This window comes from Aedes aegypti, chromosome 3, assembly GCF_002204515.2.
Source record: "Aedes aegypti strain LVP_AGWG chromosome 3, AaegL5.0 Primary Assembly, whole genome shotgun sequence".
NCBI classification, from domain to species: Eukaryota; Metazoa; Arthropoda; class Insecta; order Diptera; family Culicidae; genus Aedes; species Aedes aegypti.
Genome location: NC_035109.1, coordinates 341894021 through 342013478, shown reverse-complemented (window position 1 = coordinate 342013478; position 119458 = coordinate 341894021). Strand labels below are relative to the sequence as shown.

The 119458-nt window shown below is 46.0% G+C and overlaps 22 protein-coding genes and 1 pseudogene across 22 annotated transcripts; 12 read left to right on the top strand and 11 right to left on the bottom strand.

The window, feature by feature from the left end:
• Positions 1-1387: 1387 nt before the first annotated feature.
• Positions 1388-1944, top strand: LOC110678256 (histone H1-like). The gene is made up of 2 exons (XM_021850874.1): positions 1388-1620; positions 1704-1944. The coding sequence occupies exons 1-2, from the start codon at positions 1388-1390 to the stop codon at positions 1942-1944; spliced, it is 474 nt and encodes a 157-aa protein (XP_021706566.1).
• An 11774-nt stretch (positions 1945-13718) lies between these two features.
• On the top strand, positions 13719-14235 carry LOC110677864 (annotated as a pseudogene).
• Positions 14236-15152: 917 nt separating this feature from the next.
• Positions 15153-15527, bottom strand: LOC110678255 (histone H2A). Its single transcript, XM_021850873.1, has one exon. The coding sequence runs from the start codon at positions 15525-15527 to the stop codon at positions 15153-15155; it is 375 nt and encodes a 124-aa protein (XP_021706565.1).
• Positions 15528-20169: 4642 nt separating this feature from the next.
• Positions 20170-20544, top strand: LOC110678253 (histone H2B). The gene has a single exon (XM_021850872.1). The coding sequence runs from the start codon at positions 20170-20172 to the stop codon at positions 20542-20544; it is 375 nt and encodes a 124-aa protein (XP_021706564.1).
• Positions 20545-22670: 2126 nt separating this feature from the next.
• On the top strand, positions 22671-23351 carry LOC110678252 (histone H1-like). The gene has a single exon (XM_021850871.1). It carries the CDS (start codon positions 22671-22673, stop codon positions 23349-23351), a length of 681 nt encoding a protein of 226 aa, XP_021706563.1.
• Positions 23352-28874: 5523 nt separating this feature from the next.
• LOC110678251 (histone H4) lies at positions 28875-29186 on the bottom strand. The gene has a single exon (XM_021850870.1). The coding sequence runs from the start codon at positions 29184-29186 to the stop codon at positions 28875-28877; it is 312 nt and encodes a 103-aa protein (XP_021706562.1).
• Positions 29187-34951: 5765 nt separating this feature from the next.
• On the bottom strand, positions 34952-35326 carry LOC5579068 (histone H2A). The gene has a single exon (XM_001657217.2). The coding sequence runs from the start codon at positions 35324-35326 to the stop codon at positions 34952-34954; it is 375 nt and encodes a 124-aa protein (XP_001657267.1).
• A 4942-nt stretch (positions 35327-40268) lies between these two features.
• On the top strand, positions 40269-40643 carry LOC110678250 (histone H2B). Its single transcript, XM_021850869.1, has one exon. The coding sequence runs from the start codon at positions 40269-40271 to the stop codon at positions 40641-40643; it is 375 nt and encodes a 124-aa protein (XP_021706561.1).
• Positions 40644-42769: 2126 nt separating this feature from the next.
• LOC110678249 (histone H1-like) lies at positions 42770-43450 on the top strand. The gene has a single exon (XM_021850868.1). The coding sequence runs from the start codon at positions 42770-42772 to the stop codon at positions 43448-43450; it is 681 nt and encodes a 226-aa protein (XP_021706560.1).
• Positions 43451-49000: 5550 nt separating this feature from the next.
• Positions 49001-49312, bottom strand: LOC110678248 (histone H4). Its single transcript, XM_021850867.1, has one exon. The coding sequence runs from the start codon at positions 49310-49312 to the stop codon at positions 49001-49003; it is 312 nt and encodes a 103-aa protein (XP_021706559.1).
• A 5888-nt stretch (positions 49313-55200) lies between these two features.
• Positions 55201-55575, bottom strand: LOC110678247 (histone H2A). Its single transcript, XM_021850866.1, has one exon. It carries the CDS (start codon positions 55573-55575, stop codon positions 55201-55203), a length of 375 nt encoding a protein of 124 aa, XP_021706558.1.
• A 2259-nt stretch (positions 55576-57834) lies between these two features.
• Positions 57835-58218, top strand: LOC110678246 (histone H2B-like). The gene has a single exon (XM_021850865.1). The coding sequence runs from the start codon at positions 57835-57837 to the stop codon at positions 58216-58218; it is 384 nt and encodes a 127-aa protein (XP_021706557.1).
• A 1401-nt stretch (positions 58219-59619) lies between these two features.
• Positions 59620-76820, top strand: LOC110677863 (histone H1-like). Its single transcript, XM_021849596.1, has 2 exons — positions 59620-60476; positions 76121-76820. The coding sequence occupies exons 1-2, from the start codon at positions 60348-60350 to the stop codon at positions 76670-76672; spliced, it is 681 nt and encodes a 226-aa protein (XP_021705288.1). The 5' UTR covers positions 59620-60347; the 3' UTR covers positions 76673-76820.
• LOC110677865 (histone H2A) lies at positions 72839-73295 on the bottom strand. The gene has a single exon (XM_021849597.1). The coding sequence runs from the start codon at positions 73227-73229 to the stop codon at positions 72855-72857; it is 375 nt and encodes a 124-aa protein (XP_021705289.1). The 5' UTR covers positions 73230-73295; the 3' UTR covers positions 72839-72854.
• A 6407-nt stretch (positions 76821-83227) lies between the features above and the next one.
• LOC110678245 (histone H4) lies at positions 83228-83539 on the bottom strand. The gene has a single exon (XM_021850864.1). It carries the CDS (start codon positions 83537-83539, stop codon positions 83228-83230), a length of 312 nt encoding a protein of 103 aa, XP_021706556.1.
• Positions 83540-89378: 5839 nt separating this feature from the next.
• On the bottom strand, positions 89379-89887 carry LOC110677866 (histone H2A). The gene has a single exon (XM_021849598.1). It carries the CDS (start codon positions 89799-89801, stop codon positions 89427-89429), a length of 375 nt encoding a protein of 124 aa, XP_021705290.1. The 5' UTR covers positions 89802-89887; the 3' UTR covers positions 89379-89426.
• Positions 89888-90079: 192 nt separating this feature from the next.
• LOC110678244 (histone H2B) lies at positions 90080-90454 on the top strand. Its single transcript, XM_021850863.1, has one exon. The coding sequence runs from the start codon at positions 90080-90082 to the stop codon at positions 90452-90454; it is 375 nt and encodes a 124-aa protein (XP_021706555.1).
• Positions 90455-92567: 2113 nt separating this feature from the next.
• LOC110678243 (histone H1-like) lies at positions 92568-93248 on the top strand. Its single transcript, XM_021850862.1, has one exon. The coding sequence runs from the start codon at positions 92568-92570 to the stop codon at positions 93246-93248; it is 681 nt and encodes a 226-aa protein (XP_021706554.1).
• Positions 93249-98183: 4935 nt separating this feature from the next.
• Positions 98184-98742, bottom strand: LOC110677874 (histone H4-like). The gene has a single exon (XM_021849608.1). It carries the CDS (start codon positions 98540-98542, stop codon positions 98231-98233), a length of 312 nt encoding a protein of 103 aa, XP_021705300.1. The 5' UTR covers positions 98543-98742; the 3' UTR covers positions 98184-98230.
• A 5640-nt stretch (positions 98743-104382) lies between these two features.
• On the bottom strand, positions 104383-104882 carry LOC110677871 (histone H2A). Its single transcript, XM_021849604.1, has one exon. It carries the CDS (start codon positions 104803-104805, stop codon positions 104431-104433), a length of 375 nt encoding a protein of 124 aa, XP_021705296.1. The 5' UTR covers positions 104806-104882; the 3' UTR covers positions 104383-104430.
• Positions 104883-109100: 4218 nt separating this feature from the next.
• LOC110677870 (histone H2B) lies at positions 109101-109630 on the top strand. Its single transcript, XM_021849603.1, has one exon. It carries the CDS (start codon positions 109204-109206, stop codon positions 109576-109578), a length of 375 nt encoding a protein of 124 aa, XP_021705295.1. The 5' UTR covers positions 109101-109203; the 3' UTR covers positions 109579-109630.
• Positions 109631-111704: 2074 nt separating this feature from the next.
• On the top strand, positions 111705-112385 carry LOC110678242 (histone H1-like). The gene has a single exon (XM_021850861.1). The coding sequence runs from the start codon at positions 111705-111707 to the stop codon at positions 112383-112385; it is 681 nt and encodes a 226-aa protein (XP_021706553.1).
• Positions 112386-117894: 5509 nt separating this feature from the next.
• On the bottom strand, positions 117895-118304 carry LOC110677873 (histone H4). The gene has a single exon (XM_021849607.1). The coding sequence runs from the start codon at positions 118251-118253 to the stop codon at positions 117942-117944; it is 312 nt and encodes a 103-aa protein (XP_021705299.1). The 5' UTR covers positions 118254-118304; the 3' UTR covers positions 117895-117941.
• Positions 118305-119458: the final 1154 nt, after the last annotated feature.

Here is a 119458-nt window from a genome sequence, read left to right as displayed (position 1 = left end):
AAATAATTGGTTCATAAACAACGTTCAAAATCTCCCCTAATTTCGTTACATGTCCCATTCTCCGTACTTTTAAAGTGAAATGTTGAGCACTCACCCCGATTGCACAGCAGTAGCGTCCACGACTAGTCAATTATTCATAACAAATTAAATGTTGTATGAAGCTGCGAGATTGATTGAAAAATATAAGATCTAATAAGGTCGGAAATATTATTCCTTCAACTCTTTTCCACAAATTTGATGGTCCTGACAAGGTCCGATGGCAGATGAATAGCACTGCGGGAAGTTATCACTTGATCGCCATGGATCAAACGGGAAATCCTCAACGCAAACAGCAACGGGTAGTGGATCCACGGGCACGGGGTCGAAATCTGGAAACTCGAGCGCTTCGACGCTCGATTAGCAGCAGCTCCTCGGATCAGCAATTCTGGGGGCTTCTGGTATCTGGTTCCTATCGGGCTTGCTTCTTGACCGCCGATGCTAAATTTATCACGGGTCGAAATCTGGGAGCGCGGGATAAATTTGCGGCGGCGACGACGATGGCTTGGACGCTTCTCCGAGCAGCAGTAGTTTGCCGCTCGGAGAAGCGCCCCAAGCCATCGTCATCGCCGCCGCAAATCAATCTTGCCGTCTTCCCTCATCCGACGACACACAATTGACTGGTTGACGCGGGGTGCAAAAGCAAAGCGAGAATGACTCGCCCGACCGTGTTCACAGTCCGACCCGCAAAAAAAGAAGACTGAGGAAGAAGCAGGGACCCATTTGCTTATAGTGGGAAGCGGACACCGTCGAAAAGTGCTCGAACGTGATTGGTTGGAATAAGAAAGGGGTCAACATTTATCAAATTTTCAGTAGTTAAACAAACAAAAATTCACTATATCGGATATATTACTAACGATGCGTAGATACATTTCTGATCGAATGATACTAAAATCGTATAATTGGTTCATAAACAACTTGAGTATTAACGTCAAATACTTCCCACTAATTTCGTTACATGTTCTCATTTTCCAGTACTGTTTTAAGTGCCACCCCAAATATAGAAAACAAAGACGTTATCCTACGTGCAAAAGGTCGTTACCCAAAATGACTGTACAATATTGGCGCGAACAGTTCATCCAGTGGACGAACCATGTCTGCATCCCATAACACAGACGACGAAATCGAACCAGCCGCACTGTTGGCCAGAATTTCCGTCCATTCATTCGTTTACTATCGCCCCATTCGTAGTGAGTTTTACTCTAGCTACCAATCGAGATGTCTTGAACGTTGCCACTGAAGCCGCTGCCGCAGCCCCGGCGGCCTCGCCAGGCCAAGCACCAAGAAGCCATAGGCCCCAAGCGGACAGGGCAAGCCGAAGAAAGCCGTCGACCCACCCCCGTCAACGGACATGGGTTGTTGCTGCATCAAAACCTTGAAGGAACGCAACGGATCGTTCCCGTGCAGGCCATTCAAGAAGTACATCGCCGCCAACTACAAATGCGATGTCGCCAAGCTTGCCCCAATTCCTCAGAGAGGCCTTGGAAGAATGGCGTCGAGAAGGGCAAGTTCCGTCCAAACCAACGGCACCCGGCGCTTTCCGTTCGTTCCAAGCTGGAAGGCTGAAGCTAAGGAAGGCCGCCAGTGAGAAGAAACCGAAGAAGGCCGGGGCGAGGAAGAAGGCCAAGAAGGCTACCGGAGAGAAGAAGAAGCCACCAAGAAACCAGCTGGGAGAAGAAGCCAAGAAGCCAGCCGCGAGAAGAAAGCCAAAAGCCGGCTGCAGCCAAGAAAGCAAAGCTGCTGTGCCAAGGCTGCCAAAAAGCCGGTGGTGTGAAGAAGGCTGCTGCTCCGAAGCAGAAGGCCACCAAACCTTCACAAGACCGCCGCAAGAAGCCCAAGACCCCAAAACCGAAGAAGGCTGCCCCAGCCAAGAAAGCTGCCGCGAAGAAGACCGCTGCCAAGAAGTAAATTTGGGACAGCAACCGTACTGTTGTAAAACAGTATCTAACATCCAATCAGTCCTTTTCAGGACTACCATCCAAGTTTAGAACAAAGAGTTGCACAGTCAATGATATTCCATTCCTCTCACAGAGGGAAATAAATCCCCCCGAAAAGTTACGTGCACTTTTTGCCACTGAATGGCGAATTCTTCCCGAACCCTTTCGCAAATCAATAAAATTGGGCCAATCATGCACCCCTTTCTCTGCCAGCCAACTGTAAAGGCCCGGACAGGTAGGGCGAGCACTGGCTGGCACTCACTGTAGCGGTTGCATCCGTACCCAAAGCAAACTCCCACTAGAGAACAGCTTTTGATACACTCGAATGATTCAAGGATTTGAAGAAGTCTATCGACTTAAAGGCTCCCCCAGATCTAAGCGACAGCGACAAAAAAACGTCGCGGATTTCGCAGCGATTCGCGTCGTGTCAGTCAAGATGGTTCCATAGAAGAGTGCTTGCAGCGACACAACAACCGAAATCGTGTCGCTGTCGCCGTAAAAAGTCGCGTAGTTTTGGGGGAGCCTTATTAAAATCGGGTTGAGATTCGTAGCGTTGCCTTGTGAAACCAAACATGTTTTCGCGGCAACCTGGAATCGAACCAAGACCTTGCGATCGATAGGCCCGTGGCGTTTTCAATACACTCAGGCAAATGGACTATCGAAATACATGGATGCACTTATGAAAATTCGCCACAATAAATCGGGTTGAAATCATAAGCTTTGCCTTATGAAACAAACATTGGGCAACAAAAAAATGTTTCTCGCAGCAACCTGGAATCGAACCAAAGGCCCTTGCGACTGTTAGGTCTGTGCTTACACACGCGCCTACCGACGCCTGGATGTGAGTTGATGCTAAAACGAAACAATAAGCGTTCGTATGTCAAAATGCAAAATGTATGCATTTCGATAGTCTAGTTCACAGGTCCGTACGTACCGGACTACTGGGCAGGCTGAGTATCGACATCCCAAGTAGAGCGGTCAAGTACAGTTTGCTGCTAATTACCAAAGTAATCTTGACAGCTGATCCAGTATGAGCGAACTGCCACTATTTTCCTTGGCGGAATAATCAAATTACTCTTGTGGATGTTGCAAATTAAATTAATTGGCAGTTAAAATACTAAGCCAGGGATTGGCTTCTGAAAATCTCAATCTTTCGGGGCCAATGGGTCGACCCTTGCTCAGTATGTTTGGATTTTCGTAATCAATGCTGTTCCACTATTCCAAAGATGAGAGCAAATCAATACAGTTGTAACTGATTTTAAGCGTGATTGGCGAATCGAACGGCCTCACATCCCCCATCGCAGTTTGGGTACGAGAAAAGAGGAGTGGAGCACCGCCCGCCATTTTGCTTGCGTGCACCCGGAGAAAAATTTGCGGCTCGAAAATTGGCCCTGACCTCCTGACACTTCAAATTGAAACCGGTAAATTACTTCCGCCGCTGTTACTACACGTGGAGCATTTCGTTGGATGAACGCGTCTTCATTATCAAAATTTTTTGTGCTCATTCTTTTGATTTATTTCGCACATGGGGTTTTGCGAATGCCTCTTCTTCTTCTCATTTTTCTTGGCCGGCTTCTCACTTTATTTTTTTATGTGACCATTTTGCTCACATGGCTTTGTTGGGAAGGTTGAACCCAGACACCTCAGCATGGGTTGCTTTGTAGCCACCGACTTTACCACTACACTAGGAAGGGCCTTAACTGCTATTTATCACAATTATGCTCTTCAAGTGCGTCTTACTGCGAGTTTCAGATAATTTGGCCGATGCCAAACTCCAGATGCCAAAATAAATCAGTGTTTCATTAAATTGATGTTTCTCTAAAGTAATTAAATCTAGGGTGAATTTAAAATAATAAAACAAACCCAACATGTAGGCAGCATCTACCCTTACCTATTCAATTTGTAATCGATTAGTTAACTAATGCAAGATTAGAAACTCTTAAAAATCTGTTCCCAAGGAAATCTGGATTTATTGTGGTATGAATATTCAACAACTTAGGATTTTTTTTTGCATCCAATATGTTTGAGTGCAAAAACTTTCGGCAAGATTATTTAAGGCAGTAAGACTTTTCTTTCAAACTCTTGAGGTCAAAAAGTTAGAGCCAAGCTCAAAAAATCAAACAAACATTGTTTGGTACTACATTGCTAATTATTGGAGAAAAAAGTGAACCTTTTTAAGAAGTTAGTACCGTAAAATGGGTGTTAAGGACTCGTGGGGGTTTTAAAGGGATTGAACTTCTCATCAAGTTTGAAAAAGTCACAAAAACGTCGGAAGTCGATATATCTTGCTGCTTTGTTCGGAGGGATTGTGAGCTGCATTATGTGATCGGGGATATCATTAATAATTAGGTATTGTGGAGTCTAGATATTGAAAACGATTCAAACCATTTTTGAAGAATTTTATGGCAAAAAAGATTTAACTACAAACAATGAAACAATATTAACAAAATATGTGAGTAACCCAGAACATAAGTATATTTAATTGAGATCAACGCAGACAAAGCTTTTGAAATGTTATCTAGATTTCGCCTTTTAATATTTCTTATGGAAAAAGTTTCTTTTTGAAAGTTAGCGGGGTGTTAGGGGATTATCTTTCTACTACTTTTTCCAAGTTACAAAACTCGTTCGATTTATGCCGATATATGTTCCATTATACTTTAGGCTTGTTCCGTGAAGTAAAGCTGCATTGTAAAGGTTAAGGGGACTATTTTGTTTGTTACTGAATATTACTAAAATGTCTAGCCCTGAAAATATGGGATTTTTTTTTTTTTTTTTTTTTTTTTTTTTTTTTTTTTTTTTTTTTTTTTTTTTTTTTTCTCAGAGGCACCCGAGTTGCGCGAAGAGTGAAACCAAATCTACCTATCGAACTGTCAAACTGTCTACCTATCGAGCAGACCAGCAAACAAATAGGGGCTATTTTCGAAGACGAAGGAGAACAATCATTCAAAGAAGCAAATGCAATATATAGGTTATGATCCTGTTGCAATTTAATATCAAAACCATTCAAGACAAATTCAATATCGAGTTAGGGGAGAGTTAACTGTACCGTCAAGCTACCATTCACCGTGCATTTAAGAAAAATTTGCACTTCAAAAAAATAAAAACTATTCCAAATAATTGAAGCGTACTAGAATACCAACTACGTAGGCGGGGCAATTATATAATAATTCAGGGAAAAATCTAAAACTAGTGATGCATAACAAAAAAATTAGTCAAAAATTATGTTGAAAATGTCATGGTTAAGGTCGCCTTCGTACCGTTCTATGTGTCACCCATTTACCCGTGCACACTAGTGCACCATTCACCGTGGCGTATAGTTTTTCGTCATGATTTGATTTTGTATCTTGAAGAAACGTTGTTAATGGAGCAACTATGTTGCTAGTAGTGTGCGGCATTCATTTTAAGAGTATTCAAATCTTCATTTACAATAAAAAACTATACAAAGTTTAAAAATTGGCTAAATTATTATTTTTTAATTAAAATCGTTATAGGAGTTTGACTGTATTGTCCAAACCATTCCAATATTCACTTAAATTCTAAATATGAAGTAGTTTAATGACGACATAACAATAAATCTAATATTATCGCATAATTCCATGCCTTTTACACTATACACGGTAATAGGATCCCATATATATTGAAAAGGAATCCATTCACCGTGCATTTGGGTTTCGACTGAAACACAATAAAAATTCTAATTTGCATTAAATCTCATTGGCTCATACGATGAAATAATCTTACTAATAATATCCACAGTGAAAACTTGTTGAAATTTTGAAAAATTTCATACTCCTATCGTTAAAATAAAAATGTGATTTTTTTGGCGTTTCTACTAAGATTGTTGCAATATCTCGTTATCAAAACAGAATTCACATGATTTTGTCTACATAAACAGGTTTTTTTTTCCAAAATTATTGTGGCAAAAACTTATTCGTTCATCAGTTTTATCTTATTTTGCTGACCAAAGAATGATTGTGAAAATGTATGAATATTCTGTAGGAATTTGTATATGTGCACGGTGAATGGAGGCCGCACGGTGACTGGTGACTTAACGGTATATAGGTTATGATCCTGTTGGCATTTAGTCTCAAAAACAATTCAAGACATTTTACGAAGTATTGACAGTTTCCAGATTAATAACTATGAAAGATTTAGGCAGTTAAAAGAAAACGGTTTGCGTTGCAGGAGTTTCCAAGTTCGATAATATTGATGTATTATCTGATTGAGGTTGAGCATAACTTATGAAAATGAATGAAAGCATCCAAAGTTATGTCAAAAAGTATTATGTTTTGTTGTTGGCAAAATATGGTTTCATTTGCGAAAGTCAAATTCCGCTTTACAACCCTGTTTTGCAGTTACGCTCAAAAATCACACATTTTCATGATATCTCAGAAATCTGCCATAGGATCCTCATAATTGTGTTTGGCACGCGACGAGAGAATCCAGTACTGACCCGATTTTGTCAGCCAATTTTCAGATTTGTCAAAAAATTGGTTATCGTCATGTTTTACCCACGTACCCTCTTTAAAAGTCCATGTAACCCATGTCGAAATTTGAAAAACTGGGAACAAAATAAAATGACCCCGATTTTGGTCAGCCCTAAAATTCATCGAGGGGCTGACAAAGAATGGGGGTTGGTCCTTACTGTAGTAGGGTGTCCTTGTTTAATTATTGACATACTAGAAGTTGCTTGAAAACACCCCATTTTACGGTAGACATTTCATCAATCCACTTTCAATACATACATACAATACAAAACTGATTTGTTCAAAGTCATTAATGGCTTGTTGTGGTTTGTAGATTCGAAGCTTGGAAATGTTCGTTCAAAAACGATTTTCCCGGTGACCTTCTCAAATTCCCCGGTTTTTCCCGTCGTGGATTCAAATTCCCGTCTCTCACCCGGTTCGGTGGATCGTTTCTTCCCTTCGTTTCGTTTCGGGTGCGCGAACACAATTCCAGTGCTTGTAATATTGATTGCAACCGCATCCAGTGAGCGGGACATTTCTCATAAGGTACAGTGTGGAACATGATGAAATATTTGTTCGTTCCATCGCATTGTGGAACCGAGCGAGGCAAACTAAGAAGTTCTAAACGCAATCCCTAATGGAATTTGATGATGGTAATAGGAATAGGGAAGTGGTACGACGAAGCGTTCCGTACTGACACTGAGTCGGAGTTGAGATGCATGCACGTGAGATTGGTATGGAAAGATGCACGCACTGGATTTCACCGGCGTGGCCATCATAGCGGTTGTTGGTTTTGCGAACCGGACCGAAGTACAACAAGTAAGTAACAACAGTAGTGCCACCCGGGAAATGACAGTGCTGAACTAGATAGACTATGTATGTATATATATGGCATTTATGGTGTCTTCCAATCGGAGACGAGAATTTTCTCCCCAAGCCACGCCACCGGCCGGACTGCAAAGCTGTATGCTTGTCCCATTAGATTACCCTGCTTTTAGTGTGTGAACATTTGTCATATCAACTCCTGATGAGTGTGTTTGGTGGCCCTGAAAAGGGCCGTTTGAAGAGCGAAACTTGGAATGCGATTTAACCTCCGAAACCGTACAGGGTGCGTCCCCTGACGCTTCAGAGCGTAGACAAATCCATAGCGGTAACGGTTTTACGCTTGGCGTGTTCAGTGTAGGTAACGGCATCACGGATGACGTTTTCCAGGAACACCTTCAACACACCACGAGTTTCCTCGTAGATAAGTCCGGAGATACGCTTGACTCCTCCACGACGAGCCAGACGACGGATTGCGGGCTTGGGTGATACCCTGGATGTTATCACGCAAAACCTTGCGATGACGCTTGGCGCCTCCTTTTCCGAGTCCTTTGCCTCCCTTGCCACGGCCGGTCATTTTGGATGAATTTGGTTCTGTGTTCGACGACGGTAGTACTGGAACTGATGGCTGCGCCAAGGTTGGTTGTTTTGGTTTAACGAGGCTTTAACCGCAAAAGCGGTCATTCGCCTCTCGGTCATCTACGGAGTGTAAAACAGTTTTATTGTTAGAATCGCATTCATATTTTCGACGATTGACAGTTTCGCATGCATTTGATGTTTTTTCCCTTTTCACACTTCTGATTGTTTTCACAGTTCTTTTTCATCAACAGATTTATTTACTTCTTTCCCTTTTTTCCATTGTTTTTACATTGTTGTCCATTACATTTTTGATTCAACGTTTCCCATAGTTTTTTAAATTTGATTGAAAAGCTTCAACTCTTTCAAAACTTGGGATCACTTTCCCTTCCCTCTCTTGTCCGTAACATAATATTTCCCCCAAACTGTTTTCGAGTCCTATCTCCTTACGCACTTTTTCGAATGCCCTGCATTCAATGAGCAAATGCTCCACTGTAATTATTGTGCCGCAATGCTGACACTTCGGCACCTCCCCTTTTTCCATCAACCACCCATGGGTTATTTCGTGTGCCCGATACGCAATCGGGTTAGCACCACTTGTTCACTACGAGTCTTTCGGTCCCTCCATGCAGCAGTTGATGGTTTCACTCTTCTTAATTTCACTGATCGTTCTCGGTGCCAGGCCCCTTCCCACACATACTCCAGAATCTTCTTGCTCCAACTATTTCGATCGACGGCCGGTACCTGTCGATCCCGCACTTCTTCTCTTCTTCCACTATTCGCTAATGCATCCGCTTTCTCATTCCCATCAATTCCTACGTGTCCAGGGATCCAGCAAATCACCGCGTTCTTCTTCTCCATTTCAATCTGCACTGCTCTAATCCACGGATGTTTGGTGGTGTTCGCTTCGATCGCTGCCACACAGCTCGCGGAGTCCGTGAAGATGACAGCATTCTCTCCAGGTTCAACGGACTGAACAGCAAGCTGTAACGCCTTCGCTTCTGCCGAAAAAATCGTGCAACCCGTCGGCAGACGGGCACACCGCTCCTCTCCGTTGCAGTATATGCCCAGCCCGACTCGTTCCTCTTCGTCTACCGATCCATCAGTGAAAACATGCTTAAAGTTTACGTAGCTTGTTCTCGCTAAATCGATAAATAGTGCTTGTGCTTTGCTGGTGGCTTCTCCTACTTTGAATTGGGACTTAATAGACCAGTCAACCGTTGTATTTCCGCAGACGCCCAGCTTTTCTCAGCGGGTCGGGGGGAATTCCGCTACGGGCGGCAATTCCTCACCCGTCGCTTCTTCAAACATACCTTTCGCACGCGTTGAAATTGGCCACTCGTCTGAGTGGTTTGCAAATGCCTTTTTCTCTTCCAGCTTCGAAGCTTTTGCCACTAGTACTTGGCATGCCAAGTGCTCAAAAGGCAGCTCGCCAGACTTCCGCACAAATTGCTACTATTGGGCTAGACCGGAACGCACCGGAAGCAATACGTAGCATATCGTTGTAAACAGGTTTCAAGATATTTGTTTGCTTGCGTATTGCTCCGACTTACTATGCCCCATCCATGAAATATCTTCGGAATTATTAGGGCCTTTCCGATGTACAGCAAAGTTGACCTTGTTCCGCCGGATCGACGTCCAATGATCCGAAGCAACGATGTTCGACTTTTACACTCCTTCTTGACCTGCACTGCATGTTTCCTTGAAGTCGAATCTGCTGTTGATCGTCACCCCAAGCACTTTGGTACTTTTAACCAGTGGTATGCTGGCTCCATTTAGTTCACTTCTGGAAGGTTTGCGTGTTTCAACTTTTTGCAAATGTGAAGGTGCTTCGATTTTTCAGCAGCAATTTTAAGGCCGCTGTCATTGGCCCAGTTTCCTATCCATGAAACGACTTCTTGTACCTTTTTCCTGACTGCCTTTTTGGTTCAGACCGGAGATGACTACGACAATATCGTCAGCATAAACAAAGAAGCGCAGCACGCGCGATGGACTACTCTCCGAAACCCTGCCAAATACAGAGTTCATGCCGATCACGAAGAGAGTCACTGCCAGCACTGATCCTTGTGGTACGCCGTTGGTTTGTTTCTTCCTATCAGAGAAGGTCCCTCCAATTGCACTCGAAAGTACCTATCTCTGAGGTAGTCTTGAACAAACTCCATCAACCTTCCGTGAATTCCCCAGTTCTGCAGCTGTTTTACTATTGCCTTGTTGGAGATGTGATCGTAAGCCTTGCTGATGTCCAGAGAAACTAAGTCGATGTGCTGCTTTTTTCCTAGAGCCTCGTCAACGCATGCTTCCAGATCCGCTAGATACATATCGATGCCTCTTCCCTGACGGAACCCATATTGTCGTGGATCCAACAGCTGGTTTGATTCAATTACCTCAACGAGCCGCCGGTTGACAATCCGTTCTACCGTCTTCCCAGCACAGCTCATCAATGTGAATGGGACGTTGATTGCCGAGGATCTTGGGGTCTTTACCAGGTTTGGGTAACGGGATAACTGTACCTTCCTTCCACTCATGTGGAATTTTTCCCGACTTCCAAACCTCATTGATAAGCTTCAAGAAACCAACTTTGGCCTTATATGGGAGGTGTTTCAACATTGGGTATCCGAGAGAATCAGGCCCAACGGATTGCCCTTTACTCTGGTCTATTGCCACAACAGCTCTTCCATGGAGATATCCCTATTGAACAGACCTTCAATTTTGGGAGTATCTGCCATGGGCTCGGCCGCAATCATCTCTTCAGGTCCGTATATCTGCTCAAGATAATCAGCCATTGTGTTTGCAATTTCTTTGGGGTCCTCCAAAAACACGTCATTCAGCCGAAGGGTTGGTGCCGTTACTTGATTCTTCCCGCTCAACGCTTTCACGTTACGCCAGATGAGGCTCACTGGAGTGTCTGGATTGAACGAATTAGTAAACTTCGTCCCAGGATGCTTTTTTCGCTTTATTGATGACTCGTCTGCAGTTGTTTCTCGCTAGCTTGAACTCTTTAACAGCTTCGGCTTTTCCGGGTGATGGTCGGGTAGCTTTTTTACCTTACGTAGCTTTTTCCTCCGGTACTTTACGTTGTTTTCCACTTCCGGGTTCCACCAGTGAACCGATTTTCTCCCAACATTCGAGCTGGTTCGAGGAATGAATTTCTCCGCACTTGACTTCACGAGCTTGGTGAACTCAGCGATGCTGGAAAACTGGTCACTTTTTCTTCTCGATGGAGTTTCTCAAAACCCTTCCAATCCGCCTTGTTGTACATCCATTGCCGCCTTTTAGTCTGCTTAGCAACTTCAGCTCCAGTAACGGATATTATGATCGGGAATGATCACTACCCTCGGTTATCTTCATCCACTGTCCAGCTCAGTTTATACCCAATCTCCGTTGATACATGGTGAGGTCGATTGCAGATAACTTTCCGCTGACAGGATCTAATCGGGTACCTTGTCCGGAATCAAATCACTAGGTCGTTGATCAACCACGAACTCTAGGATTGCTTTTTCCTTATTGTCTGATTATTGGACCCCAAGCCTCATGTGGGCATTAAGGTCTCCCATCACCACAGGCGGATACTTGCTTTGCCAGCACAATCGGACGCTAAGATGTCTTCCACATTTGGACAGTCATTTTTAATCTGGAGGGATGTATAGAGAAACCAAGTGGCTTCTATTGGATAAAGGATCGTTGCTGCTACTGCTGGGTATGGAAGAGTCTAAATACCACGGAGAACGATCGAAAGACTTACGCACGTGCAAAGCGACGCCCCGCACCGTGCTGTTTTCCCGGATCCACACGATAAACCATACGTATTCTTCCCGGAGGAAGCGCCCAAGAAACGAGTTGTCACTGTTTTTTAGTCTCCTGCAGAGCGATAGCTACAGGAGGATTTCACGCACTAATAACAAAAGTTCATCCTGACGCCTTTAAGGGCCGTTAATGTTCCACTGCACTGCAAACACTTTTGGGGGCTACAACTATGCTGTTCACTATTCGACTGTTAACATGCGGCTTGATTGCGGGTTTCGTTTGGGCCATACCTGGATCTTTGAGGAAGAGGTGAACTCACCTCGCCACCAATAGCTCCCGTCGATTCGTAAGTTGCTACCCGACAATTACTTCCCGAATCGTTCCCGTTCGTATTCCGCTGTAGGGGGGGGAGATTTCTCCGGATCCCCCTTGCTGCTTCCTTTTCGCCAACTTGTCTTCTTGTCGATTTCTTCTGCTCCATTTCCGAATCCGGTTACCCTTCATGACTTGGATCGTTCGTTCCTTCTTGCTCCGCTTATGCTTCTTCCGTCGAAAGCTCCTCGACGATTTTTCGGAGCTTCGCCAATTCCTGGTCGACTCCTTTCATCCGCTCCACTTCAGCCCGCAAAACTTGAATTTCCCGATCCTTTTTCGTCCTGCTGCAATCGATTCTGAGCACCGGAAACCCCCAGCATTACGAATTTTTCGCCATGGACCCGGTCGTACTCCTTTTTCGCGTCAATGAACGACACGCCGGTGTTGACCTGATCCGGATGATTTCTCCTCCTTCTGGAACACCTTACATTTCTTGCTGTTCGACTGATGCCCTTCGCCACAATGCAAACACTGCGGAGGCGATGCACAGCCGGCCTCGAGATCGATTGGGTGACTTTTCGAACAATTTCGACACCGTTCCTGCCCCTGGCAACGCAATTTGTGTGTGACCGTACGCGAAACACTTGTAACAAACCATTGGGGAGGGATAATACACACGGGTGGGAACTCGAAGCGAACCGAACCAAATATGCTTCGGGATACAACAGTTCCACTGATGGTCAAAATAAGGGTAGGGGTATTTACTCTTACCTTTCCATCCTGTCGTGTGATTCGGTGGACATTCGTCACGCCCTGGCTGCTCAACTCCGTTTCAAGCAATTCCTTGCTCATGTTTGATCGCTTCCGGGCAGCTGACAACGCATTTGACGAAATTCATCGTCGGATGCAATTGAATCGCCACCTTGGTGCCATCAATCAGCTCCGTCATCTGCAGCAACTTTTGCACTTTCGCTTCACTTCGCACTTTCAAAACGTTACCGCGAACTCTGTTTTCGGTGTACGTCTCGTCCAATTTTCCACCGGCGGCATGTTCCAGCGACCGCCCGATAACGAACGGATTGTCCGGGAACTTTCCTCCGTCTTTCGCCACCATCGACATCACCACTAATTGTCCGTGATTACTGTTCGGATCCAACCATTCCGGTAATCTTCTCCCGTTACCGGAATTCCCCCGGGGGGAGCGGCATTTACAGCCGCCATGGCCAACAGGCCGAGCTCCCACAATCACAACTCCAGACAATCAATTGTCTTCACTCACGCACTAGAGGAATTCTTCTTCTCCTTCCACGCACCGCAAAATCCTATTCGTTTAGGCACTACCAAACGTCGGCGAAATCAATTCGAACGACCCACCACAACTTTTCACGGTTTTTGTTGTTTTCTTTTCCCACCCCGCAACGCCCTGCTGCACTGCAGCTCGCCGACGGAATCACTCCGGCTCGCTTCTTCTCTTCCTTTTGCTGTCACACAACGCAAATGCCAACGCTCACTGTATCGCAACACGATCGCGGTTGAACACTCTTTCACACACTGACGGGTGGCACGTCGAAAATAGGTCTCTCTCCTTTTCGCTTTTCCTTTTAGCTTCCGATTCGCACGTCTTATTCCTCGAAAACTATCACGCAAACTGCATGGCTGCGCCCAAACACTAGCGGCCACTTTTATCCCACTCGAGGGTTGAGTTCTTCTTTCCTCTCTTGCTTTTTCTATTCTTCCCGTGGCTTCCGATTGGTTGCCTGCATCGATATGAGCATATAAAAGAGGACTGCCTGGTTTTTTGACCCTCATTCTGTCGCTGCCGTTTCAACTGATCCGTTTGGATTGAAAGCAAATTAATCATCATCTAACACAATGGCCCGTACCAAGCAGACTGCTCGTAAGTCTACTGGAGGAAAAGCTCCTCGCAAGCAGCTGGCTACCAAAGCCGCTCGCAAGAGCGCCCCCAGCCACCGGAGGTGTCAAGAAGCCTCACCGTTATCGGCCAGGAACCGTTGCTCTGCGTGAAATCCGTCGCTACCAAAAGTCGACTGAGCTGCTGATCCGCAAGCTGCCATTCCAGCGTCTGGTTCGTGAGATCGCCCAGGACTTCAAGACCGATCTGCGCTTCCAGAGCTCGGCTGTCATGGCCCTGCAGGAAGCGAGCGAGGCCTATCTGGTCGGTCTTTTCGAAGATACCAACCTTTGCGCCATCCACGCCAAGCGTGTCACCATTATGCCCAAGGACATCCAGCTGGCTCGCCGTATCCGTGGAGAACGCGCTTAAATTCGGTCTGCATTATAGTTGCCATTCTCAACAAAACGGCCCTTTTCAGGGCCACTAGAGCATTCCCTAAAAGAGTTGTGTGAGCAATTTTCCCTTCAGTGTACCTAAAACTGTTTGTTCCCCTGGGGGAACGATTACTTCCTAAAGCCCCTTGACCTTCCTCCTACCACCGAACGATCATACTCTCAACACTGATGAGGGAGGTACGTCAACCAACCGACAACTCGAGTTGTCCCTTCATGCTTCGCTTTGCACACACTTTTGAATGTGCATCTCCAGCGCGGACTTCATTCTCTGGTACCGGCCGTATGTTTCCCCTTCTTCTTATGCTCTTTTCCGGATGCAGAAGCTTTCCCAGCTCGCCTCCCCTTGTTGCTACAAACTAGACAACTCGAACATCCAACATTGAAAGTTTGACCGTATGATTGAAACGTAATCTTTGGCTTGTTTACTTTGAAACACACCCCCTATGATAGTTATAATTGATAATTGTGGGGTTTGGAAATTGATTGATTCCTTTAATATTAGGAGCTCCTGATATAGCCTTTCCTCGAATAAATAATATAAGTTTTTTAAATACTACCTGCTTCATCAACTCTTCTATTGTCAAGCAGTAGATAGTAGAAAATGGGGCAGGAACTGGATGAACAGTTTACCCTCCTCTCTCTTCAGGAACAGCTCACGCAGGGCTGGCTGTTTCAATGTTTTATGTTTCTGTTTCGGCAAATTGAACTCCAAAAATCGAAAGTTCGAGGTATCCCGAACAGAACATTTAAGAAGCCCAAACGTTTCCCCCCGCGGAATCTAGGAATTGATTCAGAAATGGTCATAATATGGCCGATATCTCTTCATCGATCCTCTCTGTGGCTAAATTAGATAAATCTGCAATATTTCAACAACAACTCTCTAGCGGTGGACTGGATATTGTCGTCCTGAAAAGGACGGTTTTTGGTTTGATGCACGCAGTGTAACTTATGCCTTCTTTTCGGTTTTCTTCGGCAGCAAGACAGCCTGAATGTTGGGCAGAACACCACCTTGGGCGATGGTAACACCGGACAGCAGCTTGTTCAATTCTTCGTCGTTGCGGATGGCCAACTGCAGATGACGGGGAATGATTCTGGTCTTCTTGTTGTCACGGGCAGCGTTTCCTGCCAATTCGAGCACTTCAGCGGCCAGATATTCCATAACGGCAGCCAAGTAGACTGGAGCGCCGGCACCGACACGCTCGGCATAGTTGCCCTTCCGGAGCAGACGGTGAATACGACCGACTGGGAACTGCAATCCAGCGCGGTTGGAACGGGACTTTGCCTTTCCCTTAACTTTGCCTCCTTTGCCGCGGCCAGACATTTTGTGGTTGAGTTTGAGTGGACTTGAGAAACAAACGTTCACGAAGCGTACGTAAGCGGTACTGATGGTGATTTCACGATACGATTTAATTCATATTTATTTTCATGTTTGATTTGGGGGGGTACAATTATTCTTACATCTATATTGGTCGGCCAAGGGCCTTTCAATCTTGGTCGTTTTGATATGGTGTTGTGGAATTTAAATTTTAATATTCTAGTTTAACAATTTGGCTCTTTGGAGCTCTGGTGATTATTAAAAATTTGATAACCTAACTACTATATACACAAGCAAAACAAAATTTGATAACCTAAAGGGGTGCGACTATAGCGCGGACGACCTGCTGGTCTGACGTGCGGCAACGAGCCCTGTACCTTCCGATAGACTCACTAAAGCGATCTTCAAGGGTTTGTATCTCGGCCAGACGGAGGACCTCAGAGTTTCGCATTCTCCTTGGGGCGTTCAGTGCCATTCTAAGGAACTTGTTCTGAACCCTCTGGAGTTTGAGATGGTGTGATTTAGCGCAGCTCTCCCAGACCGGTATGCCGTACTCGATCACGGGACGGATAATTTGTTTGTAGACAGCAAGCTTGTTCTTTTGGGACAGTGTCGACCTACGGTTTGTGAGGGGATACAACATTCGCAGCATCGTGCTGCACCTCGTGACCGTTTTGTCGACTTGTTGTCGAAAGATCAGCTTGCTGTCCAAAGTCAAGCCTAGATAATCGGCCTCGTTGGACCATTCCACCGCTGTGCCGTTTAGGGTGATTTTGCAATCCTCAGCCGGAACAAGTCTGGGGGATCTGGAGTGGGGGAAGAGGATGACCTGGGTCTTCGCCGCGTTAATACATATCTTCCAGCTGGTGAGGTATTCTGTCAGGACATCCAGGCCCCGTTGGAGTTTTGCCGTGAGCGCTCTGATTCTTCTACCACTGTAGACGATGGAGGTGTCATCTGCGAACAGAGACAGTGCGCCGCCTCCTGGGAGTGCGGGCATATCGGAGGTGAACAGGTTGAATAGCAGGGGCCCGAGGATACTGCCCTGGGGGACGCCTGCGATGATGTCGTGCGCATCGGAAATTGCTCCGTTTAGTGAGACCCGGAATGTCCTCGCCGACAGATAGTTGTGTACTATTTTCACCAGGTAGCTGGGAAGATTATATCGTTGAAGCTTGAACACCAGGCCATCATGCCAGACATTGTCGAACGCTTTTTCGACGTCGAGCAGGGCCATGGCAGAGGTTTTGGATAGAGACTTGTTCCGTCTGAGGATGTTGGTGACTCGGGACAGTTGGTGCACGGTTGAACGACCGCGTCGGAAACCAAACTGTTCATCGAGCAGGATGTTGTTTTGCTCTACGGAAGCAAGAAGTCGGCGATAAACTGCCCTTTCGAAAAGCTTTGATAACGCTGAGAGAAGGCTGATGGGGCGATAGCTTTTAGGCGAGGAAGGATCTTTCCCAGGTTTCCTGATGGGGACGACTTTGGCTGACTTCCAGGACGATGGGAAGTAGCTAAGCCGGAGGCACTGGTTGAAGATCACTGCGAGGTGATCATAGAACTGGACGCTTAAGTGCTTGAGTTCCAAGTTCATGATGTTGTCGAAACCTGGGGCCTTCATGTTTTTGGAGTGTTTTAAATAGGTCGAGAGTTCGTCAGCTGTGATTTCCAACTCCTCCGAGAAGTCGTTGGGAATCAGATGGTGGTTGTTTGCATGCTCATTCACGGCAGCTTCATGCGGACTGATGATATGGTGTCCAAGATTATGTGAGCTGACGAAATGTCGACCTATTTCGGCTGCCTTCTCAGCAGGCGTTATCAAGCGATCTACGGGGCTATTGTTATCTTGTGGAACCAGCGGTGGAATTGGTCTAGGCTTGGTTTTTAAAATTTTTGTGAGCTTCCAGAACGGCTGAGCACAGTCTGGGAGAGCGCGGATTTTGTTTGAAAAATTTTGATTTCTGAGGTCCAACATTCTGGCCTTGATAATTTTGTTCATCCGATTGACATCGGATTTAAGGGCAGGCAGCCCAGTTCGCTGGTACTGCCTGCGGATGGTGTTGCGAAGTCTGATCAAATCTTTAGTAAGTCTATCAATTGGTATGTTATTGCTCACCTGACTGGTTGCCGGCACGTGTTGCTCCCTGGCCTGGGAGATCGCTTCTTCGATGGCCTGCAGCTGCCGATCGACGTCATCAGTTGACTCGGGTCGCACCTCGTAGTCGACGTGGGTGTCGACACACTGCCGGAACTGGTCCCAGTTGACGCGTCGATAGTTGCGCCGGGTCTTGAGATGCCGGTTGACCGAGGACCCAACTTCCACCACCACCGGATAGTGGTCCGAGCTGAGTTCCTGGTAGACGACCGGATGAGAGATGCTTACCATGTTGGTGATAAACAGGTCGATGAAGGCGTGGGCTCCCGATCTGCTCAACCGGGTGGGAGTATCCGGGCCCAAGATGTTGAAGTGGCCCTCCTCCAAGCCTTGCTGCAGGATGACTCCGTTCCGATTTCTTCGGGGGTTCCCCCAGGCTTCGTGCTTCGCGTTGAGGTCGCCAGCGATGATGTACCGCCCGTGCCGCCGAGTGAGCTTGGTGATGTCTTGTCGCAGGGCCGTTGCCGACCCGTCGTTGAGGCTTGCTTGCGTTGGGTAGTATGCAGCGATGATGGTGATCGGGCCGTCCGAAGCTTGCACTTCTACTCCTACGGCCTCGATGAGCTTGAGCTGCAGGCTCGGCAGCAGGCGGCAGTTCATGTTGTGGCGCAAAGCGATGGCGACTCCCCCTCCTTCAGAGTCGGTCCGATCTAGCCGCACAAGTCGATAGTTGGGAATGGAGACGCTCAGCTCAGGCTTGAGGTGCGTCTCCGTGATGATGGCGATGTCGATGGTTTTCTCTTCGAGAAATTCGACGAGCTCGATAGCTTTGTTCCGGAGGGAACAAGCATTCCAATTTGCGATCCTGGTGATGGCCTCACGGGCCATATTTGGATAGGAACGCAAATACCACCGAGTTGGCGGCGTCGATCTGTTCCGACTTGGAACGGCAGGCTCGTAGCCGTTGGAAAAGGTTCCTTGTGTATTCCAACATTTGCTCCGGCGTGTACAGGGAGCCGTCGTCGTCGGAGGGAGGAGGAGTGCCGGAAGCACTGGGTCCAGGATTCCCCCATCCAGGAGGGGGCGCATTCCGGACCGATGGAGCAGCGGCGGCGGCCGCGAGGCGTTGCTGAACGGAGGGGGCCGACTGGCGGGATGCCTGCCGGTGGGTTGGTTGAAGCGGTGGTAGATTGGGCACTTGGTAGCGGGGCGTCGGGAAGTGCTCCTCAGTCAGCGGTGGGGTGGTTGGCGCTGGCGTTGCCGTCCCAGCTTCTTGGCGGACGCTTGCTGGCGGATTGCCAGAAACTCCGCACGTTTGGGGCAGTTGCGGCTGCTGCCCTCGTGGTTTGCACCGCAGTTGGCACACTTCGGTTCGGTGCCCTCCATCGGCTGGCAGGTCGTAGTGGCGTGCGCACCGGCACATTTGCCACAGCGGGGCTTCATATGGCAATTCCTGGTCCCATGCCCGAGCGCGAGGCAGTTGCCACACTGCGTCACGTCTCGCTTCTTCGGGCGGTAGCGCTCCCATTCCACCACGATGTGGAAGAGCGCTCTCACCCTCGTCAGGCCCGCCATGGTGGTGGACCCCTTCTCCAAATGGGCCAGGTAGAGCTGGTCCCGGTGTCGTCCTCCTTGTGCTCGCCGGATGGGGAACACATTCGTCGGCTTGAGTCCAGCCGCCTTCATTTCATCGATGATGGCTTCTGGGGTGAACTCCGGTAGCCCTCGGATGAGAACTTTCAACGGCTTGCTACCGGGGGCATCGTGGGTGTAGAATTCCACCCCTTTTGCCTTCAGTAGCTTGCCGGCCTTGTCGAAGTCGGCGCCCGAAGCGCACATGATTTTGGTGCCGGTATGGCACAGCTTGAACAGCGGCCGGATGTTGTTGGCCGCTAGCTCGGATCGCAGCGCCGAGAGGTCCTTCGAAGCCGTGAAGAGGGGGGGAACTTTCGCGCCCGGGGGGGCTTGGTCCACAGGCAGGGAGGCAAACTGGTTGTTTGCCAGCAACCTGCTGTATGCCGCCGGGTTGGCATCTTCATTCCTGGCTCGTTTCGGCGCGCTGGTCTGCCCGCTGTCGGCCAGCGGGGCGGGGATCGAGGCGGAGTCCGCCTTTTGCTTTCTATTGCGACCCATCGCTATGGGCCGCGGTTGCTCTGCTTGCAGAGATGCCTTCTGGCTAGCCACCCCGAGGAGGTAGGTTAGCGCCGGAGAGCAGTCGCGGGAGCGGGAAATCGCGAAAAGTGCACTTCGCACACGAACGGGAGAGAATTCGAACTTGTGTCTCGCAACTCAATAAGAACACGCAACCGTTCACAACGGCAGTTCGATTCGGAATGGTGGTGATTTCACCGGATGAGGGTATCTTTTATACATGCGTAGCCCTGCGCTGCACTCATACTAGGATGGTGCGAACGAAATGGATGAAGTAGCAAACGAAGCGAAGGGGCGGAACAGCGCTCACCATTCTACGGGTATAAAAGAGAACCGACTGGTTCGGTCGGGCATCAGTTTCAGTTTTCGTTTGGAATCTAAAACAACGTTAGCAGCACGATGGCACCGAAAACCAGCGGAAAGGCCGCGAAGAAATCCGGCAAGGCCCAGAAGAACATTGTCAAGGGCGATAAGAAGAAGAAGAAGCAGCGCAGGAAGGAAAGCTACGCCATCTACATCTACAAGGTGTTGAAGCAAGTTCACCCCGACACTGGCGTTTCGTCGAAAGCCATGAGCATCATGAACAGCTTCGTCAACGACATCTTTGAGCGTATTGCCGCCGAAGCCTCCCGCCTGGCCCACTACAACAAGCGTTCGACGATCACATCCCGCGAAATCCAAACCGCCGTCCGGCTTCTGCTCCCGGGAGAGTTGGCCAAGCACGCCGTTTCGGAAGGCACCAAGGCCGTCACCAAGTACACCAGCTCCAAGTAAATGACGACCGACACTGCGTTCAATCACACCAAACCAAAAGGCCCTTTTCAGGGCCACTATTTCAATCCCGAAAAAGAGTTGATTTTGAAAATCTGACACTAGACTGTTTTATCACACTATTGAACCGACTGAGGTAGTGTCACGGCGGTGACTTCATACGTGACAACACCCCCCTCTCTGATCAGTTTGAATTTATCCAATTCATTTTATTTATTCGATGTTATCAGTTTCAGTATTGATTAATTATAACGATTACAGTTGCAGAGATTTGGATCCCCATTCAGCTGCGTAATAAATAATAGGAATTTCATTGTTAAGCAGTATAGGGAAACATCTGTTCACAAAAAAAACCCTAGATCTAAGTTTTTCCATCCGTTTGAATTTAAAACAAGAAGATCCACTTCGTACGTTCAACATTTCTGCTGATTGCAAAAAAATGTTGTACCTTAACCACACTCCATTCACTAGCAGAACGTTTAAAGTTCAATATTTATGCTGATTGCCATGTTGCACCTTAACAACTTCATTTTTGCTATCGGTTGTGCTGCATGTTAGTAGTTTAGACAATTTTGACATCATAGGACTAGCTAGCTAGGCAGGCATGATGACAAGTTTCGTGGTTCGTTCGTTCTTCTTCTCAACGTATTGGAAAGAAGCTCATTATGTTTTCTAGCGTCCCATTACAAACGATCTCGTAAGAGCATCCCAGCAGTTCAGGCTATCATAATAACGTTTATCGAACAACAGTTGATGCAAATGTTATCGATCGGATAATCTCGATAATGCCATCAATCGGTTCCCATTGATGGGGCCCATTCACATAGTTCATGGGTGGGTGGTGTGTCTTCGAGATGTAACGGGTCAAACGAAATTGGGAAAACATTCTTATACACAATGGGTGGTGGGCGCGTTGCAAATGGTCATTGTTGGCGTTATGAAATTTGCGAATGATGGTGACATGACACGTTGTGTGGTTGCCATTCGGCTTCCTGGCTCGGGTGTTGCTCAGTACTAGCACGGACAGACACGTTGAACAGCCCCTGAGGGCACTGTACACAAAAATATATCTCGATCGGGGGAGTGTAGGGTGCAGTTTCTACACCGGGAACACGTGCCGTGGGGCATGTTAGGGACTTCCGAGAACAATTTGTCGCGAATTCAGCGCGACATGTCCGGTACTACTGCCGCCAGAAGAGATTGTATGGAATGTTCATTCGATGCAACTGCAGCTAGCAAAACCGATGCCTATTCGGGCAGATTTCGCACTAGCTCATTTGCAGATTCCACCGCAGGGAGGGTGCTTGCTTTGCTTGCTTGCTTCTTGAAGTAAAACATTCTCAGATAAACTAGATCCATAGTAGCACGTGCACTGTCCTTTTCCAATGCAGTTGCCGCCGATGGCTGAGGCAATGCCAGCAATTTGCACACATTCGACCAACCAACAGTGCACAGGTGGAAGGTGATTAGTGTTTGGTGACATTGTTTTCCGGACAAAATGGCACAAACTTGTGTGACTGACGTCATAGTCGAGCCCAAGTTTTCGGTATGTTTGATGAAAAACATCAAATTAACATTGTTCAAAGTTTACTAAAACCAAACGCGTAACATCGCTCGTCGGCACTGGGAATGACTTTGTTTGAGGCTCATTAGGGGCCATTAGACACCGGCATACTGGCTATACCCGCATGTCACCGCAAAGAGCAACCATTCATGTTGCCAAATTCACCACCGCCGTGCAGGGTGGTATTGTTTCAATAGTTACTATTGATTGTGTTATCGAGCAAAGCCACACCATATGGCGCACGGGTGCTGTAAAGACATGTCTCAGCGGTGCTTCTCGCGAAACCGGCCCGATGTGGCGATGACGGGCTGCTAGCGAGACTCATGCACTCACCAAACGGACATACTAGACAGGCAAATACTTAGTGCGATTACCGGAAAAATGCGTTTTAAAAAGGTGTTACCAAAAATATGTACAATATTTCGCGAACAGTCATCCAGTGGACGACCATGTCTGCATCCCTAACACAGACGACGAAATCGAACACCGCACTGTTGCCAGAATTTCCGTCATTCATTCGTTTACTATCGCCATCGTGTGAGTGTTACTCTAGCTACCTATCGAGATGTCTGAAGTTGCCACTGAAGCCGCTGCCGCAGCCCCGGCTGCCTCGCCAGCCAAGACCAAGAAGCCAAGGGCCCCCAAGGGACAGGGCAAGCCGAAGAAGCCGTCGACCCACCCCCCAGTCAACGACATGGTTGTTGCTGCCATCAAAACCTTGAAGGAACGCAACGGATCGTCCCTGCAGGCCATCAAGAAGTACATCGCCGCCAACTACAAATGCGATGTCGCCAAGCTTGCCCCATTCCTCAAGAAGGCCTTGAAGAATGGCGTCGAGAAGGGCAAGTTCGTCCAAACCAAGGGCACCGGCGCTTCCGGTTCGTTCAAGCTGAAGGCTGAAGCTAAGAAGGCCGCCAGTGAGAAGAAACCGAAGAAGGCCGGCGAGAAGAAGGCCAAGAAGGCTACCGGAGAGAAGAAGAAGGCCACCAAGAAACCAGCTGGGGAGAAGAAGGCCAAGAAGCCAGCCGGCGAGAAGAAAGCCAAGAAGCCGGCTGCAGCCAAGAAAGCCAAAGCTGCTGGTGCCAAGGCTGCCAAAAAGGCCGGTGGTGTGAAGAAGGCTGCTGCTCCGAAGCAGAAGGCCACCAAACCTTCCAAGACCGCCGCCAAGAAGCCCAAGACCCCAAAACCGAAGAAGGCTGCCCCAGCCAAGAAAGCTGCCGCGAAGAAGACCGCTGCCAAGAAGTAAATTTGGGACAGCAACCGTACTGTTGTAAAACAGTATGTAACATCCAATCAGTCCTTTTCAGGACTACCATCCAAGTTTAGAACAAAGAGTTGCACAGTCAATGATATTCCATTCCTCTCACAGAGGGAAATAAATCCCCCCGAAAAGTTACGTGCACTTTTTGCCACTGAATGGCGAATTCTTCCCGAACCCTTTCGCAAATCAATAAAATTGGCCAATCATGCACCCCTTTCTCTGCCAGCAACTGTAAAGCCCGGACAGGTAGGCGAGCACTGGCTGGCACTCACTGTAGCGGTGCATCCGTACCCAAAGCAAACCTCCACTAGAGGAACAGCTTTTGATACACTCGAATGATTCAAGGATTTGAAGAAGTCTATCGACTTAAAGGCTCCCCCAGATCTAAGCGACAGCGACAAAAAAACGTCGCGATTTCGCAGCGATTCGCGTCGTGTCAGTCAAGATGGTTCCATAGAAGAGTGCTTGCAGCGACACAACAACGAAATCGTGTCGCTGTCGCCGTAAAAAGTCGCGTAGTTTTGGGGGAGCCTTATTTAAATCGGGTTGAGATTCGTAGCGTTGCCTTGTGAAACCAAAACATGTTTTCGCGGCAACCTGGAATCGAACCAAGGACCTTGCGATCGATAGGCCCGTGCGTTTTCAATACACTCAGGCAAATGGACTATCGAAATACATTGGATGCACTTATGAAAATTCGCCACAATAAATCGGGTTGAAATTCATAGCTTTGCCTTATGAAACCAAACATTGGCAACAAAAAATGTTTCTCGCAGCAACCTGGAATCGAACCAAGGCCCTTGCGATCGTTAGGTCTGTGCGTACACCACGCGCCTACCGACGCCTGGATGTGAGTTGATGCTAAAACGAAACATAAAGCGTTCGTATGTCAAAATGCAAAATGTATGCATTTCGATAGTCTAGTTCACAGGTCCGTACGTACCGGACCTACTGGGCAGGCTGAGTATCGACATCCCAAGTAGAGCGGTCAAGTACAGTTTGCTGCTAATTACCAAAGTAATCTTGACAGCTGATCCAGTATGAGCGAACTGCCACTATTTTCCTTGCGGAATAATCAAATTACTCTTGTGGATGTTGCAAATTAAATTAATTGGCAGTAAAATACTAAGCCCAGGGATTGGCTTCTGAAAATCTCAATCTTTCGGGGCCAATGGGTCGACCTTGCTCAGTATGTTTGATTTTCGTAATCCAATGCTGTTCCACTATTCCAAAGATGAGAGCAAATCAATACAGTGTAACTGATTTTAAGCGTGATTGGCGAATCGAACGCCTCACATCCCCATCGCAGTTTGGGTACGAGAGAAAGAGAGTGAGCACCGCCGCCATTTGCTTGCGTGCACCGAGAAAAATTTGCGGCTCGAAAATTTGGCCCTGAGCTCCTGACACTCAAATTGAAACCGGTAAATTACTTCCGCCGCTGTTACTACACGTGGAGCATTTCCGTTGGAGTGAACGCGTCTTCATTATCAAAATTTTTTGTGCTCATTCTTTTGATTTATTTCGCACATGGGGTTTTGCGAATGCCTCTTCTTCTTCTCATTTTTCTTGGCCGGCTTCTCACTTTATTTTTTTATGTGACCATTTTGCTCACATGGCTTGTTGGGAAGTTGAACCCAGACACCTTCAGCATGGGTTTGCTTTGTAGCCACCGACTTTACCACTACACTAAGGAAGGCCTTAACTGCTATTTATCAACATTATGCTCTTCAAGTGCGTCTTACTGCCGAGTTTCAGATAATTTGGCCGATGCCAAACTCCAGATGCCAAAATAAATCAGTGTTTCATTAAATTGATGTTTCTCTAAAGTAATTAAATCTAGGGTGAATTAAAATAATAAAACAAACCCACACATGTAGCAGCATCTACCTTACCTATTCAATTTGTAATCGATTAGTTAACTAATGAGAGATTAGAAACTCTTAAAATGCTGTTCCCAAGGAAATCTGGATTTATTGTGGTATGAATATTCAACAACTTAGGATTTTTTTTTGCATCCAATATGTTTGAGTGCAAAAACTTTCGGCAAGATTATTTTAGGCTAGTAAACTTTTCTTTCAAACTCTTGAGTCAAAAAGTTAGAGCCAAGCTCAAAAAATCAAACAAACATTGTTTGGTACTACATTGCTAATTATTGAGAAAAGTGAAACCTTTTTAAGAAGTTAGTACCGTAAAATGGGGTGTTAAGGACTCGTGGGGTTTTAAGGGATTGAACTTCTCCATCAAGTTTGAAAAGTCACAAAAACGTCGGAAGTCGATATATCTTGCTTGCTTTGTTCGGAGGATTGTGAGCTGCATTATGTGATCGGGGATATCTATTAATATTAGGTATTGTGGAGTCTAGATATTGAAAACGATTCAAACCATTTTTGAAAGAATTTTATTGGCAAAAAAGATTTAACTACAAAACAATGAAACAATATTAACAAAAATATGTGAGTAACCCAGAACATAAGTATATTTAATTGAGATCACAACGCAGACAAAAGCTTTTGAAAATGTTATCTAGATTTCGCCTTTTAATATTTCTTATGGAAAAAGTTTCTTTTTGAAAGTTAGCGGGGTGTTAGGGGATTATCTTTTCTACTACTTTTTCCAAGTTACAAAACTCGTTCGATTTATGCCGATATATGTTCCATTATACTTTAGGCTTGTTCCGTGAAGTAAAGCTGCATTGTAAAGGTTAAGGGGACTATTTTGTTTGTTACTGAATATTACTAAAATGTCTAGCCCTGAAAATATGGGATTTTTTTTTTTTTTTTTTTTTTTTTTTTTTTTTTTTTTTTTTTTTTTTTTTTCTCAGAGGCACCCGAGTTGCGCGAAGAGTGAAACCAAATCTACCTATCGAACTGTCAAACTGTCTACCTATCGAGCAGACCAGCAAAACAAATAGGGGCTATTTTCGAAGACGAAGGAGAACAATCATTCAAAGAAGCAAATGCAAATATATAGGTTATGATCCTGTTGCATTTAAGTATCAAAACCAATTCAAGACAAATTCAATATCGAGTTAGGGAGAGTTAACTGTACCGTCAAGCTACCATTCACCGTGCATTTAAGAAAAATTTGCACTTCAAAAAAATATAAAACTATTCCAAATAATTTGAAGCGTACTAGAATACCACTACGTAGCGGGCAATTATATAATAATTCAGGGAAAAATCTAAAACTAGTGATGCATAACAAAAAATTAGTCAAAAATTATGTTTGAAAATGTCATGTTAAGGTCGCCTCGTACCGTTCTATGTGTCACCATTTACCGTGCGTATAGTTTTCGTCATGATTTGATTTTGTATCTTGAAGAAACGTTGTTAATGGAGCAACTATGTTGCTAGTAGTGTGCGCATTCATTTTTAAGAGTATTCAAATCTTCATTTACAATAAAAACTATACAAAGTTTAAAAATTGGCTAAATTATTATTTTTTAATTAAAATCGTTATAGGAGGTTTGACTGTATTGTCCAAACCATTCCATATTCACTTAAATTCTAAATATGAAGTAGTTTAATGACGACATAACAATAAATCTAATATTATCGCATAATTCCATGCCTTTTACACTATACACGGTAATAGGATCCATATATATTGAAAAGGATCCATTCACCGTGCATTTGGGTTTCGACTGAAACACAATAAAAATTCTAATTTGCATTAAATCTCATTGCTCATACGATGAAATACATCTTACTAATAATATCCACAGTGAAAACTTGTTGAAATTTTGAAAAATTTCATACTCTATCGTTAAAATAAAAAATGTGATTTTTTGGCGTTTCTACTAAGATTGTTGCAATATCTCGTTATCAAACAGAATTCACATGATTTTGTCTACATAAACTAGGTTTTTCAAAATTATTTGTGGCAAAAACTACTTCGTTTCATCAGTTTTATCTTATTTTGCTGACCAAAGAATGATTTGTGAAAATTGTATGAATATTCTGTAGGAATTTGTATATGTGCACGGTGAATGGAGGCCGCACGGTGACTGGTGACTTAACGGTATATAGGTTATGATCCTGTTGCATTTAAGTATCAAAAACAATTCAAGACAATTTTACGAAGTATTGACAGTTTCCAGATTAATAACTATGAAAGATTTAGCAGTTAAAAGAAAACGGTTTGCGTTTGCAGGAGTTCCAAGTTCGATAATATTGATGTATTATCTGATTGAGGTTGAGCATAACTTATGAAAATGAATGAAAGCATCAAAGTTATTGATCAAAAAGATTATGTTTTGTTGTTGGCAAAATATGGTTTCATTTGCGAAAGTCAAATTCCTTTACAACCCTGTTTTGCAGTTACGTCAAAAATCACACATTTTCATGATTATCTCAGAAATCTGCCATAGGATCCTCATAATTGTGTTTGGCACGCGACGAGAGAATCCAGTACTGACCCGATTTTGTCAGCCAATTTCAGATTTGTCAAAAAATTGGTATCGTCATGTTTTACCACGTACCCTCTTTAAAAGTCCATGTAACCATGTCGAAATTTGAAAAACGGGAACAAAATAAAATGACCCGATTTGGTCAGCCTAAAATTCATCGAGGGGCTGACAAAATCGGGTCCTTACTGTAGTAGGGCTGTCCTTTGTTTAATTATTGACATACTAGAAGTTGCTTGAAAACACCCCATTTTACGGTAGACATTTCATCATCCACTTTCAATACATTACATACAATACAAACTGATTTGTTCAAAGTCATAAATGCTTGTTGTGGTTTGTAGATTCGAAGCTTGGAAATGTTCGTTCAAAACGATTTTCCCGGTGACCTTCTCAAATTCCCGGTTTTTCCCGTCGGTGGATTCAAATTCCCGTCTCTCACCCGGTTCGGTGATTCGTTTTCCCTTCGTTTCGTTTCGGGTGCGCGAACACAATTCCAGTGCTTGTAAATACCGCATCCTCTCAACCGCATCCAGTGAGCGGGACATTTCTCATAAGGTACAGTGTGGAACATGATGAAATATTTGTTCGTCCATCGCATTGTGGAACCGAGCGAGGCAAACTAAGAAGTTCCTAACGCAATCCTAATGGAATTTGATGAGTGGTAATAGGTAATAGGGAGTGGTACGACGAGCGTTCCGTACCTGACACTGAAGTCCGGAGTTGAGATGCATGCACGTGAGATTGGTATGGAAAGATGCACGCACTGGATTTCACCGGCGTGGCATCATAGCGGTTGTTGTTTTCGAACCGACCGAAGTACAACAAGTAAGTAACAACAGTAGTGCCACCCCGGGAAATGACAGTGCTGACTAGACTAGACTATGTATGTATATATATTGGCATTTTATGGTGTCTTCCAATCGGAGACGAGAATTTTCTCCCCAAGCCACGCCACCGCCGGACTGCAAAAGCGTGTAGTGCTTGTCCCATTAGATTACCCTTGCTTTTAGTGTGTGAACATTTGTCATATCAACTCCTTGATGAGTGTGTTTGGTGGCCCTGAAAAGGGCCGTTTGAAGAGCGAAACTTTGGAATGCGATTTAACCTCCGAAACCGTACAGGGTGCGTCCCTGACGCTTCAGAGCGTAGACAACATCCATAGCGGTAACGGTTTTACGCTTGGCGTGTTCAGTGTAGGTAACGGCATCACGGATGACGTTTTCCAGGAACACCTTCAACACACCACGAGTTTCCTCGTAGATAAGTCCGGAGATACGCTTGACTCCTCCACGACGAGCCAGACGACGGATTGCGGGCTTGGTGATACCCTGGATGTTATCACGCAAAACCTTGCGATGACGCTTGGCGCCTCCTTTTCCGAGTCCTTTGCCTCCCTTGCCACGGCCGGTCATTTTGGATGAATTTGGTTCTGTGTTCGACGACGGTAGTACTGGAACTGATGGCTGCGCCAATTTTTTGCATTAAATTCATGTTTATTTTCCATTGTGTTTTACAAAAATTATTTTTACAAATTAAGAGTTTGACCTTCAGGTCCTTCAGCTTTGATTTTGGTTGATTTTTGTTCTCGTTGTGGAATAGATTTGGTTTTACCCTAGTGTAATTAATCGGCCTTTAAGGCTCTGGTAGTTTTAAGAAAAGAAAAGAAAATTTGATAACCTAACTACTACTATTTACACTACAAAAAATTTGATAACCTAGGGGGGAACGAGGTCCCGGATGACCTGCTGGCCAGATTGGTGGCAACGAGCCCTGAATTTTTCAATCGAGTCACCAAAGCGCTCCTCTAAAGTTTTGATCTCGGCCAGACGGTGGACCTCGGTTGTCCTCGTTCTCGGAGGACTGTTGAGGATCATCCGGAGGAACTTATTTTGGGTCCTCTGGAGCCTCAGATGGTGGGTTTTAGCGCAACTCTCCCAGATTGGTACGCCATATTCAATTACTGGAAGAATGACCTGTTTGTAAACAGCAAGCTTGTTCTTCAAAGACAGAGTTGACTTCCGGTTGATGAGTGGGTAAAGTGCTTTTAGCAAGATATTGCTTTTGATGACCGTTTTGTCAACCTGCTGTCTGAAGAGAAGCTTGCTGTCTAACGTTAGCCCAAGGTAGTCGGCTGCATCAGACCATTCCACCGTTGATCCACCGAGGGTGATTTTACAATCCTCAGCCGGAACAAGTCTGGGGGATTTGGAATAGGGGAAGAGGATGACCTGGGTCTTCGCTGCGTTGATACAGATCTTCCAGCTGTTCAAATAATCTGACAAAACGTTCAGGCCTCTCTGGAGTCGAGATGTTAGTGCTCTCGTGAATCTGCCGCTGTAGACGACTGATGTGTCGTCAGCGAACAGTGACAGAGAGCCGCCTTCAGGGAGCTGAGGCATGTCCGAGGTGAACAGGTTGTATAGTAGGGGACCTAAAATACTGCCCTGTGGAACACCTGCGGGGATGTTGTGATGATCTGAGTTGACTCCATTAAGGGAAACCCTGAACGTCCTGTTAAACAGATAATGTTTGATGATTTTCACCAAATAGGTGGGAAGATTGTATCGGTGCAGCTTGTACACCAGGCCGTCATGCCAGACGTTGTCGAATGCTTTTTCAACGTCAAGCAACGCCATGGCGGAGGATTTGGCAAGGGACTTGTTCCGCCTGAGGATGTTGGTTACTCGAGTCAGTTGGTGCACGGTTGAACGACCGCGTCGAAAGCCAAACTGTTCCTCGAGCAAGATGTTGTTTTGATCGGCTGCCGAAAGCAGCCGTCTGTTGATCGCTTTTTCAAAAAGCTTTGATAACCCTGAGAGAAGGCTGATGGGTCGATAGCTTTTGGGGGAGGAAGGATCCTTCCCAGGTTTCTTAATGGGGATGACTTTTGCTGACTTCCACGACGAGGGGAAGTAGCTAAGTCGGAGGCACTGATTGAAAATCAGTGCCAGATGTTGGTAGAACTGGAGACTCAATTGCTTGAGCTCCAAGTTCAGGATGTTGTCGAAACCTGGGGCCTTCATGTTTTTGGATGTTTTGAGATAGGCCAGCAACTCGTCGGCAGTGATCTCCAACTCCTCCGAGAAGTCGTTGGGAGATTGGTGTAGGTTAGCTGCGTGTTCGGAAACAGCAGCTTCGTGTGGGCTAGGAATGTCTAGCCCTAGATTGTGGGAGCTGACGAAATGCCGACCTATCTCAGCAGCCTTCTCCGCAGGGGTTATCAAGCGATCCTTAAAAAAGGGGGTTGCTCACCTGACCAGATGCTGGTACATGCTGTTCTCGGGCCACGGAGATGGCCTCTTCGACGCTCTGCAGGTGCCGGTCGATGTCTTCAGCGGACGCCAGGGGAGCCTCGTACTGGATGTTAGCGTCGACACACCGCTGGAATTGGCCCCAGTCGACACGATGGTAGTTGCGCCGGGTGACCCGATGCCGGTTGACCAGGGAACCAACTTCTGCCACCACCGGGTAGTGGTCCGAGCTCAGGTCCTGGTGAACGACCGGTTGGGAGATGTTGTCGGCCATGTTGGTCAGGAAGATATCAATGGTCGCATGGGCCCCGGACCGGCTCAGGCGGGTGGGTGAATCCGGGCTCAGGATGGTGTAGTGGCCTTCCTCCAGGTCCTGTTGTAGGATGAGGCCGTTCCTATTTCGCCGGGGGTTTCCCCAGATCTCGTGCCTTGCATTCAGATCGCCAGCCAGGATGAACTGCCCCTGCCGCCGTGTCAGTTTGACGATGTCTTGCTTTAGGGCCGCCGATGTTCCGTCGTTGATGTTGGTTTGCTTCGGGCAGTACGCCGCGATGATCGTGATTGGGCCGATGGAGGTTTCCACCCGAACACCTACGGCCTCGATGACTTTTAGTTGGAAGCTCGGCAGCAGGGTGCAGTTTACGTTCCTCCGCAGAGCAACCGCAACGCCTCCACCTTCGGATCCGCACCGGTCAAGCCGCACGAGCCGGAAGTCGGGGATGAAGATGTTAACTTCCGGCTTGAGGTGCGTCTCCGTTATCACTGCTATGTCGATGCCTTCCTGGTCCAGGAAGGCGGACAACTCTCGATTTTTGCTCCGGAGGGAGCAAGCGTTCCAGTTGAGGATCTTGGTGGTGGCCTCACGGGCCATATTTGGATAAGAACGCAAATACCACCGAGTTGGCGGCGTCGATCTGTTCCGACTTGGAACGGCAGGCTCGTAGCCGTTGGAAAAGGTTCCTTGTGTATTCCAACATTTGCTCCGGCGTGTACAGGGAGCCGTCGTCGTCGGAGGGAGGAGGAGTGCCGGAAGCACTGGGTCCAGGATTCCCCCATCCAGGAGGGGGCGCATTCCGGACCGATGGAGCAGCGGCGGCGGCCGCGAGGCGTTGCTGAACGGAGGGGGCCGACTGGCGGGATGCCTGCCGGTGGGTTGGTTGAAGCGGTGGTAGATTGGGCACTTGGTAGCGGGGCGTCGGGAAGTGCTCCTCAGTCAGCGGTGGGGGTGGTTGGCGCTGGCGTTGCCGTCCCAGCTTCTTGGCGGACGCTTGCTGGCGGATTGCCAGAAACTCCGCACGTTTGGGGCAGTTGCGGCTGCTGCCCTCGTGGTTTGCACCGCAGTTGGCGCACTTCGATTCGGTGCCCTCCATCGGCTGGCAGGTCGAAGTGGCGTGCGCACCGGCACATTTGCCACAGCGGGGCTTCATATGGCAATTCCTGGTCCCGTGGCCGAACGCGAGGCAGTTGCCACACTGCGTCACGTCTCGTTTTTTCGGGCGGTAGCGCTCCCATTCCACCACGATGTGGAAGAGCGCTCTCACTCTTGTCAGGCCCGCCATGGTGGTAGACCCCTTCTCCAAATGGGCCAGGTAGAGCTGGTCCCGGTGTCGTCCTCCTTGTGCTCGCCGGATGGGGAACACACTCGTCGGCTTGAGTCCAGCCGCCTTCATTTCATCGATGATGGCCTCCGGGGTGAACTCCGGCAGCCCTCGGACGAGTACTTTGAACGGCTTGCTACCGGGGGCATCGTGGGTGTAGAATTCCACCCCTTTTGCCTTCAGCAGCTTGCCGGCCTTGTCGTAATCGGCGCCGGAGGCGCACATGATCTTAGTGCCGGTATGGCACAGCTTGAACAGCGGCCGGATGTTGTTGGCCGCTAGCTCGGATCGCAGCGCCGAGAGGTCCTTCGACGCCGTGAAGAGGGGGGGAACCTTCGCGCCCGGGGGGGCTTGGTCCACAGGCAGGGAGGCAAACTTGTTATTTGCCAGCAACCTGCTGTATGCCGCCGGGTTGGCATCTTCATTCCTGGCTCGTTTTGGCGCGCTGGTCTGCCCGCTGTCGGCCAGCGGGGCGGGGGTCGAGGCGGAGTCCGCCTTTTGCTTCCGATTGCGACCCATCGCTATGGGCCGCGGTTGCTCTGCTTCGACTAGCAGAGATGCTTTCTGGCTAGCCACCCCTAGGAGGTAGGTTAGCGCCGGAGAGCAGTCGCGGGAGCGGGAAATCGCGAAAAGAGAGTGCACTTCGCACACGCACGGAAGAGAATTCGAACTTGTGTCTCGCAACTCAAAAAGACACGCAACCGTTCACAACGGCAGTTCGATTCGGAATGGCTGCGCCAAACACTAGCGGCCACTTTTATACCCACTCGAGGGTTGAGTTCTTCTTTCCTCTCTTGCTTTTTCTATTCTTCCGTGGCTTCCGATTGGTTGCCTGCATCGATATGAGCATATAAAAGAGGACTGCCTGGTTTTTTGACCCTCATTCTGTCGCTGCGTTTCAACTGATCCGTTTGGATTGAAAGCAAATTAATCATCATCTAACACAATGGCCCGTACCAAGCAGACTGCTCGTAAGTCTACTGGAGGAAAAGCTCCTCGCAAGCAGCTGGCTACCAAAGCCGCTCGCAAGAGCGCCCCAGCCACCGGAGGTGTCAAGAAGCCTCACCGTTATCGGCCAGGAACCGTTGCTCTGCGTGAAATCCGTCGCTACCAAAAGTCGACTGAGCTGCTGATCCGCAAGCTGCCATTCCAGCGTCTGGTTCGTGAGATCGCCCAGGACTTCAAGACCGATCTGCGCTTCCAGAGCTCGGCTGTCATGGCCCTGCAGGAAGCGAGCGAGGCCTATCTGGTCGGTCTTTTCGAAGATACCAACCTTTGCGCCATCCACGCCAAGCGTGTCACCATTATGCCCAAGGACATCCAGCTGGCTCGCCGTATCCGTGGAGAACGCGCTTAAATTCGGTCTGCATTATAGTTGCCATTCTCAACAAAACGGCCCTTTTCAGGGCCACTAGAGCATTCCCTAAAAGAGTTGTGTGAGCAATTTTCCCTTCAGTGTACCTAAAACTGTTTGTTCCCCTGGGGGAACGATTACTTCCTAAAGCCCCTTGACCTTCCTCCTACCACCGAACGATCATACTCTCAACACTGATGAGGGAGGTACGTCAACCAACCGACAACTCGAGTTGTCCCTTCATGCTTCGCTTTGCACACACTTTTGAATGTGCATCTCCAGCGCGGACTTCATTCTCTGGTACCGGCCGTATGTTTCCCCTTCTTCTTATGCTCTTTTCCGGATTCAGAAGCTTTCCCAGCTCGCCTCCCCTTGTTGCTACAAACTAGACAACTCGAACATCCAACATTGAAAGTTTGACCGTATGATTGAAACGTAATCTTTGGCTTGTTTACTTTGAAACACACCCCTATGATAGTTATAATTGATAATTGTGGGGTTTGGAAATTGATTGATTCCTTTAATATTAGGAGCTCCTGATATAGCCTTTCCTCGAATAAATAATATAAGTTTTTTAAATACTACCTGCTTCATCAACTCTTCTATTGTCAAGCAGTAGATAGTAGAAAATGGGGCAGGAACTGGATGAACAGTTTACCCTCCTCTCTCTTCAGGAACAGCTCACGCAGGGCTGGCTGTTTCAATGTTTTATGTTTCTGTTTCGGCAAATTGAACTCCAAAAATCGAAAGTTCGAGGTATCCCGAACAGAACATTTAAGAAGCCCAAACGTTTCCCCCCGCGGAATCTAGGAATTGATTCAGAAATGGTCATAATATGGCCGATATCTCTTCATCGATCCTCTCTGTGGCTAAATTAGATAAATCTGCAATATTTCAACAACAACTCTCTAGCGGTGGACTGGATATTGTCGTCCTGAAAAGGACGGTTTTTGGTTTGATGCACGCAGTGTAACTTATGCCTTCTTTTCGGTTTTCTTCGGCAGCAAGACAGCCTGAATGTTGGGCAGAACACCACCTTGGGCGATGGTAACACCGGACAGCAGCTTGTTCAATTCTTCGTCGTTGCGGATGGCCAACTGCAGATGACGGGGAATGATTCTGGTCTTCTTGTTGTCACGGGCAGCGTTTCCTGCCAATTCGAGCACTTCAGCGGCCAGATATTCCATAACGGCAGCCAAGTAGACTGGAGCGCCGGCACCGACACGCTCGGCATAGTTGCCCTTCCGGAGCAGACGGTGAATACGACCGACTGGGAACTGCAATCCAGCGCGGTTGGAACGGGACTTTGCCTTTCCCTTAACTTTGCCTCCTTTGCCGCGGCCAGACATTTTGTGGTTGAGTTTGAGTGGACTTGAGAAACAAACGTTCACGAAGCGTACGTAAGCGGTACTGATGGTGATTTCACCGGATGAGGGTATCTTTTATACATGCGTAGCCCTGCGCTGCACTCATACTAGGATGGTGCGAACGAAATGGATGAAGTAGCAAACGAAGCGAAGGGGCGGAACAGCGCTCACCATTCTACGGGTATAAAAGAGAACCGACTGGTTCGGTCGGGCATCAGTTTCAGTTTTCGTTTGGAATCTAAAACAACGTTAGCAGCACGATGAGGCTGCTTGGGCACGTCAGGAGTTAATCATCAATATTAACCTCCGTTTCCCGAGCAGCCTAGATAGCCGCGTAGTGTCGGTAGCGGTTGTTTCAACTGGCTAAGAATTAACACTACGGACTGCCTGTTCCGGTGGTAAAAGTCCACCTCACAGGTGACCCCTAATTTATGGTGTGATGCGTACCGTGCCTAAGAATGAATGGTTAGGGGGGTCTAAATAAAACCTAACCGCAAACGGAGCCTGTGGGGTACCAGGGCGCCCTCCACAGTATTGAGTCCTTCCTGTGCTACCCGGAGCAATGGTGCAGGTGACCTTGTGTTTCTCCGAGATAATCGGCTGCCCTTCTTCAGTCTCTATCTTGAGGCTTAATAAGGGTGGGATTATGAATATGTTGACATTTAATTTAAATTATCACCTATATGGATTCGCATTATGCGTTTTACACAGTGTATTCTGTGCTCTTTCGCCTTTGGCGACTTTAAATAGATACCGATCTGGTTTTTTCGTTGCTGGTCTTTTTCGTGCTGAGATTGCAAAAAGCTTAATCCTGCCTAGTTTGGGTAGTGGCTACGGTTAGGTTAGCTCAGATCAATCTTCAGCATAAAAGAACAGCAACGATCAATCTTTGCAGACTCATGCAAAATGGTGCAGCCCAAGTGGCGCTAGTTCAAGAACCCTACTTTCGTAGAGGGAACTTCTATCTAGGTAACCTTGTGGACCCAGTTTTTGCTACTTTTAGCAAGCTTGAAATGGCAAACTCGCGCTCCATGCCCCGCGCATGCGTGCTCGTTAATAAAGCAATCGTTGCTACACTCATTTCTGAGTTAACTACCAGAGATGTATGTGCTGTCACAATCGATGTTTCTGTTGGTGACCTCAACAGGAAATACGTCTATTGTTCGGTATATTTACCACATGATGAACCATCCCCAACGGATGACTTCAAACGAGTTGTCGTACACTGCGTAACAAAAGGCCTTCCGCTGATTGTGGGCAGTGATGCCAATGCTCATCACATCATCTGGGGCAGCTCGGATATCAATTTGAGAGGCTCCAGTCTGATGGAATACTTAAGTAGTACAGACCTTGGATTACTTAACATAGGCAATCGCCCAACCTTCATGGTTTCTAATAGAGAAGAAGTGTTAGACATAACGCTCTGCTCGAATAGAATCAGTCACGAGTTGACGAATTGGCATGTATCAGATGAGGAATCATTATCTGATCATCGCTACATCTTCTTTGAACATTCAAATGTAACTGCGCAGACTTTGCGTTTTAGGAATCCCCGGTCAACAAACTGGGAACTCTACATTGAATTGGTTGCGACCAAATTTCATGGATATTCTCCGTCCATTGAAAATCCAAGTGATCTGGATGATGCCGTTGATAATACAACATCCTACATTATGGAAGCTTTTGAAGAAGCATGTCCTCTGCGGTCTGTAAAGACTACAAGAGGGACCCCATGGTGGAATTCCGATCTGACTAGACTCAGGAAACAATGTAGAAGGAGTTGGAACAGACGCCGTTCAGCTGGATCAGAGTCGTTCAAGTCGGCTCGCAAGGCTTACAAGAAGGCTCTTCGTTCTGCTGAACGATCCGGCTGGAAAAACCTTTGTACAAATGTTTCCAGTTTGAGTGAAGTCAGTCGGTTGAACAAAATTCTTGCAAAATCTAAGGATTTCCAAGTGAACGAAATTCGCTTACCTAATGGTGACTTTACTTCTTCCGATGAAGAAGTTTTAGAATGTTTATTCAATACACACTTCCCCGGATGTGTGGACATAGCATCTACGGATGAACCAAATGTCTTTTCATGTAGTTACGAGTCTCTGGCCTCGGCTCGCAGTATCGTAACTACTGAATCGATTCAATGGGCACTTAATAGTTTTGCTCCTTTCAAATCTCCAGGAGCGGATGGGATTTATCCTGTTCTGCTCCAAAAGGGATTTGAGTCTATCAAACATGTTTTGAAAAAGCTACTTGTAAGCAGTTTTGCTACCGGGTACATTCCCAAATCCTGGCGTGATATTACTGTAAAGTTTATCCCAAAAGGAGGACGTGCGTCGTATGAGGAAGCGAAGAGTTTTAGACCAATCAGTCTGACCTCTTTTCTTCTGAAATGTCTGGAACGCATTATCGATCATCACATCCGTGATGTTTATTTGGCAAACATGCCTCTTCATGTGAATCAACATGCTTACCAATCTGGAAAGTCCACTGTGACTCTTTTACACAAAGTTGTATATGATATCGAGAAAGCATTCGCTCAGAAGCAATCGTGCTTGGGTGTTTTCTTGGATATTGAGGGTGCCTTTGATAACGTGTCTTTCGATGCCATATTGGAAGCCGCACGAAACCATGGGCTACCTACAATGATTACCAATTGGATTCATCAAATGCTCAAAAACCGACATCTCTTCTCGACATTGCGTCAAGCAGCGATTCGAAAATTGAGTATTTGCGGATGCCCCCAAGGGGGAGTCTTGCCACCACTTTTGTGGAATCTCGTAGCAGATACGCTATTGAGGCAACTCAATAATAGCGGTTTTCCAACATATGGATTTGCCGACGACTATCTAGCTCTGATAGTTGGTATGTGCATAAGCACCCTATTCGACCTGATGCAAAGTGCTCTTCAGGTAGTCGAGAGTTGGTGTCGCCAATATGGCCTTTCGGTTAACCCGAATAAAACATCTATTGTTCTTTTTACGGAAAGACGAAACCGCGATGGAATTCGACCTTTACGTCTTTTTGGCACTGAGATTAATGTGACTGATCAAGTAAAGTATGTCGGAGTCATTCTAGATTCCAAACTTTTATGGACAGCTCACATTGATTTCAGAGTCAAAAAAGCTTGTATGGCCTTCGGTCAATGCCGGCGAACCTTTGGTAAAACTTGGGGCCTCAAACCTAAATATATCAAATGGATTTACACAACAGTTGTTCGACCAATATTGGCATATGGATGTCTTGTGTGGTGGCAAAAGGGCGAAGTGAGAACAATCCAATCAAAATTGGGCCATCTCCAAAGGATGTGCTTGATGGCGATGTCTGGTGCGTTCTCTACAACTCCCACAGCAGCGCTCGAGGCCCTTTTCGACGTTGCGCCACTACACATACATCTTAAACAAGAAGCACTTTCTTGCTCTTACCGTTTATGGGTACTGGATCTACTGGAGAAAAATCCAGTGAATCGTAGATCTACACACACTTCGTTGTTTCCACTTTTGGTGAATTGGGACAAAATTGTCCTTGCTCCAAGTGATCTCACAATTGCTTGTAACTTTCCTTACAGGACATTTACCACACAATTCCCTTCACGGGAAGAGTGGACATCTGGCTATTTGGAAAGAAGTATATCAAACAATATAGTATGTTACACTGATGGCTCCCTTCTTGAAGGTAGAGCTGGTGCAGGAGTATATTCTCGTGAGCTAAGGCTGAATCAGTTTTACTCACTTGGTAGAAACTGCACCGTTTTTCAGGCGGAAATATTTGCTCTTATGTGTGGAGTGCAATCAGCACTTCAACAGCGCGTAATGGGTAAAGTCATATACTTCTGTTCAGATAGTCAGGCTGCTATAAAAGCTCTCGCTTCGGCCAACTCAAGGTCGAAGCTTGTTATCGCATGTCGAACTCAAATTGAGGAACTGAATTCAGTCAACTCTGTAAACCTTGTATGGGTACCTGGCCATTCTTCCATCGCTGGAAATGAATTGGCTGATGAGCTAGCTCGCGATGGAGCATCGCATGACTTCATTGGCCCTGAGCCGGCTATTCCAATTTCGAAGTGCTGGGTGAAGCTTCAAATAAACTCTTGGGCGGCAACTCAGCACAAGCAATATTGGAATAGTTTGGAGTCATGTCGTCAAACAAAATTGTACATTACTGAGCCATCTACAAGGGTGGCGAAGTATTTAACAAATCTGTCAAAGCAGAATTGCAGTCTCTTGGTCAGAGCGTTGACAGGCCACTGCCGACTCAACTATCACATGGCAAATATTCAGCGTGCTGACTCATTTGTGTGTGATAGTTGTGACTCCGATTATGGAACTTCGTATCACCTGATATGTAACTGTCCAGTTTTTGCGCAAATGCGATTCCAATTACTTGGTAAACACTTATTAAGTGAAACTGAATACAGAAGCCTGAATCTTCAGGACATCCTGTTATTCTTAACCCGCTGTGGTAATGAGCTATAGGCTCTCTTTACGCTCATGCGTTTTGCAGTGCCCTTTTTAGGGCGCTGTTCGAACCCATTGTGGTATGGAGCTACATGCTCTCATTTCGCTTATGCGATCTTCCCTCTTCAAGGGACCCTACTCCTATTTCCTCCCATCTTTCCCTTCCCTTTCCTCTCCCATCGGGTAGATGATGAAATAGGCTCAAATATGGCGATGGCACAAATCTCCCAACTGGTGGGGAACGTGCCTTTGGAGCCGGCCTTCTGATACCTGATACCTGATCTTTTATACATGCGTAGCCCTGCGCTGCACTCATACTAGGATGGTGCGAACGAAATGGATGAAGTAGCAAACGAAGCGAAGGGGCGGAACAGCGCTCACCATTCTACGGGTATAAAAGAGAACCGACTGGTTCGGTCGGGCATCAGTTTCAGTTTTCGTTTGGAATCTAAAACAACGTTAGCAGCACGATGGCACCGAAAACCAGCGGAAAGGCCGCGAAGAAATCCGGCAAGGCCCAGAAGAACATTGTCAAGGGCGATAAGAAGAAGAAGAAGCAGCGCAGGAAGGAAAGCTACGCCATCTACATCTACAAGGTGTTGAAGCAAGTTCACCCCGACACTGGCGTTTCGTCGAAAGCCATGAGCATCATGAACAGCTTCGTCAACGACATCTTTGAGCGTATTGCCGCCGAAGCCTCCCGCCTGGCCCACTACAACAAGCGTTCGACGATCACATCCCGCGAAATCCAAACCGCCGTCCGGCTTCTGCTCCCGGGAGAGTTGGCCAAGCACGCCGTTTCGGAAGGCACCAAGGCCGTCACCAAGTACACCAGCTCCAAGTAAATGACGACCGACACTGCGTTCAATCACACCAAACCAAAAGGCCCTTTTCAGGGCCACTATTTCAATCCCGAAAAAGAGTTGATTTTGAAAATCTGACACTAGACTGTTTTATCACACTATTGAACCGACTGAGGTAGTGTCACGGCGGTGACTTCATACGTGACAACACCCCCCTCTCTGATCAGTTTGAATTTATCCAATTCATTTTATTTATTCGATGTTATCAGTTTCAGTATTGATTAATTATAACGATTACAGTTGCAGAGATTTGGATCCCCATTCAGCTGCGTAATAAATAATAGGAATTTCATTGTTAAGCAGTATAGGGAAACATCTGTTCACAAAAAAAACCCTAGATCTAAGTTTTTCCATCCGTTTGAATTTAAAACAAGAAGATCCACTTCGTACGTTCAACATTTCTGCTGATTGCAAAAAAATGTTGTACCTTAACCACACTCCATTCACTAGCAGAACGTTTAAAGTTCAATATTTATGCTGATTGCCATGTTGCACCTTAACAACTTCATTTTTGCTATCGGTTGTGCTGCATGTTAGTAGTTTAGACAATTTTGACATCATAGGACTAGCTAGCTAGGCAGGCATGATGACAAGTTTCGTGGTTCGTTCGTTCTTCTTCTCAACGTATTGGAAAGAAGCTCATTATGTTTTCTAGCGTCCCATTACAAACGATCTCGTAAGAGCATCCCAGCAGTTCAGGCTATCATAATAATGTTTATCGAACAACAGTTGATGCAAATGTTATCGATCGGATAATCTCGATAATGCCATCAATCGGTTCCCATTGATGGGGCCCATTCACATAGTTCATGGGTGGGTGGTGTGTCTTCGAGATGTAACGGGTCAAACGAAATTGGGAAAACATTCTTATACACAATGGGTGGTGGGCGCGTTGCAAATGGTCATTGTTGGCGTTATGAAATTTGCGAATGATGGTGACATGACACGTTGTGTGGTTGCCATTCGGCTTCCTGGCTCGGGTGTTGCTCAGTACTAGCACGGACAGACACGTTGAACAGCCCCTGAGGGCACTGTACACAAAAATATATCTCGATCGGGGGAGTGTAGGGTGCAGTTTCTACACCGGGAACACGTGCCGTGGGGCATGTTAGGGACTTCCGAGAACAATTTGTCGCGAATTCAGCGCGACATGTCCGGTACTACTGCCGCCAGAAGAGATTGTATGGAATGTTCATTCGATGCAACTGCAGCTAGCAAAACCGATGCCTATTCGGGCAGATTTCGCACTAGCTCATTTGCAGATTCCACCGCAGGGAGGGTGCTTGCTTTGCTTGCTTGCTTCTTGAAGTAAAACATTCTCAGATAAACTAGATCCATAGTAGCACGTGCACTGTCCTTTTCCAATGCAGTTGCCGCCGATGGCTGAGGCAATGCCAGCAATTTGCACACATTCGACCAACCAACAGTGCACAGGTGGAAGGTGATTAGTGTTTGGTGACATTGTTTTCCGGACAAAATGGCACAAACTTGTGTGACTGACGTCATAGTCGAGCCCAAGTTTTCGGTATGTTTGATGAAAAACATCAAATTAACATTGTTCAAAGTTTACTAAAACCAAACGCGTAACATCGCTCGTCGGCACTGGGAATGACTTTGTTTGAGGCTCATTAGGGGCCATTAGACACCGGCATACTGGCTATACCCGCATGTCACCGCAAAGAGCAACCATTCATGTTGCCAAATTCACCACCGCCGTGCAGGGTGGTATTGTTTCAATAGTTACTATTGATTGTTTTATCGAGCAAAGCCACACCATATGGCGCACGGGTGCTGTAAAGACATGTCTCAGCGGTGCTTCTCGCGAAACCGGCCCGATGTGGCGATGACGGGCTGCTAGCGAGACTCATGCACTCACCAAACGGACATACTAGACAGGCAAATACTTAGTGCGATTACCGGAAAAATGCGTTTTAAAAAGGTGTTACCAAAAATATGTACAATATTTCGCGAACAGTCATCCAGTGGACGACCATGTCTGCATCCCTAACACAGACGACGAAATCGAACACCGCACTGTTGCCAGAATTTCCGTCATTCATTCGTTTACTATCGCCATCGTGTGAGTGTTACTCTAGCTACCTATCGAGATGTCTGAAGTTGCCACTGAAGCCGCTGCCGCAGCCCCGGCTGCCTCGCCAGCCAAGACCAAGAAGCCAAGGGCCCCCAAGGGACAGGGCAAGCCGAAGAAGCCGTCGACCCACCCCCCAGTCAACGACATGGTTGTTGCTGCCATCAAAACCTTGAAGGAACGCAACGGATCGTCCCTGCAGGCCATCAAGAAGTACATCGCCGCCAACTACAAATGCGATGTCGCCAAGCTTGCCCCATTCCTCAAGAAGGCCTTGAAGAATGGCGTCGAGAAGGGCAAGTTCGTCCAAACCAAGGGCACCGGCGCTTCCGGTTCGTTCAAGCTGAAGGCTGAAGCTAAGAAGGCCGCCAGTGAGAAGAAACCGAAGAAGGCCGGCGAGAAGAAGGCCAAGAAGGCTACCGGAGAGAAGAAGAAGGCCACCAAGAAACCAGCTGGGGAGAAGAAGGCCAAGAAGCCAGCCGGCGAGAAGAAAGCCAAGAAGCCGGCTGCAGCCAAGAAAGCCAAAGCTGCTGGTGCCAAGGCTGCCAAAAAGGCCGGTGGTGTGAAGAAGGCTGCTGCTCCGAAGCAGAAGGCCACCAAACCTTCCAAGACCGCCGCCAAGAAGCCCAAGACCCCAAAACCGAAGAAGGCTGCCCCAGCCAAGAAAGCTGCCGCGAAGAAGACCGCTGCCAAGAAGTAAATTTGGGACAGCAACCGTACTGTTGTAAAACAGTATCTAACATCCAATCAGTCCTTTTCAGGACTACCATCCAAGTTTAGAACAAAGAGTTGCACAGTCAATGATATTCCATTCCTCTCACAGAGGGAAATAAATCCCCCCGAAAAGTTACGTGCACTTTTTGCCACTGAATGGCGAATTCTTCCCGAACCCTTTCGCAAATCAATAAAATTGGCCAATCATGCACCCCTTTCTCTGCCAGCAACTGTAAAGCCCGGACAGGTAGGCGAGCACTGGCTGGCACTCACTGTAGCGGTGCATCCGTACCCAAAGCAAACCTCCACTAGAGGAACAGCTTTTGATACACTCGAATGATTCAAGGATTTGAAGAAGTCTATCGACTTAAAGGCTCCCCCAGATCTAAGCGACAGCGACAAAAAAACGTCGCGATTTCGCAGCGATTCGCGTCGTGTCAGTCAAGATGGTTCCATAGAAGAGTGCTTGCAGCGACACAACAACGAAATCGTGTCGCTGTCGCCGTAAAAAGTCGCGTAGTTTTGGGGGAGCCTTATTTAAATCGGGTTGAGATTCGTAGCGTTGCCTTGTGAAACCAAAACATGTTTTCGCGGCAACCTGGAATCGAACCAAGGACCTTGCGATCGATAGGCCCGTGCGTTTTCAATACACTCAGGCAAATGGACTATCGAAATACATTGGATGCACTTATGAAAATTCGCCACAATAAATCGGGTTGAAATTCATAGCTTTGCCTTATGAAACCAAACATTGGCAACAAAAAATGTTTCTCGCAGCAACCTGGAATCGAACCAAGGCCCTTGCGATCGTTAGGTCTGTGCGTACACCACGCGCCTACCGACGCCTGGATGTGAGTTGATGCTAAAACGAAACATAAAGCGTTCGTATGTCAAAATGCAAAATGTATGCATTTCGATAGTCTAGTTCACAGGTTCGTACGTACCGGACCTACTGGGCAGGCTGAGTATCGACATCCCAAGTAGAGCGGTCAAGTACAGTTTGCTGCTAATTACCAAAGTAATCTTGACAGCTGATCCAGTATGAGCGAACTGCCACTATTTTCCTTGCGGAATAATCAAATTACTCTTGTGGATGTTGCAAATTAAATTAATTGGCAGTAAAATACTAAGCCCAGGGATTGGCTTCTGAAAATCTCAATCTTTCGGGGCCAATGGGTCGACCTTGCTCAGTATGTTTGATTTTCGTAATCCAATGCTGTTCCACTATTCCAAAGATGAGAGCAAATCAATACAGTGTAACTGATTTTAAGCGTGATTGGCGAATCGAACGCCTCACATCCCCATCGCAGTTTGGGTACGAGAGAAAGAGAGTGAGCACCGCCGCCATTTGCTTGCGTGCACCGAGAAAAATTTGCGGCTCGAAAATTTGGCCCTGAGCTCCTGACACTCAAATTGAAACCGGTAAATTACTTCCGCCGCTGTTACTACACGTGGAGCATTTCCGTTGGAGTGAACGCGTCTTCATTATCAAAATTTTTTGTGCTCATTCTTTTGATTTATTTCGCACATGGGGTTTTGCGAATGCCTCTTCTTCTTCTCATTTTTCTTGGCCGGCTTCTCACTTTATTTTTTTATGTGACCATTTTGCTCACATGGCTTGTTGGGAAGTTGAACCCAGACACCTTCAGCATGGGTTTGCTTTGTAGCCACCGACTTTACCACTACACTAAGGAAGGCCTTAACTGCTATTTATCAACATTATGCTCTTCAAGTGCGTCTTACTGCCGAGTTTCAGATAATTTGGCCGATGCCAAACTCCAGATGCCAAAATAAATCAGTGTTTCATTAAATTGATGTTTCTCTAAAGTAATTAAATCTAGGGTGAATTAAAATAATAAAACAAACCCACACATGTAGCAGCATCTACCTTACCTATTCAATTTGTAATCGATTAGTTAACTAATGAGAGATTAGAAACTCTTAAAATGCTGTTCCCAAGGAAATCTGGATTTATTGTGGTATGAATATTCAACAACTTAGGATTTTTTTTTGCATCCAATATGTTTGAGTGCAAAAACTTTCGGCAAGATTATTTTAGGCTAGTAAACTTTTCTTTCAAACTCTTGAGTCAAAAAGTTAGAGCCAAGCTCAAAAAATCAAACAAACATTGTTTGGTACTACATTGCTAATTATTGAGAAAAGTGAAACCTTTTTAAGAAGTTAGTACCGTAAAATGGGGTGTTAAGGACTCGTGGGGTTTTAAGGGATTGAACTTCTCCATCAAGTTTGAAAAGTCACAAAAACGTCGGAAGTCGATATATCTTGCTTGCTTTGTTCGGAGGATTGTGAGCTGCATTATGTGATCGGGGATATCTATTAATATTAGGTATTGTGGAGTCTAGATATTGAAAACGATTCAAACCATTTTTGAAAGAATTTTATTGGCAAAAAAGATTTAACTACAAAACAATGAAACAATATTAACAAAAATATGTGAGTAACCCAGAACATAAGTATATTTAATTGAGATCACAACGCAGACAAAAGCTTTTGAAAATGTTATCTAGATTTCGCCTTTTAATATTTCTTATGGAAAAAGTTTCTTTTTGAAAGTTAGCGGGGTGTTAGGGGATTATCTTTTCTACTACTTTTTCCAAGTTACAAAACTCGTTCGATTTATGCCGATATATGTTCCATTATACTTTAGGCTTGTTCCGTGAAGTAAAGCTGCATTGTAAAGGTTAAGGGGACTATTTTGTTTGTTACTGAATATTACTAAAATGTCTAGCCCTGAAAATATGGGATTTTTTTTTTTTTTTTTTTTTTTTTTTTTTTTTTTTTTTTTTTTTTTTTTTTTTTTTTTCTCAGAGGCACCCGAGTTGCGCGAAGAGTGAAACCAAATCTACCTATCGAACTGTCAAACTGTCTACCTATCGAGCAGACCAGCAAAACAAATAGGGGCTATTTTCGAAGACGAAGGAGAACAATCATTCAAAGAAGCAAATGCAAATATATAGGTTATGATCCTGTTGCATTTAAGTATCAAAACCAATTCAAGACAAATTCAATATCGAGTTAGGGAGAGTTAACTGTACCGTCAAGCTACCATTCACCGTGCATTTAAGAAAAATTTGCACTTCAAAAAAATATAAAACTATTCCAAATAATTTGAAGCGTACTAGAATACCACTACGTAGCGGGCAATTATATAATAATTCAGGGAAAAATCTAAAACTAGTGATGCATAACAAAAAATTAGTCAAAAATTATGTTTGAAAATGTCATGTTAAGGTCGCCTCGTACCGTTCTATGTGTCACCATTTACCGTGCACACTAGTGCACCATTCACCGTGCGTATAGTTTTCGTCATGATTTGATTTTGTATCTTGAAGAAACGTTGTTAATGGAGCAACTATGTTGCTAGTAGTGTGCGCATTCATTTTTAAGAGTATTCAAATCTTCATTTACAATAAAAACTATACAAAGTTTAAAAATTGGCTAAATTATTATTTTTTAATTAAAATCGTTATAGGAGGTTTGACTGTATTGTCCAAACCATTCCATATTCACTTAAATTCTAAATATGAAGTAGTTTAATGACGACATAACAATAAATCTAATATTATCGCATAATTCCATGCCTTTTACACTATACACGGTAATAGGATCCATATATATTGAAAAGGATCCATTCACCGTGCATTTGGGTTTCGACTGAAACACAATAAAAATTCTAATTTGCATTAAATCTCATTGCTCATACGATGAAATACATCTTACTAATAATATCCACAGTGAAAACTTGTTGAAATTTTGAAAAATTTCATACTCTATCGTTAAAATAAAAAATGTGATTTTTTGGCGTTTCTACTAAGATTGTTGCAATATCTCGTTATCAAACAGAATTCACATGATTTTGTCTACATAAACTAGGTTTTTCAAAATTATTTGTGGCAAAAACTACTTCGTTTCATCAGTTTTATCTTATTTTGCTGACCAAAGAATGATTTGTGAAAATTGTATGAATATTCTGTAGGAATTTGTATATGTGCACGGTGAATGGAGGCCGCACGGTGACTGGTGACTTAACGGTATATAGGTTATGATCCTGTTGCATTTAAGTATCAAAAACAATTCAAGACAATTTTACGAAGTATTGACAGTTTCCAGATTAATAACTATGAAAGATTTAGCAGTTAAAAGAAAACGGTTTGCGTTTGCAGGAGTTCCAAGTTCGATAATATTGATGTATTATCTGATTGAGGTTGAGCATAACTTATGAAAATGAATGAAAGCATCAAAGTTATTGATCAAAAAGATTATGTTTTGTTGTTGGCAAAATATGGTTTCATTTGCGAAAGTCAAATTCCTTTACAACCCTGTTTTGCAGTTACGTCAAAAATCACACATTTTCATGATTATCTCAGAAATCTGCCATAGGATCCTCATAATTGTGTTTGGCACGCGACGAGAGAATCCAGTACTGACCCGATTTTGTCAGCCAATTTCAGATTTGTCAAAAAATTGGTATCGTCATGTTTTACCACGTACCCTCTTTAAAAGTCCATGTAACCATGTCGAAATTTGAAAAACGGGAACAAAATAAAATGACCCGATTTGGTCAGCCTAAAATTCATCGAGGGGCTGACAAAATCGGGTCCTTACTGTAGTAGGGCTGTCCTTTGTTTAATTATTGACATACTAGAAGTTGCTTGAAAACACCCCATTTTACGGTAGACATTTCATCATCCACTTTCAATACATTACATACAATACAAACTGATTTGTTCAAAGTCATAAATGCTTGTTGTGGTTTGTAGATTCGAAGCTTGGAAATGTTCGTTCAAAACGATTTTCCCGGTGACCTTCTCAAATTCCCGGTTTTTCCCGTCGGTGGATTCAAATTCCCGTCTCTCACCCGGTTCGGTGATTCGTTTTTCCTTCGTTTCGTTTCGGGTGCGCGAACACAATTCCAGTGCTTGTAAATATTGATTGCAACCGCATCCAGTGAGCGGGACATTTCTCATAAGGTACAGTGTGGAACATGATGAAATATTTGTTCGTCCATCGCATTGTGGAACCGAGCGAGGCAAACTAAGAAGTTCCTAACGCAATCCTAATGGAATTTGATGAGTGGTAATAGGTAATAGGGAGTGGTACGACGAGCGTTCCGTACCTGACACTGAAGTCCGGAGTTGAGATGCATGCACGTGAGATTGGTATGGAAAGATGCACGCACTGGATTTCACCGGCGTGGCATCATAGCGGTTGTTGTTTTCGAACCGACCGAAGTACAACAAGTAAGTAACAACAGTAGTGCCACCCCGGGAAATGACAGTGCTGACTAGACTAGACTATGTATGTATATATATTGGCATTTTATGGTGTCTTCCAATCGGAGACGAGAATTTTCTCCCCAAGCCACGCCACCGCCGGACTGCAAAAGCGTGTAGTGCTTGTCCCATTAGATTACCCTTGCTTTTAGTGTGTGAACATTTGTCATATCAACTCCTTGATGAGTGTGTTTGGTGGCCCTGAAAAGGGCCGTTTGAAGAGCGAAACTTTGGAATGCGATTTAACCTCCGAAACCGTACAGGGTGCGTCCCTGACGCTTCAGAGCGTAGACAACATCCATAGCGGTAACGGTTTTACGCTTGGCGTGTTCAGTGTAGGTAACGGCATCACGGATGACGTTTTCCAGGAACACCTTCAACACACCACGAGTTTCCTCGTAGATAAGTCCGGAGATACGCTTGACTCCTCCACGACGAGCCAGACGACGGATTGCGGGCTTGGTGATACCCTGGATGTTATCACGCAAAACCTTGCGATGACGCTTGGCGCCTCCTTTTCCGAGTCCTTTGCCTCCCTTGCCACGGCCGGTCATTTTGGATGAATTTGGTTCTGTGTTCGACGACGGTAGTACTGGAACTGATGGCTGCGCCAAACACTAGCGGCCACTTTTATACCCACTCGAGGGTTGAGTTCTTCTTTCCTCTCTTGCTTTTTCTATTCTTCCGTGGCTTCCGATTGGTTGCCTGCATCGATATGAGCATATAAAAGAGGACTGCCTGGTTTTTTGACCCTCGTAAGTTCGAAAAGTTATCGCGAGTGCAATGGGTGGCAAGAGGAAGAAGAAGAGCCTCTCACCCAATAAATCCCAATCCAGCCCCTTGTCGAAGAAAGACAAGCGATCCAGTGCCTCCAGCGGAGTCGACTTTGGCCGCGAGCTGAATGCCAGCCAGTCGAACATGTACGCGCTGTTGGATGACATCAGCGACCGCGACGATGACCAGTGCTCCATCCACACTTCGGCCACCCCGAGCGAGCGAGTTCCTCGTTCCCAGGTCGAAGCGAGAGCGATCGTCAGTGGTACAATGAAGGCGAATTCTCCCCCGATGAAGAAGAAGCTGCCCCCGTTGGTGGTGAAATCTCTTCCGCTCGAGAAGCTGAAGAAAGTGATGCAAGCAATCAACGTCCGAGCCGAGTTCCAGCTCACCGGGATGGGCATTAAGCTCATCGTCAAGTCGGATCAGGAATTCAGCAAGGCGAAAACGTACCTCTCCAAGTCTGGTGCAGAATTCTTCACCCACGATGTGGCAGCGGAGAAACCATTCAAAGCCGTCGTTCGCGGTCTCTCGCAAATGGACACCAACGAAATCCTATGCGAGTTGAAGGATGTGTACAAGCTACAACCGCTGGCTGTCTTCAACATCAACAGGAGGGCGGCAACCTCGTCGACGAAGTATCGCGATTGCCTGTACCTGGTACATTTCGCGAAGGGAAGTGCCACTCTCGGAGCACTGAAAGCAGTGCGCACCCTCAACGACTGCATTGTCAAGTGGGAAGCGTACCGTGGACCAAATCGCAGCGTGACGCAGTGCATGCGGTGCCTCAACTTTGGCCATGGCACCCGCAACTGCAACTTGAAGCCAAGGTGCAACTTCTGTTCCCAGGAGCATTGGACCGAAAACTGCGTTCTCGAGGGTGCTTGTGAGTTCAGATGTGCCAACTGTTCTGGACAGCACATGTCGACCGACAAGCGGTGCCCGAAGCTCGAGGAATACCAACGAATCCGGAAGCAAGCAACAACAAGGAACCAGCCGAATCAGCAGAAGAAGAAGAAGCCAAACCTCATCAACCTCGACGAGTTTCCCGAGCTACCTCCACCGATGTCATCCTCCGGTTGGCAACGTTCACGTTCGCCGCCAAGAGCTCCCCCTGGTGGCATCCCGCCCGGATTCAGGTGGGGCAATCCGAATGGTGGCTCAGAACCAATCAACCAAGGCTTCCCGCAACCGGAGGCCCTTCCAACATCTGTGTCCAGCACGATTGCACATCTCGCCGCTCTCGTTGCTGAGATGCAGAAAATGATGATGCAGATGATGCAGATGTTCCTCAGCTTCAACGTTCAACGTCAAGGTTGCTAATTGGAACGCCCGCTCCCTGGCGGCCAAACATCTAGAGTTCATCGAGTTTCTAGAAGCCAACCGAATCGACATCGCATTTATTACGGAAACTCATCTGAAGCCGTCCGTAAGTTTCTACCTGCCGGAGCACTCCGTCTTCAGACTGGATCGCCCTGGTGTACAACATGGTGGTGGCGTAGCCATTGCCGTTCGCAAGGGATTCAAGTGCCGTGCGCTGCCGGATTATCGATTGAGCACCATCGAGGCGGTCGGAGTAGAACTGCTTACACCGACTGGGCCAATCGAAATCGTTGCAGCCTACAATCCACTACAGAGCAAGCTCTCGGATGGTTCCTCCATTCGCTTGAAAAACGATCTCCAGAAGCTGACTCGACGGATGGGTAAGTTCATTCTGGCTGGCGACTTCAATGCCCGTCACTCGTTGTGGGGCAATGCGAGGAACAACAGGAACGGTATGGTGCTTGCCGAGGACCTTCAGGCAGGGCACTATGTCGTTCTCCATCCGGATTCTCCAACACACTTCTCCCCGGCCGGAGCTGGTTCCACATTGGACATTGTCATCACGAACATCTCGGACAACTGCTCCAACTTGGTCGCCTTGACAGAGCTGCCATCTGACCACCTACCGGTGGTTTTCGAGGTGGAACATGCCATCAATCCACGACAACAGTATCGGAGGAAAAACTACCATCGTGCGAACTGGCCCCAGTTCCAGCAGTTCGTCGAGGATCGGTCCAATGAGAACCCGGTTCTGGTGACGGCGGAAGACATCGACAATGCTCTCCGAGAACTCACTGATACCATTGGTGAGGCGGAGTCCCGATTCATCCCATCAACTGCAGTAGTAAGTAAGTTCACCAACATTGACAATACCACGAAACGAATAATATCCCTTAGAAATTGCATTAGAAGACAATATCAAAGAACCCTCAATCCATCCCGTAAAATTCTCTATAAAAAACTTAACAGAATCATTGCCAATAGAGTTAGTAAGTTTAAAAACAAACAGTTCAACACAGATCTCAAAAATTTGCCAAACTACTCCAAGCCCTTCTGGCGTCTTGCAAAAGTGTTAAAAACAAAACCCAAACCAATACCACCTCTCAGAGAACCAAACAAAATTTGCCTAACAGCCAGTGAAAAGGCAAATGCCATTTCAAAGCAGTTTCTAGCCTCGCATAATCTGGGTCGGGATATAGTTAGTCCGATGGAGCCGTTGGTAACCGACAGCATCAACCGATTGGCCAATACACCAAACGCGCTTCCAGCTGAAAAGAGGGTCACATCAGCAGAACTGACGACTAGCATCAAGTTCACGAGAAACATGAAGGCTCCAGGGTTCGATGGAGTGTTCAATATAGTCCTCAAGAATCTTGGCCCCAAGGCGATCAACGTTCTGGTCAATGTCTTCAACAGATGCCTCGAGATAGGATACTTCCCTTCCAGTTGGAAACTATCGAAGGTGGTTCCCATTCCGAAGCCGGGGAAGGATCCCACCAATCCAGCCAGCTACCGACCAATCAGCCTACTCTCGTCAATAAGCAAGGTGTTCGAGAGGGTTGTGTACCGTAGGCTTCTGGACCACACCGAAGCGAACAATATACTGTTGGATGTCCAGTTTGGATTCAGGCGGGGGCACTCAACAGTGCACCAACTGCAAAGGGTGACCAACCAGATCAGGCGGTCGAAGCAGTTGTCGAAGACAACAGTCATGGCGTTGCTAGACATTGAAAAAGCTTTTGATAATGTCTGGCACGCCGGACTCACACACAAGCTACTCCAGCAGAACTGTCCCGTCTATCTGGTGAAGATTATCTCCAACTACCTCGCCGGAAGAACATCCCAGGTTAGCGTTTCCGGTACACTCTCGAGTCCGTACCCAATCCCAGCCGGAGTGCCACAAGGCAGTATACTTGGTCCGATACTATACAACTTGTATACTTCGGACATCCCCCCGCTTCCAGCTAGAGGCTCCCTATCGCTGTTCGCTGATGACTCAGCGATTAGCTACACCGGGCGGGTCATCAGAGCGCTAGTGAACAAACTACAAAAAGGACTTGATGCCTACGTTAAGTACCTGAAAAATTGGAAGATCCGGGTGAACGCCATCAAGACCCAAGTCATTGTTTTCCCGCATAGGAATACGGACCGCCTCAAACCGAACGGGAAAATAAAAGTGCTTGGCAACGAAGTAGACTGGGTTGACGTGGTGAGATACCTGGGTCTTCTGATGGACAGCAAGCTGCTCTACCGACCGCATGTCAACGATAGGGTGCTAATGAGCACTTCCACGCTGAAAAGGCTCTACCCGATGATCAATCGCCGATCGAAGGTCTCCAGAACCAACAAATTGGCCATCTACAAACAGGTAGTCCTTCCAATGTTGCTGTACGGCTCCCCGGTCTGGATGGGATGTGCCCGGACCCACATTAGGAAGCTACAAACCGTTCAGAACAAGTACCTAAAGATGATTCTGAAGCTCCCATGGAACACAAGGACGGCCAAGGTCCATCGGCTAGCAAATCTTGACCCAATTGCGGTAAGGCTGGAAAATGTAGCTTTGAAACATAGAAACAGAACTGTTCAATCCGAATGGCCAATAATTAGGAACATCTATGTTTAACATGGGTTCTTTGTACATATTGTAAATAGTGTAAATAGTTAGGAGTAGTTTAGATTTAGATTATAATGAAACAAAACAATGAAATGTTTAAAAATTATCATTAATATTCAAACAACAAAACATAAACAAGTTAGTAATAACTAAATGAAAACTATCAAAGTTTGAAAAGCTTATAGCGGTATCACTTAGAATGTAAGAAAAATGATTGTTTCAACAAGAAAAAATGAAATACATACATATTAATTTAAAAAAAAAAAAAAAAAATTTTTGACCCTCATTCTGTCGCTGCGTTTCAACTGATCCGTTTGGATTGAAAGCAAATTAATCATCATCTAACACAATGGCCCGTACCAAGCAGACTGCTCGTAAGTCTACTGGAGGAAAAGCTCCTCGCAAGCAGCTGGCTACCAAAGCCGCTCGCAAGAGCGCCCCAGCCACCGGAGGTGTCAAGAAGCCTCACCGTTATCGGCCAGGAACCGTTGCTCTGCGTGAAATCCGTCGCTACCAAAAGTCGACTGAGCTGCTGATCCGCAAGCTGCCATTCCAGCGTCTGGTTCGTGAGATCGCCCAGGACTTCAAGACCGATCTGCGCTTCCAGAGCTCGGCTGTCATGGCCCTGCAGGAAGCGAGCGAGGCCTATCTGGTCGGTCTTTTCGAAGATACCAACCTTTGCGCCATCCACGCCAAGCGTGTCACCATTATGCCCAAGGACATCCAGCTGGCTCGCCGTATCCGTGGAGAACGCGCTTAAATTCGGTCTGCATTATAGTTGCCATTCTCAACAAAACGGCCCTTTTCAGGGCCACTAGAGCATTCCCTAAAAGAGTTGTGTGAGCAATTTTCCCTTCAGTGTACCTAAAACTGTTTGTTCCCCTGGGGGAACGATTACTTCCTAAAGCCCCTTGACCTTCCTCCTACCACCGAACGATCATACTCTCAACACTGATGAGGGAGGTACGTCAACCAACCGACAACTCGAGTTGTCCCTTCATGCTTCGCTTTGCACACACTTTTGAATGTGCATCTCCAGCGCGGACTTCATTCTCTGGTACCGGCCGTATGTTTCCCCTTCTTCTTATGCTCTTTTCCGGATTCAGAAGCTTTCCCAGCTCGCCTCCCCTTGTTGCTACAAACTAGACAACTCGAACATCCAACATTGAAAGTTTGACCGTATGATTGAAACGTAATCTTTGGCTTGTTTACTTTGAAACACACCCCTATGATAGTTATAATTGATAATTGTGGGGTTTGGAAATTGATTGATTCCTTTAATATTAGGAGCTCCTGATATAGCCTTTCCTCGAATAAATAATATAAGTTTTTTAAATACTACCTGCTTCATCAACTCTTCTATTGTCAAGCAGTAGATAGTAGAAAATGGGGCAGGAACTGGATGAACAGTTTACCCTCCTCTCTCTTCAGGAACAGCTCACGCAGGGCTGGCTGTTTCAATGTTTTATGTTTCTGTTTCGGCAAATTGAACTCCAAAAATCGAAAGTTCGAGGTATCCCGAACAGAACATTTAAGAAGCCCAAACGTTTCCCCCCGCGGAATCTAGGAATTGATTCAGAAATGGTCATAATATGGCCGATATCTCTTCATCGATCCTCTCTGTGGCTAAATTAGATAAATCTGCAATATTTCAACAACAACTCTCTAGCGGTGGACTGGATATTGTCGTCCTGAAAAGGACGGTTTTTGGTTTGATGCACGCAGTGTAACTTATGCCTTCTTTTCGGTTTTCTTCGGCAGCAAGACAGCCTGAATGTTGGGCAGAACACCACCTTGGGCGATGGTAACACCGGACAGCAGCTTGTTCAATTCTTCGTCGTTGCGGATGGCCAACTGCAGATGACGGGGAATGATTCTGGTCTTCTTGTTGTCACGGGCAGCGTTTCCTGCCAATTCGAGCACTTCAGCGGCCAGATATTCCATAACGGCAGCCAAGTAGACTGGAGCGCCGGCACCGACACGCTCGGCATAGTTGCCCTTCCGGAGCAGACGGTGAATACGACCGACTGGGAACTGCAATCCAGCGCGGTTGGAACGGGACTTTGCCTTTCCCTTAACTTTGCCTCCTTTGCCGCGGCCAGACATTTTGTGGTTGAGTTTGAGTGGACTTGAGAAACAAACGTTCACGAAGCGTACGTAAGCGGTACTGATGGTGATTTCACCGGATGAGGGTATCTTTTATACATGCGTAGCCCTGCGCTGCACTCATACTAGGATGGTGCGAACGAAATGGATGAAGTAGCAAACGAAGCGAAGGGGCGGAACAGCGCTCACCATTCTACGGGTATAAAAGAGAACCGACTGGTTCGGTCGGGCATCAGTTTCAGTTTTCGTTTGGAATCTAAAACAACGTTAGCAGCACGATGGCACCGAAAACCAGCGCAGGCAGTACCAACGCTCTGGTCTGCCTGCGTTGAAAAGCGAAGTCAATCGCATATCCAAAATAATCAAGGCCAGAATGGTGGACCTCAGGAACGATGATTTTTCCAACAAGATCCGCTCTCTCCCAGATTGTGCTAGGCCATTCTGGAAGATGACCAAACTTTTAAAATCCAAACCCAGACCTATTCCACCGTTGATCCCATTAGACAACACCGACTCTAAGGATCGCTTGATAACCCCTGCGGAGAAGGCTGCTGAGATAGGTCGGCATTTCGTCAGCTCCCACAATCTAGGGCTAGACATTCCTAGCCCACACGAAGCTGCTGTTTCCGAACACGCAGCTAACCTACACCAATCTCCCAACGACTTCTCGGAGGAGTTGGAGATCACTGCCGACGAGTTGCTGGCCTATCTCAAAACATCCAAAAACATGAAGGCCCCAGGTTTCGACAACATCCTGAACTTGGAGCTCAAGCAATTGAGTCTCCAGTTCTACCAACATCTGGCACTGATTTTCAATCAGTGCCTCCGACTTAGCTACTTCCCCTCGTCGTGGAAGTCAGCAAAAGTCATCCCCATTAAGAAACCTGGGAAGGATCCTTCCTCCCCCAAAAGCTATCGACCCATCAGCCTTCTCTCAGGGTTATCAAAGCTTTTTGAAAAAGCGATCAACAGACGGCTGCTTTCGGCAGCCGATCAAAACAACATCTTGCTCGAGGAACAGTTTGGCTTTCGACGCGGTCGTTCAACCGTGCACCAACTGACTCGAGTAACCAACATCCTCAGGCGGAACAAGTCCCTTGCCAAATCCTCCGCCATGGCGTTGCTTGACGTTGAAAAAGCATTCGACAACGTCTGGCATGACGGCCTGGTGTACAAGCTGCACCGATACAATCTTCCCACCTATTTGGTGAAAATCATCAAACATTATCTGTTTAACAGGACGTTCAGGGTTTCCCTTAATGGAGTCAACTCAGATCATCACAACATCCCCGCAGGTGTTCCACAGGGCAGTATTTTAGGTCCCCTACTATACAACCTGTTCACCTCGGACATGCCTCAGCTCCCTGAAGGCGGCTCTCTGTCACTGTTCGCTGACGACACATCAGTCGTCTACAGCGGCAGATTCACGAGAGCACTAACATCTCGACTCCAGAGAGGCCTGAACGTTTTGTCAGATTATTTGAACAGCTGGAAGATCTGTATCAACGCAGCGAAGACCCAGGTCATCCTCTTCCCCTATTCCAAATCCCCCAGACTTGTTCCGGCTGAGGATTGTAAAATCACCCTCGGTGGATCAACGGTGGAATGGTCTGATGCAGCCGACTACCTTGGGCTAACGTTAGACAGCAAGCTTCTCTTCAGACAGCAGGTTGACAAAACGGTCATCAAAAGCAATATCTTGCTAAAAGCACTTTACCCACTCATCAACCGGAAGTCAACTCTGTCTTTGAAGAACAAGCTTGCTGTTTACAAACAGGTCATTCTTCCAGTAATTGAATATGGCGTACCAATCTGGGAGAGTTGCGCTAAAACCCACCATCTGAGGCTCCAGAGGACCCAAAATAAGTTCCTCCGGATGATCCTCAACAGTCCTCCGAGAACGAGGACAACCGAGGTCCACCGTCTGGCCGAGATCAAAACTTTAGAGGAGCGCTTTGGTGACTCGATTGAAAAATTCAGGGCTCGTTGCCACCAATCTGGCCAGCAGGTCATCCGGGACCTCGTTCCCCCCTAGGTTATCAAATTTTTTGTAGTGTAAATAGTAGTAGTTAGGTTATCAAATTTTCTTTTCTTTTCTTAAAACTACCAGAGCCTTAAAGGCCGATTAATTACACTAGGGTAAAACCAAATCTATTCCACAACGAGAACAAAAATCAACCAAAATCAAAGCTGAAGGACCTGAAGGTCAAACTCTTAATTTGTAAAAATAATTTTTGTAAAACACAATGGAAAATAAACATGAATTTAATGCAACCGAAAACCAGCGGAAAGGCCGCGAAGAAATCCGGCAAGGCCCAGAAGAACATTGTCAAGGGCGATAAGAAGAAGAAGAAGCAGCGCAGGAAGGAAAGCTACGCCATCTACATCTACAAGGTGTTGAAGCAAGTTCACCCCGACACTGGCGTTTCGTCGAAAGCCATGAGCATCATGAACAGCTTCGTCAACGACATCTTTGAGCGTATTGCCGCCGAAGCCTCCCGCCTGGCCCACTACAACAAGCGTTCGACGATCACATCCCGCGAAATCCAAACCGCCGTCCGGCTTCTGCTCCCGGGAGAGTTGGCCAAGCACGCCGTTTCGGAAGGCACCAAGGCCGTCACCAAGTACACCAGCTCCAAGTAAATGACGACCGACACTGCGTTCAATCACACCAAACCAAAAGGCCCTTTTCAGGGCCACTATTTCAATCCCGAAAAAGAGTTGATTTTGAAAATCTGACACTAGACTGTTTTATCACACTATTGAACCGACTGAGGTAGTGTCACGGCGGTGACTTCATACGTGACAACACCCCCCTCTCTGATCAGTTTGAATTTATCCAATTCATTTTATTTATTCGATGTTATCAGTTTCAGTATTGATTAATTATAACGATTACAGTTGCAGAGATTTGGATCCCCATTCAGCTGCGTAATAAATAATAGGAATTTCATTGTTAAGCAGTATAGGGAAACATCTGTTCACAAAAAAAACCCCTAGATCTAAGTTTTTCCATCCGTTTGAATTTAAAACAAGAAGATCCACTTCGTACGTTCAACATTTCTGCTGATTGCAAAAAAATGTTGTACCTTAACCACACTCCATTCACTAGCAGAACGTTTAAAGTTCAATATTTATGCTGATTGCCATGTTGCACCTTAACAACTTCATTTTTGCTATCGGTTGTGCTGCATGTTAGTAGTTTAGACAATTTTGACATCATAGGACTAGCTAGCTAGGCAGGCATGATGACAAGTTTCGTGGTTCGTTCGTTCTTCTTCTCAACGTATTGGAAAGAAGCTCATTATGTTTTCTAGCGTCCCATTACAAACGATCTCGTAAGAGCATCCCAGCAGTTCAGGCTATCATAATAACGTTTATCGAACAACAGTTGATGCAAATGTTATCGATCGGATAATCTCGATAATGCCATCAATCGGTTCCCATTGATGGGGCCCATTCACATAGTTCATGGGTGGGTGGTGTGTCTTCGAGATGTAACGGGTCAAACGAAATTGGGAAAACATTCTTATACACAATGGGTGGTGGGCGCGTTGCAAATGGTCATTGTTGGCGTTATGAAAGTTTGCGAATGATGGTGACATGACACGTTGTGTGGTTGCCATTCGGCTTCCTGGCTCGGGTGTTGCTCAGTACTAGCACGGACAGACACGTTGAACAGCCCCTGAGGGCACTGTACACAAAAATATATCTCGATCGGGGGGAGTGTAGGGTGCAGTTTCTACACCGGGAACACGTGCCGTGGGGCATGTTAGGGACTTCCGAGAACAATTTGTCGCGAATTCAGCGCGACATGTCCGGTACTACTGCCGCCAGAAGAGATTGTATGGAATGTTCATTCGATGCAACTGCAGCTAGCAAAACCGATGCCTATTCGGGCAGATTTCGCACTAGCTCATTTGCAGATTCCACCGCAGGGAGGGTGCTTGCTTTGCTTGCTTGCTTCTTGAAGTAAAACATTCTCAGATAAGCTAGATCCATAGTAGCACGTGCACTGTCCTTTTCCAATGCAGTTGCCGCCGATGGCTGAGGCAATGCCAGCAATTTGCACACATTCGACCAACCAACAGTGCACAGGTGGAAGGTGATTAGTGTTTGGTGACATTGTTTTCCGGACAAAATGGCACAAACTTGTGTGACTGACGTCATAGTCGAGCCCAAGTTTTCGGTATGTTTGATGAAAAACATCAAATTAACATTGTTCAAAGTTTACTAAAACCAAACGCGTAACATCGCTCGTCGGCACTGGGAATGACTTTGTTTGAGGCTCATTAGGGGCCATTAGACACCGGCATACTGGCTATACCCGCATGTCACCGCAAAGAGCAACCATTCATGTTGCCAAATTCACCACCGCCGTGCAGGGTGGTATTGTTTCAATAGTTACTATTGATTGTTTTATCGAGCAAAGCCACACCATATGGCGCACGGGTGCTGTAAAGACATGTCTCAGCGGTGCTTCTCGCGAAACCGGCCCGATGTGGCGATGACGGGCTGCTAGCGAGACTCATGCACTCACCAAACGGACATACTAGACAGGCAAATACTTAGTGCGATTACCGGAAAAATGCGTTTTAAAAAGGTGTTACCAAAAATATGTACAATATTTCGCGAACAGTCATCCAGTGGACGACCATGTCTGCATCCCTAACACAGACGACGAAATCGAACACCGCACTGTTGCCAGAATTTCCGTCATTCATTCGTTTACTATCGCCATCGTGTGAGTGTTACTCTAGCTACCTATCGAGATGTCTGAAGTTGCCACTGAAGCCGCTGCCGCAGCCCCGGCTGCCTCGCCAGCCAAGACCAAGAAGCCAAGGGCCCCCAAGGGACAGGGCAAGCCGAAGAAGCCGTCGACCCACCCCCCAGTCAACGACATGGTTGTTGCTGCCATCAAAACCTTGAAGGAACGCAACGGATCGTCCCTGCAGGCCATCAAGAAGTACATCGCCGCCAACTACAAATGCGATGTCGCCAAGCTTGCCCCATTCCTCAAGAAGGCCTTGAAGAATGGCGTCGAGAAGGGCAAGTTCGTCCAAACCAAGGGCACCGGCGCTTCCGGTTCGTTCAAGCTGAAGGCTGAAGCTAAGAAGGCCGCCAGTGAGAAGAAACCGAAGAAGGCCGGCGAGAAGAAGGCCAAGAAGGCTACCGGAGAGAAGAAGAAGGCCACCAAGAAACCAGCTGGGGAGAAGAAGGCCAAGAAGCCAGCCGGCGAGAAGAAAGCCAAGAAGCCGGCTGCAGCCAAGAAAGCCAAAGCTGCTGGTGCCAAGGCTGCCAAAAAGGCCGGTGGTGTGAAGAAGGCTGCTGCTCCGAAGCAGAAGGCCACCAAACCTTCCAAGACCGCCGCCAAGAAGCCCAAGACCCCAAAACCGAAGAAGGCTGCCCCAGCCAAGAAAGCTGCCGCGAAGAAGACCGCTGCCAAGAAGTAAATTTGGGACAGCAACCGTACTGTTGTAAAACAGTATCTAACATCCAATCAGTCCTTTTCAGGACTACCATCCAAGTTTAGAACAAAGAGTTGCACAGTCAATGATATTCCATTCCTCTCACAGAGGGAAATAAATCCCCCCGAAAAGTTACGTGCACTTTTGCCACTGAATGGCGAATTCTTCCCGAACCCTTTCGCAAATCAATAAAATTGGCCAATCATGCACCCCTTTCTCTGCCAGCAACTGTAAAGCCCGGACAGGTAGGCGAGCACTGGCTGGCACTCACTGTAGCGGTGCATCCGTACCCAAAGCAAACCTCCACTAGAGGAACAGCTTTTGATACACTCGAATGATTCAAGGATTTGAAGAAGTCTATCGACTTAAAGGCTCCCCCAGATCTAAGCGACAGCGACAAAAAAACGTCGCGATTTCGCAGCGATTCGCGTCGTGTCAGTCAAGATGGTTCCATAGAAGAGTGCTTGCAGCGACACAACAACGAAATCGTGTCGCTGTCGCCGTAAAAAGTCGCGTAGTTTTGGGGGAGCCTTATTTAAATCGGGTTGAGATTCGTAGCGTTGCCTTGTGAAACCAAAACATGTTTTCGCGGCAACCTGGAATCGAACCAAGGACCTTGCGATCGATAGGCCCGTGCGTTTTCAATACACTCAGGCAAATGGACTATCGAAATACATTGGATGCACTTATAAAAATTCGCCACAATAAATCGGGTTGAAATTCATAGCTTTGCCTTATGAAACCAAACATTGGCAACAAAAAATGTTTCTCGCAGCAACCTGGAATCGAACCAAGGCCCTTGCGATCGTTAGGTCTGTGCGTACACCACGCGCCTACCGACGCCTGGATGTGAGTTGATGCTAAAACGAAACATAAAGCGTTCGTATGTCAAAATGCAAAATGTATGCATTTCGATAGTCTAGTTCACAGGTCCGTACGTACCGGACCTACTGGGCAGGCTGAGTATCGACATCCCAAGTAGAGCGGTCAAGTACAGTTTGCTGCTAATTACCAAAGTAATCTTGACAGCTGATCCAGTATGAGCGAACTGCCACTATTTTCCTTGCGGAATAATCAAATTACTCTTGTGGATGTTGCAAATTAAATTAATTGGCAGTAAAATACTAAGCCCAGGGATTGGCTTCTGAAAATCTCAATCTTTCGGGGCCAATGGGTCGACCTTGCTCAGTATGTTTGATTTTCGTAATCCAATGCTGTTCCACTATTCCAAAGATGAGAGCAAATCAATACAGTGTAACTGATTTTAAGCGTGATTGGCGAATCGAACGCCTCACATCCCCATCGCAGTTTGGGTACGAGAGAAAGAGAGTGAGCACCGCCGCCATTTGCTTGCGTGCACCGAGAAAAATTTGCGGCTCGAAAATTTGGCCCTGAGCTCCTGACACTCAAATTGAAACCGGTAAATTACTTCCGCCGCTGTTACTACACGTCGAGCATTTCCGTTGGAGTGAACGCGTCTTCATTATCAAAATTTTTTGTGCTCATTCTTTTGATTTATTTCGCACATGGGATTTTGCGAATGCCTCTTCTTCTTCTCATTTTTCTTGGCCGGCTTCTCACTTTATTTTTTTATGTGACCATTTTGCTCACATGGCTTGTTGGGAAGTTGAACCCAGACACCTTCAGCATGGGTTTGCTTTGTAGCCACCGACTTTACCACTACACTAAGGAAGGCCTTGACTGCTATTTATCAACATTATGCTCTTCAAGTGCGTCTTACTGCCGAGTTTCAGATAATTTGGCCGATGCCAAACTCCAGATGCCAAAATAAATCAGTGTTTCATTAAATTGATGTTTCTCTAAAGTAATTAAATCTAGGGTGAATTAAAAAAATAAAACAAACCCACACATGTAGCAGCATCTACCTTACCTATTCAATTTGTAATCGATTAGTTAACTAATGAGAGATTAGAAACTCTTAAAATGCTGTTCCCAAGGAAATCTGGATTTATTGTGGTATGAATATTCAACAACTTAGGATTTTTTTTTGCATCCAATATGTTTGAGTGCAAAAACTTTCGGCAAGATTATTTTAGGCTAGTAAACTTTTCTTTCAAACTCTTGAGTCAAAAAGTTAGAGCCAAGCTCAAAAAATCAAACAAACATTGTTTGGTACTACATTGCTAATTATTGAGAAAAGTGAAACCTTTTTAAGAAGTTAGTACCGTAAAATGGGGTGTTAAGGACTCGTGGGGTTTTAAGGGATTGAACTTCTCCATCAAGTTTGAAAAGTCACAAAAACGTCGGAAGTCGATATATCTTGCTTGCTTTGTTCGGAGGATTGTGAGCTGCATTATGTGATCGGGGATATCTATTAATATTAGGTATTGTGGAGTCTAGATATTGAAAACGATTCAAACCATTTTTGAAAGAATTTTATTGGCAAAAAAGATTTAACTACAAAACAATGAAACAATATTAACAAAAATATGTGAGTAACCCAGAACATAAGTATATTTAATTGAGATCACAACGCAGACAAAAGCTTTTGAAAATGTTATCTAGATTTCGCCTTTTAATATTTCTTATGGAAAAAGTTTCTTTTTGAAAGTTAGCGGGGTGTTAGGGGATTATCTTTTCTACTACTTTTTCCAAGTTACAAAACTCGTTCGATTTATGCCGATATATGTTCCATTATACTTTAGGCTTGTTCCGTGAAGTAAAGCTGCATTGTAAAGGTTAAGGGGACTATTTTGTTTGTTACTGAATATTACTAAAATGTCTAGCCCTGAAAATATGGGATTTTTTTTTTTTTTTTTTTTTTTTTTTTTTTTCTCAGAGGCACCCGAGTTGCGCGAAGAGTGAAACCAAATCTACCTATCGAACTGTCAAACTGTCTACCTATCGAGCAGACCAGCAAAACAAATAGGGGCTATTTTCGAAGACGAAGGAGAACAATCATTCAAAGAAGCAAATGCAAATATATAGGTTATGATCCTGTTGCATTTAAGTATCAAAACCAATTCAAGACAAATTCAATATCGAGTTAGGGAGAGTTAACTGTACCGTCAAGCTACCATTCACCGTGCATTTAAGAAAAATTTGCACTTCAAAAAAATATAAAACTATTCCAAATAATTTGAAGCGTACTAGAATACCACTACGTAGCGGGCAATTATATAATAATTCAGGGAAAAATCTAAAACTAGTGATGCATAACAAAAAATTAGTCAAAAATTATGTTTGAAAATGTCATGTTAAGGTCGCCTCGTACCGTTCTATGTGTCACCATTTACCGTGCGTATAGTTTTCGTCATGATTTGATTTTGTATCTTGAAGAAACGTTGTTAATGGAGCAACTATGTTGCTAGTAGTGTGCGCATTCATTTTTAAGAGTATTCAAATCTTCATTTACAATAAAAACTATACAAAGTTTAAAAATTGGCTAAATTATTATTTTTTAATTAAAATCGTTATAGGAGGTTTGACTGTATTGTCCAAACCATTCCATATTCACTTAAATTCTAAATATGAAGTAGTTTAATGACGACATAACAATAAATCTAATATTATCGCATAATTTCATGCCTTTTACACTATACACGGTAATAGGATCCATATATATTGAAAAGGATCCATTCACCGTGCATTTGGGTTTCGACTGAAACACAATAAAAATTCTAATTTGCATTAAATCTCATTGCTCATACGATGAAATACATCTTACTAATAATATCCACAGTGAAAACTTGTTGAAATTTTGAAAAATTTCATACTCTATCGTTAAAATAAAAAATGTGATTTTTTGGCGTTTCTACTAAGATTGTTGCAATATCTCGTTATCAAACAGAATTCACATGATTTTGTCTACATAAACTAGGTTTTTCAAAATTATTTGTGGCAAAAACTAGTTCGTTTCATCAGTTTTATCTTATTTTGCTGACCAAAGAATGATTTGTGAAAATTGTATGAATATTCTGTAGGAATTTGTATATGTGCACGGTGAATGGAGGCCGCACGGTGACTGGTGACTTAACGGTATATAGGTTATGATCCTGTTGCATTTAAGTCTCAAAAACAATTCAAGACAATTTTACGAAGTATTGACAGTTTCCAGATTAATAACTATGAAAGATTTAGCAGTTAAAAGAAAACGGTTTGCGTTTGCAGGAGTTCCAAGTTCGATAATATTGATGTATTATCTGATTGAGGTTGAGCATAACTTATGAAAATGAATGAAAGCATCAAAGTTATTGATCAAAAAGATTATGTTTTGTTGTTGGCAAAATATGGTTTCATTTGCGAAAGTCAAATTCCTTTACAACCCTGTTTTGCAGTTACGTCAAAAATCACACATTTTCATGATTATCTCAGAAATCTGCCATAGGATCCTCATAATTGTGTTTGGCACGCGACGAGAGAATCCAGTACTGACCCGATTTTGTCAGCCAATTTCAGATTTGTCAAAAAATTGGTATCGTCATGTTTTACCACGTACCCTCTTTAAAAGTCCATGTAACCATGTCGAAATTTGAAAAACGGGAACAAAATAAAATGACCCGATTTGGTCAGCCTAAAATTCATCGAGGGGCTGACAAAATCGGGTCCTTACTGTAGTAGGGCTGTCCTTTGTTTAATTATTGACATACTAGAAGTTGCTTGAAAACACCCCATTTTACGGTAGACATTTCATCATCCACTTTCAATACATTTCAATGAAACTGATTTGTTCAAAGTCATAAATGCTTGTTGTGGTTTGTAGATTCGAAGCTTGGAAATGTTCGTTCAAAACGATTTTCCCGGTGACCTTCTCAAATTCCCGGTTTTTCCCGTCGGTGGATTCAAATTCCCGTCTCTCACCCGGTTCGGTGATTCGTTTTCCCTTCGTTTCGTTTCGGGTGCGCGAACACAATTCCAGTGCTTGTAAATATTGATTGCAACCGCATCCAGTGAGCGGGACATTTCTCATAAGGTACAGTGTGGAACATGATGAAATATTTGTTCGTCCATCGCATTGTGGAACCGAGCGAGGCAAACTAAGAAGTTCCTAACGCAATCCTAATGGAATTTGATGAGTGGTAATAGGTAATAGGGAGTGGTACGACGAGCGTTCCGTACCTGACACTGAAGTCCGGAGTTGAGATGCATGCACGTGAGATTGGTATGGAAAGATGCACGCACTGGATTTCACCGGCGTGGCATCATAGCGGTTGTTGTTTTCGAACCGACCGAAGTACAACAAGTAAGTAACAACAGTAGTGCCACCCCGGGAAATGACAGTGCTGACTAGACTAGACTATGTATGTATATATATATTGGCATTTTATGGTGTCTTCCAATCGGAGACGAGAATTTTCTCCCCAAGCCACGCCACCGCCGGACTGCAAAAGCGTGTAGTGCTTGTCCCATTAGATTACCCTTGCTTTTAGTGTGTGAACATTTGTCGTATCAACTCCTTGATGAGTGTGTTTGGTGGCCCTGAAAAGGGCCGTTTGAAGAGCGAAACTTTGGAATGCGATTTAACCTCCGAAACCGTACAGGGTGCGTCCCTGACGCTTCAGAGCGTAGACAACATCCATAGCGGTAACGGTTTTACGCTTGGCGTGTTCAGTGTAGGTAACGGCATCACGGATGACGTTTTCCAGGAACACCTTCAACACACCACGAGTTTCCTCGTAGATAAGTCCGGAGATACGCTTGACTCCTCCACGACGAGCCAGACGACGGATTGCGGGCTTGGTGATACCCTGGATGTTATCACGCAAAACCTTGCGATGACGCTTGGCGCCTCCTTTTCCGAGTCCTTTGCCTCCCTTGCCACGGCCGGTCATTTTGGATGAATTTGGTTCTGTGTTCGACGACGGTAGTACTGGAACTGATGGCTGCGCCAATTTCATTTTCATTAAATTCATTTTTATTTTCATTTGGATTTTTGGTACAAAAGTATTTTACATATTAAGAGTTTGACCCCGAAGGGGTCCTTCAACTTTGTTTGTCATAGTTTTTGTTTGGCTGGTTTAATTTTGTGGTGTTACCCTAGTTTTTTTTGGCCTTATGGGCTCTGGTAGTTTTTATAAAAAGAGAATTTGATAACCTAACTAACTATTTACACTACAAGAAAAATTTGATAACCTAGGGGGGAACGAGGTCCCGGATGACCTGCTGGTCCGATTGATGGCAACGAGCCCTAAATCTGCCGATCGAGTCACCAAAGCGCTCCTCTAGTGTTTTGATCTCAGCCAGACGGTGGACCTCGGTTGTCCTCGTTCTCGGAGGACTATTGAGGATCATCCGGAGGAACTTATTTTGGGTCCTCTGGAGCCTCAGATGGTGGGTTTTAGCGCAACTCTCCCAGATTGGAACGCCATATTCAATTACTGGAAGAATGACCTGTTTGTAAACAGCAAGCTTATTCTTCAGAGACAGAGTTGACTTCCGGTTGATCAGGGGGTACAATGCTTTGAGCAAGATGTTGCTTTTAGTGACCGTTTTGTCAACCTGCTGTCTGAAGAGAAGCTTGCTGTCTAACGTTAGCCCAAGGTAGTCGGCTGCATCAGACCATTCCACCGTTGATCCACCGAGGGTGATTTTACAATCCTCAGCCGGAACAAGTCTGGGGGATTTGGAATAGGGGAAGAGGATGACCTGGGTCTTCGCTGCGTTGATACAGATCTTCCAGCTGTTCAAATAATCTGACAAGACGTTCAGGCCTCTCTGGAGTCGAGATGTTAGTGCTCTCGTGAATCTGCCGCTGTAGACGACTGATGTGTCGTCGGCGAACAGTGACAGAGAGCCGCCTTCAGGGAGCTGAGGCATGTCCGAGGTGAACAGGTTGTATAGTAGGGGACCTAAAATACTGCCCTGTGGGACACCTGCGGGGATGTTGTGAGGGTCTGAGTTGACTCCATTAAGGGAAACCCTGAACGTCCTGTTAAACAGATAGTTTTTGATGATTTTCACCAAATAGGTGGGAAGATTGTATCGGTGCAGCTTGTACACCAGGCCGTCGTGCCAGACGTTGTCGAATGCTTTTTCAACATCGAGCAACGCCATGGCGGAGGATTTGGCAAGGGACTTGTTCCGCCTGAGGATGTTGGTTACTCGAGTCAGTTGGTGCACGGTTGAACGACCGCGTCGAAAGCCAAACTGTTCCTCGAGCAAGATGTTGTTTTGATCGGCTGCCGAAAGCAGCCGTCTGTTGATCGCTTTTTCAAAGAGCTTTGATAACCCTGAGAGAAGGCTGATGGGTCGATAGCTTTTGGGGGAGGAAGGATCCTTCCCAGGTTTCTTAATGGGGATGACTTTTGCTGACTTCCACGACGAGGGGAAGTAGCTAAGTCGAAGGCACTGATTGAAAATCAGTGCCAGATGTTGGTAGAACTGGAGACTCAATTGCTTGAGCTCCAAGTTCAGGATGTTGTCGAAACCTGGGGCCTTCATGTTTTTGGATGTTTTGAGATAGGCCAGCAACTCGTCAGCAGTGATCTCCAACTCCTCCGAGAAGTCGTTGGGAGATCGGTGTAGGTTAGCTGCGTGTTCGGAAATAGCAGCGTCGTGTGGGCTAGGAATGTCTAGCCCTAGATTGTGGGAGCTGACGAAATGCCGACCTATCTCAGCAGCCTTCTCCGCAGGGGTTATCAAGCGATCCTTAGAGTCGGTGTTGTCTAATGGGATCAACGGTGGAATAGGTCTGGGTTTGGATTTCAAAAGTTTGGTCATCTTCCAGAATGGCCTAGCACAATCTGGGAGAGAGCGGATCTTGTTGGAAAAATCATCGTTCCTGAGGTCCACCATTCTGGCCTTGATTATTTTGGATATGCGATTGACTTCGCTTTTCAACGCAGGCAGACCAGAGCGTTGGTACTGCCTGCGTTTGGTGTTCCTTAAACGAATGAGATCTTTGGTAACACGATCGATAAAAAGGGTGTTGCTCACCTGACCAGATGCTGGTACATGCTGTTCTCGGGCCACGGAGATGGCCTCTTCGACGTTCTGCAGGTGCCGGTCGATGTCTTCAGCGGACGCCAGGGGGGCCTCGTACTGGATGTTAGCGTCGACACACCGCTGGAATTGGCCCCAGTCGACACGGTGGTAGTTGCGCCGGGTGACCCGATGCCGGTTGACCAGGGAACCAACTTCTGCCACCACCGGGTAGTGGTCCGAGCTCAGGTCCTGGTGAACGACCGGTTGGGAGATGTTGTCGGCCATGTTGGTCAGGAAGATATCAATGGTCGCATGGGCCCCGGACCGGCTCAGGCGGGTGGGTGAATCCGGGCTCAGGATGGTGTAGTGGCCTTCCTCCAGGTCTTGTTGTAGGATGAGGCCGTTCCTATTTCGCCGGGGGTTTCCCCAGATCTCGTGCCTTGCATTCAGATCGCCAGCCAGGATGAACTGCCCCTGCCGCCGTGTCAGTTTGACGATGTCTTGCTTTAGGGCCGCCGATGTTCCGTCGTTGATGTTGGTTTGCTTCGGGCAGTACGCCGCGATGATCGTGATTGGGCCGATGGAGGTTTCCACCCGAACACCTACGGCCTCGATGACTTTTAGTTGGAAGCTCGGCAGCAGGGTGCAGTTTACGTTCCTCCGCAGAGCAACCGCAACGCCTCCACCTTCGGATCCGCACCGGTCAAGCCGCACGAGCCGGAAGTCGGGGATGAAGATGTTAACTTCCGGCTTGAGGTGCGTCTCCGTGATCATGGCTATGTCGATGCCTTCTTGGTCCAGGAAGGCGGACAACTCTCGGTTTTTGCTCCGGAGGGAGCAAGCGTTCCAGTTGAGGATCTTGGTGGTGGCCTCACGGGCCATATTTGGCGAGAAAGGCGAATACCACCGAGTTGGCGGCGTTGATCTGCTCCGACTTGGAACGGCAGGCGCGCAGCCGTTGGAACAAGTCCCTGGTGTACTCCAACATTTGCTCCGGAGTGTACAGGGAGCCGTCGTCGGAGGGAGGAGTGCCGGGGACACTGCGTCCAGGATTCCCCCATCCAGGAGGGGGCGCATTCTGCACCGGTGGGGCGGCGGCGGCGGCCGCGAGGCGATGCTGAACGGAAGGGGCCGACTGGCGGGATGCCTGCCGGTGGGTTGGTTGAAGCGGTGGCAGATTGGGCACTTGGTAGCGGGGCGTCGGGAAGTGCTCCTCAGTCAGCGGTGGGGGTGGTTGGCGCTGGCGTTGCCGTCCCAGCTTCTTGGCGGACGCTTGCTGGCGGATTGCCAGAAACTCCGCACGTTTGGGGCAGTTGCGGCTGCTGCCCTCGTGGTTGGCGCCACAGTTGGCGCACTTCGGCTCGATGCCCTCCTCCATTGGCTGGCATGTTATCGTGGCGTGCGCGCCGGCACATTTGCCACAGCGAGGCTTCATGTGGCAGTTCCTCGTCCCGTGCCCGAACGCGAGGCAGTTGCCACACTGCGTCACGTCCCGTTTCTTCGGGCGGTAGCGCTCCCATTCCACCACGATGTGGAAGAGCGCTCTCACCCTCGTCAGTCCCGCCATGGTGGTGGACCCCTTCTCCAAGTGGGCCAGGTAGAGCTGGTCCCGATGTCGTCCTCCTTGTGCTCTCCGGATGGGGAACACATTCGTCGGCTTGAGTCCAGCCGCCTTCATTTCGTCCACGATTGCCTCCGGGGTGAACTCCGGCAGCCCTCGGACGAGAACTTTCAACGGCTTGCTGCCGGGGGCATCGTGGGTGTAGAATTCCACCCCTTTTGCCTTCAGCAGCTTGCCGGCCTTGTCGTAATCGGCGCCGGAGGCGCACATGATCTTAGTGCCGGTATGGCACAGCTTGAACAGCGGCCGGATGTTGTTGGCCGCTAGCTCGGATCGCAGCGCCGAGAGGTCCTTCGACGCCGTGAAGAGGGGGGGAACTTTCGCGCCCGGGGGGGCTTGGTCCACAGGCAGGGAGGCAAACTGGTTGTTTGCCAGCAACCTGCTGTACGCCGCCGGGTTGGCATCCTCATTTCTTGCGCGTTTCGGCGCGCTGGTCTGCCCACTGTCGGCCAGCGGGGCGGGGGTCGAGGCGGAGTCCGCCTTTTGCTTCCTGTTGCGACCCATCGCTATGGGCCGCGGTTGCTCTGCTTGCAGAGATGCCTTTTGGCTAGCCACCCCAAGGAGGTAGGTCAGCGCCGGAGAGCAGTCGCGGGAGCGGGAAATCGCGAAAAGAGCACTTCGCACACGAACGGAGGAGAATTCGAACTTGTCTCGCAACTCAAAAAGACACGCAACCGTTCACAACGGCAGTTCGATTCGGAATGATGGGGCTGCGCCAAACACTAGCGGCCACTTTTATACCCACTCGAGGGTTGAGTTCTTCTTTCCTCTCTTGCTTTTTCTATTCTTCCGTGGCTTCCGATTGGTTGCCTGCATCGATATGAGCATATAAAAGAGGACTGCCTGGTTTTTTGACCCTCATTCTGTCGCTGCGTTTCAACTGATCCGTTTGGATTGAAAGCAAATTAATCATCATCTAACACAATGGCCCGTACCAAGCAGACTGCTCGTAAGTCTACTGGAGGAAAAGCTCCTCGCAAGCAGCTGGCTACCAAAGCCGCTCGCAAGAGCGCCCCAGCCACCGGAGGTGTCAAGAAGCCTCACCGTTATCGGCCAGGAACCGTTGCTCTGCGTGAAATCCGTCGCTACCAAAAGTCGACTGAGCTGCTGATCCGCAAGCTGCCATTCCAGCGTCTGGTTCGTGAGATCGCCCAGGACTTCAAGACCGATCTGCGCTTCCAGAGCTCGGCTGTCATGGCCCTGCAGGAAGCGAGCGAGGCCTATCTGGTCGGTCTTTTCGAAGATACCAACCTTTGCGCCATCCACGCCAAGCGTGTCACCATTATGCCCAAGGACATCCAGCTGGCTCGCCGTATCCGTGGAGAACGCGCTTAAATTCGGTCTGCATTATAGTTGCCATTCTCAACAAAACGGCCCTTTTCAGGGCCACTAGAGCATTCCCTAAAAGAGTTGTGTGAGCAATTTTCCCTTCAGTGTACCTAAAACTGTTTGTTCCCCTGGGGGAACGATTACTTCCTAAAGCCCCTTGACCTTCCTCCTACCACCGAACGATCATACTCTCAACACTGATGAGGGAGGTACGTCAACCAACCGACAACTCGAGTTGTCCCTTCATGCTTCGCTTTGCACACACTTTTGAATGTGCATCTCCAGCGCGGACTTCATTCTCTGGTACCGGCCGTATGTTTCCCCTTCTTCTTATGCTCTTTTCCGGATGCAGAAGCTTTCCCAGCTCGCCTCCCCTTGTTGCTACAAACTAGACAACTCGAACATCCAACATTGAAAGTTTGACCGTATGATTGAAACGTAATCTTTGGCTTGTTTACTTTGAAACACACCCCTATGATAGTTATAATTGATAATTGTGGGGTTTGGAAATTGATTGATTCCTTTAATATTAGGAGCTCCTGATATAGCCTTTCCTCGAATAAATAATATAAGTTTTTTAAATACTACCTGCTTCATCAACTCTTCTATTGTCAAGCAGTAGATAGTAGAAAATGGGGCAGGAACTGGATGAACAGTTTACCCTCCTCTCTCTTCAGGAACAGCTCACGCAGGGCTGGCTGTTTCAATGTTTTATGTTTCTGTTTCGGCAAATTGAACTCCAAAAATCGAAAGTTCGAGGTATCCCGAACAGAACATTTAAGAAGCCCAAACGTTTCCCCCCGCGGAATCTAGGAATTGATTCAGAAATGGTCATAATATGGCCGATATCTCTTCATCGATCCTCTCTGTGGCTAAATTAGATAAATCTGCAATATTTCAACAACAACTCTCTAGCGGTGGACTGGATATTGTCGTCCTGAAAAGGACGGTTTTTGGTTTGATGCACGCAGTGTAACTTATGCCTTCTTTTCGGTTTTCTTCGGCAGCAAGACAGCCTGAATGTTGGGCAGAACACCACCTTGGGCGATGGTAACACCGGACAGCAGCTTGTTCAATTCTTCGTCGTTGCGGATGGCCAACTGCAGATGACGGGGAATGATTCTGGTCTTCTTGTTGTCACGGGCAGCGTTTCCTGCCAATTCGAGCACTTCAGCGGCCAGATATTCCATAACGGCAGCCAAGTAGACTGGAGCGCCGGCACCGACACGCTCGGCATAGTTGCCCTTCCGGAGCAGACGGTGAATACGACCGACTGGGAACTGCAATCCAGCGCGGTTGGAACGGGACTTTGCCTTTCCCTTAACTTTGCCTCCTTTGCCGCGGCCAGACATTTTGTGGTTGAGTTTGAGTGGACTTGAGAAACAAACGTTCACGAAGCGTACGTAAGCGGTACTGATGGTGATTTCACCGGATGAGGGTATCTTTTATACATGCGTAGCCCTGCGCTGCACTCATACTAGGATGGTGCGAACGAAATGGATGAAGTAGCAAACGAAGCGAAGGGGCGGAACAGCGCTCACCATTCTACGGGTATAAAAGAGAACCGACTGGTTCGGTCGGGCATCAGTTTCAGTTTTCGTTTGGAATCTAAAACAACGTTAGCAGCACGATGGCACCGAAAACCAGCGGAAAGGCCGCGAAGAAATCCGGCAAGGCCCAGAAGAACATTGTCAAGGGCGATAAGAAGAAGAAGAAGCAGCGCAGGAAGGAAAGCTACGCCATCTACATCTACAAGGTGTTGAAGCAAGTTCACCCCGACACTGGCGTTTCGTCGAAAGCCATGAGCATCATGAACAGCTTCGTCAACGACATCTTTGAGCGTATTGCCGCCGAAGCCTCCCGCCTGGCCCACTACAACAAGCGTTCGACGATCACATCCCGCGAAATCCAAACCGCCGTCCGGCTTCTGCTCCCGGGAGAGTTGGCCAAGCACGCCGTTTCGGAAGGCACCAAGGCCGTCACCAAGTACACCAGCTCCAAGTAAATGACGACCGACACTGCGTTCAATCACACCAAACCAAAAGGCCCTTTTCAGGGCCACTATTTCAATCCCGAAAAAGAGTTGATTTTGAAAATCTGACACTAGACTGTTTTATCACACTATTGAACCGACTGAGGTAGTGTCACGGCGGTGACTTCATACGTGACAACACCCCCCTCTCTGATCAGTTTGAATTTATCCAATTCATTTTATTTATTCGATGTTATCAGTTTCAGTATTGATTAATTATAACGATTACAGTTGCAGAGATTTGGATCCCCATTCAGCTGCGTAATAAATAATAGGAATTTCATTGTTAAGCAGTATAGGGAAACATCTGTTCACAAAAAAAACCCTAGATCTAAGTTTTTCCATCCGTTTGAATTTAAAACAAGAAGATCCACTTCGTACGTTCAACATTTCTGCTGATTGCAAAAAAAATGTTGTACCTTAACCACACTCCATTCACTAGCAGAACGTTTAAAGTTCAATATTTATGCTGATTGCCATGTTGCACCTTAACAACTTCATTTTTGCTATCGGTTGTGCTGCATGTTAGTAGTTTAGACAATTTTGACATCATAGGACTAGCTAGCTAGGCAGGCATGATGACAAGTTTCGTGGTTCGTTCGTTCTTCTTCTCAACGTATTGGAAAGAAGCTCATTATGTTTTCTAGCGTCCCATTACAAACGATCTCGTAAGAGCATCCCAGCAGTTCAGGCTATCATAATAACGTTTATCGAACAACAGTTGATGCAAATGTTATCGATCGGATAATCTCGATAATGCCATCAATCGGTTCCCATTGATGGGGCCCATTCACATAGTTCATGGGTGGGTGGTGTGTCTTCGAGATGTAACGGGTCAAACGAAATTGGGAAAACATTCTTATACACAATGGGTGGTGGGGCGCGTTGCAAATGGTCATTGTTGGCGTTATGAAATTTGCGAATGATGGTGACATGACACGTTGTGTGGTTGCCATTCGGCTTCCTGGCTCGGGTGTTGCTCAGTACTAGCACGGACAGACACGTTGAACAGCCCCTGAGGGCACTGTACACAAAAATATATCTCGATCGGGGGAGTGTAGGGTGCAGTTTCTACACCGGGAACACGTGCCGTGGGGCATGTTAGGGACTTCCGAGAACAATTTGTCGCGAATTCAGCGCGACATGTCCGGTACTACTGCCGCCAGAAGAGATTGTATGGAATGTTCATTCGATGCAACTGCAGCTAGCAAAACCGATGCCTATTCGGGCAGATTTCGCACTAGCTCATTTGCAGATTCCACCGCAGGGAGGGTGCTTGCTTCTTGAAGTAAAACATTCTCAGATAAACTAGATCCATAGTAGCACGTGCACTGTCCTTTTCCAATGCAGTTGCCGCCGATGGCTGAGGCAATGCCAGCAATTTGCACACATTCGACCAACCAACAGTGCACAGGTGGAAGGTGATTAGTGTTTGGTGACATTGTTTTCCGGACAAAATGGCACAAACTTGTGTGACTGACGTCATAGTCGAGCCCAAGTTTTCGGTATGTTTGATGAAAAACATCAAATTAACATTGTTCAAAGTTTACTAAAACCAAACGCGTAACATCGCTCGTCGGCACTGGGAATGACTTTGTTTGAGGCTCATTAGGGGCCATTAGACACCGGCATACTGGCTATACCCGCATGTCACCGCAAAGAGCAACCATTCATGTTGCCAAATTCACCACCGCCGTGCAGGGTGGTATTGTTTCAATAGTTACTATTGATTGTTTTATCGAGCAAAGCCACACCATATGGCGCACGGGTGCTGTAAAGACATGTCTCAGCGGTGCTTCTCGCGAAACCGGCCCGATGTGGCGATGACGGGCTGCTAGCGAGACTCATGCACTCACCAAACGGACATACTAGACAGGCAAATACTTAGTGCGATTACCGGAAAAATGCGTTTTAAAAAGGTGTTACCAAAAATATGTACAATATTTCGCGAACAGTCATCCAGTGGACGACCATGTCTGCATCCCTAACACAGACGACGAAATCGAACACCGCACTGTTGCCAGAATTTCCGTCATTCATTCGTTTACTATCGCCATCGTGTGAGTGTTACTCTAGCTACCTATCGAGATGTCTGAAGTTGCCACTGAAGCCGCTGCCGCAGCCCCGGCTGCCTCGCCAGCCAAGACCAAGAAGCCAAGGGCCCCCAAGGGACAGGGCAAGCCGAAGAAGCCGTCGGGGTGGGTCAACGACATGGTTGTTGCTGCCATCAAAACCTTGAAGGAACGCAACGGATCGTCCCTGCAGGCCATCAAGAAGTACATCGCCGCCAACTACAAATGCGATGTCGCCAAGCTTGCCCCATTCCTCAAGAAGGCCTTGAAGAATGGCGTCGAGAAGGGCAAGTTCGTCCAAACCAAGGGCACCGGCGCTTCCGGTTCGTTCAAGCTGAAGGCTGAAGCTAAGAAGGCCGCCAGTGAGAAGAAACCGAAGAAGGCCGGCGAGAAGAAGGCCAAGAAGGCTACCGGAGAGAAGAAGAAGGCCACCAAGAAACCAGCTGGGGAGAAGAAGGCCAAGAAGCCAGCCGGCGAGAAGAAAGCCAAGAAGCCGGCTGCAGCCAAGAAAGCCAAAGCTGCTGGTGCCAAGGCTGCCAAAAAGGCCGGTGGTGTGAAGAAGGCTGCTGCTCCGAAGCAGAAGGCCACCAAACCTTCCAAGACCGCCGCCAAGAAGCCCAAGACCCCAAAACCGAAGAAGGCTGCCCCAGCCAAGAAAGCTGCCGCGAAGAAGACCGCTGCCAAGAAGTAAATTTGGGACAGCAACCGTACTGTTGTAAAACAGTATCTAACATCCAATCAGTCCTTTTCAGGACTACCATCCAAGTTTAGAACAAAGAGTTGCACAGTCAATGATATTCCATTCCTCTCACAGAGGGAAATAAATCCCCCCGAAAAGTTACGTGCACTTTTTGCCACTGAATGGCGAATTCTTCCCGAACCCTTTCGCAAATCAATAAAATTGGCCAATCATGCACCCCTTTCTCTGCCAGCAACTGTAAAGCCCGGACAGGTAGGCGAGCACTGGCTGGCACTCACTGTAGCGGTGCATCCGTACCCAAAGCAAACCTCCACTAGAGGAACAGCTTTTGATACACTCGAATGATTCAAGGATTTGAAGAAGTCTATCGACTTAAAGGCTCCCCCAGATCTAAGCGACAGCGACAAAAAAACGTCGCGATTTCGCAGCGATTCGCGTCGTGTCAGTCAAGATGGTTCCATAGAAGAGTGCTTGCAGCGACACAACAACGAAATCGTGTCGCTGTCGCCGTAAAAAGTCGCGTAGTTTTGGGGGAGCCTTATTTAAATCGGGTTGAGATTCGTAGCGTTGCCTTGTGAAACCAAAACATGTTTTCGCGGCAACCTGGAATCGAACCAAGGACCTTGCGATCGATAGGCCCGTGCGTTTTCAATACACTCAGGCAAATGGACTATCGAAATACATTGGATGCACTTATGAAAATTCGCCACAATAAATCGGGTTGAAATTCATAGCTTTGCCTTATGAAACCAAACATTGGCAACAAAAAATGTTTCTCGCAGCAACCTGGAATCGAACCAAGGCCCTTGCGATCGTTAGGTCTGTGCGTACACCACGCGCCTACCGACGCCTGGATGTGAGTTGATGCTAAAACGAAACATAAAGCGTTCGTATGTCAAAATGCAAAATGTATGCATTTCGATAGTCTAGTTCACAGGTCCGTACGTACCGGACCTACTGGGCAGGCTGAGTATCGACATCCCAAGTAGAGCGGTCAAGTACAGTTTGCTGCTAATTACCAAAGTAATCTTGACAGCTGATCCAGTATGAGCGAACTGCCACTATTTTCCTTGCGGAATAATCAAATTACTCTTGTGGATGTTGCAAATTAAATTAATTGGCAGTAAAATACTAAGCCCAGGGATTGGCTTCTGAAAATCTCAATCTTTCGGGGCCAATGGGTCGACCTTGCTCAGTATGTTTGATTTTCGTAATCCAATGCTGTTCCACTATTCCAAAGATGAGAGCAAATCAATACAGTGTAACTGATTTTAAGCGTGATTGGCGAATCGAACGCCTCACATCCCCATCGCAGTTTGGGTACGAGAGAAAGAGAGTGAGCACCGCCGCCATTTGCTTGCGTGCACCGAGAAAAATTTGCGGCTCGAAAATTTGGCCCTGAGCTCCTGACACTCAAATTGAAACCGGTAAATTACTTCCGCCGCTGTTACTACACGTGGAGCATTTCCGTTGGAGTGAACGCGTCTTCATTATCAAAATTTTTTGTGCTCATTCTTTTGATTTATTTCGCACATGGGGTTTTGCGAATGCCTCTTCTTCTTCTCATTTTTCTTGGCCGGCTTCTCACTTTATTTTTTTATGTGACCATTTTGCTCACATGGCTTGTTGGGAAGTTGAACCCAGACACCTTCAGCATGGGTTTGCTTTGTAGCCACCGACTTTACCACTACACTAAGGAAGGCCTTAACTGCTATTTATCAACATTATGCTCTTCAAGTGCGTCTTACTGCCGAGTTTCAGATAATTTGGCCGATGCCAAACTCCAGATGCCAAAATAAATCAGTGTTTCATTAAATTGATGTTTCTCTAAAGTAATTAAATCTAGGGTGAATTAAAATAATAAAACAAACCCACACATGTAGCAGCATCTACCTTACCTATTCAATTTGTAATCGATTAGTTAACTAATGAGAGATTAGAAACTCTTAAAATGCTGTTCCCAAGGAAATCTGGATTTATTGTGGTATGAATATTCAACAACTTAGGATTTTTTTTTGCGTTTGAGTGCAAAAACTTTCGGCAAGATTATTTTAGGCTAGTAAACTTTTCTTTCAAACTCTTGAGTCAAAAAGTTAGAGCCAAGCTCAAAAAATCAAACAAACATTGTTTGGTACTACATTGCTAATTATTGAGAAAAGTGAAACCTTTTTAAGAAGTTAGTACCATACCCACACAGTTACGGATCACCCACAGTGACGGATCACTTTGGCGTTCAACATCGGATAACTCGCTCAAAACATAAACGTTGACGTAAAACATATTTTTCCCATGTTATACTATTTGTCTTCTACCATTTGTAATGTTAAGCACAACATTCGACCGCTAAATAACGGTGTATTTGACAAATGTTTAGTTGGTACCACACAGCTATCATTATATGGTCGTTTTCTGTAAGAAGTGCCGTCAGCATTCATAAGCTCCCACAGGTGGTAAAATACAAATTTTATAACATATTTTATGCTCGTTCGCTTCGATTTAGTATGAATTCATCTTTGGAAAACATTTTTCTTGATTGTTGATTCTAAATATCGAATATTAGCACTTCTAACTAGTGATCCATAATATGGACCAGGAAATGATCGTTTACCACGGTTATGGATCACTTCCAAAGAATGTAGATTTCTGCTATTTTGTGCATTGGATTCGACATTTTCAGACAATAGCACTAAGGATAAAACTAATAAAACATCAAGGTTTGTAAAATTCATTTTTTAGCAGACAAAAATGGGTGGTAAACTTGGTGTATAGCGAAAACAGTTCATGTCTCAGTTACTACAATGCAGTATCACAAAAAAAGGCCATTTACCCTTGTTTCCAGCTCTAACACTGCTATTTTTTGCAGTAATATATGACACATTGTTAACTTTCGCTATACCATGCAATACAGATGCATTGAGTTGAACATCTCTTGATTTTGCGCACTGATCCGTAATATGTCACATTTTGATCCATAATATGAAAATTGATCCATAATATGGTTTTCAGGAACCGATACAATTTTTAATTTTTATGCAATCCTATGTAACTATTACACTCTAAACAGTTTACTAACCGAAGTTCCAATTTGAAACGATTCGATTCGTGCTTTTATATTACAATTTTACGTTTTCCATGTCGTTTTATTGAATTTTATAGGTTGGACTCCACACTATTTGATCCATAACTGTGGGGTCATGGTACCGTAAAATGGGGTGTTAAGGACTCGTGGGGTTTTAAGGGATTGAACTTCTCCATCAAGTTTGAAAAGTCACAAAAACGTCGGAAGTCGATATATCTTGCTTGCTTTGTTCGGAGGATTGTGAGCTGCATTATGTGATCGGGGATATCTATTAATATTAGGTATTGTGGAGTCTAGATATTGAAAACGATTCAAACCATTTTTGAAAGAATTTTATTGGCAAAAAAGATTTAACTACAAAACAATGAAACAATATTAACAAAAATATGTGAGTAACCCAGAACATAAGTATATTTAATTGAGATCACAACGCAGACAAAAGCTTTTGAAAATGTTATCTAGATTTCGCCTTTTAATATTTCTTATGGAAAAAGTTTCTTTTTGAAAGTTAGCGGGGTGTTAGGGGATTATCTTTTCTACTACTTTTTCCAAGTTACAAAACTCGTTCGATTTATGCCGATATATGTTCCATTATACTTTAGGCTTGTTCCGTGAAGTAAAGCTGCATTGTAAAGGTTAAGGGGACTATTTTGTTTGTTACTGAATATTACTAAAATGTCTAGCCCTGAAAATATGGGATTTTTTTTTTTTTTTTTTTTTTTTTTTTTTTTTTTTTTTTTTTTTTTTTTTTTTTTCTCAGAGGCACCCGAGTTGCGCGAAGAGTGAAACCAAATCTACCTATCGAACTGTCAAACTGTCTACCTATCGAGCAGACCAGCAAAACAAATAGGGGCTATTTTCGAAGACGAAGGAGAACAATCATTCAAAGAAGCAAATGCAAATATATAGGTTATGATCCTGTTGCATTTAAGTATCAAAACCAATTCAAGACAAATTCAATATCGAGTTAGGGAGAGTTAACTGTACCGTCAAGCTACCATTCACCGTGCATTTAAGAAAAATTTGCACTTCAAAAAAATATAAAACTATTCCAAATAATTTGAAGCGTACTAGAATACCACTACGTAGCGGGCAATTATATAATAATTCAGGGAAAAATCTAAAACTAGTGATGCATAACAAAAAATTAGTCAAAAATTATGTTTGAAAATGTCATGTTAAGGTCGCCTCGTACCGTTCTATGTGTCACCATTTACCGTGCACACTAGTGCACCATTCACCGTGCGTATAGTTTTCGTCATGATTTGATTTTGTATCTTGAAGAAACGTTGTTAATGGAGCAACTATGTTGCTAGTAGTGTGCGCATTCATTTTTAAGAGTATTCAAATCTTCATTTACAATAAAAACTATACAAAGTTTAAAAATTGGCTAAATTATTATTTTTTAATTAAAATCGTTATAGGAGGTTTGACTGTATTGTCCAAACCATTCCATATTCACTTAAATTCTAAATATGAAGTAGTTTAATGACGACATAACAATAAATCTAATATTATCGCATAATTCCATGCCTTTTACACTATACACGGTAATAGGATCCATATATATTGAAAAGGATCCATTCACCGTGCATTTGGGTTTCGACTGAAACACAATAAAAATTCTAATTTGCATTAAATCTCATTGCTCATACGATGAAATACATCTTACTAATAATATCCACAGTGAAAACTTGTTGAAATTTTGAAAAATTTCATACTCTATCGTTAAAATAAAAAATGTGATTTTTTGGCGTTTCTACTAAGATTGTTGCAATATCTCGTTATCAAACAGAATTCACATGATTTTGTCTACATAAACTAGGTTTTTCAAAATTATTTGTGGCAAAAACTACTTCGTTTCATCAGTTTTATCTTATTTTGCTGACCAAAGAATGATTTGTGAAAATTGTATGAATATTCTGTAGGAATTTGTATATGTGCACGGTGAATGGAGGCCGCACGGTGACTGGTGACTTAACGGTATATAGGTTATGATCCTGTTGCATTTAAGTATCAAAAACAATTCAAGACAATTTTACGAAGTATTGACAGTTTCCAGATTAATAACTATGAAAGATTTAGCAGTTAAAAGAAAACGGTTTGCGTTTGCAGGAGTTCCAAGTTCGATAATATTGATGTATTATCTGATTGAGGTTGAGCATAACTTATGAAAATGAATGAAAGCATCAAAGTTATTGATCAAAAAGATTATGTTTTGTTGTTGGCAAAATATGGTTTCATTTGCGAAAGTCAAATTCCTTTACAACCCTGTTTTGCAGTTACGTCAAAAATCACACATTTTCATGATTATCTCAGAAATCTGCCATAGGATCCTCATAATTGTGTTTGGCACGCGACGAGAGAATCCAGTACTGACCCGATTTTGTCAGCCAATTTCAGATTTGTCAAAAAATTGGTATCGTCATGTTTTACCACGTACCCTCTTTAAAAGTCCATGTAACCATGTCGAAATTTGAAAAACGGGAACAAAATAAAATGACCCGATTTGGTCAGCCTAAAATTCATCGAGGGGCTGACAAAATCGGGTCCTTACTGTAGTAGGGCTGTCCTTTGTTTAATTATTGACATACTAGAAGTTGCTTGAAAACACCCCATTTTACGGTAGACATTTCATCATCCACTTTCAATACATTACATACAATACAAACTGATTTGTTCAAAGTCATAAATGCTTGTTGTGGTTTGTAGATTCGAAGCTTGGAAATGTTCGTTCAAAACGATTTTCCCGGTGACCTTCTCAAATTCCCGGTTTTTCCCGTCGGTGGATTCAAATTCCCGTCTCTCACCCGGTTCGGTGATTCGTTTTCCCTTCGTTTCGTTTCGGGTGCGCGAACACAATTCCAGTGCTTGTAAATATTGATTGCAACCGCATCCAGTGAGCGGGACATTTCTCATAAGGTACAGTGTGGAACATGATGAAATATTTGTTCGTCCATCGCATTGTGGAACCGAGCGAGGCAAACTAAGAAGTTCCTAACGCAATCCTAATGGAATTTGATGAGTGGTAATAGGTAATAGGGAGTGGTACGACGAGCGTTCCGTACCTGACACTGAAGTCCGGAGTTGAGATGCATGCACGTGAGATTGGTATGGAAAGATGCACGCACTGGATTTCACCGGCGTGGCATCATAGCGGTTGTTGTTTTCGAACCGACCGAAGTACAACAAGTAAGTAACAACAGTAGTGCCACCCCGGGAAATGACAGTGCTGACTAGACTAGACTATGTATGTATATATATTGGCATTTTATGGTGTCTTCCAATCGGAGACGAGAATTTTCTCCCCAAGCCACGCCACCGCCGGACTGCAAAAGCGTGTAGTGCTTGTCCCATTAGATTACCCTTGCTTTTAGTGTGTGAACATTTGTCATATCAACTCCTTGATGAGTGTGTTTGGTGGCCCTGAAAAGGGCCGTTTGAAGAGCGAAACTTTGGAATGCGATTTAACCTCCGAAACCGTACAGGGTGCGTCCCTGACGCTTCAGAGCGTAGACAACATCCATAGCGGTAACGGTTTTACGCTTGGCGTGTTCAGTGTAGGTAACGGCATCACGGATGACGTTTTCCAGGAACACCTTCAACACACCACGAGTTTCCTCGTAGATAAGTCCGGAGATACGCTTGACTCCTCCACGACGAGCCAGACGACGGATTGCGGGCTTGGTGATACCCTGGATGTTATCACGCAAAACCTTGCGATGACGCTTGGCGCCTCCTTTTCCGAGTCCTTTGCCTCCCTTGCCACGGCCGGTCATTTTGGATGAATTTGGTTCTGTGTTCGACGACGGTAGTACTGGAACTGATGGCTGCGCCAAACACTAGCGGCCACTTTTATACCCACTCGAGGGTTGAGTTCTTCTTTCCTCTCTTGCTTTTTCTATTCTTCCGTGGCTTCCGATTGGTTGCCTGCATCGATATGAGCATATAAAAGAGGACTGCCTGGTTTTTTGACCCTCGTAAGTTCGAAAAGTTATCGCGAGTGCAATGGGTGGCAAGAGGAAGAAGAAGAGCCTCTCACCCAATAAATCCCAATCCAGCCCCTTGTCGAAGAAAGACAAGCGATCCAGTGCCTCCAGCGGAGTCGACTTTGGCCGCGAGCTGAATGCCAGCCAGTCGAACATGTACGCGCTGTTGGATGACATCAGCGACCGCGACGATGACCAGTGCTCCATCCACACTTCGGCCACCCCGAGCGAGCGAGTTCCTCGTTCCCAGGTCGAAGCGAGAGCGATCGTCAGTGGTACAATGAAGGCGAATTCTCCCCCGATGAAGAAGAAGCTGCCCCCGTTGGTGGTGAAATCTCTTCCGCTCGAGAAGCTGAAGAAAGTGATGCAAGCAATCAACGTCCGAGCCGAGTTCCAGCTCACCGGGATGGGCATTAAGCTCATCGTCAAGTCGGATCAGGAATTCAGCAAGGCGAAAACGTACCTCTCCAAGTCTGGTGCAGAATTCTTCACCCACGATGTGGCAGCGGAGAAACCATTCAAAGCCGTCGTTCGCGGTCTCTCGCAAATGGACACCAACGAAATCCTATGCGAGTTGAAGGATGTGTACAAGCTACAACCGCTGGCTGTCTTCAACATCAACAGGAGGGCGGCAACCTCGTCGACGAAGTATCGCGATTGCCTGTACCTGGTACATTTCGCGAAGGGAAGTGCCACTCTCGGAGCACTGAAAGCAGTGCGCACCCTCAACGACTGCATTGTCAAGTGGGAAGCGTACCGTGGACCAAATCGCAGCGTGACGCAGTGCATGCGGTGCCTCAACTTTGGCCATGGCACCCGCAACTGCAACTTGAAGCCAAGGTGCAACTTCTGTTCCCAGGAGCATTGGACCGAAAACTGCGTTCTCGAGGGTGCTTGTGAGTTCAGATGTGCCAACTGTTCTGGACAGCACATGTCGACCGACAAGCGGTGCCCGAAGCTCGAGGAATACCAACGAATCCGGAAGCAAGCAACAACAAGGAACCAGCCGAATCAGCAGAAGAAGAAGAAGCCAAACCTCATCAACCTCGACGAGTTTCCCGAGCTACCTCCACCGATGTCATCCTCCGGTTGGCAACGTTCACGTTCGCCGCCAAGAGCTCCCCCTGGTGGCATCCCGCCCGGATTCAGGTGGGGCAATCCGAATGGTGGCTCAGAACCAGTCAACCAAGGCTTCCCGCAACCGGAGGCCCTTCCAACATCTGTGTCCAGCACGATTGCACATCTCGCCGCTCTCGTTGCTGAGATGCAGAAAATGATGATGCAGATGATGCAGATGTTCCTCAGCTTCAACGTTCAACGTCAAGGTTGCTAATTGGAACGCCCGCTCCCTGGCGGCCAAACATCTAGAGTTCATCGAGTTTCTAGAAGCCAACCGAATCGACATCGCATTTATTACGGAAACTCATCTGAAGCCGTCCGTAAGTTTCTACCTGCCGGAGCACTCCGTCTTCAGACTGGATCGCCCTGGTGTACAACATGGTGGTGGCGTAGCCATTGCCGTTCGCAAGGGATTCAAGTGCCGTGCGCTGCCGGATTATCGATTGAGCACCATCGAGGCGGTCGGAGTAGAACTGCTTACACCGACTGGGCCAATCGAAATCGTTGCAGCCTACAATCCACTACAGAGCAAGCTCTCGGATGGTTCCTCCATTCGCTTGAAAAACGATCTCCAGAAGCTGACTCGACGGATGGGTAAGTTCATTCTGGCTGGCGACTTCAATGCCCGTCACTCGTTGTGGGGCAATGCGAGGAACAACAGGAACGGTATGGTGCTTGCCGAGGACCTTCAGGCAGGGCACTATGTCGTTCTCCATCCGGATTCTCCAACACACTTCTCCCCGGCCGGAGCTGGTTCCACATTGGACATTGTCATCACGAACATCTCGGACAACTGCTCCAACTTGGTCGCCTTGACAGAGCTGCCATCTGACCACCTACCGGTGGTTTTCGAGGTGGAACATGCCATCAATCCACGACAACAGTATCGGAGGAAAAACTACCATCGTGCGAACTGGCCCCAGTTCCAGCAGTTCGTCGAGGATCGGTCCAATGAGAACCCGGTTCTGGTGACGGCGGAAGACATCGACAATGCTCTCCGAGAACTCACTGATACCATTGGTGAGGCGGAGTCCCGATTCATCCCATCAACTGCAGTAGTAAGTAAGTTCACCAACATTGACAATACCACGAAACGAATAATATCCCTTAGAAATTGCATTAGAAGACAATATCAAAGAACCCTCAATCCATCCCGTAAAATTCTCTATAAAAAACTTAACAGAATCATTGCCAATAGAGTTAGTAAGTTTAAAAACAAACAGTTCAACACAGATCTCAAAAATTTGCCAAACTACTCCAAGCCCTTCTGGCGTCTTGCAAAAGTGTTAAAAACAAAACCCAAACCAATACCACCTCTCAGAGAACCAAACAAAATTTGCCTAACAGCCAGTGAAAAGGCAAATGCCATTTCAAAGCAGTTTCTAGCCTCGCATAATCTGGGTCGGGATATAGTTAGTCCGATGGAGCCGTTGGTAACCGACAGCATCAACCGATTGGCCAATACACCAAACGCGCTTCCAGCTGAAAAGAGGGTCACATCAGCAGAACTGACGACTAGCATCAAGTTCACGAGAAACATGAAGGCTCCAGGGTTCGATGGAGTGTTCAATATAGTCCTCAAGAATCTTGGCCCCAAGGCGATCAACGTTCTGGTCAATGTCTTCAACAGATGCCTCGAGATAGGATACTTCCCTTCCAGTTGGAAACTATCGAAGGTGGTTCCCATTCCGAAGCCGGGGAAGGATCCCACCAATCCAGCCAGCTACCGACCAATCAGCCTACTCTCGTCAATAAGCAAGGTGTTCGAGAGGGTTGTGTACCGTAGGCTTCTGGACCACACCGAAGCGAACAATATACTGTTGGATGTCCAGTTTGGATTCAGGCGGGGGCACTCAACAGTGCACCAACTGCAAAGGGTGACCAACCAGATCAGGCGGTCGAAGCAGTTGTCGAAGACAACAGTCATGGCGTTGCTAGACATTGAAAAAGCTTTTGATAATGTCTGGCACGCCGGACTCACACACAAGCTACTCCAGCAGAACTGTCCCGTCTATCTGGTGAAGATTATCTCCAACTACCTCGCCGGAAGAACATCCCAGGTTAGCGTTTCCGGTACACTCTCGAGTCCGTACCCAATCCCAGCCGGAGTGCCACAAGGCAGTATACTTGGTCCGATACTATACAACTTGTATACTTCGGACATCCCCCCGCTTCCAGCTAGAGGCTCCCTATCGCTGTTCGCTGATGACTCAGCGATTAGCTACACCGGGCGGGTCATCAGAGCGCTAGTGAACAAACTACAAAAAGGACTTGATGCCTACGTTAAGTACCTGAAAAATTGGAAGATCCGGGTGAACGCCACCAAGACCCAAGTCATTGTTTTCCCGCATAGGAATACGGACCGCCTCAAACCGAACGGGAAAATAAAAGTGCTTGGCAACGAAGTAGACTGGGTTGACGTGGTGAGATACCTGGGTCTTCTGATGGACAGCAAGCTGCTCTACCGACCGCATGTCAACGATAGGGTGCTAATGAGCACTTCCACGCTGAAAAGGCTCTACCCGATGATCAATCGCCGATCGAAGGTCTCCAGAACCAACAAATTGGCCATCTACAAACAGGTAGTCCTTCCAATGTTGCTGTACGGCTCCCCGGTCTGGATGGGATGTGCCCGGACCCACATTAGGAAGCTACAAACCGTTCAGAACAAGTACCTAAAGATGATTCTGAAGCTCCCATGGAACACAAGGACGGCCGAGGTCCATCGGCTAGCAAATCTTGACCCAATTGCGGTAAGGCTGGAAAATGTAGCTTTGAAACATAGAAACAGAACTGTTCAATCCGAATGGCCAATAATTAGGAACATCTATGTTTAACATGGGTTCTTTGTACATATTGTAAATAGTGTAAATAGTTAGGAGTAGTTTAGATTTAGATTATAATGAAACAAAACAATGAAATGTTTAAAAATTATCATTAATATTCAAACAACAAAACATAAACAAGTTAGTAATAACTAAATGAAAACTATCAAAGTTTGAAAAGCTTATAGCGGTATCACTTAGAATGTAAGAAAAATGATTGTTTCAACAAGAAAAAATGAAATACATACATATTAATTTAAAAAAAAAAAAAAAATTTTTTGACCCTCATTCTGTCGCTGCGTTTCAACTGATCCGTTTGGATTGAAAGCAAATTAATCATCATCTAACACAATGGCCCGTACCAAGCAGACTGCTCGTAAGTCTACTGGAGGAAAAGCTCCTCGCAAGCAGCTGGCTACCAAAGCCGCTCGCAAGAGCGCCCCAGCCACCGGAGGTGTCAAGAAGCCTCACCGTTATCGGCCAGGAACCGTTGCTCTGCGTGAAATCCGTCGCTACCAAAAGTCGACTGAGCTGCTGATCCGCAAGCTGCCATTCCAGCGTCTGGTTCGTGAGATCGCCCAGGACTTCAAGACCGATCTGCGCTTCCAGAGCTCGGCTGTCATGGCCCTGCAGGAAGCGAGCGAGGCCTATCTGGTCGGTCTTTTCGAAGATACCAACCTTTGCGCCATCCACGCCAAGCGTGTCACCATTATGCCCAAGGACATCCAGCTGGCTCGCCGTATCCGTGGAGAACGCGCTTAAATTCGGTCTGCATTATAGTTGCCATTCTCAACAAAACGGCCCTTTTCAGGGCCACTAGAGCATTCCCTAAAAGAGTTGTGTGAGCAATTTTCCCTTCAGTGTACCTAAAACTGTTTGTTCCCCTGGGGGAACGATTACTTCCTAAAGCCCCTTGACCTTCCTCCTACCACCGAACGATCATACTCTCAACACTGATGAGGGAGGTACGTCAACCAACCGACAACTCGAGTTGTCCCTTCATGCTTCGCTTTGCACACACTTTTGAATGTGCATCTCCAGCGCGGACTTCATTCTCTGGTACCGGCCGTATGTTTCCCCTTCTTCTTATGCTCTTTTCCGGATTCAGAAGCTTTCCCAGCTCGCCTCCCCTTGTTGCTACAAACTAGACAACTCGAACATCCAACATTGAAAGTTTGACCGTATGATTGAAACGTAATCTTTGGCTTGTTTACTTTGAAACACACCCCTATGATAGTTATAATTGATAATTGTGGGGTTTGGAAATTGATTGATTCCTTTAATATTAGGAGCTCCTGATATAGCCTTTCCTCGAATAAATAATATAAGTTTTTTAAATACTACCTGCTTCATCAACTCTTCTATTGTCAAGCAGTAGATAGTAGAAAATGGGGCAGGAACTGGATGAACAGTTTACCCTCCTCTCTCTTCAGGAACAGCTCACGCAGGGCTGGCTGTTTCAATGTTTTATGTTTCTGTTTCGGCAAATTGAACTCCAAAAATCGAAAGTTCGAGGTATCCCGAACAGAACATTTAAGAAGCCCAAACGTTTCCCCCCGCGGAATCTAGGAATTGATTCAGAAATGGTCATAATATGGCCGATATCTCTTCATCGATCCTCTCTGTGGCTAAATTAGATAAATCTGCAATATTTCAACAACAACTCTCTAGCGGTGGACTGGATATTGTCGTCCTGAAAAGGACGGTTTTTGGTTTGATGCACGCAGTGTAACTTATGCCTTCTTTTCGGTTTTCTTCGGCAGCAAGACAGCCTGAATGTTGGGCAGAACACCACCTTGGGCGATGGTAACACCGGACAGCAGCTTGTTCAATTCTTCGTCGTTGCGGATGGCCAACTGCAGATGACGGGGAATGATTCTGGTCTTCTTGTTGTCACGGGCAGCGTTTCCTGCCAATTCGAGCACTTCAGCGGCCAGATATTCCATAACGGCAGCCAAGTAGACTGGAGCGCCGGCACCGACACGCTCGGCATAGTTGCCCTTCCGGAGCAGACGGTGAATACGACCGACTGGGAACTGCAATCCAGCGCGGTTGGAACGGGACTTTGCCTTTCCCTTAACTTTGCCTCCTTTGCCGCGGCCAGACATTTTGTGGTTGAGTTTGAGTGGACTTGAGAAACAAACGTTCACGAAGCGTACGTAAGCGGTACTGATGGTGATTTCACCGGATGAGGGTATCTTTTATACATGCGTAGCCCTGCGCTGCACTCATACTAGGATGGTGCGAACGAAATGGATGAAGTAGCAAACGAAGCGAAGGGGCGGAACAGCGCTCACCATTCTACGGGTATAAAAGAGAACCGACTGGTTCGGTCGGGCATCAGTTTCAGTTTTCGTTTGGAATCTAAAACAACGTTAGCAGCACGATGGCACCGAAAACCAGCGGAAAGGCCGCGAAGAAATCCGGCAAGGCCCAGAAGAACATTGTCAAGGGCGATAAGAAGAAGAAGAAGCAGCGCAGGAAGGAAAGCTACGCCATCTACATCTACAAGGTGTTGAAGCAAGTTCACCCCGACACTGGCGTTTCGTCGAAAGCCATGAGCATCATGAACAGCTTCGTCAACGACATCTTTGAGCGTATTGCCGCCGAAGCCTCCCGCCTGGCCCACTACAACAAGCGTTCGACGATCACATCCCGCGAAATCCAAACCGCCGTCCGGCTTCTGCTCCCGGGAGAGTTGGCCAAGCACGCCGTTTCGGAAGGCACCAAGGCCGTCACCAAGTACACCAGCTCCAAGTAAATGACGACCGACACTGCGTTCAATCACACCAAACCAAAAGGCCCTTTTCAGGGCCACTATTTCAATCCCGAAAAAGAGTTGATTTTGAAAATCTGACACTAGACTGTTTTATCACACTATTGAACCGACTGAGGTAGTGTCACGGCGGTGACTTCATACGTGACAACACCCCCCTCTCTGATCAGTTTGAATTTATCCAATTCATTTTATTTATTCGATGTTATCAGTTTCAGTATTGATTAATTATAACGATTACAGTTGCAGAGATTTGGATCCCCATTCAGCTGCGTAATAAATAATAGGAATTTCATTGTTAAGCAGTATAGGGAAACATCTGTTCACAAAAAAAACCCTAGATCTAAGTTTTTCCATCCGTTTGAATTTAAAACAAGAAGATCCACTTCGTACGTTCAACATTTCTGCTGATTGCAAAAAAATGTTGTACCTTAACCACACTCCATTCACTAGCAGAACGTTTAAAGTTCAATATTTATGCTGATTGCCATGTTGCACCTTAACAACTTCATTTTTGCTATCGGTTGTGCTGCATGTTAGTAGTTTAGACAATTTTGACATCATAGGACTAGCTAGCTAGGCAGGCATGATGACAAGTTTCGTGGTTCGTTCGTTCTTCTTCTCAACGTATTGGAAAGAAGCTCATTATGTTTTCTAGCGTCCCATTACAAACGATCTCGTAAGAGCATCCCAGCAGTTCAGGCTATCATAATAACGTTTATCGAACAACAGTTGATGCAAATGTTATCGATCGGATAATCTCGATAATGCCATCAATCGGTTCCCATTGATGGGGCCCATTCACATAGTTCATGGGTGGGTGGTGTGTCTTCGAGATGTAACGGGTCAAACGAAATTGGGAAAACATTCTTATACACAATGGGTGGTGGGCGCGTTGCAAATGGTCATTGTTGGCGTTATGAAATTTGCGAATGATGGTGACATGACACGTTGTGTGGTTGCCATTCGGCTTCCTGGCTCGGGTGTTGCTCAGTACTAGCACGGACAGACACGTTGAACAGCCCCTGAGGGCACTGTACACAAAAATATATCTCGATCGGGGGAGTGTAGGGTGCAGTTTCTACACCGGGAACACGTGCCGTGGGGCATGTTAGGGACTTCCGAGAACAATTTGTCGCGAATTCAGCGCGACATGTCCGGTACTACTGCCGCCAGAAGAGATTGTATGGAATGTTCATTCGATGCAACTGCAGCTAGCAAAACCGATGCCTATTCGGGCAGATTTCGCACTAGCTCATTTGCAGATTCCACCGCAGGGAGGGTGCTTGCTTCTTGAAGTAAAACATTCTCAGATAAACTAGATCCATAGTAGCACGTGCACTGTCCTTTTCCAATGCAGTTGCCGCCGATGGCTGAGGCAATGCCAGCAATTTGCACACATTCGACCAACCAACAGTGCACAGGTGGAAGGTGATTAGTGTTTGGTGACATTGTTTTCCGGACAAAATGGCACAAACTTGTGTGACTGACGTCATAGTCGAGCCCAAGTTTTCGGTATGTTTGATGAAAAACATCAAATTAACATTGTTCAAAGTTTACTAAAACCAAACGCGTAACATCGCTCGTCGGCACTGGGAATGACTTTGTTTGAGGCTCATTAGGGGCCATTAGACACCGGCATACTGGCTATACCCGCATGTCACCGCAAAGAGCAACCATTCATGTTGCCAAATTCACCACCGCCGTGCAGGGTGGTATTGTTTCAATAGTTACTATTGATTGTTTTATCGAGCAAAGCCACACCATATGGCGCACGGGTGCTGTAAAGACATGTCTCAGCGGTGCTTCTCGCGAAACCGGCCCGATGTGGCGATGACGGGCTGCTAGCGAGACTCATGCACTCACCAAACGGACATACTAGACAGGCAAATACTTAGTGCGATTACCGGAAAAATGCGTTTTAAAAAGGTGTTACCAAAAATATGTACAATATTTCGCGAACAGTCATCCAGTGGACGACCATGTCTGCATCCCTAACACAGACGACGAAATCGAACACCGCACTGTTGCCAGAATTTCCGTCATTCATTCGTTTACTATCGCCATCGTGTGAGTGTTACTCTAGCTACCTATCGAGATGTCTGAAGTTGCCACTGAAGCCGCTGCCGCAGCCCCGGCTGCCTCGCCAGCCAAGACCAAGAAGCCAAGGGCCCCCAAGGGACAGGGCAAGCCGAAGAAGCCGTCGACCCACCCCCCAGTCAACGACATGGTTGTTGCTGCCATCAAAACCTTGAAGGAACGCAACGGATCGTCCCTGCAGGCCATCAAGAAGTACATCGCCGCCAACTACAAATGCGATGTCGCCAAGCTTGCCCCATTCCTCAAGAAGGCCTTGAAGAATGGCGTCGAGAAGGGCAAGTTCGTCCAAACCAAGGGCACCGGCGCTTCCGGTTCGTTCAAGCTGAAGGCTGAAGCTAAGAAGGCCGCCAGTGAGAAGAAACCGAAGAAGGCCGGCGAGAAGAAGGCCAAGAAGGCTACCGGAGAGAAGAAGAAGGCCACCAAGAAACCAGCTGGGGAGAAGAAGGCCAAGAAGCCAGCCGGCGAGAAGAAAGCCAAGAAGCCGGCTGCAGCCAAGAAAGCCAAAGCTGCTGGTGCCAAGGCTGCCAAAAAGGCCGGTGGTGTGAAGAAGGCTGCTGCTCCGAAGCAGAAGGCCACCAAACCTTCCAAGACCGCCGCCAAGAAGCCCAAGACCCCAAAACCGAAGAAGGCTGCCCCAGCCAAGAAAGCTGCCGCGAAGAAGACCGCTGCCAAGAAGTAAATTTGGGACAGCAACCGTACTGTTGTAAAACAGTATCTAACATCCAATCAGTCCTTTTCAGGACTACCATCCAAGTTTAGAACAAAGAGTTGCACAGTCAATGATATTCCATTCCTCTCACAGAGGGAAATAAATCCCCCCGAAAAGTTACGTGCACTTTTTGCCACTGAATGGCGAATTCTTCCCGAACCCTTTCGCAAATCAATAAAATTGGCCAATCATGCACCCCTTTCTCTGCCAGCAACTGTAAAGCCCGGACAGGTAGGCGAGCACTGGCTGGCACTCACTGTAGCGGTGCATCCGTACCCAAAGCAAACCTCCACTAGAGGAACAGCTTTTGATACACTCGAATGATTCAAGGATTTGAAGAAGTCTATCGACTTAAAGGCTCCCCCAGATCTAAGCGACAGCGACAAAAAAACGTCGCGATTTCGCAGCGATTCGCGTCGTGTCAGTCAAGATGGTTCCATAGAAGAGTGCTTGCAGCGACACAACAACGAAATCGTGTCGCTGTCGCCGTAAAAAGTCGCGTAGTTTTGGGGGAGCCTTATTTAAATCGGGTTGAGATTCGTAGCGTTGCCTTGTGAAACCAAAACATGTTTTCGCGGCAACCTGGAATCGAACCAAGGACCTTGCGATCGATAGGCCCGTGCGTTTTCAATACACTCAGGCAAATGGACTATCGAAATACATTGGATGCACTTATGAAAATTCGCCACAATAAATCGGGTTGAAATTCATAGCTTTGCCTTATGAAACCAAACATTGGCAACAAAAAATGTTTCTCGCAGCAACCTGGAATCGAACCAAGGCCCTTGCGATCGTTAGGTCTGTGCGTACACCACGCGCCTACCGACGCCTGGATGTGAGTTGATGCTAAAACGAAACATAAAGCGTTCGTATGTCAAAATGCAAAATGTATGCATTTCGATAGTCTAGTTCACAGGTCCGTACGTACCGGACCTACTGGGCAGGCTGAGTATCGACATCCCAAGTAGAGCGGTCAAGTACAGTTTGCTGCTAATTACCAAAGTAATCTTGACAGCTGATCCAGTATGAGCGAACTGCCACTATTTTCCTTGCGGAATAATCAAATTACTCTTGTGGATGTTGCAAATTAAATTAATTGGCAGTAAAATACTAAGCCCAGGGATTGGCTTCTGAAAATCTCAATCTTTCGGGGCCAATGGGTCGACCTTGCTCAGTATGTTTGATTTTCGTAATCCAATGCTGTTCCACTATTCCAAAGATGAGAGCAAATCAATACAGTGTAACTGATTTTAAGCGTGATTGGCGAATCGAACGCCTCACATCCCCATCGCAGTTTGGGTACGAGAGAAAGAGAGTGAGCACCGCCGCCATTTGCTTGCGTGCACCGAGAAAAATTTGCGGCTCGAAAATTTGGCCCTGAGCTCCTGACACTCAAATTGAAACCGGTAAATTACTTCCGCCGCTGTTACTACACGTGGAGCATTTCCGTTGGAGTGAACGCGTCTTCATTATCAAAATTTTTTGTGCTCATTCTTTTGATTTATTTCGCACATGGGGTTTTGCGAATGCCTCTTCTTCTTCTCATTTTTCTTGGCCGGCTTCTCACTTTATTTTTTTATGTGACCATTTTGCTCACATGGCTTGTTGGGAAGTTGAACCCAGACACCTTCAGCATGGGTTTGCTTTGTAGCCACCGACTTTACCACTACACTAAGGAAGGCCTTAACTGCTATTTATCAACATTATGCTCTTCAAGTGCGTCTTACTGCCGAGTTTCAGATAATTTGGCCGATGCCAAACTCCAGATGCCAAAATAAATCAGTGTTTCATTAAATTGATGTTTCTCTAAAGTAATTAAATCTAGGGTGAATTAAAATAATAAAACAAACCCACACATGTAGCAGCATCTACCTTACTTATTCAATTTGTAATCGATTAGTTAACTAATGAGAGATTAGAAACTCTTAAAATGCTGTTCCCAAGGAAATCTGGATTTATTGTGGTATGAATATTCAACAACTTAGGATTTTTTTTTGCATCCAATATGTTTGAGTGCAAAAACTTTCGGCAAGATTATTTTAGGCTAGTAAACTTTTCTTTCAAACTCTTGAGTCAAAAAGTTAGAGCCAAGCTCAAAAAATCAAACAAACATTGTTTGGTACTACATTGCTAATTATTGAGAAAAGTGAAACCTTTTTAAGAAGTTAGTACCGTAAAATGGGGTGTTAAGGACTCGTGGGGTTTTAAGGGATTGAACTTCTCCATCAAGTTTGAAAAGTCACAGAGGCACCCGAGTTGCGCGAAGAGTGAAACCAAATCTACCTATCGAACTGTCAAACTGTCTACCTATCGAGCAGACCAGCAAAACAAATAGGGGCTATTTTCGAAGACGAAGGAGAACAATCATTCAAAGAAGCAAATGCAAATATATAGGTTATGATCCTGTTGCATTTAAGTATCAAAACCAATTCAAGACAAATTCAATATCGAGTTAAGGAGAGTTAACTGTACCGTCAAGCTACCATTCACCGTGCATTTAAGAAAAATTTGCACTTCAAAAAAATATAAAACTATTCCAAATAATTTGAAGCGTACTAGAATACCACTACGTAGCGGGCAATTATATAATAATTCAGGGAAAAATCTAAAACTAGTGATGCATAACAAAAAATTAGTCAAAAATTATGTTTGAAAATGTCATGTTAAGGTCGCCTCGTACCGTTCTATGTGTCACCATTTACCGTGCACACTAGTGCACCATTCACCGTGCGTATAGTTTTCGTCATGATTTGATTTTGTATCTTGAAGAAACGTTGTTAATGGAGCAACTATGTTGCTAGTAGTGTGCGCATTCATTTTTAAGAGTATTCAAATCTTCATTTACAATAAAAACTATACAAAGTTTAAAAATTGGCTAAATTATTATTTTTTAATTAAAATCGTTATAGGAGGTTTGACTGTATTGTCCAAACCATTCCATATTCACTTAAATTCTAAATATGAAGTAGTTTAATGACGACATAACAATAAATCTAATATTATCGCATAATTCCATGCCTTTTACACTATACACGGTAATAGGATCCATATATATTGAAAAGGATCCATTCACCGTGCATTTGGGTTTCGACTGAAACACAATAAAAATTCTAATTTGCATTAAATCTCATTGCTCATACGATGAAATACATCTTACTAATAATATCCACAGTGAAAACTTGTTGAAATTTTGAAAAATTTCATACTCTATCGTTAAAATAAAAAATGTGATTTTTTGGCGTTTCTACTAAGATTGTTGCAATATCTCGTTATCAAACAGAATTCACATGATTTTGTCTACATAAACTAGGTTTTTCAAAATTATTTGTGGCAAAAACTACTTCGTTTCATCAGTTTTATCTTATTTTGCTGACCAAAGAATGATTTGTGAAAATTGTATGAATATTCTGTAGGAATTTGTATATGTGCACGGTGAATGGAGGCCGCACGGTGACTGGTGACTTAACGGTATATAGGTTATGATCCTGTTGCATTTAAGTATCAAAAACAATTCAAGACAATTTTACGAAGTATTGACAGTTTCCAGATTAATAACTATGAAAGATTTAGCAGTTAAAAGAAAACGGTTTGCGTTTGCAGGAGTTCCAAGTTCGATAATATTGATGTATTATCTGATTGAGGTTGAGCATAACTTATGAAAATGAATGAAAGCATCAAAGTTATTGATCAAAAAGATTATGTTTTGTTGTTGGCAAAATATGGTTTCATTTGCGAAAGTCAAATTCCTTTACAACCCTGTTTTGCAGTTACGTCAAAAATCACACATTTTCATGATTATCTCAGAAATCTGCCATAGGATCCTCATAATTGTGTTTGGCACGCGACGAGAGAATCCAGTACTGACCCGATTTTGTCAGCCAATTTCAGATTTGTCAAAAAATTGGTATCGTCATGTTTTACCACGTACCCTCTTTAAAAGTCCATGTAACCATGTCGAAATTTGAAAAACGGGAACAAAATAAAATGACCCGATTTGGTCAGCCTAAAATTCATCGAGGGGCTGACAAAATCGGGTCCTTACTGTAGTAGGGCTGTCCTTTGTTTAATTATTGACATACTAGAAGTTGCTTGAAAACACCCCATTTTACGGTAGACATTTCATCATCCACTTTCAATACATTACATACAATACAAACTGATTTGTTCAAAGTCATAAATGCTTGTTGTGGTTTGTAGATTCGAAGCTTGGAAATGTTCGTTCAAAACGATTTTCCCGGTGACCTTCTCAAATTCCCGGTTTTTCCCGTCGGTGGATTCAAATTCCCGTCTCTCACCCGGTTCGGTGATTCGTTTTCCCTTCGTTTCGTTTCGGGTGCGCGAACACAATTCCAGTGCTTGTAAATATTGATTGCAACCGCATCCAGTGAGCGGGACATTTCTCATAAGGTACAGTGTGGAACATGATGAAATATTTGTTCGTCCATCGCATTGTGGAACCGAGCGAGGCAAACTAAGAAGTTCCTAACGCAATCCTAATGGAATTTGATGAGTGGTAATAGGTAATAGGGAGTGGTACGACGAGCGTTCCGTACCTGACACTGAAGTCCGGAGTTGAGATGCATGCACGTGAGATTGGTATGGAAAGATGCACGCACTGGATTTCACCGGCGTGGCATCATAGCGGTTGTTGTTTTCGAACCGACCGAAGTACAACAAGTAAGTAACAACAGTAGTGCCACCCCGGGAAATGACAGTGCTGACTAGAATAGACTATGTATGTATATATATTGGCATTTTATGGTGTCTTCCAATCGGAGACGAGAATTTTCTCCCCAAGCCACGCCACCGCCGGACTGCAAAAGCGTGTAGTGCTTGTCCCATTAGATTACCCTTGCTTTTAGTGTGTGAACATTTGTCATATCAACTCCTTGATGAGTGTGTTTGGTGGCCCTGAAAAGGGCCGTTTGAAGAGCGAAACTTTGGAATGCGATTTAACCTCCGAAACCGTACAGGGTGCGTCCCTGACGCTTCAGAGCGTAGACAACATCCATAGCGGTAACGGTTTTACGCTTGGCGTGTTCAGTGTAGGTAACGGCATCACGGATGACGTTTTCCAGGAACACCTTCAACACACCACGAGTTTCCTCGTAGATAAGTCCGGAGATACGCTTGACTCCTCCACGACGAGCCAGACGATGGATTGCGGGCTTGGTGATACCCTGGATGTTATCACGCAAAACCTTGCGATGACGCTTGGCGCCTCCTTTTCCGAGTCCTTTGCCTCCCTTGCCACGGCCGGTCATTTTGGATGAATTTGGTTCTGTGTTCGACGACGGTAGTACTGGAACTGATGGCTGCGCCAAACACTAGCGGCCACTTTTATACCCACTCGAGGGTTGAGTTCTTCTTTCCTCTCTTGCTTTTTCTATTCTTCCGTGGCTTCCGATTGGTTGCCTGCATCGATATGAGCATATAAAAGAGGACTGCCTGGTTTTTTGACCCTCGTAAGTTCGAAAAGTTATCGCGAGTGCAATGGGTGGCAAGAGGAAGAAGAAGAGCCTCTCACCCAATAAATCCCAATCCAGCCCCTTGTCGAAGAAAGACAAGCGATCCAGTGCCTCCAGCGGAGTCGACTTTGGCCGCGAGCTGAATGCCAGCCAGTCGAACATGTACGCGCTGTTGGATGACATCAGCGACCGCGACGATGACCAGTGCTCCATCCACACTTCGGCCACCCCGAGCGAGCGAGTTCCTCGTTCCCAGGTCGAAGCGAGAGCGATCGTCAGTGGTACAATGAAGGCGAATTCTCCCCCGATGAAGAAGAAGCTGCCCCCGTTGGTGGTGAAATCTCTTCCGCTCGAGAAGCTGAAGAAAGTGATGCAAGCAATCAACGTCCGAGCCGAGTTCCAGCTCACCGGGATGGGCATTAAGCTCATCGTCAAGTCGGATCAGGAATTCAGCAAGGCGAAAACGTACCTCTCCAAGTCTGGTGCAGAATTCTTCACCCACGATGTGGCAGCGGAGAAACCATTCAAAGCCGTCGTTCGCGGTCTCTCGCAAATGGACACCAACGAAATCCTATGCGAGTTGAAGGATGTGTACAAGCTACAACCGCTGGCTGTCTTCAACATCAACAGGAGGGCGGCAACCTCGTCGACGAAGTATCGCGATTGCCTGTACCTGGTACATTTCGCGAAGGGAAGTGCCACTCTCGGAGCACTGAAAGCAGTGCGCACCCTCAACGACTGCATTGTCAAGTGGGAAGCGTACCGTGGACCAAATCGCAGCGTGACGCAGTGCATGCGGTGCCTCAACTTTGGCCATGGCACCCGCAACTGCAACTTGAAGCCAAGGTGCAACTTCTGTTCCCAGGAGCATTGGACCGAAAACTGCGTTCTCGAGGGTGCTTGTGAGTTCAGATGTGCCAACTGTTCTGGACAGCACATGTCGACCGACAAGCGGTGCCCGAAGCTCGAGGAATACCAACGAATCCGGAAGCAAGCAACAACAAGGAACCAGCCGAATCAGCAGAAGAAGAAGAAGCCAAACCTCATCAACCTCGACGAGTTTCCCGAGCTACCTCCACCGATGTCATCCTCCGGTTGGCAACGTTCACGTTCGCCGCCAAGAGCTCCCCCTGGTGGCATCCCGCCCGGATTCAGGTGGGGCAATCCGAATGGTGGCTCAGAACCAGTCAACCAAGGCTTCCCGCAACCGGAGGCCCTTCCAACATCTGTGTCCAGCACGATTGCACATCTCGCCGCTCTCGTTGCTGAGATGCAGAAAATGATGATGCAGATGATGCAGATGTTCCTCAGCTTCAACGTTCAACGTCAAGGTTGCTAATTGGAACGCCCGCTCCCTGGCGGCCAAACATCTAGAGTTCATCGAGTTTCTAGAAGCCAACCGAATCGACATCGCATTTATTACGGAAACTCATCTGAAGCCGTCCGTAAGTTTCTACCTGCCGGAGCACTCCGTCTTCAGACTGGATCGCCCTGGTGTACAACATGGTGGTGGCGTAGCCATTGCCGTTCGCAAGGGATTCAAGTGCCGTGCGCTGCCGGATTATCGATTGAGCACCATCGAGGCGGTCGGAGTAGAACTGCTTACACCGACTGGGCCAATCGAAATCGTTGCAGCCTACAATCCACTACAGAGCAAGCTCTCGGATGGTTCCTCCATTCGCTTGAAAAACGATCTCCAGAAGCTGACTCGACGGATGGGTAAGTTCATTCTGGCTGGCGACTTCAATGCCCGTCACTCGTTGTGGGGCAATGCGAGGAACAACAGGAACGGTATGGTGCTTGCCGAGGACCTTCAGGCAGGGCACTATGTCGTTCTCCATCCGGATTCTCCAACACACTTCTCCCCGGCCGGAGCTGGTTCCACATTGGACATTGTCATCACGAACATCTCGGACAACTGCTCCAACTTGGTCGCCTTGACAGAGCTGCCATCTGACCACCTACCGGTGGTTTTCGAGGTGGAACATGCCATCAATCCACGACAACAGTATCGGAGGAAAAACTACCATCGTGCGAACTGGCCCCAGTTCCAGCAGTTCGTCGAGGATCGGTCCAATGAGAACCCGGTTCTGGTGACGGCGGAAGACATCGACAATGCTCTCCGAGAACTCACTGATACCATTGGTGAGGCGGAGTCCCGATTCATCCCATCAACTGCAGTAGTAAGTAAGTTCACCAACATTGACAATACCACGAAACGAATAATATCCCTTAGAAATTGCATTAGAAGACAATATCAAAGAACCCTCAATCCATCCCGTAAAATTCTCTATAAAAAACTTAACAGAATCATTGCCAATAGAGTTAGTAAGTTTAAAAACAAACAGTTCAACACAGATCTCAAAAATTTGCCAAACTACTCCAAGCCCTTCTGGCGTCTTGCAAAAGTGTTAAAAACAAAACCCAAACCAATACCACCTCTCAGAGAACCAAACAAAATTTGCCTAACAGCCAGTGAAAAGGCAAATGCCATTTCAAAGCAGTTTCTAGCCTCGCATAATCTGGGTCGGGATATAGTTAGTCCGATGGAGCCGTTGGTAACCGACAGCATCAACCGATTGGCCAATACACCAAACGCGCTTCCAGCTGAAAAGAGGGTCACATCAGCAGAACTGACGACTAGCATCAAGTTCACGAGAAACATGAAGGCTCCAGGGTTCGATGGAGTGTTCAATATAGTCCTCAAGAATCTTGGCCCCAAGGCGATCAACGTTCTGGTCAATGTCTTCAACAGATGCCTCGAGATAGGATACTTCCCTTCCAGTTGGAAACTATCGAAGGTGGTTCCCATTCCGAAGCCGGGGAAGGATCCCACCAATCCAGCCAGCTACCGACCAATCAGCCTACTCTCGTCAATAAGCAAGGTGTTCGAGAGGGTTGTGTACCGTAGGCTTCTGGACCACACCGAAGCGAACAATATACTGTTGGATGTCCAGTTTGGATTCAGGCGGGGGCACTCAACAGTGCACCAACTGCAAAGGGTGACCAACCAGATCAGGCGGTCGAAGCAGTTGTCGAAGACAACAGTCATGGCGTTGCTAGACATTGAAAAAGCTTTTGATAATGTCTGGCACGCCGGACTCACACACAAGCTACTCCAGCAGAACTGTCCCGTCTATCTGGTGAAGATTATCTCCAACTACCTCGCCGGAAGAACATCCCAGGTTAGCGTTTCCGGTACACTCTCGAGTCCGTACCCAATCCCAGCCGGAGTGCCACAAGGCAGTATACTTGGTCCGATACTATACAACTTGTATACTTCGGACATCCCCCCGCTTCCAGCTAGAGGCTCCCTATCGCTGTTCGCTGATGACTCAGCGATTAGCTACACCGGGCGGGTCATCAGAGCGCTAGTGAACAAACTACAAAAAGGACTTGATGCCTACGTTAAGTACCTGAAAAATTGGAAGATCCGGGTGAACGCCACCAAGACCCAAGTCATTGTTTTCCCGCATAGGAATACGGACCGCCTCAAACCGAACGGGAAAATAAAAGTGCTTGGCAACGAAGTAGACTGGGTTGACGTGGTGAGATACCTGGGTCTTCTGATGGACAGCAAGCTGCTCTACCGACCGCATGTCAACGATAGGGTGCTAATGAGCACTTCCACGCTGAAAAGGCTCTACCCGATGATCAATCGCCGATCGAAGGTCTCCAGAACCAACAAATTGGCCATCTACAAACAGGTAGTCCTTCCAATGTTGCTGTACGGCTCCCCGGTCTGGATGGGATGTGCCCGGACCCACATTAGGAAGCTACAAACCGTTCAGAACAAGTACCTAAAGATGATTCTGAAGCTCCCATGGAACACAAGGACGGCCGAGGTCCATCGGCTAGCAAATCTTGACCCAATTGCGGTAAGGCTGGAAAATGTAGCTTTGAAACATAGAAACAGAACTGTTCAATCCGAATGGCCAATAATTAGGAACATCTATGTTTAACATGGGTTCTTTGTACATATTGTAAATAGTGTAAATAGTTAGGAGTAGTTTAGATTTAGATTATAATGAAACAAAACAATGAAATGTTTAAAAATTATCATTAATATTCAAACAACAAAACATAAACAAGTTAGTAATAACTAAATGAAAACTATCAAAGTTTGAAAAGCTTATAGCGGTATCACTTAGAATGTAAGAAAAATGATTGTTTCAACAAGAAAAAATGAAATACATACATATTAATTTAAAAAAAAAAAAAAAAAATTTTTGACCCTCATTCTGTCGCTGCGTTTCAACTGATCCGTTTGGATTGAAAGCAAATTAATCATCATCTAACACAATGGCCCGTACCAAGCAGACTGCTCGTAAGTCTACTGGAGGAAAAGCTCCTCGCAAGCAGCTGGCTACCAAAGCCGCTCGCAAGAGCGCCCCAGCCACCGGAGGTGTCAAGAAGCCTCACCGTTATCGGCCAGGAACCGTTGCTCTGCGTGAAATCCGTCGCTACCAAAAGTCGACTGAGCTGCTGATCCGCAAGCTGCCATTCCAGCGTCTGGTTCGTGAGATCGCCCAGGACTTCAAGACCGATCTGCGCTTCCAGAGCTCGGCTGTCATGGCCCTGCAGGAAGCGAGCGAGGCCTATCTGGTCGGTCTTTTCGAAGATACCAACCTTTGCGCCATCCACGCCAAGCGTGTCACCATTATGCCCAAGGACATCCAGCTGGCTCGCCGTATCCGTGGAGAACGCGCTTAAATTCGGTCTGCATTATAGTTGCCATTCTCAACAAAACGGCCCTTTTCAGGGCCACTAGAGCATTCCCTAAAAGAGTTGTGTGAGCAATTTTCCCTTCAGTGTACCTAAAACTGTTTGTTCCCCTGGGGGAACGATTACTTCCTAAAGCCCCTTGACCTTCCTCCTACCACCGAACGATCATACTCTCAACACTGATGAGGGAGGTACGTCAACCAACCGACAACTCGAGTTGTCCCTTCATGCTTCGCTTTGCACACACTTTTGAATGTGCATCTCCAGCGCGGACTTCATTCTCTGGTACCGGCCGTATGTTTCCCCTTCTTCTTATGCTCTTTTCCGGATTCAGAAGCTTTCCCAGCTCGCCTCCCCTTGTTGCTACAAACTAGACAACTCGAACATCCAACATTGAAAGTTTGACCGTATGATTGAAACGTAATCTTTGGCTTGTTTACTTTGAAACACACCCCTATGATAGTTATAATTGATAATTGTGGGGTTTGGAAATTGATTGATTCCTTTAATATTAGGAGCTCCTGATATAGCCTTTCCTCGAATAAATAATATAAGTTTTTTAAATACTACCTGCTTCATCAACTCTTCTATTGTCAAGCAGTAGATAGTAGAAAATGGGGCAGGAACTGGATGAACAGTTTACCCTCCTCTCTCTTCAGGAACAGCTCACGCAGGGCTGGCTGTTTCAATGTTTTATGTTTCTGTTTCGGCAAATTGAACTCCAAAAATCGAAAGTTCGAGGTATCCCGAACAGAACATTTAAGAAGCCCAAACGTTTCCCCCCGCGGAATCTAGGAATTGATTCAGAAATGGTCATAATATGGCCGATATCTCTTCATCGATCCTCTCTGTGGCTAAATTAGATAAATCTGCAATATTTCAACAACAACTCTCTAGCGGTGGACTGGATATTGTCGTCCTGAAAAGGACGGTTTTTGGTTTGATGCACGCAGTGTAACTTATGCCTTCTTTTCGGTTTTCTTCGGCAGCAAGACAGCCTGAATGTTGGGCAGAACACCACCTTGGGCGATGGTAACACCGGACAGCAGCTTGTTCAATTCTTCGTCGTTGCGGATGGCCAACTGCAGATGACGGGGAATGATTCTGGTCTTCTTGTTGTCACGGGCAGCGTTTCCTGCCAATTCGAGCACTTCAGCGGCCAGATATTCCATAACGGCAGCCAAGTAGACTGGAGCGCCGGCACCGACACGCTCGGCATAGTTGCCCTTCCGGAGCAGACGGTGAATACGACCGACTGGGAACTGCAATCCAGCGCGGTTGGAACGGGACTTTGCCTTTCCCTTAACTTTGCCTCCTTTGCCGCGGCCAGACATTTTGTGGTTGAGTTTGAGTGGACTTGAGAAACAAACGTTCACGAAGCGTACGTAAGCGGTACTGATGGTGATTTCACTTTTTTTTTTTTTTTGACTTTAAATATTTTTTATTCAGCTGTTTTTGGTTTTGTTACAATAATTTTTTTACAGGTTAAGTGGTTCAACTGTACAACAGTTATTCATCTTCGTTAAATTTTGTTCTTACAAGTTAGTTTCCAATAGTTCGATAACGTTTTACATTCTGTACATTTGGTACGTGTTTGTTATTTTTATTTTTCTCTAACACTAAATCCTAATCCTAACTTAAAACCTAAACCTATGGGTATAACATTCGGATGTTTTCGTATTCTGATGTTTGAGCTTTTCTCTCATGTCTCTCAGCAATTTTGGCCATTCTCGCATCAATGGGTTCAATGTTGGCCAACCGATGGACTTCGGTGGTTCGTGTCCTTGCAGGGAGGTTGCAGATCATCTTTAGGTACTTATTTTGGAGTACCTGAATTTTTCTCATGTGCGTTTTTGCGCAACCGTGCCACACCGGGGACCCATACACCAGCATAGGGGCAACGATTTGCTTGAATACTGCCAGCTTGTTGGTAGTGGACATTTTGGATCGGCGATTTATCAACGGATAGAGCTGTTTCATCATCGTGGTCCCTTTTGCCACTCGATCAGTAACGTGCTGTCGGAATAGCAGTTTGCTGTCTAGGGTAAGTCCGATGTACTGGACGTCGGCAGACCACTCGATTTCGACGCCTTGCACCCTGAGTTTGGTCGTGGGTTTCAGGCGGTCAGAGTTGCGGTGCGGGAACACGATGGCCTGCGTTTTGGAACCGTTGACGCGTATTTTCCAGTCGGTTAGGTATTGGATGTAAGTGTCCAGTCCGCTCTGGAGTTTGGATACGAGGGACCGCATGACACGCCCAACATACCTGATCGCGGAGTCATCGGCGAACAGGGACAGTGTACCTCCACCTGGCAGGGGTGGGACGTCAGACGTGTACACGTTGTACAGTAATGGCCCCAGAATGCTGCCCTGGGGGACGCCAGCGGTGACCGGGTACGGGTCCGCTCGAGTGCTGCCTATGCAGACTTGGGATGATCTACCATCGAGGTAGTCGGAGATGGTCTTCACCAGGTATACTGGATAGTTATACCGGAGCAATTTGTGGACCAGACCGTCGTGCCACACATTATCGAACGCTTTCTCCACGTCAAGGAGTGCCATGACGGTTGTCTTTGAGACGGCCTTCGCCCTGCCGATGGAGTTCGTCACCGTTTGGAGTTGGTGGACTGTCGAGTGTCCCCGCCGGAATCCAAATTGTTCGTCCGGGAGGATGTTGTTCAGCTCGGTGTGGGACACGAGTCTGGTGTTGATCACCCTCTCAAAAAGTTTGCTGATAGCGGATAGCAGGCTTATCGGGCGGTAGCTCGTTGGGCTGGTAGGGTCCTTTCCAGGCTTGGCGATGGGCACCACCTTCGATCGCTTCCAGGCGGCCGGGAAGTATCCAATCTCCAAACAGCGGTTGAACGCGTTAGCTAGGAGTGTGCGGGCTTTGGGTCCAAGGTTTTTCAGCACGATGTTGAAGACTCCGTCAAAGCCCGGGGCCTTCATATTGCGGGTGGATTTAATCACACTAGATAGCTCATCCAGTGTGACCTTCTGGTCGTCTGGCAGTTCGCATGGTGAATGGGCAAGCTGGAAAACGCTTTCGAATACCGATTCCTCCATCGGGCTAATGATATCACGACCCAGATTGTGCGAGGCCATGAAATGCTGGGAGAGAGAACTTGCTTTCTCCTCAGAAGTTAGGTGTACTATGTTATCACCTGGACTTCTGAGGGGTGGAATGGGTTTAGGTTTATTTTTAAGTACCTTAGCTAGGCGCCAGAAGGGCTTCGAGTAACTGGGTAAAGCCCTGATTTCACGCTCAAACTGCCTGTTTTTGATCTTCTCCACGCGAATGGCAATGATCCTATTTAGCTTTTTGAATAGAACTTTTCTATTTGGATTTTTTGTGCGCTGGAACTGCCGTCTGACGGCGTTCCTAAGGGAGATAATTCTTTTGGTTTCTACGTCAAGATTTGCGAACTTACGTGTCATCGGGGACGTCGGGATGTACCTCAGTTCCGCCTCGGCGATGTCATCCGTTAGGCAGCGTAGCACGGCGTCGATTTCTTCTACCGTCTCCATTGGAGGGTCGTCAGGAACACGGTCCTCGATGAATCGCTGCAGCTGGGGCCAGTTCGCTCGATGATAGTTGCGCCGCTGGGATTGTTGGCACTGATTAATTGAGTGATCCAATTCGAAAACCACTGGGAGGTGGTCCGACGACAGGTCCGTCACGGAGCGGAGGGGAGAGCAGTTGTCCGCAACGTTGGTGAGAACGATGTCCAGGGTCGATCCTACGCCGGCCGGCGAGAAGAAAGACGGCGAATCGGGATGAAGAACGACATAATGCCCGGCTTGGAGGTCATCAGCCAGCACTGTACCGTTCTTGTTGTTCCTGGAGTTGCCCCACAGAGCGTGCCGGGCATTCAGGTCACCGACGATGATATATCGTTGCTTCCGCCGGGTCAGCTTCTGGATGTCGCTCTTGAAGCGTGCTATGGAGCCGTCGGAGTCTCTGCACTGGGTGGGACAGTAGGCAGCGATGATGATGATGGGGCCGTCGGGTGACATCAGTTCGATGCCGACAGCTTCGATGCACGATAGCCGGAAGTCTGGGAGCAACCGGTATTGGAGGCCTCTTCTGGTTGCGATAGCCACGCCACCACCTTGCTGATGGTTTATCCGGTCGAGTCGGACGATGGTATGATGAGGGAGGCTGAAGTTCTTGTGCGGTTTAAGGTGTGTCTCCGAGAGGCACGCTACGTCGATTTCGTTGGAATGCAGGAAGTCAATGATTTCCGGCTGTTTTTGCGCCACAGAACGGGCGTTCCAATTAAGGAGCTTTAGGCTGAACATTGCAACGCATGAAAAACTGCATCATTTGCATGAGCATTTTCTGCATCTCTGTCACCAGCGATGTCAATTGGTTCAGCACTTGCGTCATGCCATCCGGGGGCGGCGGGGGCGGATGCCCTTGTTGGAACGACGAATTTGGCGGACCGGCTCCAGGTGCGCTAGCCCAGAAACCAGGAGGAGGTCCAGTGTTGCTTTTCCGCTGGGATTCAGGGACCGGGATGGTTCCCTTGGGTGGTGCTAACTCCGGGAAGTTGCTGAGGTCGATGGCTACTTGCTTCTTCGGGCGATGGTTTCGTTGGTTCACTTGCCGCCGGAACTGAATAAATTCAGCTCGCTTCGGGCAGGCGCGGCTTGTTGATGAGTGTCCCTGGCCGCAGTTCACGCAGATGGGCTTCGGTTCCTCGGCCGCGCAGTCGGCCGTGGCATGGTTGTCCCCGCAGTTGGAGCAGCGGCTTTGGATGTGGCAGTTTTTGGCCCCATGGCCAAAATTCAGGCAGTTGGAGCACTGCGTAACTTCCCGGTAGGTCGGTTTGTATCGTTCCCACTGAACGACGTGGTAGAACAGGGCACGGATGTCCTGTAGTTCCTTCAGCGACGTGGAGCCCTTGGGGAAGTGGACCAGGTACAGCTGGTCGCGGTACCTCTTGTTGGAGTCGTGGCGCCTGATTTTGAAAATCTTCGCCGGCTTGAGACCTGCTTCCTGTAGCTCTGCTTCCAGTTTGTCGGTCTCCATGTCATCCAGGCCCCGAAGGATCGCCTTGAAGGGCTTGTCGGCTTCCATGTCGTGGGTGAAGTATTCCATCTTGTTGATGTTCAGGAATGTCTCCACCGCACGGTAGTGCTTGATACAGGGAACGGTGATTTTGTACCCATCCGTGCACCGACGGAGGGTCACTTGCAGGCCTTGCTTGACGTAGTAGTCCAGCTTCGAGTAGAGCTCTTCCGGAAAGCCCTTGGTATAGAACGGCGGACATCGTTCCTTTTTTTCCACGCTTTCCGCGAGGACTGCGAACCGGTTGGTTTTGAGCACGCGCTTGCTCACGTTTTCTTCCACGGTGGCGTCTGCTCGACGCTTTTGCGTCCCGGAGGGGCCGGGTTTGCCCATACTGGGGAGTGACGAAGCGTGGGACAACGCGAGAGAAAAAACTAATACTTTGCCAAGAACGAATAGAGAGCACCGAAAAGACGTCCGATCTGATCGGCTAACACGTTTTGAATGGTGATTTCACCGGATGAGGGTATCTTTTATACATGCGTAGCCCTGCGCTGCACTCATACTAGGATGGTGCGAACGAAATGGATGAAGTAGCAAACGAAGCGAAGGGGCGGAACAGCGCTCACCATTCTACGGGTATAAAAGAGAACCGACTGGTTCGGTCGGGCATCAGTTTCAGTTTTCGTTTGGAATCTAAAACAACGTTAGCAGCACGATGGCACCGAAAACCAGCGGAAAGGCCGCGAAGAAATCCGGCAAGGCCCAGAAGAACATTGTCAAGGGCGATAAGAAGAAGAAGAAGCAGCGCAGGAAGGAAAGCTACGCCATCTACATCTACAAGGTGTTGAAGCAAGTTCACCCCGACACTGGCGTTTCGTCGAAAGCCATGAGCATCATGAACAGCTTCGTCAACGACATCTTTGAGCGTATTGCCGCCGAAGCCTCCCGCCTGGCCCACTACAACAAGCGTTCGACGATCACATCCCGCGAAATCCAAACCGCCGTCCGGCTTCTGCTCCCGGGAGAGTTGGCCAAGCACGCCGTTTCGGAAGGCACCAAGGCCGTCACCAAGTACACCAGCTCCAAGTAAATGACGACCGACACTGCGTTCAATCACACCAAACCAAAAGGCCCTTTTCAGGGCCACTATTTCAATCCCGAAAAAGAGTTGATTTTGAAAATCTGACACTAGACTGTTTTATCACACTATTGAACCGACTGAGGTAGTGTCACGGCGGTGACTTCATACGTGACAACACCCCCCTCTCTGATCAGTTTGAATTTATCCAATTCATTTTATTTATTCGATGTTATCAGTTTCAGTATTGATTAATTATAACGATTACAGTTGCAGAGATTTGGATCCCCATTCAGCTGCGTAATAAATAATAGGAATTTCATTGTTAAGCAGTATAGGGAAACATCTGTTCACAAAAAAAACCCTAGATCTAAGTTTTTCCATCCGTTTGAATTTAAAACAAGAAGATCCACTTCGTACGTTCAACATTTCTGCTGATTGCAAAAAAATGTTGTACCTTAACCACACTCCATTCACTAGCAGAACGTTTAAAGTTCAATATTTATGCTGATTGCCATGTTGCACCTTAACAACTTCATTTTTGCTATCGGTTGTGCTGCATGTTAGTAGTTTAGACAATTTTGACATCATAGGACTAGCTAGCTAGGCAGGCATGATGACAAGTTTCGTGGTTCGTTCGTTCTTCTTCTCAACGTATTGGAAAGAAGCTCATTATGTTTTCTAGCGTCCCATTACAAACGATCTCGTAAGAGCATCCCAGCAGTTCAGGCTATCATAATAACGTTTATCGAACAACAGTTGATGCAAATGTTATCGATCGGATAATCTCGATAATGCCATCAATCGGTTCCCATTGATGGGGCCCATTCACATAGTTCATGGGTGGGTGGTGTGTCTTCGAGATGTAACGGGTCAAACGAAATTGGGAAAACATTCTTATACACAATGGGTGGTGGGCGCGTTGCAAATGGTCATTGTTGGCGTTATGAAATTTGCGAATGATGGTGACATGACACGTTGTGTGGTTGCCATTCGGCTTCCTGGCTCGGGTGTTGCTCAGTACTAGCACGGACAGACACGTTGAACAGCCCCTGAGGGCACTGTACACAAAAATATATCTCGATCGGGGGAGTGTAGGGTGCAGTTTCTACACCGGGAACACGTGCCGTGGGGCATGTTAGGGACTTCCGAGAACAATTTGTCGCGAATTCAGCGCGACATGTCCGGTACTACTGCCGCCAGAAGAGATTGTATGGAATGTTCATTCGATGCAACTGCAGCTAGCAAAACCGATGCCTATTCGGGCAGATTTCGCACTAGCTCATTTGCAGATTCCACCGCAGGGAGGGTGCTTGCTTTGCTTGCTTGCTTCTTGAAGTAAAACATTCTCAGATAAACTAGATCCATAGTAGCACGTGCACTGTCCTTTTCCAATGCAGTTGCCGCCGATGGCTGAGGCAATGCCAGCAATTTGCACACATTCGACCAACCAACAGTGCACAGGTGGAAGGTGATTAGTGTTTGGTGACATTGTTTTCCGGACAAAATGGCACAAACTTGTGTGACTGACGTCATAGTCGAGCCCAAGTTTTCGGTATGTTTGATGAAAAACATCAAATTAACATTGTTCAAAGTTTACTAAAACCAAACGCGTAACATCGCTCGTCGGCACTGGGAATGACTTTGTTTGAGGCTCATTAGGGGCCATTAGACACCGGCATACTGGCTATACCCGCATGTCACCGCAAAGAGCAACCATTCATGTTGCCAAATTCACCACCGCCGTGCAGGGTGGTATTGTTTCAATAGTTACTATTGATTGTTTTATCGAGCAAAGCCACACCATATGGCGCACGGGTGCTGTAAAGACATGTCTCAGCGGTGCTTCTCGCGAAACCGGCCCGATGTGGCGATGACGGGCTGCTAGCGAGACTCATGCACTCACCAAACGGACATACTAGACAGGCAAATACTTAGTGCGATTACCGGAAAAATGCGTTTTAAAAAGGTGTTACCAAAAATATGTACAATATTTCGCGAACAGTCATCCAGTGGACGACCATGTCTGCATCCCTAACACAGACGACGAAATCGAACACCGCACTGTTGCCAGAATTTCCGTCATTCATTCGTTTACTATCGCCATCGTGTGAGTGTTACTCTAGCTACCTATCGAGATGTCTGAAGTTGCCACTGAAGCCGCTGCCGCAGCCCCGGCTGCCTCGCCAGCCAAGACCAAGAAGCCAAGGGCCCCCAAGGGACAGGGCAAGCCGAAGAAGCCGTCGACCCACCCCCCAGTCAACGACATGGTTGTTGCTGCCATCAAAACCTTGAAGGAACGCAACGGATCGTCCCTGCAGGCCATCAAGAAGTACATCGCCGCCAACTACAAATGCGATGTCGCCAAGCTTGCCCCATTCCTCAAGAAGGCCTTGAAGAATGGCGTCGAGAAGGGCAAGTTCGTCCAAACCAAGGGCACCGGCGCTTCCGGTTCGTTCAAGCTGAAGGCTGAAGCTAAGAAGGCCGCCAGTGAGAAGAAACCGAAGAAGGCCGGCGAGAAGAAGGCCAAGAAGGCTACCGGAGAGAAGAAGAAGGCCACCAAGAAACCAGCTGGGGAGAAGAAGGCCAAGAAGCCAGCCGGCGAGAAGAAAGCCAAGAAGCCGGCTGCAGCCAAGAAAGCCAAAGCTGCTGGTGCCAAGGCTGCCAAAAAGGCCGGTGGTGTGAAGAAGGCTGCTGCTCCGAAGCAGAAGGCCACCAAACCTTCCAAGACCGCCGCCAAGAAGCCCAAGACCCCAAAACCGAAGAAGGCTGCCCCAGCCAAGAAAGCTGCCGCGAAGAAGACCGCTGCCAAGAAGTAAATTTGGGACAGCAACCGTACTGTTGTAAAACAGTATCTAACATCCAATCAGTCCTTTTCAGGACTACCATCCAAGTTTAGAACAAAGAGTTGCACAGTCAATGATATTCCATTTCCATTTATTTCCAGAGGGAAATAAATCCCCCCGAAAAGTTACGTGCACTTTGCCACTGAATGGCGAATTCTTCCCGAACCCTTTCGCAAATCAATAAAATTGGCCAATCATGCACCCCTTTCTCTGCCAGCAACTGTAAAGCCCGGACAGGTAGGCGAGCACTGGCTGGCACTCACTGTAGCGGTGCATCCGTACCCAAAGCAAACCTCCACTAGAGGAACAGCTTTTGATACACTCGAATGATTCAAGGATTTGAAGAAGTCTATCGACTTAAAGGCTCCCCCAGATCTAAGCGACTTTTTACGGCGACAGCGACAAAAAAACGTCGCGATTTCGCAGCGATTCGCGTCGTGTCAGTCAAGATGGTTCCATAGAAGAGTGCTTGCAGCGACACAACAACGAAATCGTGTCGCTGTCGCCGTAAAAAGTCGCGTAGTTTTGGGGGAGCCTTATTTAAATCGGGTTGAGATTCGTAGCGTTGCCTTGTGAAACCAAAACATGTTTTCGCGGCAACCTGGAATCGAACCAAGGACCTTGCGATCGATAGGCCCGTGCGTTTTTAATACACTCAGGCAAATGGACTATCGAAATACATTGGATGCACTTATGAAAATTCGCCACAATAAATCGGGTTGAAATTCATAGCTTTGCCTTATGAAACCAAACATTGGCAACAAAAAATGTTTCTCGCAGCAACCTGGAATCGAACCAAGGACCTTGCGATCGTTAGGTCTGTGCGTACACCACGCGCCTACCGACGCCTGGATGTGAGTTGATGCTAAAACGAAACATAAAGCGTTCGTGTGTCAAAATGCAAAATGTATGCATTTCGATAGTCTAGTTCACAGGTCCGTACGTACCGGACCTACTGGGCAGGCTGAGTATCGACATCCCAAGTAGAGCGGTCAAGTACAGTTTGCTGCTAATAACCAAAGTAATCTTGACAGCTGATCCAGTATGAGCGAACTGCCACTATTTTCCTTGCGGAATAATCAAATTACTCTTGTGGATGTTGCAAATTAAGTTAATTGGCAGTAAAATACTAAGCCCAGGGATTGGCTTCTGAAAATCTCAATCTTTCGGGGCCAATGGGTCGACCTTGCTCAGTATGTTTGATTTTCGTAATCCAATGCTGTTCCACTATTCCAAAGATGAGAGCAAATCAATACAGTGTAACTGATTTTAAGCGTGATTGGCGAATCGAACGCCTCACATCCCCATCGCAGTTTGGGTACGGGAGAAAGAGAGTGAGCACCGCCGCCATTTGCTTGCGTGCACCGAGAAAAATTTGCGGCTCGAAAATTTGGCCCTGAGCTCCTGACACTCAAATTGAAACCGGTAAATTACTTCCGCCGCTGTTACTACACGTCGAGCATTTCCGTTGGAGTGAACGCGTCTTCATTATCAAAATTTTTTGTGCTCATTCTTTTGATTTATTTCGCACATGGGATTTTGCGAATGCCTCTTCTTCTTCTCATTTTTCTTGGCCGGCTTCTCACTTTATTTTTTTATGTGACCATTTTGCTCACATGGCTTGTTGGGAAGTTGAACCCAGACACCTTCAGCATGGGTTTGCTTTGTAGCCACCGACTTTACCACTACACTAAGGAAGGCCTTGACTGCTATTTATCAACATTATGCTCTTCAAGTGCGTCTTACTGCCGAGTTTCAGATAATTTGGCCGATGCCAAACTCCAGATGCCAAAATAAATCAGTGTTTCATTAAATTGATGTTTCTCTAAAGTAATTAAATCTAGGGTGAATTAAAAAAATAAAACAAACCCACACATGTAGCAGCATCTACCTTACCTATTCAATTTGTAATCGATTAGTTAACTAATGAGAGATTAGAAACTCTTAAAATGCTGTTCCCAAGGAAATCTGGATTTATTGTGGTATGAATATTCAACAACTTAGGATTTTTTTTTGTATCCAATATGTTTGAGTGCAAAAACTTTCGGCAAGATTATTTTAGGCTAGTAAACTTTTCTTTCAAACTCTTGAGTCAAAAAGTTAGAGCCAAGCTCAAAAAATCAAACAAACATTGTTTGGTACTACATTGCTAATTATTGAGAAAAGTGAAACCTTTTTAAGAAGTTAGTACCGTAAAATGGGGTGTTAAGGACTCGTGGGGTTTTAAGGGATTGAACTTCTCCATCAAGTTTGAAAAGTCACAAAAACGTCGGAAGTCGATATATCAGTCATCTGAAATGCTTGCTTTGTTCGGAGGATTGTGAGCTGCATTATGTGATCGGGGATATCTATTAATATTAGGTATTGTGGAGTCTAGATATTGAAAACGATTCAAACCATTTTTGAAAGAATTTTATTGGCAAAAAAGATTTAACTACAAAACAATGAAACAATATTAACAAAACTATGTGAGTAACCCAGAACATAAGTATATTTAATTGAGATCACAACGCAGACAAAAGCTTTTGAAAATGTTATCTAGATTTCGCCTTTTAATATTTCTTATGGAAAAAGTTTCTTTTTGAAAGTTAGCGGGGTGTTAGGGGATTATCTTTTCTACTACTTTTTCCAAGTTACAAAACTCGTTCGATTTATGCCGATATATGTTCCATTATACTTTAGGCTTGTTCCGTGAAGTAACACTGCATTGTAAAGGTTAAGGGGACTATTTTGTTTGTTACTGAATATTACTAAAATGTCTAGCCCTGAAAATATGGTTTTTTTTTTTTTTTTTTTTTTTTTTTTTTTTTTTTTTTTTTTTTTTTTTTTTTTTTTTTTTTTTCTCAGAGGCACCCGAGTTGCGCGAAGAGTGAAACCAAATCTACCTATCGAACTGTCAAACTGTCTACCTATCGAGCAGACCAGCAAAACAAATAGGGGCTATTTTCGAAGACGAAGGAGAACAATCATTCAAAGAAGCAAATGCAAATATATAGGTTATGATCCTGTTGCATTCAAGTATCAAAACCAATTCAAGACAATTTCAATATCGAGTTAGGGAGAGTTAACTGTACCGTCAAGCTACCATTCACCGTGCATTTAAGAAAAATTTGCACTTCAAAAAAATATAAAACTATTCCAAATAATTTGAAGCGTACTAGAATACCACTACGTAGCGGGCAATTATATAATAATTCAGGGAAAAATCTAAAACTAGTGATGCATAACAAAAAATTAGTCAAAAATTATGTTTGAAAATGTCATGTTAAGGTCGCCTCGTACCGTTCTATGTGTCACCATTTACCGTGCGTATAGTTTTCGTCATGATTTGATTTTGTATCTTGAAGAAACGTTGTTAATGGAGCAACTATGTTGCTAGTAGTGTGCGCATTCATTTTTAAGAGTATTCAAATCTTCATTTACAATAAAAACTATACAAAGTTTAAAAATTGGCTAAATTATTATTTTTTTATTAAAATCGTTATAGGAGGTTTGACTGTATTGTCCAAACCATTCCATATTCACTTAAATTCTAAATATGAAGTAGTTTAATGACGACATAACAATAAATCTAATATTATCGCATAATTTCATGCCTTTTACACTATACACGGTAATAGGATCCATATATATTGAAAAGGATCCATTCACCGTGCATTTGGGTTTCGACTGAAACACAATAAAAATTCTAATTTGCATTAAATCTCATTGCTCATACGATGAAATACATCTTACTAATAATATCCACAGTGAAAACTTGTTGAAATTTTGAAAAATTTCATACTCTATCGTTAAAATAAAAAATGTGATTTTTTGGCGTTTCTACTAAGATTGTTGCAATATCTCGTTATCAAACAGAATTCACATGATTTTGTCTACATAAACTAGGTTTTTCAAAATTATTTGTGGCAAAAACTAGTTCGTTTCATCAGTTTTATCTTATTTTGCTGACCAAAGAATGATTTGTGAAAATTGTATGAATATTCTGTAGGAATTTGTATATGTGCACGGTGAATGGAGGCCGCACGGTGACTGGTGACTTAACGGTATATAGGTTATGATCCTGTTGCATTTAAGTCTCAAAAACAATTCAAGACAATTTTACGAAGTATTGACAGTTTCCAGATTAATAACTATGAAAGATTTAGCAGTTAAAAGAAAACGGTTTGCGTTTGCAGGAGTTCCAAGTTCGATAATATTGATGTATTATCTGATTGAGGTTGAGCATAACTTATGAAAATGAATGAAAGCATCAAAGTTATTGATCAAAAAGATTATGTTTTGTTGTTGGCAAAATATGGTTTCATTTGCGAAAGTCAAATTCCTTTACAACCCTGTTTTGCAGTTACGTCAAAAATCACACATTTTCATGATTATCTCAGAAATCTGCCATAGGATCCTCATAATTGTGTTTGGCACGCGACGAGAGAATCCAGTACTGACCCGATTTTGTCAGCCAATTTCAGATTTGTCAAAAAATTGGTATCGTCATGTTTTACCACGTACCCTCTTTAAAAGTCCATGTAACCATGTCGAAATTTGAAAAACGGGAACAAAATAAAATGACCCGATTTGGTCAGCCTAAAATTCATCGAGGGGCTGACAAAATCGGGTCCTTACTGTAGTAGGGCTGTCCTTTGTTTAATTATTGACATACTAGAAGTTGCTTGAAAACACCCCATTTTACGGTAGACATTTCATCATCCACTTTCAATACATTTCAATGAAACTGATTTGTTCAAAGTCATAAATGCTTGTTGTGGTTTGTAGATTCGAAGCTTGGAAATGTTCGTTCAAAACGATTTTCCCGGTGACCTTCTCAAATTCCCGGTTTTTCCCGTCGGTGGATTCAAATTCCCGTCTCTCACCCGGTTCGGTGATTCGTTTTCCCTTCGTTTCGTTTCGGGTGCGCGAACACAATTCCAGTGCTTGTAAATATTGATTGCAACCGCATCCAGTGAGCGGGACATTTCTCATAAGGTACAGTGTGGAACATGATGAAATATTTGTTCGTCCATCGCATTGTGGAACCGAGCGAGGCAAACTAAGAAGTTCCTAACGCAATCCTAATGGAATTTGATGAGTGGTAATAGGTAATAGGGAGTGGTACGACGAGCGTTCCGTACCTGACACTGAAGTCCGGAGTTGAGATGCATGCACGTGAGATTGGTATGGAAAGATGCACGCACTGGATTTCACCGGCGTGGCATCATAGCGGTTGTTGTTTTCGAACCGACCGAAGTACAACAAGTAAGTAACAACAGTAGTGCCACCCCGGGAAATGACAGTGCTGACTAGACTAGACTATGTATGTATATATATATATTGGCATTTTATGGTGTCTTCCAATCGGAGACGAGAATTTTCTCCCCAAGCCACGCCACCGCCGGACTGCAAAAGCGTGTAGTGCTTGTCCCATTAGATTACCCTTGCTTTTAGTGTGTGAACATTTGTCGTATCAACTCCTTGATGAGTGTGTTTGGTGGCCCTGAAAAGGGCCGTTTGAAGAGCGAAACTTTGGAATGCGATTTAACCTCCGAAACCGTACAGGGTGCGTCCCTGACGCTTCAGAGCGTAGACAACATCCATAGCGGTAACGGTTTTACGCTTGGCGTGTTCAGTGTAGGTAACGGCATCACGGATGACGTTTTCCAGGAACACCTTCAACACACCACGAGTTTCCTCGTAGATAAGTCCGGAGATACGCTTGACTCCTCCACGACGAGCCAGACGACGGATTGCGGGCTTGGTGATACCCTGGATGTTATCACGCAAAACCTTGCGATGACGCTTGGCGCCTCCTTTTCCGAGTCCTTTGCCTCCCTTGCCACGGCCGGTCATTTTGGATGAATTTGGTTCTGTGTTCGACGACGGTAGTACTGGAACTGATGGCTGCGCCAATTTCATTTTCATTTAAATCATTTTTATTTTCAAGGTTGTAAAAAGTATGTAACAATATTAGAGTTGAACGAGGGTCCTTCAACTTTTGTTGTCAAGTTTTTTTGAGCTGGTTTAATTTTGTGTGTTTACCCCCATGTTTTTTTTTGGCCATTAATTGGCCTCTGCGTAGTTTTTTAAATAGAGAAATTATGTAACCTAACTTATATTTTTCCTCTCATAGAAAAATTTAAAACCTTAACGAGTCCCGCTACGCTTTCATGCCGATTGATGCAACGAGCCCTAAATTGCCGAATCGATCACCAAAGCGCTCCCTAGTGTTTTGATCTCAGCCAGACGTGGACCTCGGTTGTCCTCGTTCCGGGGACTATTTGAGGATCATCCGAGGAACTGATTTTGGGTCCTCTGGAGCCATCAGATGGTGGGTTTTAGCGCAACTCTCCCAGATTGGAACGCCATATTCAATTACTGGAAGAATGACCTGTTTGTAAACAGCAAGCTTATTCTTCAGAGACAGAGTTGACTTCCGGTTGATCAGGGGTACAATGCTTTGAGCAAGATGTTGCTTTTAGTGACCGTTTTGTCAACCTGCTGTCTGAAGAGAAGCTTGCTGTCTAACGTTAGCCCAAGGTAGTCGGCTGCATCAGACCATTCCACCGTTGATCCACCGAGGGTGATTTTACAATCCTCAGCCGGAACAAGTCTGGGGGATTTGGAATAGGGGAAGAGGATGACCTGGGTCTTCGCTGCGTTGATACAGATCTTCCAGCTGTTCAAATAATCTGACAAGACGTTCAGGCCTCTCTGGAGTCGAGATGTTAGTGCTCTCGTGAATCTGCCGCTGTAGACGACTGATGTGTCGTCAGCGAACAGTGACAGAGAGCCGCCTTCAGGGAGCTGAGGCATGTCCGAGGTGAACAGGTTGTATAGTAGGGGACCTAAAATACTGCCCTGTGGAACACCTGCGGGGATGTTGTGAGGGTCTGAGTTGACTCCATTAAGGGAAACCCTGAACGTCCTGTTAAACAGATAGTTTTTGATGATTTTCACCAAATAGGTGGGAAGATTGTATCGGTGCAGCTTGTACACCAGGCCGTCGTGCCAGACGTTGTCGAATGCTTTTTCAACATCGAGCAACGCCATGGCGG

Excerpts from the sequence above, each read along its gene's own strand:
- LOC110678256 (XM_021850874.1), top strand. The coding sequence starts at position 1,388 with ATGGGTTGTTGCTGCATCAAAACCTTGAAGGAACGCAACGGATCGTTC. Across the intron at positions 1,621-1,703 it reads GAAGCTAAGGAAGGCCGCCA|CTGGGAGAAGAAGCCAAGAA; the intron begins GTGAGAAGAAAC and ends CCAAGAAACCAG.
- LOC110678255 (XM_021850873.1), bottom strand. The coding sequence starts at position 15,527 with ATGTCTGGCCGCGGCAAAGGAGGCAAAGTTAAGGGAAAGGCAAAGTCC.
- LOC110678253 (XM_021850872.1), top strand. The coding sequence starts at position 20,170 with ATGGCACCGAAAACCAGCGGAAAGGCCGCGAAGAAATCCGGCAAGGCC.
- LOC110678252 (XM_021850871.1), top strand. The coding sequence starts at position 22,671 with ATGTCTGAAGTTGCCACTGAAGCCGCTGCCGCAGCCCCGGCTGCCTCG.
- LOC110678251 (XM_021850870.1), bottom strand. The coding sequence starts at position 29,186 with ATGACCGGCCGTGGCAAGGGAGGCAAAGGACTCGGAAAAGGAGGCGCC.
- LOC5579068 (XM_001657217.2), bottom strand. The coding sequence starts at position 35,326 with ATGTCTGGCCGCGGCAAAGGAGGCAAAGTTAAGGGAAAGGCAAAGTCC.
- LOC110678250 (XM_021850869.1), top strand. The coding sequence starts at position 40,269 with ATGGCACCGAAAACCAGCGGAAAGGCCGCGAAGAAATCCGGCAAGGCC.
- LOC110678249 (XM_021850868.1), top strand. The coding sequence starts at position 42,770 with ATGTCTGAAGTTGCCACTGAAGCCGCTGCCGCAGCCCCGGCTGCCTCG.
- LOC110678248 (XM_021850867.1), bottom strand. The coding sequence starts at position 49,312 with ATGACCGGCCGTGGCAAGGGAGGCAAAGGACTCGGAAAAGGAGGCGCC.
- LOC110678247 (XM_021850866.1), bottom strand. The coding sequence starts at position 55,575 with ATGTCTGGCCGCGGCAAAGGAGGCAAAGTTAAGGGAAAGGCAAAGTCC.
- LOC110678246 (XM_021850865.1), top strand. The coding sequence starts at position 57,835 with ATGAATTTAATGCAACCGAAAACCAGCGGAAAGGCCGCGAAGAAATCC.
- LOC110677863 (XM_021849596.1), top strand. The coding sequence starts at position 60,348 with ATGTCTGAAGTTGCCACTGAAGCCGCTGCCGCAGCCCCGGCTGCCTCG. Across the intron at positions 60,477-76,120 it reads CCCACCCCCCAGTCAACGAC|ATGGTTGTTGCTGCCATCAA; the intron begins ATGGTTGTTGCT and ends TGGGTCAACGAC.
- LOC110677865 (XM_021849597.1), bottom strand. The coding sequence starts at position 73,229 with ATGTCTGGCCGCGGCAAAGGAGGCAAAGTTAAGGGAAAGGCAAAGTCC.
- LOC110678245 (XM_021850864.1), bottom strand. The coding sequence starts at position 83,539 with ATGACCGGCCGTGGCAAGGGAGGCAAAGGACTCGGAAAAGGAGGCGCC.
- LOC110677866 (XM_021849598.1), bottom strand. The coding sequence starts at position 89,801 with ATGTCTGGCCGCGGCAAAGGAGGCAAAGTTAAGGGAAAGGCAAAGTCC.
- LOC110678244 (XM_021850863.1), top strand. The coding sequence starts at position 90,080 with ATGGCACCGAAAACCAGCGGAAAGGCCGCGAAGAAATCCGGCAAGGCC.
- LOC110678243 (XM_021850862.1), top strand. The coding sequence starts at position 92,568 with ATGTCTGAAGTTGCCACTGAAGCCGCTGCCGCAGCCCCGGCTGCCTCG.
- LOC110677874 (XM_021849608.1), bottom strand. The coding sequence starts at position 98,542 with ATGACCGGCCGTGGCAAGGGAGGCAAAGGACTCGGAAAAGGAGGCGCC.
- LOC110677871 (XM_021849604.1), bottom strand. The coding sequence starts at position 104,805 with ATGTCTGGCCGCGGCAAAGGAGGCAAAGTTAAGGGAAAGGCAAAGTCC.
- LOC110677870 (XM_021849603.1), top strand. The coding sequence starts at position 109,204 with ATGGCACCGAAAACCAGCGGAAAGGCCGCGAAGAAATCCGGCAAGGCC.
- LOC110678242 (XM_021850861.1), top strand. The coding sequence starts at position 111,705 with ATGTCTGAAGTTGCCACTGAAGCCGCTGCCGCAGCCCCGGCTGCCTCG.
- LOC110677873 (XM_021849607.1), bottom strand. The coding sequence starts at position 118,253 with ATGACCGGCCGTGGCAAGGGAGGCAAAGGACTCGGAAAAGGAGGCGCC.